Genomic DNA, 144179 nt, shown 5'->3' with positions numbered 1-144179 from the left:
GCCATCCAACACATGTGCAGGAGTTGCCATGAGCACAGACCCAAAATCCAGGTCCACTCTGCACACCACCACCCCTGCCTCCGCTCCTCCAGCCTCCAGGCCCTTGTGCACAAGCTCAGGGCATCCCGATGCTAATTTGAGGCTGGGGGCTACCGCCGGCAATAAATACCCCTGGTTAAATAAGGACAGGGGTTTTACTGCTGGGAGGAGCAGCTCCAAAGGCCCTTTGCCTCTGCGTATCAGAACTTACAATCGCAGCCATGCAGAGCTATGCTGGTACTGCTCAGCGATGATGGAGCTGCTGTATTCCTGCTGCCGTGTACCAGCAGGCTGATGTGAAGATGATGCTCAGGGAGGGAGATGTTTTGAGGAAAGAGGAGGCTCAGCTGAGCTTTTGATTACAGAGGATTTCAGCCCTTGAGTAGTAACGCAGTCAGGGTCCTGAGCCAAATTGCCACGTCAAGGGTTTTAGACACAGGCTATTATCCTTTAGGGCTGCTTTGAAACATTTCTTGAGGGCTAATAAAGATCGTAATTCTGGAATGGTGGAGCCCATTGGACAGGAGGGTAAAGCAGGCATTAATACATTAAAGCCCAGTCATCAAACACACCTCTCATTCAGAGATAGGCCTGAGAAGATTTGCCATTTACAAGTCTGCCCAGCCTAGGATACTTTTGGGATGCCTTTGTATGCCACCCCAGACCCCAATACTGACAGAAAGACTCCTTCTTGTTGCCAAGAGTCATGAATGCATCCTTAGGCAATAGATCCTCCAAATATTTTAGTCCCTTCCCACATGGCATCAAGTGTCTTCCTTGTGCAGCCTTCACCCCGTCCCATCCTGCCCAAGCTGGATGAGTAATGATAGAACTCAGCAAGGAGGCCAGTTCCTGTTTGCTTTTATTTTTGATTAACAAGTCTGAGCCTAGGGAGAAGGGCCCCAGTGCAGTTTTGGCCATGGTGTCAGTTTGGAGCCTGTGAAGGCGAAGGCAAAGGCAGACCAGTGGTTTGCAGCTTAGCTCAGGGGGAAGGAGACACAGACCAGAGAAAGAGTAAAGGAGTGACTGGAGGACATGTGGAGAGACAGCGGAGATGGACAGGGAGAGAGGAATTGCTGTTCTTCCCTAAGGCTATGCTCCATTCCAGCACTGCCCTAGCGCTATGCAGTGCTGTCCTGGTTTGAGGTATAGGGTTGCTGAGCCCTGCCTTATCCCTCCTACACAGCCTACAGAGCTATGGGGCTCCTCAAGAGGAGATGTTGGGGCCTTTTGCAAATTGCTTGGTAAAACCTAGAAATCTGAGCAGCCATGAAGTCCCCTGCTGGTTGCTGATACAGCTGACTTGCCCAAAGGGTGGACTGCAGTGAGAGACTGCATCTCTCTTATGAGGAGAGGCTGAGGGAGCTGGGTCTGTTTAGCCTGGAGAAGAGAAGACTGAGGGGGGATCTTATCAATGCTTACAAATACCTTAGGGGCGGGTGTCAAGAGGATGGGGCCAGACTCTTCTCAGTGGTGCCCAGTGACAGGACGAGGGGCCACAGACACAAACTGAAACATGGGAAGTTCCATCTGAATATGAGGAAAAACTTCTTTCCTTTGAGGGTGACAGAGCACTGGAACAGGCTGCCCATGAGGGTGGGGAGTCTCCTTCTCTGGAGATATTCAAAACCCACCTGGATGTGACCCTGTGCAACATGCTCTAGGGGAACCTGCTTTGGCAGGGGGTTGGACTAGATGATCTCCAGAGGTCCCTTTCAACCCCAACCATTCTGTGATTCTGTGATTCTGTGAGGGGCTGGACCTCGTGGGATGTATCCTGCAATCTGGGGTCCTGCAACACCCAAGCTCTGCCCAACCCAGCCACGGTGCCTGACACTGCTCCTGTGCCACCTCGCTGTGACCATGCCTCCTGCAAAAGCAGAGCAGGTGGGACAGAAGGGAAGGCACCTGGTGCCTTTCTTGCTCTAGTTCACGGCTTCACATTTCCACCAACCTGGTCCGTGAAGGTGGGTTTGCACTAAGATGCTTGTACTGCAGTCCCACACAGACGAGGTATGGACACAGGTTCTGCAGTCAGATCCATTCGGGGAGCTGTCCCCTCCAGTGAGGATGTGGGAATGAGCTGAAAAGCAGGGCAAGGACTCTGTAAATGGATGCAGCTATTTTTTCAATGCCTGTGAGCTGGAGCTCTTTATATTTCCCTTCCAAACCATGCTACACAGTGCCTGTGAGACATCCCCCGGAGAAGGTGACCCTGCTGAATGCTGGGCTGCGTTGGTCAGGTGGGAATAGGCAGAGAGTGGTTTGTTCTGTGTGCTGGGCAAGCTGTGCCAGCTTCCCTGAAGGAATGGCTTTGGGCCAGGAAAGAGCTGCCTGTCCAAATGAGCACGCTCTTGCCTTGATTCACCTGGAATTTGTCAAGGGAGCCAAAACTCAGCATTGCTGAGAGAGAACAATTTGATTTCCATTTTGAAACATCATCACTTTTTGGTTTTGTCTTATAAAACTCTTCTTTGCCTTTTCTCTGACCTTGAGGTCGCCTGCTGTGATAAGGCCACAGCCATATTATTAAATTTTTACTCTTTAATGGGGCGGGTGCACCCAATTTGCTGCTGGGGATGGTTCCTGTGCCGTGTTAAGTTCTGAATCCACCCCGGGAATTGCTTGTGCAGAGCTGGGGCCAAACCTGTGCCTGGGACTGTACCACCAAGATGAGTGTGCGGACATTGCACTCATGCAGACGTGGCCTTTGTGTCCCTCTGTGGTACCAGGCACACTGCCACCAAGCAAGTATCTTCTCTGGCAGCTCAAGGGCCAGGATTTTCATTCATGGCAATTCATGTGGGTAAGCTTCTCTCTTCCCTTCTCCATGGCTTTTATCTTCATAGATGCAAGCACTCAGGCATAGGGAAAATAAATAGAAAAGTGGAACTAGTGGGAGGACACAACCAAATTGAAAAAAAATCAGTAAAATATTGATGCCAGTCTTGTAGTACCAGTTTAAGGTCAGGTCCCAGCTGTGGTAATGGACTGCACAGGCAGAACGAAGTGTGCCCCTGAGGAGGGAAGGGCTCTGAAGGGGCTCGGCGTGAAAAGAGGGGGGTCTTTTCAGCCTAGAGCTGATGACATGACCATGCTCCCAGTTCAGAGGCAACATCCTTCAGGTCAGTTCTACGTGTTTCAACTCCCTAAGAAAAAAATTTCCATGCCTCTTCAGTACATGACAGTGTAGAAATGGTGCCCTCTACTACCTGAGCAACTTCAGAGACCTTCTTTAATCATACCCGATGTGGCAGAGGACACAAACACTGCTGCAGGTGAAGTACCAGAATTTTAGAGAACAAGCCTATCTTTTTAGATATCAACCCCTTGATAAAGATGCAACCCCTTATGCCCAGCCTGGATGTTACTGTGTAGGTAATGATTGTTTACACGATTTAAACTCCCCAGGCTCCCCAGACTTGCCTCCTATGACAAATCTTTCTGCTATCTCCATAGCAATCTGCTGCAAAGGGCTCTAGCTGGAAGGGATGCACCTTTTCCCTGGCTGTTCCAAGCCTGTGCTGTTCTGATTTCCATAAGAGTGCGTTTTAAATTGGCTTGCATCTCCAATCTAAACGTCTGATCTATAAAATGCAATTTTTGACTGTGCACAGTCACAAGAGAGTGTAAAACTGAGTTGCCAGATAGAAAAAAAAGTCAAGCAGATTGGACCTCTAGAGGCTTCCAGCATCAGGCATGGAAGAGAGATGATAAAACACTCTGTTCTGAGTTGTATTTTCTGCAGTATGTTGGATGGCAGCTGCTGACTTAACCTATTCGGTGCCTGACAGTACACCACGGCTAACAGCTCTGTCTCCACTGCAGGCAGAGATGTGATGCAGCATGTGCTGCTTAGGGACGTGGTTTAGTGGTGGCCTTGGCAGTGCTGGGTTAACGGTTGGACTCGATGATCTTAAAGGTCCTTTCCAACCAAAACAATTCTATGATTCTGTGATTTTATGTACCAATGTACGTGAGGTGGCTCAGACGCTGCAGGCAGGAGGGCAGGGCTGCAGCGCTGCCTGCACCGGCCCACTGGGGCTGCAGGAGCTGCTGTACTAATGTACTCACTCAGCTAATATCATCTCACCCAGCTAATGTCATCGGTGTTCAGCTGAAGACGTCGGAGTGCAGCTGGGATGGGGTATGATTGAACGACTGCGTGCTCACCCTGAGCTGGGCCTCCAGAGAGGACAAGATGGGATGGATGTCTGTCAGAAAAGAACAAGGTCAGGGTGGGAAAGATACCAGAAAGAACAAGGGTTAGGCAAAACCCGCGGTAGTTTGCAGGTTTTGGGGCACCTCAAATTTCCCCAGGCAGAAAGCAAGAACCACGGAAGGGCACACAGCCAGGCTCTCACTCATCTTGTGCCCCAGCTGTCTCCATGATGTGATGGTTAACCAGGCAACACCATGGCTTGCAGAGCCATCTACTGACAGAGGGATGCAGGACAAGGAATTATTTTTTTCCCCTGATGTGTAGGTTTTTTTCAACTTCATCCATGCAATTGAGAAGTTTCTTGAAGTACACCCCATGGGCAGTACAGCTGGTACAGTCTGGCTCCTGCACACAACTCAACACAGGAATTGTTTCCCTGGCAGTGTTCAAGGCCAGGCTGGATGGGACTTTGAGCAACCTGGTCTAGAGGAAGGTGTCCCTGCCCATGGCAGGGGGGTTGGAACTAGATGATCTTTAAGGTCCCTTCCAACCCAAACCATTCTGTGATTCTACTATTGTTTTACTCTGCCAGTCTGATATGTCCTCTTCTCAATAAGAGATGTTCAAATATTGCCCCATCACTAGATAGGGATCTGTGATGCAAGACAATGAAGGGAGAAATGAAAGTTATTGTGAAGTATCCTTGGAAATTAGGAGACAAGACCTTTCCCTCCCCAAACAGGAGCTCTGCTTGAAAATCGTGATACTGTAAAATAATACATAATGTGGACGCAGGTCTGTAAGCTGGACAAGGACACATCAGTGTCAGGAGTGAGAGGGATGAGCTGAACAGAGGCGTGCTGATGTCGCCGGGCTGCGGATCCTGAGTTACCGGTACGGGTACGTCTGCTCTAACAAAGTTTCTTTACATGCAGATGTCCCTTCTCGGGGCAGTTTTTTACCTGCTGTAAATGCCTACAAGCCCCAGCACTTTTGTTTTACATCAAAGTTAGTATGGATATAGGGCTGGACCTCTGCTGCTCCACCTTCTCTCCGACAGCTGCAGAAACAAACCTTTCCTGCCTGACCTGAGTCTGCAAAACAGACTGCGTGTTTATTCCGCGACAATACTGACTTCTTTTATTTGTGTGTGAACAGCAGACTTTAGAATGGGTACAATTCCCCTTTTCAAAGTGCTCCGTGCCTTTGGGGTAGAAATGCACCATTTCTTTATAAACAGGTGCTGCGATTCTTAGGTCTGCAGAGTTGACGTTTCATGGAAAGCAGAGCTTACAGCAGTCTAGGAATATAAATTCCTACCACAGTAAAATGCATGATGGCATTTTTGGTAGGGAAAACTGTATTTTTTCCAAAACATTTTATTTGGTTTTCTATTTTAATGTAAGGCAATATCAGAATGAACTGCATGGCTTGATACAACATGAAAGCATTGAAATTTTCTCCTCGTGGGAGCACTGGAGATCACTGACAAGACCAAACTTCAAGATGCAAACACCTTTTCAAAATGGAGTTTCTGACCACAGATCAATTTTGTCATCGGCTGTCTTGGTGAAGAGCTGCTTTTGTGGCAAAATGTGGACGTCTCAGCATCACATTAGCAGGATGGAGTTTGAGAGGATCATAGAATGGTTTGCATTGGAAGGAACATTTAAAGATCACCTGGGCCAACCCCCCTGCCATGGGTAGGGACATCTTTCACTAGATCAAGTTGCTCAAAGCCCCATCCAAGCTGGCCTTGAACCTTAGGATGGCTGTCGCTTTCGTGACTTCTGTAGTTGGCACTCATCACATTCCAGATGAGCATCTACAGATGGCCCATCTCCTCTCTGCTTCAGCCCTGGCCCACCCCGCTGGTTCCAACTGTCTTCTGATGCCAATCCAGTGTGTCTACCTGCACCTAAAAGCCTCTTTTCTGTCAGGATCTGGGCTTGCTTTTGCAGTTTGGAGGACCCCTGAAGATTCAGCCTGTGATGCTTTGGTGGAGGTGAAATGCAATCAGAAATAAAGATGAAAAAATAGTAACCAGGCTCAAAAAGTTAATGGTCATGATAGCTATTCCCCAAGGAAAAAGAGGGAGAAGAAGAAGAAAGCTTTTAAATGGAAGGTGGCTGAGAGAGATGGATCTTTGCACTATTTTTGGCTTGCCCCGAGTGGTGCAGGGTGGAAGAGCGCTGCTTGCTTATTAGAATATGCAGAAAGGGTGAAATGGGATCATGACGCTCCTGACACAAAAGCTGTCCCCATGGCACAGAGCAGACATCTGACCTCTTTTCCCCGAGGCTGGCTTTCATAAGACCCTGCTGGGTCTTATGGATGTGCAACAATGGCTAAGCAACTTCGTAATAAGGGTTGTGATCACACGGAAAGAAATTTTGGCATAAGGTTAACTCAGTGCATCCAGTTTTGCTAGCAGAGTTTTCCCAATATTTACACATAGGAAAGGTGCACAGAGCGAGACACGTCCTTCCAGAGAGCCATGCTGGAGAGTTCGTTATTCATGCATTTCCTTAAAAAAGGATCTTTCATATATTAGAGTAATTTCAATATTCCTACTAGAAATTTCCCATGGAACACATCAGGTTCTGTAAAAATGCTATGGTTAATTACGGCCGCATCTTGAGTACTGTGTTCAGTTCTGGGCCCCGCACTTCAAGAAAGATGTTGAGGTGTTGGAGCGAGTCCAGAGGAGGGCGACCAAGCTGGTGAAGGGTCTGGAGGGTCTGACCTACGAGGAACGGCTGAGGGAGCTGGGGTTGTTTAGCCTGGAGAAGAGGAGGCTCAGAGGTGACCTTATTGCAGTCACCATCCCTGGATGTGTTTAAGAAAAGACTGGACATGGCACTTAGTGCCATGGTCTAGTTGACAGGGTGGTGTCAGGGCAACGGTTGGACTCGATGATCCTAGAGGTCTCCTCCAACCTGGTTGATTCTGTGATTCTGTGATTCTGTGTAATTCCCCATGAACTTTGCTCCCGTACAGAGTGGCTTTCCAGGAATGTAGGCTCTAGCACGGCTCTTCACCCCTCCAAATTTTACCTGTCTCTATCTGCTACAATTCGATCGGCTTTATTCTCCTCCTCTAGCATTCTTCCCATACAGGTTATTCCTTGTTTGCTGACAAGTCAGTTTACACTGAGAGAAACATGTTCATTCATGGACCTTCCCTGAAGTAATAAGGAATGTGTAAGAACATTGATGTAACTATTTCAGTATAAGCTTGTATGCAGATATAACTCAAGATCTGCTGAAAAGACTGTGCCCTGTGCTTCACGAATGTATTATATAGACATGGGACATGTAGAAAAAGAGACCACACCCACTTTGTGTAATTTACAAAATACCTACTTCACAGAAATGGTGATTGAATAGTTAAAAATTTAAAAGACTATCCAGATTAGAGCTGTTGCCAAGGCACTTGGCATTAGTGAGTTGAAGGTCAACAATCCTGTAAACTCCAACTGCTGCACATCCTGTATGAGCATCATGCAGGGATACAGCTTCTAGCAGAAAGAAGGAACGGTTCCATACAACACCCTTCATCTCTGTGTGCTTAAGTACATGTACATGTAAGACCAATTGCTTGAGTGACTGCATAGTCCTTTTTCCCCCATGAATACAACTGTGAACACCACCAACTAGCCATAAGACAGAAAAATAGCCACATCACTAAGCATCCCACCCCTCTACTCTGAGACTGGACTGCATCTGGCTGGAGAAATTGGCTTTGTCATCCTGATCCACACTGAGTAGCTGTAATTAGAAAATAAAGCTCATCTACTGCCATGAGCCATATTGGAACATGGGCAAAGAAGGAGCTAGCGAATGGAGTAGGGGCATGGGGATCCCAAGATCTTCCTGCTCCTTCTGCATCATTTCTGTCTCAGGAGGTTTTCAGTGTTAGCCAAGTTTGACTTTGTCAGGATGAGGAAATGGCCATTCTTCTCTGTGGTGAATTCGAGGTTGCGCTGCATGGTGGCAATGGATGGGGTCTTATGAGGTAAGCTTTGTGATTAATAGCACTCAAGGCTTGAGAAGTGCTAAAATTTGAATGTTCTGGGTCATGTTTTGTTTCCAAAAAGCACAGGGATTTGTTTCCATCAAATGATGGAAATCTGGCAGTTAAAGAGTTAGCCTGGATAACTCTAAGACGTTTCATGCCAGAGCTGCCAAGCAGGTGGGAAATGAATCCTGCCACCAGAGAGGAGGAACCACTCTTCTTGGCTCAGCCCACGAGGAGGTGCTACAGACTCGGGAACAGACCAGCTCACCCAGAGCAGAGACAGACCATATGTGAAGACCCAGCACTGAAAGCTATCACTAGCTATTTTTTAACAGGATTTTTTTGTGAAACATTAGAATACTTACACTTTATCTTTTCCTGTATTTCTTTTGTAATGATGCACCCAAAAAGAAAAGGAAGTACCAGCTGGTGTTCTTTACCTCAAACAATTAACTTCTTGTAAAACTTCACAAGCAAATCATATCTGATTAAAGTCGGGCAAAACATCTTTTTCCCTAACTTCAGACCTGCCTTTCTATTATGCTTCTCATAAAGGAAAATGTTTGTTGTGAACAATAAAAGGAAAGTCCCACTTTCCTGTGAATAGCTGTAACATCAAACCTCAGTCTTTAATATAATGGGTTCCTATTCTGTGCCTGGACTAAAGGGCAGCCTAAGTGAAACATTCCCAAGAAGAGATGGGGAAAAAAATCCCCTAGAAACAATAAGAAAATTTCCCAAACAACCAAACACTCAGCCTCTGTCTTTTGCCAAAGGTCTTTGCTTTGCTTTCTACCTGACTGTCTGCCAAGAAATGAAGAGATTATCCAAAAGCAAGACACAGGATCCTTTCCCCTCGGCCAGAGCTTTCACAGGGAAAGAGGAGACCAAGCAGATGGAAAAATGAAACAGAATTTCTTTTGTAAAAAGCAAGGGGAGAAGGATGTGTAATATAGATGAGAAAATGTGAGAGAGATGGGCGACACATTGAGTGAAAGGGAAGATGAAGCCATTTTTACCATCATGTAAAGATTAATTAAATCATGTTCTGAATGGGGGCACTGACGGCGACTCCCTCTGCAGCTCTTCAACTCACTGTATTGTTTTGTCTCTGTTTATTGTCTGCAAGACAGGAAGAAAGAAATCTACCTGCATTGCTGAACTGTGAGAAATCAGTTAATGATTGAAGAGGACTTTAAAGATGGGAAGTGTGCAGCATGAAAATTGGTCGTGGGTAAATACCAGGTGGCTCAGACTTTGCCCTCGGTTCACACAGGCAGCCTAGCATCTGGGCTTTTTACATTTTTGCTCATTAGTAAAACTATTTTAGCACAGGCTCACTTTGTGTTTTGAATCATGCTTAGAGAAATATAACAAAAACTACTGTCTAAACTCTCAAATCTGTTTAAACGAAAACACTTTAACCAGTAAAAATGAAAAATAACATAGAAAAACAGTATTAAGGAAACACTTCAGAACTGTCAAAATACTGTTTCCTGGTTAGTGTGGGAACAGGCAAACATTCAGAAAAGGCTTGGGTTTGGGTATATCCAACCTTAACCAAAGCAGCTGTTTAATCATACTGTTAGGTTTCAGGCATTTAAATAGACTAAAAATATGCTTTAAATGGTCAAAATGTTCCTCTCTCACACGTTTATTAATAATCCTGGAGCAAAGTACTACTTTCACCGTTGACAGTTAACCTTGAGTCTTAGATTTTCTTTCAGCAACTAAGTTGCCATTACAACACAGTAGATGCAATATTCCTTCTCCTTTTACAGCACTTACCTGGCATCTCCCTGCTGATTTTGCACAGATAGAAAATAGTGATTTTACTGTGTGAGAGAGAAGCACTCATGTCTTATTTTACTGAGGCTCAGGATAACACCTTCACCTCCCTGGATGTAGGGACGAGTTTCATCAGGAACTCTGGGGGAACAGGACTAGTTGACCCCCAGAACAAGAATATAGATGTGGTATCAATTCAAAAAATCTGTGGTATTTTGCTTAAATGGTATTTGCTTACTATTATCTAACAGACAAAAGCTAAGCTATTGCACTACATGACAGAAGTCCTGTATCAAAATCATTTTGGCACAATGTAGATACTGGTTGAATTCCTATGACTAGTAAAATCCTGGGGACAAACATGAAGAGCAGAATAAGTTACAACAAGGAAATGGATTGAAGAATAACATGAGGACATTCTCCAAAGATATTAAATATGAGAGTTAGTCCAACATGTGATAGGAAGAGAGAAATAATAATGGGTGACAGGTTTAATGCCTTTTTTCCTTCAGTAGTCCCTTAAGAAAAAGGAAGTTTGTTTAAAATGCTTAAGTCGCTGGTGTAAGCAGGATGAGATGTTAGTGATTGTCCTTGACAAGTTAGTGAGGACAGAAGGGGTTCCAGGGAACTGGAGAAGAGCAAGCATGGTGAATATTTTCAAAACAGAAGGAAGGGAGGTACGTAGGAACTGTCACTGATCAGTCTGACTGCATTTTCTGAAAAAATATCGAAACAGATAGCATCAGCACAGCGTCTGTAACACACAGAAAACATCTAATAACAGCCAAGGCAGATTTGTAAAGAATCAGTTTGTTCAACCAGTCTATGTATTGTACGTAAGATGTTGAAATTATCTTTCCAGTCTAGATGGCATTGCTAAGGATGCAGATGGAATATGTGTGTTTGGTTTGGGAAAAACACTTCAGAACAGATGTATACAATTCATCCATTTCTAGAAAATTCTAGACACTTCTAGAAAAGAAAATGGATGGGGAAGATTATAAAAACATTTGCATGCATAAAAAGATTTCTGGAAAGAGGAAAAGAACTGTTCTTCCCATATACTGCAAAGGGACATAAAATAATCAGGTTAGATTACAGAAATTACACTTGTACTAACGATTTGAAGTCCCAAGTGACTGAACTGTTCCAGCTTGTGTTCAGTGTAATAATTTCTGTCCTCTTTCTCACTGCAAATTAGTCAAAGACCTGCTCTTCAATAATGGATTTGTTTACACTAAATGCTCTCCTTTGTTGGAAGTTGATCTGGCAAAAATCATTATGTTATGCCTCAAACAGTGAGTCACTGAGCTTCCTCTTCAGGAGGACAAATGAGACCAGGGCCACAATAAACTACAAGTAATCCCTGCGGATCATGAGTTCTGCTTGTTGGAACTCCTTGCAGGCAATCATTTTAAAACTTCCTTCCTCTGTACAGAGGCTCCTTCTGAATAATAAAGAGTGGTACAGAACCAGGGTAACCATACTCTATTGCTCCTGGTAGAAGAAAATCATCCTACAAGCACCCCACCATCTGTGGAAAAGGTCTTTTCTTTGAACCTGAGCACAACTGGGTAGAAGATTGCAGAAACAGGAGTGAGGTAGTAGTTTGGGAATCTAAAGATCTTGGCTTGCTTCCCACAGCATGTTCCTAAGACAGATCTGCAAAGGCAGGTAGTAGCAACTGACTCTTCAGGAGCAGAATTCACAATGCCCAACTTCCCTGTGTACTAAATGGGGAAGTTTCCAGACCAACGCCAGGATGGTAACAATCAGGAGGATGTTCATGATGAGGTTAAGAGCTGCCTGAAGGTCTCTCTTTGCTCTTTACCAAACGGTGGCTTTATAGATTCATGTAAAAAGCCAGCAGGAAGTTCCCTAAGGCTCCCCAGTCCCAAATAAAAGACCTCCCCGTCTGAAAAAGTGTTTCAGTTGCACACAGTGTATGTTTAATGGCACATAAGGGCCTTACCTTAACAGAGGTGGAGGAGGAGTCTGTTGAGATGATCTATTTAGAGTACAGTAAGGTGAGAATTCAAAGCATTTCAGGAAAAAGCTGCACCTGGAATTTGAAGTCTCCCTCCTGAGCAAGAGATCTGGGCAATGGGGTTCTCACAGAAGGCAAGCATTGCCTTTGGCTGTATGTGGGGGAACATGACGTTGTAGTGTATGTTACACAGCTGGAGAGAATCAGCCCTGCCAAGGGTTGCCTAAATTCTAAGTAGTCCTTGGCCAAAATTAGGTCCAGAGAGGTTTAATCCAGACAAGTGTTTACTGTAAAACATGTGAGTAATCCTGGGATTCACATGTACCAGGTTCCCACTGAAAACGCTAAAAGCTCAGAAGCCAGCTGTGTACTTCAGATGTCCTCCTCAGTGCTGGTGAGGCTCTTCGTTTTTTAAGCATCATAATTTTATCTGAGCTTGCTATGGCATGGAGCTCCTGGTAGTTAATTTTAGACTGTGCCACTGTGAACAGAAATGCACCGTTCTGATGCGGCATCTGTGCAGTGTAGATATGGGGCAATTTACTGCTGTGGCCTATTGCCATATCACAACATTATTATGCCTTGAGAGGAAAACAATGTAGATTTATGACCTGCTTGAGTTCTTTGTTTTGGTTATTTTTTCCTGCCAGGTTATTTTTAGTGCAAAATTGTTCTGAATTATGTCGAGAACGGGAGAAGCTGAACTAAAACCATGATCGGAATAGCTGCTGTGTATGAGGGATGTTTCTGTAGAAAACAAGAGCCAGTGGTATGTTGTATTGCATAGCCCTAAAGAAATCTCTAGAAAGAATGTGCTACATCTATTATCTTCAGACAGTCCCCAGTTCAACCTGCCAGCGTGAAGAAGCAGCTCCACTGGCTGTCAGTTTTAGCAGCTGCAGGATCAGATGCTTTGAAGTGAAAAAGCCACTTTCAAGAAAAAACATGTCTCTGTGTAAGGACATGAGCTAGATGACACAGTCCCTTCTCTTCCACTGCTTTTGAAGAATATACAATATTCAAACCCTTAAATCACTCGCAGGCTTGTGTCCTCCGTTCAAGACATTTTACATCTCCCCAGGCTATTTGCTTTCAGAGACAGAACCATGGTGTTTCTCGGAAATTAATTAACAAATTCACAACCTCTTTTGGGTGGCTTGGGAAACAGCAGCATGGATGAATGCTCCGCTGATACGGTTTTAATGTTGAGCTGTCAGAGGTACAGGTACCTGACAGTTCTTCAAGCCTAATTACAGAGCACAACTTTTCTCTGTTGCCATCTGCTTGTTCCAAAGAGACAGCTGTGTTTCCTTCCCTTTAATGAAAGAGTGCTGTAATAATAGCTTGCAAATATTTTATCTCTGGAAGCAATTATTAGATTGTTTTAAAAGCTGAGCTAACACTGGAGACATGTTTATTCTCCAAGTAGACACCCTGTATTTGAGCTATCAAATTTCTCGTTACTATTTTTAAACCACTGTTGGGTAGTTGTGAATGCAAGTTGCTTCATCTGCTACAGAAAACACCCTAATTTGTTAATGAATTAACAAAAGGGGAATTAAGGGAGAGGCTTCAAGAGCAAAAATTTGTGTTGGGAAATCACCTCGATTCCAAATTAAATTAGAAGTGTGTGATGTTGCCAGCAAGTCCCAAAGCCATAACGAGCTGTGTAATGCTCACAGCCCCTCTGCTCCCCTCCCACTGAGTGACCTCCGCTGTCGGTCTCCATCCCTCCATGCTCCTGCTCACCCCACAGCCAGGAGCTTTCTGTCTCCTGTGGCACAACGATGGCAGCAGCCACAGCTGGAGCTGGGTCACGCTGGCCTCCACTGGCACCTTCTGATCCTTGCTATAGCACTGTAAATCTTAATCAAAAATGAACTGTACAGACTAGGGCCAATCTCACTTAGTCTGCTCCTGTGAGTGGCCTCAGCAGGATTTTGTCCTTGGTGAATTGTTGCCCCAGGCTCTTATGACAGTGATTGCTCATTAGGTGGAGGCCACCATTGCAAGTGGCTGCTGGCAGGAGTCTGAGTCAGAGGCAGAGTCAAAATTTAAGGGAAGTTCTTCTTTTCTGAATATGAGAGAGAGCTGAGGAACATGCAAGCTGGAAGAGGTAGATTATTTCCATTTTTTTTCCACAATGCAGTTATTTTTTTTTTCCTTTCCTGGGGGAAGCATGGTGTCAAATTCCTTCTCTAGCAATTATGAAATGTAGGTAGTGTGTCACACATCTTGTGTTCATGGCTATCTGCACCAAGAAGCAACACCACACCTTTGAGAAGTGGCAGGATGCTGCCTTATATCCACAATGGGTGATATTGTTTGAATTTTGTGAAGTGATATCCCCTCCCCCCTCAAAAATATTGTACTATTACTGTACGCTGTGAGACTGTTAAACCTGTGTACCAGTCTGATTTGGGCCTGTGTGGGGTTTATCTCTCTCTCTCTTTCATTAACACCCTCTGCAGATGACCTGGTCTCCTGAAGGGGATGCAGGACCAGAGTAGGCTGCGGGCAAGTAGAGTGTGGGAAGTGTTAGAGCCACCTTCTCTCTGCCACCACCCTTATACATTCGAAGTCAGGTTGGATGGGGCTCTGAGCAACCTGATCTAGTTGAAGATGTCCCCGCTTATTGCAGCAGGGTTGGACTAGATGACCTTTAAAGGTCCCTTCCAACACAAACCATTCTATGATTCTATATCAACCCAGTACAGCCCTCTCCCTCCATCCTTCCTTCACTCCTTCCCCTGCTTGGACCCCCACTGATCCCTTTTTGCACCATTGCTCTTGTCTGCTTTTGCATTTTGGTGAAGAGAGGAAAAAGGACAGCAGATGGAAAATGGGGGTGCAGCTCCTCTCCCATCCCTGGGCCTGCCTGGAGCAGAAAGCCAGTGCAAGTAATACAGCCCTGGTTCTGTTTAGTTCTTCCACTGGGAGAGCATGGGATCCTATCACACAAAAAAAGTACAAAACTGCTTCGTTGCTCCAAAAAGCCATTTAAGAATATAAAGCCAGTTCTTGCACAATCAAAGTCAATGAGAGGTCTTCCCACTAAATTCAAAGGCAGCAAGATCAAGTCTGTACGAATAAAATGGGAGCTCCAACATCAAAGGCAGGCAAAGAAAGGGCACAGCATGAGCCCATGGGATTGTTTACTACGGAACATGCCCTCCACATTTTTTGTACCTTTTGCTTGGATCTCATTTTCCTTTGAACTCCAGACAATGTGCACATTTAGGCCCAAAACCATTCCCACTAATATGAGTGGATGTTTTCTTACTAACTGCAATGCAGATTAGATGAATTCTTTAATCTCATGTTTTCCTCTTGAACAATGTAATCAACCTTTTTATGCTCATTTGGATATAAAATTAACCCAGACAAATTAGCTTTATATCAGAATGTTGTGTATTTCAAACTATCTAATTTTGCTGGGAATACACCAGGGTCTTCTCATCCATAAAGGTGAACATAGCTCAGACTTAAATAGGAAAACTGAACAGCTACTTTAGCGTGAAAATATTGGGTGAGGTGGGAGCATACTCTCTCAGGCTGAGAGTGTTGAGGCTCTTCAGCCTGGAGAAGAGAAGCCTCTGGGGAGACCTTCTAGCAGCCTTCCAGTATCTGAAGGGGCTACAGGAAAGCTGGAGAGGGGCTTTTTACAAGGACATGGAGTGATAGGACGAGGGGAAATGGTTTTAAACTGAAAGAGGGGAGATTTAGATTAGATCTTAGGAAGAAATTCTTTACTGTGAGGGTGGTGAGACACTGGCCCAGGTTGCCCAGAGAAGCTGTGGCTGCCCCCTCCCTGGCAGTGTTCAAGGCCAGGTTGGATGGGGCTTTGAGCAACGTGGTCTAGTGGAAGGTGTCCCTGCCCATGGCAGGGGGGTTGGAACTAGATGATCTTTAAGGTCCCTTCCAACCCGAACCATTCTGTGATTCTGTGATTCTCTGATACACCCATTTGATAGATACTAAAGAGAGGCTACAGTCACAGGTGCTTCTGCCCTGGAACAAATCAACAGCACAACACAGGGTATGCTGGTGAATCTGATTAAGCATCTTCAGAAGAAAAATTTGCTCAAGAAAACATTTGAAAGATCTGAAAAAGCCCAACAACAAAAACACCCTTGACAACGTGAACCGCTCACAGTCGCTATATTCCAGTTACTCTCTGCCCGTTACTGTGTGCTTCAGTGCTCTCCAATCAGCAGTGTTTTCTTTGTGCACGTGTAGCACACGGTAACAGTGAGAGCTCTTCTATCTGGTAAAATAAAGGTCTCAAAAGTAATGGGAAGCTTGTGAATAGGTCCTCGTGACACTGGAAGGGAGACAGATGTATTATGTAATTTACAGGAAGTGCTTTTGGCAGCTTTGCAACTACAATTTCTATAAATATCTGTTGTTGAAACAACACACGGACACAAAAGAAACTTTGTCAGAATAATGATACACTCTGTCGTAGGGAAATAATGTTACTAGACTTTGCATGAAGAACTACACTCTGAGGCTGTTGGTTTATATTTTGAAGGAGGAACAGACAGCCTCCAGATCTTACTGGACTAAACTCTGCTTTTCTAAAATCTCCCTGTGACTGGATCCCTCTTGTTTCATTAAGTCCTTTTGGCTCTCTACCTGGGCTGAATTAGCACTGTTTTCTTGTACTTCTTGGAATAAGGTTTGGTCCCGGGTAGAATTGTGGCCCCATGTCTTTTCCCACAATTTGGACTCAAAGTTTTTTGGGGACAGGTGTTGCTTTCACAGTACTTAGGACAGCTGCAGCCTTTTGCCAAAAGCCAAGTAAATGATAAAAGTACTACTGGCTTTTCTGCAATACTTCTGGAAGGCCCTGGTTGGCAGCCATAAGGGCTGGCTTTGATTATCTCTGAAGGTCTGTTGTGAAGATCAGTTTCAGCCCCAGCCCAGACACCTAGGAAAATTTCCTTTCCCATCACAACAATGAATCACAGTGTTTAAAATTACAGCAGCTTATTAAAGGTGGAGAAGAAAAGATAAACAGAATAGCATGTAATGACCAGGTGCACTTTTCCCAAAGTCAAATGATAAACAAAGTAAACCAATTTGAAGTTTTCCTCCATAATTTCATGGCAAGCAAACTGAAGGCTGGATTGTGTCTCCAGTATTAACACCCCACTGGCAGCCTGTGAGCCCCGTCCCTCCTCCCAGTATAAAAAAGCTGATGCCTGAAGTCTGAACTGCCCTTCAGCCAACCTGAGCTCCTTCTCTCTTCTGGTTCCTCTAGCAAGTTGTCCCTTTTTGACCATTATTCCTCTTCTTCAGTGATTTCTACCCCAAGACCCAATTTCCCCAAAAGATCCTCTTAACTATGGTTCCTTCTCTCTCTTTTTTTTAATATGTACTTTTATGCCCTAAAGCTACATGTCACTCCATGCCTCTTTTGGCTTTGTTGACTGGCTCAGGTTTTTCTTGTGTTATTGTAACTGTGTAATTTCCTCCACTTTCACATACTTGTTTGGTTTTTTTTTTAACAGAAATGCTCCAAATATGAAAAACTTAAATGAAAATCCTACATCTTTCAGATGCCTGCCTCAAACACACACATTAATCCATTTCCCAAGGTCCCTTCCCTGATACCAGACTCCAGCTGTTTGCTCCCTCCTTTCAGGCTGACATCCTTTTAGAGCTTTCTGGATGGGGTTCCCCTTCTCCTTTAGACCTCAACCATCAGGCTTATGGCCCAGAGGCTTAGGTCAGATCTATCTGATACAGAGACTATGTATGAGGTAAGTTTCCTCTTGAACACTTGTGCTTGTTTCCTGGAAAAGGCATTTGTTTGCCTGGCCTGTGTTTGCTGTATCCGCTACAACTCCTTATCAGCCTTCTCCTCCCTCTGACCTCAGGCTCCTGTCTTTTCATCTTCTCTCAGGTTTACCTCTGTGCCTAGAGATCCTTTGCCTTCCCAGGCCATGTTATTTCTATTTTTCTGCTCTGGTATTGCCCATCTGCTGCTTCGATCAGACTGGGCTTCGATGTCCAGACTATCTGAAATTGGCTACAGAAGTTACTATACTAAAACCAGGTGATTTATAAAATAACCGGTTAGGCAGTCAAAAATAGAGGCAACTAAAGTATATTTGTGACTGTTACAACCTCTTTGGGGAAATTACTTGAGTGGGTTTTTAAGGCAACAGGTATATAGCTAGTGCTCCAAAAACAAGTACCATCTTAAAGCCTATTACAAAGAAGATTATCAGCATCCTCTACAAATAGGCAAGATACACAGAACAAACATGTGGATTAAATACCATCTCTTTTGCAAATGGTTTTACAGAATTAAATAAAATGGATGCACAATCTAAACAAAAACAAATAGTGTATGTGGGGGTGAAGAGGAGGAGAAAAAGTGGTATGGGCCAAGGGAGAAAAAGCTCTGTTTTAAAAAAAAAAATACATGTGAAAGAAGACAAGGCAGAGGAATAGGAGACAGAGGACTACATAGGGCAGTGCTGTTGTACTTACAAAAATCAGTAAATGGAAGGAATAAGGATCTTCTGTTCTAAGACAAGAAGTTACCATGTAAAAATGACATCATGGCTCTTGTTTTTTTCTGTCTCCTTCCTTGCAAATACAGCCTGGGAGCACAGAAGAATGAGATTACAACATCTCATGCATCATCATTTCTAATGGAAGTTACAATGCTGTTACCACATACAGCCATGACACTTACCCTGCTACAAGCTTTCTTCAAGGACCTTGTAGAGAAAAACTCCAGAGCTTCCTTCAATTAGACACATTTGGCATCTGTTTGCTGTCTTTGGTAGAAGTGAAATTCAACCCTGTGCATATTTTATGTGCCCTGTAATAACACCCACTCATTCATTGCAGAAGAGGCATTCTATTGCCCTCCTATGACACTTCTTCGGGACTGCAGCTGGAAGACGTGTCACTGGGACTTCCCTTTGTCTCCTCACTATGAACTAGATGCTAGTGACAGATGCTGGATTGGCAGTCCCACAGAAACAGATACTCCAGGCCACCACCTTACACAAGTGGTGATAATTCAAGCATCTGGCTTCTGTATGGCACCTATCACTCTGCTGCTAGACCACACAGGTTAATCAGCAGCTGTCAAATAGCGCTGTTCAAGCAGTTTTTCTGGGCCAGGGTGGTAACTCACCTGGTTAATGTCATGGCAGCACTGCCAAAGCTGATAAAATATTTCAGTTCTTTATTTCAGTCTTGTCTTTTTTTTTCTTCTCCTTTTAGGGAAGGAGAGATAGTTGCACTCCTTACTGCAGGTCTGCGCCTTGACCTGTCCCTTTAGGGATGCCCTTCTGACAGTTTGAAGACTGTCCTTCTTGAAAAGGAGAGAAACAGGCTGAAAGTGGGAGCAGGATAACCCACCGGAGACAGCAGAGCTACCTAGCTCGTTGTGATCTTTACACTGACTACTGTCACCAGGACTCAGATTTGGCAATGCTAAGCTTGCTCTGGCAGCTGTGTGCTATCTTGTGATCACTTCTGAATATTTGGATGTTAAAGGCAAAATGGTAGTAGTGAAGCCCATGCTGTACAAAGCATCATATCAGCCTATAAATGTACATAGGTGCCTGTGCCCTCTGCTTCACATGGAATGGTTAAGAACTTGACCCTTGTGCACAGAATTTCTAAAGAATAAACATATTTGTATATACATACAGCACATCCATGCATACCCACAAATGTACCTTATATATATGAATTTAAGAAGTAATGTAATCAAGTGCTTTTTCCTGCTAGTAAAGTAAATCACATAATAATGATCCATTACATAAAATGAACAAGCTTCATCCCGAGAACTGTTACGTTGCTTCTCTCCAAACTCCTGTGTGAATGTTGTTCCAGAATATCATGGCTGTGCTCTGCAGTATTATTTCCTTTCTGATTTCCAGTCTAAGCACATCCACCACCATATTGTGTCCACTGATTCTGAGCAGTGCTGCTTGTAAGCTTTAGTAATTTCCTCTCCCTCAGATCTGCCCATGGATGTATTTACAGAGAGCAAATCCCTCCCTTCTCAGTCTTTGTTTTGTGAGACTAAACAGCCTCTTTTAGACTGTTCACACTCCAATATGGTTCAAACGGCCCTTTTCTGTACCTATTCCAAGCTGAATTTACTCTTCTTGCATGTGGTCTTTGCATCTATTTTTCAAGAGTAGGTCTTACTAGTTAAATGATGGCATCAACATTTCCCTATATAATGGAGACACCTCTCCTGAAAAAACGAAGAACCATATTTGTCATTTTTGTGGCTGCACCATGTTAGTGGGCACAGCCAATTACTACTCTGATTTTTCTCCTCACCATCTATCCTTTCGAACAAGTAAATTCTCACCATTAGCTTAAGTTCAGGACCAGTGCAGGACCTTGCACTTTGATCTACTTGGTGTCTTTCACACCAAAAGGCTTAAAAATAGAAGGAGTACAGTTGGATTAGGCCAGTATTTTATTAGTTTCTTTCCACCTCAAGACTTCCTCTTTAAGCAGCTGTGTCTCAGTCTTGTCTCACTTTTGGGTATATGAAGCAATCTCCAGAAACATGAACTAAATCTAACTCTAGATTGTCCAAATGGCACTGTTGGTTTTGTTTGCAAGGAAAACATTTTAATAGCAGATCTTAAAGGCAAAAATAATAGAGAGATGCTGCAAGAGGAATGAATATGTATTCATCTACTCTAGTGATGGCATTCGCTTCATCAAACTTTAGTCATCAAAGCCTAAGCTGTGTGGTTTCCCTCTACAACCACCAGAAAGACACTGGCACCTCTCCAGGGTTTGTATCACTCATATCTTAGGCACTTATTTTAGGATTTGATGAACTGTTTCCTATCAGTGCCTTCTTCCTTTCCACAGATTGTCAAATGAATCCGCAGCAGTAGAGCAGCTGAAGCACGCAGTAAAAATCAGGTGAAATGAGCCTCTCTTCACTGCTTATCTTAAAATTCAAAAGACTGAAATGGCTGGGTATGTGAAGTACGCCATGCTGCACTTTTCTAAAGATTACAGGTGGACATTAGCACTTTTCTGAACATTAGAACAAGGGTGGATTTCATGCAGGGGTGTTCCTGTGTCCCTTTTGATCACTAGCTCTACAATAACTAAGTGTTCCGGTATAACACAGGAGTAGGACTAGTCAGCAAGAATGGAGGACACTGAGGCGTTGCACTTTAGTTTTTCATACACCGAGAAGAAAATGGATCACAGAGCAGTCACCTGGGATGTCAGAGAACTGCTTAAAAGAACTAAACTCCCTAAATCTGGTCATTACTGACATGTCATGAGACAAATATAAACACTGACAGAAAAACATAGGATGTTTGAAACATTTTTTTCCAGAAACAAGTGTTTTCCAGAATGTTTATGGCAAGTATTGCTGTAATTTGAAATTGGAACAAGAATAAGTTTTGGAATTCTGCTTTCCCATGAGAGAGCTCTGACTAATTGGTGTAGAAAATGGCTGAGAAGCGAAATTGCCTCTGACCAGTCCTATGTTACCATCTGTCTTTATATCAGACAGATCCTGTTTTCTAAGAGCTCACTCTGAAAAAAATACGGTCTTTTAGCAGACTGGTGTGTCTAAACAAAACTATTGTTTTCACCCTTGTTTTGTGACAAAAGGTCATGAAGAGAGATTGGGAGTTCCCAAGTACAGAAGGAGCTCTGGAACAATTATAAACTGGAATTTCTAAAAAGGAAAGAACTTGATGTGAAGGGCCAAGTCGTAAGGATTAATTAGATTCGAGAAGGGATGCTGACTTTCAAATAGTCTGGGCTGGAAATAACACAGATGGAGAAGTGGAAAAGAATAGAAAACATCGTGTCTGCAAACTGTTCTCCGAGTGGGTGTTTTTGGGAGGGTGCCAGCTAAAGGATTCAACTTTTGGTAGGAAAAGTATGAATAATCCATGCCCATATCTATGGTTAATCAACTCACAAATCAGCTGATTAGTTAGTTAAATGTTGCTTCCTTAGAAAAGCACTCAGGTTTGTGAGTATATTTGGTGATACACTTTTGGCGACTCAGATACTGTTGCTGGAGCACGTTCCCCTTTTCTGTCACACATCCCCCTCTGCACTTTCCGGTGGGCAAATGCAAGTCCAAACAATGCGACATAATATTCCGTATAATTAATTTCTTTGTGGTGTTTTCTGCTGACTGTACACAAAAAGCCTACAATTCTTTGCACCTTAATCAGGAAAAGTAGAAATAATCTCAGTTCACTGTCCCACCTAAAATGGGAACTGAAAAACATTTTACTTGTCAAGACATAAATCCAGCCTTCTGTTTGCCTCTCTAACTTCGTTGTCTCTGAAAGCAGAATAGGAGCTGCTTTTCCTCCTTCAGGCTGAGATGTTGATAACGGTTAAAGTGGAAGTACAGAGTCAAAACTTCCACTTGTAGCCAGTGAGTGAAACAGAAACTCATCTTCTGCTGGTTCTGTGTGGAATATGCTCTGGCAAAATGAATAATCCCCAATACTTTAATTTCTTAGGAGGGAAAATATAAAGCAATCAGGTGCTTCTGAAGTGCTCAGTCTGTTGTTAGGCTGAGCTTGCTGTCTGCCTAGAAAACCTAATGTGCATTGTTGGCAGCAGGCATCAATGCCCCGAGGGAGAGGATATACAAGCCTGCAGGAATGTAGATAAATATCTAAGTTCTTACTCTGCATGACAACAACAAAAAAATAACCAGTGAAAGCCTCTAAAGCTCTGCCAAGGGGCCCTTCTTCACAGCCACAAGTACCTCACTAAGATGAGAGCTAATCCTTCTAATTGAAAATATTTCATATTTGTTAGATCCAATCACAATGCTGACTTTTTTAATGAACAAAATTGATAGGGTTTGGTTTGGCTGGGGGTGGGGAGGGAGAAATGTGTGTCCTTTCTTGATCTGGGCAATGTTTTCTCTGCAGTAATGCCTAATGGTCTTGTCAGTTGTAATTTACTTGATAACTTTCAGAACCAAAAATGCAGGAAACCAACTTTTTTGTAAAATTCAGTAGCTTGCAGAAAATAGTTATACACCTTACAGAAGCATCTACTGATTATAGCAACACATGCTAGAGTTGAGTTAGTATAACTGAAGGTGAGGGTGTGTAATTGTCAGGGGAAGTAATATTTTATTATAGAATTTTCTAAACAGTGGGTATTTGGTCAACTCTGGCGATTCCACAGACATACAGACTGCCCCTCGGGAATGCTATTTATAAACTCAAAAGCGGCTGAACAGCACTCACAAAAAGGCTGCCAGTTTCAAGAAAATTAATGACAATCTTCCCTTGTTTGAGAATGAAGAGAGAAGAGGCTCTGTGTTATGCTTAAAGCATGAAGCGATAGACAAGCACATTCGCACTCCTTTGTCTTGATCTCTCTATCAAAGACTGTGGTATTGATGAAAATGCACTGCTCATTGCATTGTCAGCTTTGAAAAATCAATACAAGAAAACGCAACTCCACATCCCTTTCTCCAAAAGGCTCCCAAGAGACCTCTATAGCACATCACTATAGAGAATATTGTGTCTTCAGGTCCTGGAGCTTGCAGGGTGTGGCTTTGCAGTACTTCCATTAAAAAAAAACCAAACCAACACAACAAGATCACGAAAAAAAAAAACAAAACAAGGCAATCATGCTCAAAATAGTTCCCTGAGTGAAAGTAATATGTGCAGAGTTTCTGTACCTGATCAGTCTTTGTGGTGAAACACTGGTTTTATTTGGAATTTTTAAAATTACAGTTGAACATAGTTTAATTGCAAGTCCAAACTGCTCTGAAGACTTAACAATTCCCTGCTTTGAAAGTTTCCTGCTGGGTTTGGAAACTGAACTGACTGAACAAAACCATCAGATGAGCACTAGAACTAGCACAAGAGCGAGAGAGCCAGAAACAGAAGTTCGGTGTCAAAAGAGTGACACATTCCAATTGCGGTGGCAGTGACTCAGCTACTTTTGGTACCACACTGATAGCACAAAGGGGCTGTACAGGTATCAGTGACTGTTATTTGAATATAAGAGCACTTTCAGTTGACCTGCGGCACAGAAATGCACCCTAATATATAACATGTGTGCATTTACAGTGATGCAAGTATTCATGACGATGTATCAAATGCTTTAATGAAACTTACTACCTTTTGAGCAAACTTTGTATCTTTAAGTCATTGTAATTAGGACTACATTGCTGTTATCGATGGAGGGAGGGAAAAATTACATTGTTAATACTCTACTGCTTGTGTGAAGTTGTCTTTGAAGAGAACAGGCTTCTTATCCCCCGCCTGGAGCACGTGTGAGGACTGTTACAACAACAAGCAGTTTTTTCAGTTACTTTTATTTTGGTAAGACAAAATGGCTGAAGGCCACAGCTGTTGATCTATTCAGATGCCGAAGGAAACCATTAGCCCATTGGACCCTGAAGATGAGATTTCTTTGTGCTAGATGTTAATATAAGGAAATCCCAAACAGTGGCTGCCAAAGGGACTTAATACAAATGCAAAATGCCAAATGTGCCTAAAAGGGAAGGAGGAAAGTGGTTGCTCATTAGAGAAAAAAATAAATATGCCAGTGAAAAGCAGAGTTTGCTTTTTTCCTACTTCTTGTTTTAAATACAGTGTGATGTACTACAACCAAACCGTGGAGATGAAAGCTTTACTGTATTCAAATCAAATAGAATGTCTTTGAAACTACACATATGGTTACCCATATGGTTATACCGTTAATGACTAGATGTCCACGTGAAATGGTTTTTATCAGCATGACGTGGACGGCGCTTCTCCACAAACTCCCTGCTGTTTGCAGCTTTGTATTAATTAGTTGTGATAGCCCAGTATAAATGAATTGAATCCTCAGATGAGATGTCAAAGAAAAAATGTAATAGCTGTCATCAGGGTAGGTAACTACTCTTTCAGATTACTGTTATAATGGCCTTATGGCAGAAACATGATTAATTGTTGCCTATATTTAGCCTGAATTTCAGATACACCTCCTTCTCCCCCAATTCTTTTCTTTCAAGATCCACCAGTTACAAGTACTTTATTTCATACCTGTGCAATAGAAGTGACATTTTTAATACTTCATTCAGGACTTTAAAAGTATTTAGTTCTGGACAAGCTGTCACCTACAATAATGTTTTAATCAACATTGGGTCCTATTTGAAGGACTTACTTATTTTTATACAACAAAATGAGGCCACAGAACTGAAACTTGTCCTGGCTCCCTGTCTTGTGCTCAGCCCAGCAAAATGGAGTAAGGCACAGGAGTTTTTGGCATGAGGCAAAGGAATAAGACAAGGGAAAAAACAGTACTTGCTAGTCAAGGCTAGAATTGATTAGGCAAAGAGAATGGGGTTGACTAAAGAGGTTGATAATAATGGAGGAAATAGATCAAGAGTGGTTAAACTTGAAACAAAGGACAGACGAATTTGTTTCCGCTGCCTGATGTTCCTCAACCTTTTAAACCAAGAACTTCATCAATAAACAACAAACCATTTTTGTGGTGTTGCCACAACAATTTACAGTTAAAGACAAATAAAATTAGGATAAACTTCCAGTGTCCATATTATTTCCCTCATCTTGCTTGCTTGCTTGTTCGATGTGTGAGAATGTAAGTGTAGTTGGTTTGCAATTACTTTGCAGACCAGCTCCTGAGTCCTCACAGATCATCATTGATTCACACTCCACGGTTTGAAAAATATGGCACTAGTGCATGATTCTTTCGATAGCCTGGGTCTGTAGCGATACAGTATTTCATCCTCCTTTAGCAATAATCTGCAAGAAAGACTATGACTAGTTGCTCTTTACTGGGATGGAGGGAGCTTGTAGTTGCAAAGGGTCCAGCCTTTCTAAGAGCCCTGCATAGCTGTTAAGATGCCACATAATGCAGTGTCTGTAGGGGGGTAGGAAGAAAAGAAAGACAAAGTTGGTTTTGCTTCTTAAAATAATGCAACCCCCTCAGCAGTTAAAAGAAATAATAAGATTACATGTAAGTGTGTAAGCTTAATTTGCCCTCTCCTTGAAAATCTACATTTTGATGCAGTTTTTATTTAGAAAACAACTGCTCTGTGTTTTTATATTTTCTTTTTTTTTTTTTTAAAAGGGTCCTGCCTCATTCTGTGGAATGAGCAGAATCACTCTGCGCTGAGTATGCAGTGAAGGGAAAAATACTCTGTGTGCTGAATGACTATTTTCCCACAATTTGTATTTTTTAAAATGAAATATATCTGCTGCTCCTTCAAACCAGCAGAGGGAGTTTTCTCATCTAAATAATTTTTTAACTTCTGAAAGACAAATCTGGGGGTTTTTTTAGTAATGTTATGTTAGCTAGTAGGAACTGCTACTGAAGACAAAAAGTGAAATTTTACAGTCAAGACTGTTTAACTCCTTAGTGCTAGAGGCTGTATGCTTCCAGACTATTTTTATGGGTATCATTGTGCAAGAAGTTTCTGTCATGAAAAATGCAATAGCGTATTAAAAGCATGAAAAATTGACACGGATGGAATGTTTGGGAGCAAACTACTTGGTTAAAGGGGAATGTACAGTTATTGCAGGACATGTGCCACTCAAATGTGTGTGAAACCATGACTTGGTGACAGCTGACACAGGATTTTTGTCTGAAAAAAAAAAGTCAGTTCCTTTTTTTTTTTTTTTAACGCTCTAGGGAGAAGTTTTGAAAGTTCTGGGTTTAGGTTTCTTTATTTGGAAGTAATAGAGTAATTTAGAGATTACCACAGTGGCAAAAAACTTCAAGTGAATGTTCACTGTAGCACTACTAGGAAAAGAGTCTATCATTATTCCTAGTTTTTTTGTGAGAGAAAAAAAGCATTTCCAGTGGTGACATGTATCATTCTTATTTTATGTTAGAAACCTACATGCTAGGCTCTACACAATGATCTCTCTTGTAAAATAAAATGATAGCAGTTACTGACATTAACAGTGAATATTTTCTTGATCTCCGAACATGTCACAACTCTTCCTCTCTCAAAAACAAGGAATAAATTCAGGTATTCCATTAAGCTCAACCATAAAGCATTTAAAATACAAATCTTTCATTTTTAAAAGTTTTGTTGCACAAAATTCCACCTTGGGAGAAAATAATCAGTTATTTTGGGGAACCTAATTGGATTTGAAAATACTCTGAAACAAATATGCACTTTTATAATTTCATAGAGTCAGAATACTGGTGCTTTGAACTGCAAGAAATGTTTGAATAAAAAGCAAGATCCAGGGTTCCCTGTATATCTATCAGTACAACAGCCAGACTATATTTTCTAAGGACTGCATAAATACCAATCATTTCATAATATCCAAGTGAAAATGGCTAATTAAACGTTTTCAGCTTTTATTGAAGTGGGAAGTGAGGAAGGAACTAATTGTAGGTGATTTAGAAAGTAATTATTGGTAAATAAGCATTTAGCATGTGACATCAGACATAGAGCATACAGAAAAGAAACGAAGTAGTCTCATGGCTTAACGGTTGAGCCATAATAGTTAATAGTTAATAGCCTAGCACAGACGTATTTTCCTTATATGTATTATAATTGCCAACTCATATAAGAACGCTAAATACGGGTCCCTGTGCTGCTTTGGGTTACACATGAGAAGACTCACATTTTTGCAAAATTCACTGCAGCGAAGTCTTGTCGAACTCAATGAAGCATGAGGCAGATACAACTGTTCAGTGCCATATAACTCACGGACCAAAGCCCCAAAGAAGGACCAGCTTTAGACATGGGCAAATTAGAAAATCATATAGGGTCGCAGATGATGGATTCAGCAGCATCACTGCCAGTCGTCCAGAGAGAACAAATCTTTTGGGCTCAGCAGCTGCAGGGGCTCCCTAAGGAACCAGCCCATTTCTGCCTCACCAGTACTGAAAAGGAAATGGGGGCTGAAGCACAGGACTGGGTGCATGCTGGCGCACTATCATCAGAGCAGGTGGGCTCTGACTAAAATTCAGTTTTTCTACTCAAACTAAGAAGTTTTGAGCCAGTCCCGGCCACATTTATCAAGACATGTAAAAATAAATCAGAGAGAAGTTCAAAAAGCCAGCATCTTGCTAGGCCACAGTATAAGAACTGAGAATTGGTCCTTTGCCCTCCAGCATGTTCTAGACTGAAGAGGAGGGCAAAGGTAGCTTCATGTCAGCATGAGTATTCATTCAGGGCTGATCCAAAGGTAGTAACGATGCTTAAATAAACTGGAATGAGCTTTTGCCCTAGTTCAGACCAGCTTCCTGAAAGAAGGCTACATGGAGCTCCTTCAAATCTCTGTAAAGGTGTACACTATTTTATTTCTCACCTCTCATACATTCATACTTAGCCTTGTAGCAGGGCTTAAAGAGGTAAAAACTGCTACAGCAGATCACATTTATAATTCCTCTCATCCTTTATCCTTTTTTTAGCATGTAGCTCTTCAGAGGAAGTGGAAAAAAACTATAGAGAAGACAGATGAGGATAATTCATCCTCATGAATTATTTTCTGAATTCTTGTTGAGAATGACTTCGAACTCTAAGGATGATGTTTCTTCTCTGTCCCAAATCTCCTCTTGCTATTAACTGTTGTAAATCTAGCATGGGGAGAGGTTGTATTTTTATAAAAAAGAGACTTTCCTCTTAAGGGCAGTATGATGGGACCATTTATCAGAGTTAAATGCTATACCTGCTTCAAGGAAATTCTCGCTATCACTTGTACCTTTCCAGTTCTGCTGTTGGAAGAATTGGAAGCACAGTCTTCCTCAAAGTACTGTGAAGAAGATAACGTATCATACCACAATATGGCATATGCTTGTTTACACCCTCAGACTTCACATTTTGTCTTCAGTACTCATTTCTGACTCATTTTCTGTTTATATTCCATGACAAAGATGCTAAGCAAAACCTGACTCCTGGAAATACTTGACATTCTTTTTAGGCTAATTTTGTCCTGAGCTTGGCTGAAATGGCTCATTTTGAACCGCTCATGAACGGATGTCTGCAGCAGGGAAGACAGAATATTTTCATTTCAGAGAGCCCTGCTGCGTTATATTCCCTCATTTTCATCAAAACCAGACCATGTTTACTCGTCCTTTTGACCTCAGGGTCACTGTTTTTTCTTTAAATCAGTTTAGTTCTAAGTAGTCATTTTCGTTCATTCCTGAGCTTCCCACAAAAACCTAAACAGTGGCAGCTTGATACAGCTTTGAACACTTTCCTCCTTTTTTAAGTACATCTTAAGTAAAAAAAAAAAAAAATGCAACAAAAATACCCCTACCCTATAAACTCTCCAAAAGCAATGCACCAGCCCATAAACACGCACACGATGTTAGCAGCCTTGAAGGCCAAGGGGACGTGCCCACTTTCATAGAATCGCTTTGGTTGTAAAGGACATTCAACCACCAACCACCAACCTAACACTGCCAAGTCCACCACTAAACCAAGTCCCTAAGCACCACATCTACACGGCTTTTAAATCCCTCCAGGGATGGTGACTCCACCACTTCCCTGGGCAGCCTGTTCCACTGCTTGACAACCCTTTCGGAGAAGAAATTTTTCCTGCTATCCAATTTAAACCTCCCCTGGTGCAACTTGAGGCCATTTTCTCTCGTCCTATTGCTTGTTACCTGTTTCCTCCCCAGGCCTCCCTGGGTGCACCCCTGCCACCTTCCTCGAGCCAGGAGGAATGGCCTGGCCCCCACAGCCAGAACCGACCCCGAATCTCAACACATCTCTGCTCATAAGGGGGTCCCTGAAGCGATCCCAGGGTGGGTGGTTTTGTGTGAGGGCTAGAGCCAGGAGGCTGCTGGGGGAGGAGGTGGGGAAGCCCCTGGATGCACGGGGCAGCCCGAGGGCCTCAGGGGGCCGAGGTTTCGCTGCGGGGCCGTGGAGGCAGCTCCTTCCCGCGGGGAGCTGCGGGTGCGCGGGCTGAGGGCAGGGCCCCCACCCACCCTCTGTGGGAAGGGGGCATCGCCCCTCTGAGGCGAGGGGCGCCTCCTCGGCGGGGCCTGAGGAGATATGACCGCGGGGCGGACGGGAGACTCGGCACAAAACTGCACCGGGGCACGGAGCAGCGCGGCTGCAGCAGGGCAGCTCCCTCCTCCCGCCGCCGGGAGGGCGCGGGCCCCGGGAGGCGGGCGCGGGGGGAGGTGGCTCCGCGGGGCGGTGACACCTTCCCGCGCGCGGGGCGGGGGAGAGGCGGTGACGTCATCCCGCCTGGCAACGGCGGCACGGCGTGGGGGGCGGTGGCGCGCGGCTCTCGCGGGATTTGGCGCCCCCCCGCCGCGGGCGGGGCGGGGGCGGGGGCGGGGGCGGTGCCGCCGGTGCCGGAGCTCGCCTGAGGCGAGGCGGGGCGGCGGTGGGGAGCGACGGGACGGGACCGTGGCCGCCTCTGACCCGGGCCCCCGGCGGCTCGGAGCAGCCTCTTTCGCGTCCGTAGCGGCACGGATGGAGCCGCCGTGCCCGGCTTGAGCGCGTTGGCGGGACCCGGAGCCGCTCCGCCGAGCCCGGGCGGGCGGGCGCGCGCAGCATGGGTGAGCGCGGCGGGGAAGGGCTGCTGCCGCGGCGGGAGGCGGCGAGGCTGGCCCCCTCCTCCCGCTCCCCCGGGGCCGCCTCCGCCGGTCTTTGTCTGAGGGGGAGGTCGCGGACCTGGGGTGCCCGGGGAGCGCCGCTTCAGGGCAGCCCCCGAAGTCCCCTGGGGAAGGTGCGTCGCCGGTACCCGGTGCCTTCGCGGAAGGTGGGGGCCGGTGGAGGGGCTGGAGGAGCTGCCGCGGGTGCCCGGGCCCGGCGGGCGGGAGCCGGCGGCGGCAGGTGCCCGCAGGTGCTTGGGTAACCGCTGCCTGCTCGGCGGGACGAGGAGCGGTGGCGGGGCCGGGAGAGGCCGGGGCCGCTCCCTCCCGCCCGGCCGGTCCCGGGGGGCTGCGGCGGGGCCCGGGGCGGGAGAGGGCGGGTGGCAGCGCCGGGGGTTACGTGGTTTTTCGGTGGGGAGAGGGAGGTTAACAGCCGTGTGGCGAGCGCTGGGCCGGTGCTGGTTGGAGGGAGCTTGGCTGGAGCGGCTCGGTGAGGAGGGAAAGTTCTCGTGGTTAAATCCGGCCCCTTTGGATTTTTTCACCCACCTTCAGTTTGAGCTGCGCCTTCACCCATTTCTCCGTCAAGGTGTTGGCTTAAGAAAAGCAAGTGTGCGATGGCTCAAAGTATTCCGATTTCCACAATCATAGAATCGTTTTGGTTGGAAAGGACCTTGAAGATCATCAAGCCCAGCTATTAACCCAACACTACCAGGTCCACCACTAAACCATGTCCCTAAGCAATAATGTGCCAGTTCAGGTTTGCACTTGAAATAATCAGTCGTACTGGGTCTAATTTATAATGTAAGAGCGTCTGCATAGGGAAGTACGAAAGAGTGACTTAAACGCCACCCTTCAGAACCCTCTTTCCTCATACACAGCTCCCCCACTGGGGTCCAGAAAGGTCCACGGACTGTTTTGTCTGTCTGTTGTCTCCACTCGTATCGCATCCCTTGCTCTGCTGTCCTGTGTAACATCAGCTGCTTAAGGTACCTCTGGAGGGGTGTGTGTGGCGGTGGCTTTCGTCTGTGTGAAGAGGTGTGTGTGCTTACGCTGCTGTGTGCAAACGTGCCATGGTTGAGGGTGATTTAAGCTTTTTCAGTGGAAGGATACCTGGGTTTTCGATAGCTTTGCTTCCTCCTGCTTGTGCATCAAAAGAAGGGAAGAAGTGCACGGTGTGGGGATCAAACATGCGGTTAGTGAAGCAATCCGCGTTCCTCCTGATTACAAAGATCTGCTTTCAGTCTTTTAATCTCAGTGAAAGCTGTATTACATGGTCAAAGCACACTCGAAGTCTGAAAGTATAAAGTGAAATTGGTGGTTTAGGTTCTGATACGAACCCGGCTCTGAATAACTCACTTTTTGATGCTTGTTGTGATTGTTCAGAATAGGTAAGAATTACTGTTTCTTTGTTTTTGGGCTACATTGTCTTATTGGCAAATGAGAATTGTCTATCCAGGTCATTACGGTGGCCTGTGATGGTAGGTCCTAAAGCATAAAGGTTTACTGTGCTAATTAAACATTGTGAACTCAGACTGTGTAATGCTGAAATGTGAAATACCTGAGGATTTACATATGGTAGGTCTGGGTTATTAAAATTATTAGTATAGTTAGGAATACTGTATAAGGCTGTTAATAAAGGACTGAGTCCAGTTTATGACTAATGATTACTGTATGACATCTTTTTATGTGTTTTTCCTTACCTGTCTTTTTCTTAAATGTGGCTTCTTTCTCTGCCTCTTCTGATTACACCAGTGAGCATGTTATTACTGCTTCAGAAGTGACTGAATTGAGTGGGTGTGTATACTCCGTGTCAAGTATTGTTATTGCATGGGTTATTATAACCATAACAATTTGTGTGCATGTGCAATTATAGAAGTGCTTCTGCCAGAACGCTGGCAAACCTCTACAAATGATTGAATGATCCCAGAGCCTTTTAAATAGATTTTCTATGAAGGCGTTGTCCTTTATTCGGATTTTCAAGTGTTACTCTCTTGTGACCGAAAGTGGGGAGGAACGTGCAGTGAAACATCTCTAAGAGTGGGAAAAGAACTAACTGTAGTTTGCACTGCAGTTGCTATGTTTAGTGATGGCCTCACGTTTACCTTGAGATGTCATTATTTGATTGTTTTATTACTGACATCATGGTAGACCGAGCTCTTGATAAGAGAGTGGTTTTTGTGTCAGCTTATGGAAGAGATTTTACATGTAAGAAAGAGGTGGCTTAGAGGGGACCATTGAGGGGTCTGTTTGACAAACTCAGGGGTTTCTGAGGTTTATGGAGAAGTAAGAACAGGGCAGTATCACTCTGGAGGAACCAAAAGGAGAAGGACAGAAATACAGAATGCCTTGGAATAGGTTCTTTTATGGTCTTGGAAATTAATGTTGCATGTGTCATTCAGGCGCTTGAAAGATGGGGAGGAGGGTGTTATCAGAGGTGACGAACACTAGACCATATGAAGTTACTGGTAATGCCCAGTTACACACTTAAGCTGCATCATTATAATACTTTGCCTTCTGTATGGGATTAGTCATGTGGATTCAATATATGGCTCTACAAATAGAGAAATAGATTAATTAAAGGAAAAAAAATGTACTCAGATGTTCTGGGGAAAAAAACTTTATTTCATTGAATTATCTTTTTACTGTCTTGGACTGATATCCACTTAGAGGGAGGTGGAGTTCCGTGTATTAGTGCATTTTAACGTCTGTCTGGTTTACTTATATGGCTCAATAACAGGTAATTTTCCTAATTGTAGCTGAGAAAGGGTTTGATTATACAGCTTGCACGTTAACAGGAAGGTTGAGCTAAACTTGCAGTGTCCAACTAATTTTTGTATGGCTTCACAACTAAGAATTAAATATTCCAGCAACACCTGATAAATTGCCACAGTGGTACACTGAAATCTACTAGACTTCTGTCAGTATCTCTTTAGCTATATGCATTTTTCCCCTCCTTTTTTTTTTTTTTTATTTCCAAAAATTTGTGCAAGCTTTGATTTGTGGTTGCCTCGAGTTAGTATATTTGAATTTGCTGCATTTCATCTTTAAAAAATTTTATAACTTTGGAATACTTTAAGAAGCCAGACATCGTTTTCATTGCTAACAGAATGAGTATAAATATATGTAAATATATTTGGTCTACAGAAACTATTTAGCAAGTTCATTGAACATTAAACTTGTGTGAAGCCTTTTGCTTTCTTCACCTTCATGTTGGCAACAGAAAAAAATCTAGAAGGTTTTTGTAAACAAACTGAATACTTTTAACATGTTGCCACAGGGACAGTGATAGGTTGTTTCAGTATTCACTAGTGCAAGGACCAATTAAAACATTACTTCAAGGTTTGTTCTCTGATTAAAAAAACCCCAACCAAAGAAAACCCCAAAAACTCAACAAAACCCCCCCAAAAAGTCCACTTCAAACGGGATAGAATAAAAGGAAAGTCCTTCCACTCCTATTTTTACCAAGAAATATTTAAGATGCAGTGTACAGTTGAACTTTATTCACACTAAGCTACTGAAGACTAAAATGACTTAATCAGAACTGCAAGTTATTGCAGCCCTTGTGTACTGGGGTACTTGACGAGCCTAATGTTGACAGACCAACTGTACTTGTACTGGTAACATTGAGGAAAGTGCTTTCTTATTATCATTTTCTTTATTCTAGGCGAAACTATAAGGGAAGATAATGGAAAGTTGACCTCTGGAAGAGGTGCCTAAGCTGGTGGGAAACCAAATTACAATAACTGGGAAGAGTTGATGGATAGTGGGTTTGGGTCAAGGTAGAGGAGAAATCCCATCAAAAGGTGGTAGAGATTCTGTCAGCTCAGCTCTTGCCTTTTTTGTTTTTCCAAGAATTTAAGAGCTGCTGCACTGAGAGTCCTGTCTGTGGGGCAGGTAGGGAGGAAAAGGACATGGAAAGCAGGTCCATCATGGAAAGTTCTTTATTTTTTTTATAAAAACCCATGGTCTGGCAATTAGTAATTTATGGACTTGCTCAAAGGTGTTTGTAGTTTCACGGGACCTTTTTTATAGATAGGGATGGACTATCAGGGACTTGGACAAAGGGGGAGAAGGAGGAACGTGGCTCTTGCCCTCCACCAACTACCTGTGGCACTGAGAGTCCCTGTTTGGCATGAAAGGGCGTGCGTGCGGGAAATGTGTCCTTTCAGCAGGAGGTTTTTTCCCTAAAGCTGCTGCTTGTTCTGCCCAACTCCTTTGTATTTTTGAGAAATGGTAGATGACTGTTTGGTGACTTCAGACTGGGAAGTCCCTCTACATCAACTGTCCTCGTGTGCCAGCCATTCCGGGTGCTGTGCACCTTTACTGGATGGTTATTTTAATTTTGATAGTACTTTCATCTTGTGGAGAGTTGTTCAGGACTGTGTATATGTTATTCAAGACTTGACTCCATGCAGGGGTGTAATTGTATTCGTTGTCTTCGTTTCTTTTGTTTTCCTACCAGTTCTTCGAGTTTTTGTTTCAGCTAGGTAGGATCTTCCCTTTGGAGTCTTCACCTTCACTGGCCTCCTTCACTCCGTTGTCTGCCTGTGTTAGGTTTTTCTGTCCGTTAGTGGGTTTTTGTTGCATAAACACAGGAAACGTGTGGTCGGACGTGATGTGCTGTCTGGGGTTAAGCGATGTGGCTGCCCGGTCTGCCCTGCTCTGGCTGCCATCGCTCTGCTCTTCCCATCCATTTCGCTTCCTTGGAGATGCTGTCACGTATGACTGCTGGTCCAGTGTTTCCCTAACCCAGTTTCATAAAGATTTGTTAGGGGAGAGCAGCCGTGAAAGTGCTTAAAGTGACTTAGGTCATCTTTGACCGAAGTGGGTAAGTCGATCAGGTGAAATTCTTTGCTACTGGATCTGGCATGTAGCGATTTCTCGCAGCTCGTCCAACCTGTGATTACAACCAGGGCACTTAAAATGTGTCTATGGTCCACTACAGGGGTTTAGCCCTTTTCTTCCGTTCCTTTTAAAGTTGTTTGTTTGTTTTAAACTGTCTTCCTTTATTTTGTAATGTGGTTAGGTTTTGTTCAGCTTTTTCTTCCCTGGCGCTCTTCCTTTCCGTGAACGTTGCTTTTTCTTCTGCTCTGAATTGTGAATTTGCTGATGACGTAGAATGTGCCCTGCTCCCTGTGAAAGTGACACCTTCTATGATTGCCTTTCATAGAATCAGGGAATCGTTTTGGTTGCAAAGGACCTTTAAGATCAAGTCCAACCGTTAACCCTTATCTTCTTGGACATGCAGAGATGAGAAATAGTTTTACGTAACTTTGTTGCTGTGATGGTGTGAGCATAACCCTGCTTGTGCATCACCCTCGGCTGTCCTGTTACACTGGATGTTAGCAGGACTGAAGTACTAAAACTGCCTGTTCAGTCGCCTTTTTCCTAGAGTGATCCCTTGCTACGTTAAATAAAAGCATACCAAAGATTTAATTTTGATGCTAGCCTTGCTCTGAGCAGGATGTTTGCCTAGATGGCCTCTGTAGGTTCCTCTCACACTAAATTATTCTGTGTTTCTTAGCGTAAACTTCAGTTCATTTGAATAATGTTGTGATGCCAGCACAGCTATTTACTTTCTCTGACTAATGCCAACAAGTATTTTTGGGTGGGATTATGTTTTATTGCTCTAGCCATATACAGAATTGACTTTTTAATGTAAAATCAATATTGAATGTTGCTTTTTCAGAAATCTCGAATGAAGGAAATGAAGCATTGTAGATATTTGGAACAGTATCTTCATTTCCTGAGAAATTTAAGACCTACCACTGCCAGAGTCCTAAATCGGACTGAAGGAGAAGTCACTGTACGTGTCTGTCTGCCAAATGAGTTAAATCTTTCCACTTTTGGGGGTGATGTACACTGGAGAGAATATAATAGATGTCATTTAGAATATGAAGTTAACTTTTCTTTAAGGAAAGTATATTGCCGATAACATGTGCAAGATATTAGGCAGGATTGTGATTCTGTGATTGCTTTCAGCGGAATGGATCTGATACTTTGAATTATTAAAAAAAACGAACCATTTTCCTTTAATTTCAGCATTTTGGCCAGTGCTGTCTTGTGTTACAGGAGAGGGTTGCAGTTGGAGCTCTCCACTGAACTCTGGAGAAGGAAGCGGGTATCTGTCTGCTTGTGTGCCTTAGTGCTGTAGAGCTTTGTGATTGTAAACTTTGAGTTTAAATTTGATGTTAGTGTTCAAGAAACTCAATATGAATTTTATCACCTTTATTGCTTCAACCAGATAAAGTATTATTTTAAATTATTTAAATGGCTTAAGCTCATGCTGTTTTCTTAACGGTACCTAAATCGCCATGAACTTGATACTTTCTGACAGTGGAGGAATACGTAAATGGTTTTGGAATTAAGCAGTACTAGGTAATCACATTTTTTTTTATTTTGCTTCCGCAGCAGCCGAGTCTCAGCTGCTGTGAATAGATTTTTGTGGATTGGAGTTATTAATTATTTTTATTTTAGTTTTAAATTAAGAAGGCAGTTTTGCCTGAGTTCCTGGAAACTTGCCTGACTTACCATTTAAAGAAGACTCTTAAGTCATCAGTTTCTACCTCTTGGATAAAATTACTAAGTGGTCAGTCTTAGTCAAATGTTTTTGACTGTATATGTAGCTTGATCTTTTTAAGCTGACACTGAAATAAAGTCTCACCCTTCATCTACCTCTGACTAGTGAGTATTTTCCTCTCCCCTTGCTTGTACAAGCTGAATCTTCCAAAACTTCCCTGTCTTCCTGGATTAGCTTTCAGCCAGGCTGGATCTCCAGAAACTGAGACTAAGCTCATGGTTGCAACAAGAGTGAATGGAAGCAGGAGGAGGGTGAGGATGCTGCTTACAGTAAGCGATGTCAGCCGCAGCACATTTACTGCAGTTGTTGAAGTTGTGCCTAACAGAAATTACTGTCTTCCAATTTTAACTCTTTAGTTCAATTGTGGATTTATTGGAAACATACTAGTTTACCTTAATTCCGCGTAGATTTCCCCCCCCCTTCCTCCCCCAAGCTGCATTGTTTCTTTGTTTTTCAGGAAAAATACAAAAGCGGAACAATAAGCAAAGTTCTCAAAATGGTTCAGATCATTTCCACTCAATGCATCTTTGGGACTGTGGGGAGAAAAGTCTCCATAGTTGCTGCCTGAAGAAATGGAACTTCTGGTTTCATGGAATTTTCACTCTCTAGTAAAGGAGAATCACATCACTTAACTCTGAACTTGTATCTTTAGTTATGAAAGGATTTGTTTTAAGGCTGCTTTGCATGTAATCTCTCTTCTCCTGAAGTCATCCTGTGGGTGCAGTTTCCCGCTGTGCTTCAGCAGAGATAACTTCAGGCTGCTGCCAAAAAGGGCCAGAGCTTTGCGATGTCTCTTCCTGGCTTGCCATGGCTCTAGGGGCTGTGAGTCTGCGGTGTGAGCTGGTAAGCTGGCTGGTGTGGAAGAAACTCTTGTGCCAGGTTTTCCATCATGTCAGCAAGCTGAATGGCCTTACTCTGACTGCACAGTCATTAGCTCCTGTGCAAGAGAGTGGATGGGACTGTACTTCAGGAGTCAGGGAATGGAGAGTGTTTCTCCTCCTCCAGTTTAGCCTGCAGTTACTTTGCATTAGATCCAAGCTGAAATTTCGTAAGTTTCTTCTGAGTGTCTATATTAATTGCTCTACTGAAGTGTTCGTATTCCATCAAGGTAATTATTTCACAGCTTTCTTGTTCCTGATCTTTAAAATGCTTTTTTAAACACATTGTCATCCTCCCCCATCCATTTCAAGCCAGCCAAGTATCCATTTTAAACTGTGCCTCTAACTTGCATTCTTTTTTTTTTGTTAGTTTAATAATACCTTTAAAGAGAAAATAGTTCCTAAATAGCTAGAACTTGTTATTGAGGTGCTTTTTTTTTCTGTGGATTTTGGTTTTGGTTGTCCTCAGTAATGTATATGTCTTGAGAGGAAGACCGAGCACAGTATGTAAAAAATATGCGTCTGTTCTTCTATATGCTGATTTTCCACAGTTGGGATGGACTTTAATGTTCCCATCACTTAAGTGCTTTTATGGAGCTTGGCTTATTTAGTACTGTCATAAATCAATAAGTGCAAGATTAACTAGAACAAGCCTGTCTAAAACTTAAGGTAAATTATTCTGCTATTTGCACTCATTTTAACATCCAAATGTTTCTGTTGGGGAGATTATTGACTCCTAGAACAAATTGCCAAGGGAAGTGCTAGATCCATCATTTCTTGATATGATCCATCCCCTGGATGATGCCCATATCAGTGCGTTCTTTAATCTTCCCTTTTGGCAGATTTAGTGATCATGTGTCCATGGGATGATCTAGTTCAAGACACTGGCCAGAGTTGAATCCAACTGGAAGAGAACCAGCTGGCTGATTCGGCAGCAAACTAAACCGGCACACCCTGGAGCAGTGTAACTGTGAGACCAGCACAGGGGAAGAGCAGCGGTATGGGAATGAGCAGGGAGAGAGCATGCAGGGTCACTCCTTCATCCTCAGATTGTTGGAATCGCTGTAAGAAACTCTATTCTCTGTAAATGATTAAAGCAACCATTCCTGAAAAGCAGAGCCCATCTGGTTGGTTTCCTAAGTGGTTAAGAGAAGAATAGTCTTTTGGTCAGAGTTTTTAGTACAAGACTTCACAAATTTAGCTAGATTTGCAAGCTACCTGTGAGTGTCGGCAGAGTTTCAGATGACTATCTGAAGAGTGGGCCGTGGGCTGTTTGTTTGAAACCTCAGTGTCCCAAAAACCACTTATTTTTGTGTTCGTCTGAGTTAATGCTGTTCCAGGTAAAATGAGATGCTGTTCTGAAACGGGCAGTGGAAGTGCTGAGGGGAGTAAGTTTTTTGTAGACATAAGGACAAAAGCAAATATATTAATCCCATACTATCATGGTAGATAAGAAGACAGCAGATCTTTCAGAAAAGTGCAAACAGCAGAATATAATCTTTTTATTAAGCATAAATTATTATACTGTGCTGTTTTGCTCTTGAAAATCAAATATGGTTCTTCATTTGCCTGACTCAAACTACACATGGTACTGAAAATATACCTCATCCTTCAGCACAGGGATGGAGAGTTTGTCTGTGGAGTGGAAGATGATAGTTAAAAACATTACATTAACTTTCACATTATGAGAAGCCTAAGTATAACTGGATCTGCTTTTACTGCGTACCGGTATCTGTATAAGGATGTGGTGCAGGGAAGCAGGGAAATTGGAAACCACCTTGGATGAAACCCTTTGCAGCTTGAGGAGAGCTCGAAGGCATTTCTTGTAGCTGTATGTGCCATAGGGCTGTGTGTGAATTAGCAGTGTGGTTGCTCTCTCAATTGAGAGTACATAAAATTGCTTCCTCTAATTTTCATGTGTTCATCATCTTACTAGATGCTTATTTTGTGGGAAGAGTGTTTGCTCTTTCAATCTTAATGCTGCATCCTTACGGAGAGAGAATCATAAAATATATATATGGATTGTAATGTAAATGGCTTCTAATGTGTAGGTAGTAGAAGAAAACCTGCCCTGGAAGATAACTGGTAACAAGAAGCCTCAGGCTTGATGAATAGCAGGTGAAGTAAAGGTGTTTATGAAACATGAGATGTGCTGTCAGTAGAATAAGACACAGCCTGCCATCTCCATGCAGCAGGAAGACCATGCTGATTTTCTGTCAAGACAAGAGTTGCTGGATCTTGTTGTACGCTGCTGTATCATGCTTTTGCAGTTCTGAGTAGTGGTGAATCCTGACCTGTGTTTTTTTAAAAAGCTGAGGTTATATTGCTGATTTTTCTTTACTCTTGATTTTACTCTTTTTTTTTTTTTTTGTGTGTAGTTGTGTCTCCAGGGTTGTGCCTGGTAGTTGTGAAATGCGTGGGGACAGTCAAAATAATTTCCTTTGTGTTTTTGGAATCCAAACTACTACTTCAAGGAAATGTGTTGAGAAGAGTGGAGGTGAGGGTTAGCTTTCTATGAACTTGTGTTCTGGTGTGCTGTCTCCTGACCACAGTGACTGGTATCCCTTGCCCCAGACAGCTTTTCATAACCTCCTGTAAGATCTCTGCTCCCTCCTCAAATTCTTCAAATACCGATCATTCTGTGTTACTATCAATTAGCTCTGCAAGACACAGCACATGCTGTAGCTGCTTCCAAGCCGCATATCTGGTGATTAGCCAGCCATCAGGTTAAAAGAGCAAGAGTGTTGGGGCAGTCCTGAAGTCTTTTCCTCAGGGAGGACTATGATTTGGGTGCTTAAGTGCTGACTGGGGGGGAAGTACATCTCTTATTTTTGAGATGCTACTCTTCTGGCGTGTTTCAACCACATGGATGTACAGGGTAAGAATTAGTGGGAGTGAAGCAGGAAGATAGTCCAGTAGGGATGCTCATGCGAGCCTGGTTTCTTCAAGTGCTCAAGATTATGTTCAGGTACCTAAAAAAACCCCACAGTGAATGAGGAGGGGATGGCTGATGTGCTGCAGTAGCACTGGGGGAATGGGCCAACAGGAACCTCCTGCAGTTCGTAAAAGACAAATGCATAATCCAGCATCTAGGAAAGAATAACTTTGCTGTCTACCAGGTGGCACAAGCGGCGTAGTAGCTAGCAGGTCATGGGGAGTGGTTGTTCCCCATTACCTGGCACTCATGAGGCTGTCTCTAAAATACCACGTCCAGTTTTGCTCCTCTTTCCCCTCAAATGTAAGGGAGATGCCAACAAACTGGAGAGTTGAGTGTGGTTAGGAGGCTAGTGCATATGGTGTGCAAGAAGTTGGTCTAGCCTGGAGAAGAGAAAGCCATATTCTCCTTGGAAGCACAGTGAAAAAATGTAAATCAATGGCTGAAAGTTGGGACAAGAGTAATTTCTATTGAATATAATGGGGAAAAATTACTATGAGAGTTCAGTACCAGAAAAGATGCCCAGGGTGGCTGTTTTATCTCCATTCTTGAAGACTTTCAAAATTTAGCTAGACAATGAGTTGAGTGACCTGATTTGACTTTGTGGTTAGCCTTGCTCTGACCACTTTGGCATAAGCAACCTCCAGAGGTCCTGTCAAACCTTGTTCTTCTGTGATTGGACATATTGCAAGCCGTGCAGGTTTAAATCACAGTCTTAATAAGATAGGCTTATATCCTTTTACATTCAAGTTACAAATGGATGTTTAAAGGACTTGATCTCCTAACTTTTAAAACACAATTGAGCTAATGAAGCAATTTTATCTCCTTTAGAACTATCTGACTGAGATTGTAGGGTGCCCTTGAGCATTTGCGGTTTTGACTGGCTTTTGTAAAAGTCCATTGCATAAGGATTTCTCTCTGTGCTTTTCAATCAACAGTTCTGTTTTTGTATTGACTAAAATGTCCACACTAAAAAGTAAATTAACTTTATTAATGCCATAATTAGTATAGGCTGTCCTGACAGCATGAAGTCAGATAGGAACGCTTGTCCCCGTTTTAATGCTAGCATATTTTGTGGTTTTTGCAAGATCCCAATCTGGGACCATTCAGACTATTGCATCATGCCTGTTTTTAAGATGAAGGGAACACTTTGTGCATGCTCCGAATGATGCTTTTAAGTTTCCATAAATTTCTTTCAAAGCCAGATTCTTGCCATGTTTCCAGAAACACTAATTGTCATTCTGAATTAGGTATGTGCCAAATTGTAGGCCATCTATCAAAGCATTTTTGCATTTTTTTAGAGTGTGAAAGGAGTTTTCTTTTGGTTTAAAACCAAAATGCTTTCAGAGACTTTCTTGTGTTTGTAACATGTGCATTTGTAACCTGGAGCTATGATCATACTGTCCTTTTTGGCTAGAAGAGTCCTGAAAAAAATCTGCAGGAGGAGCTGAAGCTTTTATAGTAACATGGGGTCCTGATATTGAAGGAAGGAAACTTTTATAAAATTCAAATACATTTTTTTTTCTTTTTTTGAAGGGCATGACTTTGTAAAAAGAATTCTAACTAAGATAAGCAACAGAATCTTCAGCTTCAAATATATTTTTGTGAGCTAATTATCTAGTGGAGGTTTTAAGGGAAAAACCTATAAATATGGTGTTGAACCTGTGGTACTTTTACTGCTTATTTGGTGCTTTGGATTGGAACTAAATCTGAATGAGGTATGATCTTTTTGTTCTTCAGAGCTTTTTGGCATGGCTTTGTTTTAGCAGCTTTTGTAGTTTGGTGTTTTGTGGCTCACCTTGAATGTTTTGCCAAATAGATGTTATAAAATTAACTTAAGGGAAGGAACAGAGGAAGAGGTGTAAATCTATATATGGAACAGTGTCTGGGTCGTGACTTAAGAAAATGTAGTGTGCTTTTTTTCAAGTGTGTTCCCCTGTGCCCTCTAAGATCCCTGGTTTTCTCTGCATACTAAATTAATAGCAGTTTTTCACCTTTGCTTGTGAAGACATTTGCTACGTTTCCTGCAGATGTCACCTCTCATTTCCAGGCTGGTTTCTTGCAGTGAGCTCTACTCAGACTGGAGGAAATAGTAAGTAGCACAAAATATAACTTTCTGCTTAATGTAACTTCCCAGGGAAAACATTGACCTCTTCTGTCCTTACAAGGTAGTATCAAATACCTGTAGGTGGTAGAGATTTTACTCTTAATACTTCTTACTTCCTGTCTTCTCTTGCTATGAAGAGAGGAGTCTGGCAATTCCTTCTTGTAGAAGCAAGAGGGTAAATCAAATCCACAATTATTTAAGTTTGCGACTGAGTTTAAGACAAGTATTTCTGGTAATATTGGAGAAGACATGTTTGGATGCTCTTCTAGAGTTGGTTTAATGTACCTGCAGTGAGGAATGTGTCCTCATTTTTTTTCCAGCTGGCTGGTAATGATGACTTATCTACAGGATACAGTTGTAGAATTATGAGGGTACATGTGGAAATTATTTGCTTTAGAGAAGTGAAAACTGACAAACTTTTAATTTAAGTGTATTCTATCATACACAGTGGTAAGCAGTAGAATGCACCCTAGAAAATTACAGGAGCCTTGAGTAGGAAAATGAGGTGTGCATGGTTTGCATCTTTAGTGCTTCAGGGCAGGCTGCTGGCAGGATTTCTGCTATACTGGTTAATTTCCTTCACAAAGTATCTTGCTAATTGTATTGGAGCCAGCTTGAGAAGCTGGTGTTTGAGGTGGTTACTGTTAGAATGTAATGAGTTTCTCATTACTTTAAGTAGTTTCGGAGGAAAAGTGTACATTTTTAGTTTTCAACTGTTCTTTTTCCTAATCATTTCAGCCATTCTTAACTGGGCTGTAAAATTAGACATAATCTTTTATTAAAAGTGTGTGGTGAGTCATTTCTTGGAGAATGCACCATTGACTTGCCCAATCTAAAAATGCCAGGCAGATCTGGGGCAGCTTCCCGATGGACCAGTTCTGTGCTGACAGAACCAAGGCTCCTGGCTTTAGGCGGTCTCATGGGTAGACTGCTATTTTTGCTATTTTTGTTTTTTTTTTAGGCAAGCTATTGATGTAGAAGGATTGTTGCTCTAACCAGAAAACATTTGTGCTAGAACGGGGTGATGCAGCATAGAGCAAGTCACAAAAGGAGTAAAGAAGAATAGCAGAGCCTGCAGGGCAGAGAGAAAAAGAAGAAAAAGCGAAACGTTACTGAAATCGCCTTATCACTGACTTTGACAGTGACTGGAGCTGGCTGGGGATCGTACTGTCTGAGAGATCATGATTGGGATGTCAGTGGCATAGCAGCGAGAAGGTGTTTTTGGGATAAGTGTTCAGTGGCTGAAATTAGTTTGTCTGGCCACTTCTGCAGAGCTGCCTGTCCACTGTAGATGTAAAATCGGAAGTGTGAGAAACTTTAGTGAGGGATTTGACAGATCTTGTGGATCACAAGAACTCTGTGAAAGTCACAGGATGCCTCTGAAAGAGGACATGCTAAAGCCACTTACTGATACGTTCTTTTATTTGTGTGGTGTATCTAACACCTAGGTAAAATCTCGTTAAAAGATTTTTGTGTCTGAATCACAGAATGGTTTGGGTTGGAAGGGACCTTAAAGATCATCTAGTTCCAACCACCCTGCCATGGGCAGCGACACCTTCCACTAGACCAGGCTGCTCACAGCCCCATCCAACCTGGCCTTGAACACTGCCAGGGAGGGGGCATCCACAGCTTCTCTGGCCAACCTGTGCCAGTGTCTCACCACCCTCACAGTCAAGAATTTCTTCCTAATATCTAATCTAAATCTACCCTCTTTCAGTTTAAAACCATTGCCCCTTGTCCTGTCACTACAGACCTCAGTAAAAAGTCTCTTTCCATCCCACTTATAAGGCCCCTTTATATACTGAAATGATGCAATAAGGTCTCCATTATCAGTAGGAAGTATAAAATGTGGTGGGACCCCATACTTCAGGAAAGTAACAGAACTACCTTTTATTCCAGCTTGTTCCTTCCCCTCTTCCCAACGGTAACTCTTTTTCCCTTGAAGCTTATGGTATTTAATCAAAACAGGAAGCTGACAGTAGCTGGGCTGCTGATGCTGAAGTTTGGGCAAGCAGAGGCCCAAATGAGATACTGGATATTGTGAGACTTAAACAATATGTTTGAAAGTTGTTTTGTTGCTGTTTTTCTTTGTGGTTCCCTCCCCTCCCCCGTCAGTGTGTGTTTATTCTGACTTCATTTTTTTTTTCTAAAAGCTGTCTTTATAACAGTTTAAAATACCTTTACTGTAAGCACTGGAGAGTACTCATTAAGTTTATAACTGATCTTGTAAATCACATATATCCAGCACCTTTTTGGTGGTAACTATATAGAAAAGATATACTGTATTCCAGAAGAATGATATATTTTCTTGATAACTAGTGCTATGGTCTTTGATTGGAAAGACTTTGATTTTTAAAAATTCCTTTCTAAAAATAAATTTGTTTTTTAATATGATGGAGGAGGGGGACCTGGAACTGGAAGACTTGAGCTGCCTCAGCACAGCGCTGCATGAATGAAGGCTCAGGCAGGGATGGTGCTCTGTCTGATCAGCTCTTAGACTGGGGAAGTGGAAAGAGGGCTTGTTGGGAATTTGGCCTGACGCTGCAGAGTGGTGGCTGCTTGCCATGGCTCATCTAATGCTGCATCGAACCTAATGAGCCTTCTGAGACAGGGGGTGTGTTGGAGTGAGTATGAAAGCTGTTGCTTCAAATGGAGCAAATCCTGTTGGGATTCAAACTGCGTCCTGGTTGGGTGGCAGCAGGGTGTTCGTGGTGCTCCCAGAGGTTGGGTGGACACAGCTGAGCTGGTTTTATGTAGAATCAGCTTGGGTCCAACAGTGTGTATTTGTTTGTGTTGAACATGCTTTAGTGCTTGAAAGCAATGTTTGTTTGCCCAGCACCTGAGCTAATGAATTCTACAAATTTAGGTTCTCTGTCTTTGAAATAATCTACTACTGGAATAATCAGTTTACAGCAAATTGGGAGTTAATTATATATGCTTAAGAGAAAATGTACATAGAATGGCATGAAAATGTTTCAATTCCATCGGCATTATGTTGTTTTATTATGACTAATGAAGGAATCGTGATGGCTCAGGGCACTTTGCTTAAAACAAGACCTTAAGTCAATATTTGTATATATGAGGTCGACATTATCTTAAACTGCAGAGTGCCTCCTCTGCCTCATCCCTTCCTTGTGGCAGAAGAAGTTTGCTTGGCTGGCATATAGGGGATCAAAGCTTCAGGAGCAGGAAGCGATGTGACTGCTTTGCTACAGAGCTGTTTATCAGGACTGGAGCTGGCATGGCTGGTATGGCTCACCTGGGAGTAGGCACAGGTAGAAATGGCTCTGCTGTGTGTCACTGCTATTTCCGAGGCCATACAGGAGGCACCTGACTTCCTTTTGAGCTACCGTGAAGGTAGAACATCTTACTTGTGATGCCTAATGCTTTCAGTAGTCCTTGTGATGCGACTGTTTTGCAAGTCCTCCATGTGAAGCATGAATGTAATGGCTCTGCCTGGCGCAGCTCGGTTAGGTGTCTGCTGTTCTGTGTAGTGTGACTTGAAACTATTGACTTATTGGAGGTGATGGTGAACTGTACTGTAAAATAGGTGTAGGCTGCATGTTCTCTGTTAGTTAAGTATACTCTTTCCTTGTTCAGTTTCTTAATAGCTTGGAACTGCATCCCTACCATCAGAGTTGACAAGAATCCAGTGGCCTCGTATTGTTTATGCATTATGGTAGGATGTGGTTTCCTGGTGGATTTTGGCTATGTGCAAAGCAGCAAGTGCTGAGGGGCAAGATGAGTGTATCCGTAGGGGGAAACTGCTGGCGTTAGGGACGTCATATTGCATGTTTTTGGACATTTTTATAACATCGTAAGTCTAGTTTCATCCCATGGACTTAACGTCTATTAGAGATTAGCATGCATTAAGAGTGTTCCTGGGCTGCATGTTTTGGATTTGGTTTCAGTGAAAAGAAATCCAGATCGCTTGCTGTGAGACTGCTCCATACTGTGAACTGAAGCACAATAAATGAGGGTGGTTTGGAGCTTCACTGAGAAGTGTGCTCCTGATCTGGACTGTAACAATGATGTAGAGGTTAATCTAAGTTGGGTTTGATACAGTCCTGTGTCTCTGACCCTGCAGTGAGCCGTCTTAGGGAGATAAACTTGCAGAAAGTTGTCACTAGTTTTCTCTCAGGCTGTTTTCTTTATCTGATTCAGCACTAGTGTAAGTAACTACTAAGTTAAGTGCAGAGCAGGGGGAAGGGACCATGTGAATGCACACAGAAGAGAGGATGGGATCACAGCATCCTTGGGTTAAGGTGTCTTGGAAGTACAACTTTGCAGGTTTCCCACTTTCCATTGGTGATGTAGCTGTCTTGGGCGCTATGAGAAGGAAAGCAGGAAATACTATATGTTTCCATCTGTTGAAGGTTCAGTCCCTAGGCTGCTTCTCATGCTGATGGCTTTTGGGGTGTGAAAGGAAGGAAGGTGACTTTTGCACAAGACCAGTGGTCAAGAGTGGTTTCCCCAACAGTGGGAAATGTGAGGTGCTTCCCTACTCTGTGTGAGGAAGACCAAACCCACATCTGTACCCCAAAAGAATACTTTGATCTTTGGGGAACTAGTTATTATGATCACTGTGGGTCATTGTGTAAACAGGAGAGTGGGTCATGGGAGCAGATGCAGGGTGCAGAAGAAGGAGCTTGGCTGCAGAGCAGTCGAGGCTCTTGGCCAGGAGGGATTTGTCTTTCATTGCCAAACTCTGGTGCTCACCCTGTGTGTGTGTCTTACCAGGAGAGCTTCGTAGGACAAAACTCATACAGTTTTGGAAGCGAGGACTAGGGTTTTAAGGGCAGTAGGGAGTCCACTGAGTTTCTTTATTTGAGCATGTGGGTGGTCATCAGTGACTCAGGTCATGGTAACATGGAATTAGGTGGTGTTGAAGTGGGAAAAAAACCCATTCTTATAACCACTACTTATGTTTAACACTTATGGAGGTGTTTTCATTGTTCAACATTTAAATACCTGAGCTACTTTTTCAGTGCTAATATTTGTCTTCAGTGGCCAAACGTATACTGTGGTATTACTATTAAAACAGCTGGAACTCTTAAATCTCACGAATTGTAGGGAAGTTTCTGGGGGAAAGCAATTGGAAGGAGCTTTCTCCTTCAGTCCAGCACCTGTTTTTTAGATAGTTGTGAAGAAAAGTACGATAGTTGAAAGAATAAGATTTTGTCTTCTGTTGTCTTTTGTCTCTAGTGTAAGCTTGCTGTCTGCTATAAACCTAAATACATTTGTAACTCTGTGCATGTATTCATATGTAATAACAGAAATGTTACCTTGGTTTTATAGGAGACTGAACTTTGGGGTTTTTTTGTAATAGGTGTACAAGTGGAAATAACAGTACTAATAAAGTTTGTTTCAGGCATCTAGCAACTGTCTGTTATGATAAATTGGAAAAGCAAAGTCTCTGCAGTTTTGCTGGCAAGATGCTCCTGGAGGCCACACAACTTTCCAGCGTTCACGTTCCAATAAATGACTTTGAATCTGGCCTAAAACCTGCCTGAAGAGACCTTTATGCAGCACGGCATGCAGCTCAAGCTCCTCTTGCTTCTTGATTGTCGTGGTTTAACACCAGCCAGCAACTAAGCACCACGCAGCTGCTCCTCCCCAGTGGGATGGGGGAGAGAATCAGAAGAGTAAAAGTGAGAAAACTCATGGGTTGAGGTGCAGACAGTTTAATAGGTAAAGCAAAAGCCATGCACACAAGCACACAAGGAAAGCAAACCAAGGAATCCATTCACTACTTCCCATCAGCAGGCGAGTGTTCAGCCATCCCCAGGAAAGCAGGGCTTCATCATGCGTACCCGTTACTTAGGAAGACAAACGCTGTCACTCCGAACATCCCACCCTTTCTCCTTCTTCCCCCAGCTTTGTATGCTGAGCATGACACCATATGGTATGGAATATCCCTTTGGTCAGTTGGGGTCAGCTGTCCTGGCTGTGTCCCCTCCCACCTTCTTCCCAGCCTACCCACTGGTGGGGTGGTGTGAGCAGCAGAAAAAGCCTTGACTCTGTGTAAGCACTGCTCAGCAGTAACTGAAACACCTCTGCATTATCAACACTGTTTTCAACACAAATCCAAAACGTACCCCCATGCTAGCCACCATGAAGAAAATTAACTCTATCCCAGGCAAAACCAGCACGTTGATGCTGGACTCTGTCCCTCCAGGTCTGCAGCAATTTTCGGCAAGGCTTCCTGAATAGCTTGAGAGTTATATGCAAGGATTTCAGTTATCCCACGAATGATTTTTTTTTTTCATTTTATAAGCTATTAAATGTGTTTTTCGTGGCTTTTATTTTATATGTGGTTTGTGTCTTTTTCTGGCTACTACAGAAAGATCACTGGATTCTGACAGTATTACAATATCCTAAATGAAGTACCAAGAATGTGAAATTGTGCCCTTCTCTGGCTGAGCATCTGACACTTGGTTATTTCTATTAAAGATACAGGCTTGTTAGATTTTCAGTATATTTTCCACTCTTTTCCTTGATTTATTTATGTGGGTTGTTTGTTTGTTTGTTTTTTTGTAGGGCTCCCAGAGAGCCTTAGTTACGTATGGTAGGCAACTTCAGAAAGAGTCCAAGTATCTGAAGACTTCCTTTGTTTAAAATCAGTGAAGGTGGGTGTTATGTGGCCATGCTTATCAGGAGGCTTGCATGCTGCTTTGGCACTGGGTTGTGGTTGGCAGAAGAGCCGGTTGTGTAAGTTTTGGAGAAGTGGAGAGTCCACCTGTGCCAGCAGTGACCGAATGCCTTGTGCAGGCAGCGTTGCTATGTTGGCTAACAGTGTGAGGTATTTTGTCAAAGAGGCAGTGTTGTTGGGTAGGACACTTCTTGTTTTTGCCATGGGGAACAACGGAGTCTGTAGTTGTTGGTGGGGCTGACTGGCTTTGACATGTTTGGTCTGTTTTATTGTTTCATTAGTCAGGTTGTCATCTTCCTCGAAACCAAGAGCTGAACAGACCACTCCCATAAAGCCTGCTATAACCACCTTTCCCCGAAAGACATCCAGTCAATATTTTTTTACTTAGCACTGTGAATTTAATTGATCCCTTGCCCCTGAAAATGGGTCAAAACCTTCAAAAAGCACTGTCTGGGAAGTTCTCTAATTATCATAGGATCATAGAATCACAGAATGATTTGGGTTGGAAGTGACCTTAAAGATCATCTAGTTCCAACCCCCCTGCCATGGGCAAGTACACCTTCCTCTAGACCAGTTTGCTCAGAGCCCCATCCAACCTGGCCTTGAACACTGCCAGGGAGGGGGAAGCCACAACTCTCTGGGCAACCTGTGCCAGTGTCTCACCGCTCTCACAGGAAAGAATTTCTTCCTAATATCTAATTAAATCTCCCCTCTTTCAGTTTAAAACCATTCCCCCTCATCCTATCACTCCATGCCCTTGTAAAAAGCCCCTCTCCAGCTTTCCTGTAGGCTCCTTCAGGTACTGGAAGGCTGCTAGAAGGTCTCCCTGGAGCCTTCTCTTCTCCAGGCTGAACCATCCCAACTCTCTCAGCCTGTCTTCATAGGAGAGGTGCTCCAGCCCTCTGATCATCTTCATGGCCTTCCTCTGGACTCGCTCCAACAGCTCCATGTCCTTCTTCTGTTGGGGGCCCCAGAGCTGAACGCAGCACTGCAGGTGGGGTCTCATGAGAGCAGAGTAGAGGGGCACAATCCCCTCCCTAGACCTGCTGGCCACTCTGCTTTTCATGCAGCCCAGGATACGGTTGGCCTTTTGGGCTGCAAGTGCACATTGCTGGCTCATGTTGAGCTTCTTGTCAACCATCACCCCCAAGTCCTTTTCCTCAGGGCTGCTCTCAGTCCATTCTCAATTATGTTGGAAAGCTGTTGTGGCTGGGGGACAGAAAGCTGCCACCTAAGGTATATCTTTGGCTCAAATCAGTCACAGATTCGCTGAGGCTGGAAGGCACCTTTGGAGATCACCTAGTCCAACTGTACTGCTCAGAGCAGGGTCAGCTATAGCAGGTTGCTCAGGACCGTGTCCAGTTGGGTTTTGAGTGTCTCTAAGGAGACTACACAGCCCCTCAGGACAAACTGTTCCATTGTTTGATCACTCTTGCAGTGTGTATGTATGTGTGTATATATTTGTTTAAGTGGAATTTGTTCTGTTTCAGTTTGTGCTCACTGCTTCTCGTGCTGTCACTGGGCACTGCTCAGTATTCTCCACACCCTCATCAATAAGATCTCCCTGAGCCTTCTCCCATCTCTTTGAGCCTTTCCTTGTGTGAAGATGCTCCAGTCCGTTAGTCATCTTTGTGGCCCTTTGTTGGGCTTACTCCAGTATGTTCATATCTGTCTTGTACTGGGGAGCCCAGAACAGGACCTGGCACTCCAGATGGGTTTCAACAGTGCTGAGCAGAAGGGGAGGATCGCCTCCCTTGACCTGCTGGCAATATTCCTCCTAATGCAGCCCAAGATGCTGTTGGCCGCCTGTTGCTGCAAGAACGCGTTGCTGGCTCATGTCAACTTGGTGTCTACCAAGTCCTCCTCTGCCAAGCTGCTTTCCAGCCAAGCAGTCCACAGCCTGTACTGGTACATGAGGTTGTTCCTCCCCAGAGGCAGGACTTGGCATTTCCCTTTGAACTTCATGAGGTTCCTGTTGGTCCATTTCCTTATCCTGTTGAGGTCTATCTGAATAGCAGCACACCCATCTGGTCTTTCAGTCACTGTTCACGGTTTTGTATCATCTGCAGACTTGCTGAGGGTGCATTCAGTCCCATCATCCACGTCATTAATGAAGATATTGAACAACTCAGCACTGACTCCTGGGGCACACAACTGGTGACTCATCTCCAGCTTGAGTATGTGTCATTGATCACAACCTTTTGAGCCTTGCATTTTGGACAGTTTTCAGACTATTTCACTTTACACTCATCTGACCTGTACTCCGTCAGTTTGTGTGTGAGGAGGTGATGGGAAACAGTGTCCACTGCTTTCCCATCATCCAGTGAAGTAGTCATTTCAGCGTGGAAGGCTGTCAAGTTGGTCAGGCACAATTTCCTCTTAATACATCTTTGCTGATCCCCACTATTGCCACCCTGGTGCTCTTGGGTGGCACTGATGCAGCTACCTCTAATGCTTCATTGATCAGAGCTTCCAGCCCCTTGACTGCTACCAGGGCACTGAACGTAGTCCTGTGTTTCTAAACCTGTTCTGTCAGTTCTTACAGTCTGTTATAATTCTTTTTCTGTAATACCCTAATCAACCTGACTCTGATTTGGCTTGTCATTTTTTTTGTTTCCTTCCCTCTTTCCTTGGTTGGAAGCATGTGCCAGGTGATGTCTTATGTTTATATTTGAATTCTTGCCAAAACAAGGTTGCCACTTATTTGTTAGAGATCTAGGATAAAGACATCTTTGCACACAGTGTAGGAGGTGCTTTGTGATGGCCCATGCTACCTGTGAAAACTCAGAAGAATGATGTCTTCCTCTGAGGTGAGCTTTAGTCCTGCTGGATGTGCAAGAAAAGCACGGTTAACCTCACAGTGTTCATGCTCAAGCTTGAGAAGACTATTTTTCATCCAAGATTTGGTCATTATGGACTTTTAAGATACAGATAATTGATTTGAATTTCGTTTGAACCTGAAAAAGCTGTGTAAAAAGCAGAGCGGAGGCAAGATAAGTGTTTTTGGTAGTTTGTGTTGCTGAGGTGTTCTGCTGCACCTTCTACCAGTTGAGAATTTCTGGGTTTTGAAAGTTTTGACAAGCTTATATTACTGCAGCCCAACTTATTGCTGACTGATTTTAGTATCACAGCAGTCCTTGAGTAAAGCTTTTAAATGAGAACTTGAAGCATTCAGAAGTATGATTTAGAAGCATTCAGAACTACTTCAAGCATTCAGAAGTATAATCTGTGGACTGACATGATTCCTAATTACTGTTATTATAAGGAGTTGTGATTCCTTAAAAACATTTTCTGTCACCACTTGACACATTTTGCTTGGGTGAATATTACACTTGAAGGCCTTTCAGAGACTTACTTAATCTGGAGTGTTTTGGTAGCAGAATGGCTTCTTGCCCGTTACGCTGCAGTCTGAATTACCTGGATGGTTCGTCTAGTGCTACTTGCTAATACTGAAAAGCAAAATTGATAAGTGTTCCTCTTGAGGACCATGTAGTAGTGAGATGTGTTGCTTCTTTCTGTGTCATCACAAGAAAAAAATGTATGGGATGAAACTATCTTGACATTCCCCGTGACCCCTTCCACTTTACAGGCGAAGCAACAGAAGTTAGATCCGTTTTGTATACGTATCCATGGGAGTGAGGGTGGTGTTGAGTATCACTGACAAATACAAGAGGAAATTCAGCACCTAAATTTCAAACATAAAAAGCTGATGTTCATTTACTGCTGTTTGTCTTTGGAACACGGAGGCACATGGGTGATGACTGGGAGGTTCTTGAGATCCTCCTTTGGTCATTGGCATTACCAAGTCCATTTTTTACAGTCTGGAAAGGTGATCAAAATGAATGTGTATTGCATTTCAAGCACAAATGCAGAAATGTTCCCCCAAGGAAATAAAGAAGCTTTCAAAATAATTAGCTCATGTTGACATAGTGTGGGTATGATTACCTACTACTTCTGTGGAAAAAAGACTAGGTGTTTGGCAGTTCGGGTCATAGGGGAAACATATATAACCCCCATCTTCAAGAAGGGAAGAAAGGAAGACCCGGGGAACTACAGGCCAGTGAGTCTCACCTCTGTGCCTGGCAAGATCATGGAGCAGATCCTCTTAGAAACTATACTGAGGCACATGGAAATCAAGGAGGTGATTGGTGACAGCCAACATGGCTTCACTAAGGGCAAATCATGCCTGACAAATTTGGTGGCCTTCTATGACGGGGTTACAGCGCTGGTGGATAGGGGAAGAGCAACTGATGTCATCTACCTGGACTTGTGCAAAGCATTTGACACTGTCCCACATGACATCCTTGTCTCTAAATTGGAGAGACATGGACCTGACGGATGGACCACCTGGTGGATAAGGAATTGGCTGGATGGTTGCGCTCATAGAGTTACAGTCAACGGCTCGATGTCCAAGTGGACACCAGTGATGAGTGGCGTTCCTCAGGGGTCGGTATTGGGACCGGTCCTGTTTAACATCTTTGGCGACATGGACAGTGGGATTGAGTGCGCCCTCAGCAAGTTTGCCGACAACACCAAGCTCTGTGGTGTGGTTGACACGCTGGAGGGGAGGGATGCCATCTGAGGGACCTTGACAGGCTTGAGAGCTGGGCCCGTGCAAACCACATGAAGTTCAACAAGGCCAAGTGCAAGGTCCTGCACGTGGGTCAGGGCAATCCCAAGCACAAATACAGGCTGCGTGGAGAATGGCTTGAGAGCAGCCCTGAGGAGAAGGACTTTGGGGTGATGGTTGACAAGAAGCTCAACATGAACCGGCAATGTGCACTTGCAGCCTATAAGACCAACCGTATCCTGGGCTGCATGAAAAGCAGCGTGGCCAGCAGGGCGAGGGAGATGATTGTGCCCCTTTACTCTGCTCTCATGAGACCTCACCTGCAGTGCTGTGTCCTGCTCTGGGGCCCCCAACATAAGAAGGACATGGAGCTGTTGGAACGAGTCCAGAGGAGGGCCATGAAGATGATCAGAGGGCTGGAGTACCTCTCCTATGAAGACAGGCTGAGAGAGTTGGGGCTGTTCAGCCTGGAAAAGAGAAGGCTCTGGGGAGACCTCACAGCAGCCTTCCAGTATCTGAAGGGGGCCTACAGGGAAGCGGGAGAGGGGCTTTTTACAAGGACATGGAGTGACAGGACGAGGGGGAACAGTTTTAAACTGAAAGAGGGTAGATTTAGATTAGATATTAGGAAGAAATTCTTTCCTTTGAGGGTGGTGAGACACTGGCCCAGGTTGCCCAGAGAAGTTGTGGCTGCCCCCTCCCTGGCAGTGTTCAAGGCCAGGTTGGATGGGGCTCTGAGCAAACTGGTCTAGAGGAAGGTGTACTTGCCCATGGCAGGGGGGTTGGAATTAGATGATCTTTAAGGTCCCTTCCAACCCAAACCATTCTATGATTCTGTGTTCTGATCAATTTTCCATGTTTAACTTTGTAAAACTTCCTATAGTTTCTATATTGAAATATAATACCTCCTAATGTGCTTAAAAGCAGAGTTTATCATGAGAGAAATATGTAACATGGGTATTTCTTACATTTTTATGCATTTGTCACTTTCCAAAATGGTTGGGTTGAGTTGGTTGGAAGATGACATTTTTATTTCCAGACTGTAGGTGATGAATGGCCATTGTCTTTATGATCTGTGGCTGCCAGAATTTCCTATCCGTTGGACAATAGTTCATGTCAGCCACTCAAAAGACACTTCAGTGCAGAAGCAAGACAAAACTGCTATGCTTGCTGCAGGCAGTAATGGGGAAATATGATGCTTTGAAGCAAGCTTAGAGAATATGTTTGGCAAAAATAAACAAAAAGTGTATGTTAGGAGTTGCAGAGTGTGCGTCATGAGCAGATAACTCTGGTGGTGACTTCTGTCCATAATGAAGAAAACAAATTTTCTTTCTTAAAGGAAAAAAGCAAAACTAAATCTTCATGTTTTTATATATATTTATATATTTATATAATATATATATTTATATATAAGATAATTTATATATTAACTGATTCCTTTGTTAATGGGCATTCAGAAAATAGTTTGCCAGACAGATCGTTCTAGTTTCTCATGCATTCATGGCACCATCATGTAGTTCTGTTTTTCACCAAGGGTCCCTTCCAACCCAAACCATTCCATGATTATATGACTTCATCTATAGGCAGCAGAGGGTTAAAGGCTACGTTGCAACATTCATGCAGTGGCACTTTTGATCAAAACTGTCCACAGATCAGAATTATACATTGATTTAATGGAGCTGTAAGCTCAATACCAGGAAATAATACTTTCTCCAATTTGATTCCTTAATTTGTGATTTAATTGTTGAATATTATTATGCATAAATAGAATAAAGAGTAACCTGGGAAAAAACTTTTATAGCGTTTCAGGATTTCTGTCTTTTAACCCTGTTATGCTCTTGTCTTTGTGCATGTTTGTTGTGAGCTGCAAAGGAGAGTGACTGAGAACAGTGTTAGGTTTGGTAGTGCCTGCGTATCCTGACTGGGTTTGAGTGAGAGGGAAGGTTGGTTGGTTGCTGCAGTTTTGTGGAACTTTCTGACATAAACAGAATTTCTTGATGAACAAATGAGCCTTTATTGCCAAACAAGCCTTAAGCTGTCAGTAAGCAACTCTCATGGATCTTGTGCAACAGATGGACAAGTATGTAAATACATTGCTATGCTCCCCTGAGTAAACTTAGTTGTATCAACATTAAAGCTCGCCTGCTTATTCTTCTTCATACAAGACCAGATTAATCTGAAGGAAGGTGCCTTCTACGTGTCTGTGCAATTTAAGATGTGTGATATTGTCAATCACACGCCTTCTGGCTGTATTGCGTTTCTTGGATCAAACCTGCAAAAAATTGCGTGTGCAGCAGTCAGTTTTTTGCAGATGTAATAGCAGATGTAAGTTTGAGGAGTAACAAAGCGTTGCATGAACGTACCATACGTGCACAATTTGAACCTTTCTCCCTCCTTGGCCCCAAGTGTGTGTTGAGTAACAAACGTTTGCCATGTGGGCAGCGATTCATAATTGGTAAATCTTGGGCTGGGACATGTGCACAAAAACCTGCCCATCACCAACAAAATATGAGCCGGAGTCATATTCCTAAATTTACTTTATTCTAATAGGTGACTGTCCAGTTTTTCTCCCCCCTCTCCAAAATGCCTGGGAACGCTACAATTCGCACGTGAGTGTTGCTGTCAGAGAAATGCTTGTTCTTAGCATTTGTTGTTAGGCAGGTACAAAAAGGCAGACATGGCTTTCCAGTTGCATTTCCATGTCTGAGTTGCATTCAATGTGGTGATTTTTTTCTTTTTTCTTTAGTGGACTATATCGTGGAATATGACTATGATGCAGTGCACGATGATGAGTTAACGATCCGAGTTGGGGAAATCATCAGGAATGTGAAAAAACTGGAAGAAGAAGGATGGTTAGAAGGGGAGCTGAACGGCAGAAGGGGCATGTTCCCTGACAATTTTGTGAAGGTGAGTTTTCTGCATTGACTTGGTTTTACTGTGGTTGTGTTTTACTGTGGTTGTTCTACAGCAGGCTAGTTATTATTGAAGTGGTTAGAACTACACTTCAGTTGTATTTGTAACGAGGTGATTTTTTAACTGGAAGACCTTTTAGCTGATTACCTTTTTTTTTTTTTTTTTTTTGTATAGTTTTGAAAGCCTTTTTTGTTTGAGTGCTGCTGTCTGTTCATATTCACTTTAGCATTTCTTTTGGTCTGTATATTCTGTCTCCTTCCTGCTGTTGCAGTGCACTAACAGTTGTCTGTAGTCATGATGACCTGCTTTAGTGAGATGAACTGCTTAAAAAAAACAAAACCACAAAAAATCTCAAACGTACCCCTACAGAAGACATCAAGTCATGAGAGATTTGGGAAAGTGGGGTCACAGCTCAGTCAGCTCAGCTATAATGAAAAGCTACATCCTCAGGCTGCGGTTGTGTGAGTGCCTCACTCTGGATTAAGCTGCTTTGTTTGAAGGAGCAATTCTGCCCTACTGTGGACTCCGTGCTGTTGCCACTGCCTTTCTCATGACTGTGCAAAGGGACAGGGCAGGGAACGTGTCCAGCTGAAAGGTAACTATGAGATCAGGTTGGCTTTCAGCTTGTTTGGTTTCCTGACTGGGCTCCTCATCTGTCAGCACTGTTTTGTTGGGAAGGGTGTGAGGTAAGTGCTCCGCTGGGCTGCAGCACTGTCATGTCTTTGGACTAGTCATCATCTTTCTAAATATGACCCTCTTCTCTGGGAACTCTGTCTTGCTCAGTGCTGTGTGACTGACTTGTGGTAGTTGTCTTCTGTTGTGAGATACTGCTTCTCAAACCTTTTATTTAACCTTTTATATTTATTCTGTGTTTGTGTCCTAATTTTAATTGGAGCTCTTCTTTGCACCGTCCACGCTTTTCCTGTTTTCTCTGCAAATTTTCTTAATGTAATAATGAATATGCACCTATTTATTAGTTACTTACAATAAAGAAGCCTGCAAAGCAGCTAGGTGTGCTATTCCACATGTGACTTCTGAAATTGAGTCTGCTGAGTTGCACCTAAACCACGCAAGTGTCATGGAAATGTTATGCCTTGCTTCTTTATGCTTTCTAACCTTCTTAGTGACTTTCAAGTATTCCTTAGTGTAACTTCCATAAAGTATAATCAAAGAGAATTTAGATACACCTGTCTCTTTTAAAGCGAAATTAATTCTTTGCAAAACAGAATTATTTAATGTATCTTACTGTGATATTTTCATATGTTAAACCTAAGGGGAACTTTGTCTAGTGCTATAAATGCTTCTTCGCACTTGCTTGCATTAAATTTGACAATTTTTCTGTTCATCTTACTGAAAAAGCAAAATTACTCATTTTTGATTTACTGGGGAGGGATTTAAGTATCTACTTTTTTAAAACTGATGGGAATAATCCAGTTGTTCTCAGAGAGGGTCTTTTACCAAGGAGAGGTTTGAAGGGATGCCTTTTACTTGTCTAACGTTTTTAAGTTGTTTGTAGTTTAGTTCAAAATCCATTTTGTGTATTGAGTCCTGTATAAATAGTAACTTAGTTCTACCTGAAGTGGTGTTTTGGTGATTACTGTGTTGATGATGTACTTCATTAGCATTCAAGCGGTACATAGGAAGAGTGTCCCACACGGCTCTTCTCTGGTTCTTGTGTCATCAAGACTGTCTTGCTACTGAACAGGAAAGAGGGGTCAGATGTGGCTTGTTTCCATGTTAAATACTAAACTTGTTGGGTGTTTTCTTGCCTTTCTGCAGCTGTGGCTTTTATAAACTTTATTTTAAATTATTTTCACCCTGAAAAATCTTTATGCATCTCAGCCCCAGGTATTTTTAACTATACAGTTGTTCAGTGTGTGCATGGCATGGTTGGTTATCCTGTATTACAGGGGACAGTCAGTTTTCTGGAAGACGTAGGGATTTGGAGAAGTGGAAAGGAAGTTATGTAGAAGAAAGTGATCTCTTTGGTTGCATAACAACAGGGATAACTTGCCTTCTTGGTGCTGGAGTTGAGTGCAGTTACGAGGCTGATCTTGGGAACTTTTTCTTTTTTCTCAGTGATGAGATGATGGGAAAGCATTAATTGTTAGGGAAGTGAAAGTCATGCTTTTCTTCATGGCCAATTTGATTATAGTTTCTTCTTAAAAGTTAATTTACAGGTAGTGACAGTTTGAGAGACTATGTCTGGGAAAGCTGTTGTAGAAAAGTGGGGTTCTTCTGCCTTCCCAGCCAACTGTTCTCATTTGCTGCTGCAGTAGGTTGTTGATAGTGCAGGATCTATGAAACACTACTGTGACCATACTGTTGCAAACACCAAGCCTCAACAACTAAACTCAAGTGCTCCAGCTTGGCCTGCTGCGGTGTTAATACCTGCAAGGTGTGGGTGAACTGCAGGAGGGAGATGGTAACAAGCTGAAGCAGGATTGTACTTTGGCCTTGTGAACAAGGAAGGTCCCTTGAGAAATGGATTTACTCATTTGCTGCCTCGCCCAGTAGCTCACCACCATGAGGTGGTGGTGGCCTCTGTGTCCTCTGAGCTTTCTATGGGAAGGGATATCTTACTGCTCTAAGCAGGAGCCTCCTACAGCTCCTGCAAGGGGGTGTAGGGTTGAGAGTAGAGAAGCGTAGCAATTTCATTGGGAGGGATAATGACAAGAAGGATGCTGAAGAGGGACAAATACTGCTAAGTTCTCATGACCCACACAAAAGGGAAAGGAGGCTGAAGGTCTGAATGATGCAGTGAGGAGGAAACAGCTAGAAGGACACTAGACTGGGAGGACTGGGGAGACCTTGGGTGCATGGGGTGGATCTCCCAGGTCAAGTCAGTAGAAATGTGACCAGAGAGAGCAAATTGGTGTGGACAGGACCGAGGACTGCACCAAGTTTTACATGTTTGGATCCAAAATTCTGGGACTGTACTTGAATATTTATTTCTTGCTGAAAGGATCTTATTCTCCTGTTATGTGTGTAATTCCATGCATTAGATGGAGATCTGGCCTGAACCCATTATATGGATAAATTTGTTTTTTTTTTTTTTTTTTTGTAATATATATGCCAGTTTGTTAAGAATTGAACTGAGGCCAGGGTATAACCTCTCCATGCAGAATGTGGATGGTAAATTATCATCTCTGCTGATCTGAAAAAGATTAGCATTTGAAGCTGAAAGTGCATGTTATCCACTAGACTCATCTAGCCTATTTATGTATAAAATATTTAAAAACATAATAAATATATGACGATTAAACTGGGTGAAGGTGGACGTGTTTTCTTTTTCAAATGTTAGATGTTTTTAGAAAAGTGAGTTCTTTAAAAGAAGCCTTTGATTTTCATCAGACAACTGCAGGAGAGTTGGGGGGGGAGCTGCTAATTCCAGCTAGTTTGGTTTTTGCTCATTTTGTTAGTTTGTCTCATCTTCATCTTGTCCAAGGGCAGGAAAAGAGCTTGTTGCCTTGGTGGCAGCTGCCAACTGTCCTTGGCTGCCAGGCAGCGTGCGGCTGCTTCTTGCCTGTTTGAAGGACAACCAAAATGTCGACAGGAGGATTATGGCTGCATGCCGCCTGGACATGTTGGATGCCCCAGATTCGGACCGTATCATCACCGCTAAAACACATCAGTCCCCTTCTGTTTCCTCCTTCTGGGCTCCGCTAATACCTAGGATTTACTGACATTTTACACCACTCCTCTTACTTTGACTTTTGCATGCTTTGACAAATGCATCTTTTCTATTTGAAGTGTGACCAAGTGCTGTCAACTTCATTTGGAGTTGTTAAAGTTGTGCAGGAAATAGCTTTTTGATTATGTCTTCCTTTTTTTCTCAGTTCTTCTAAATATTGCAAAATGGTTTTATGTAGTGGTATTGGGTTTATGTTTCATGTAGTAGTAGCGATTGGGTCTTTGCTGTCAGAAGTGCAGCAAAGGAAGCTGACACTGTGTTTTCAAATGGGTTACTTTGCTGTACAGTCAAGTAGGTGAGCTAAGCACTGTATGGCTTTGAAATACTCGTATGCAGAAGGGAATGTATGGAAGCTTCCTGGGGGTACTGATGTGATGGTGATGCTTGGTACCTTGTAACATCTGCTGGTAACTTTTTAGTTGGGTTTTTTTGCCTTCTACTCAAACTTTTTGCCCATTGATGGTGAGATCCTGAAGAAGGATCGGAGCTTGGTGGTGCCTGACTCATAGTGCCAGCTGGGGCCGGGTGTTTTCTGCGAGCTCATAACTTGGTGGGTTTACCAGCAGTCTGAGACGGTGCGTCCCAAAAGGTGCAGTTCTTGGTGCTGACTTCCACTTGCGTTTTGCATTAAAAGAAAGCAAACAGGTAGACTTAGTTAAGGAGAACTCCATAAAGCCTCCAAAACATCCTCAGATACTAGTGTGGCAGAGTCACTGCGTTGCATGGAGAGCAGGAAGTATTGTAAAGGTTGGGAGGGAAGTCAGGGGTGGGATGTGCAAAGCAGTCCCGTAGCCAGAGCTCAGGGTGGTGGAGAAGCTTGTGGTGGCTGTATAGTTGAAAACAAGTAGGTAAAAAACATACAAGCAGTTACACTGCCCACTTGTGAAGCTGATTTCCTTGAATTCACTTTTCACTAATCGGCATTTTAAAACATTTTCTGCCTGTGTTGCAGTGTTGGATTTTGGAGCGCATGGATTTCCGATTTTATTAACAAGCCTGATTTGAGATTCCCGTTTGAACTGTGTGCGTATGTGCTTATAGTGGGGTTGAGATATTTGCATTAAGAGTTCTTGTTCCTGACATTGTTCGTGCCATTTTCTCCCTCTTCCTGTACGGGCAATTTAAAATAAACAACTTGATAAATTCCTGAAAGGAATTAGCAGGGGAAACCTAGCAGACTTTTATTGTTTTCTTTGAGAGTGGCTTTTCCTTTCTAAAATTCATCACAGTGCGAAATGTGCACGCAGACATTCATCTCCACTATGGGCTAAAGCAGTGCAGTAACACTGTTAGACTGTGTGAGGTTTTTGGAAACGTTAAGGTGTGTGGGATGTGGAAGGCTTTTTGGTTTTGGGGTTTTTTGTTTGTTTGTATTTTGGTTGGTTGTTTATTTAATTTTTAGTAGCTCTATTCACTCACCAGCCAACTATGGTGTTGATAAGCTGGAAGTGATGATTTGGTGTTCATCCTTCTGCTCGTTTTTGAAGGGTTTTGTCCGTACATAGCCGAGAAGGTTTTTAAGAACTTAAGTTGCTTGTTTTATTTCCTTTATTGCTATCTTAGTTTTGTAACTAGCCATATTGTGAGTAATACGGCTTTTCACAGTAGTGAAACCAGTTTGATCACGAGCTCGAGGCAGTAACTCGAACGAGGGAGGAGCAGCGGATAGATTAATTAGTAGCTTTTATCAGCTCAGGTAGAAAAGTTTGCTGGCAGGCTTCGGGGGCATTCTGGTGAGCAAGCTGGACTCTTCCACAGACGTGTGTGGGACATGCACCACTTCAGCCGCCGGCTCAGCGGAGGATGTGTCTGCAGTAGAGCTGCTTCAGAGAAAACTTTTTGCCTGCGCAGGTGTGTGCAGCTGCTCCTGCTTAGCTTAGTGCCAAGCCTGGATCCTTTTCAGGTTAACACATGAACTTTGCTCGCTGTGACATTTTTCTTCCTCCTCCTAAATAAAAAAACCTGCAGCATTGGGTGTGTTCGAGCAAATATGTCCTTGGAAGCGGTAAGCTTGCTTTATTTTCTGTATGTTCTTAACATCAAATGTTGTAAACAGACTTTGTGTTTCGGGGTGATGAATGTGAACAGCAGCACAAATTTAAAAACTGTGATTGCAATATAATTTTTCGATTTATTTAATAACTAGTGTAAATTCTTGGCCTTAGAGTTGTTTGTGTAATAAAACTACTTGGGTTTGGTTTAGCTTATCTACCCTTCTGCAGTGTATAGGGACGCTGAGGAGTGGCGGACCACTATGGTGCTTGCATGAAGAATTTCTTTTTAAAAGGGTGATTTGTTTTTTAGGAGTTACTTTCTTGTTCAGCTTCCTGGTCTATGTGTTTGTCCATGTAAACAAAACAAACCCCAAGGCCTTTTTCTTCCCCTAAAAGCCCCCCTGCCCCAAAAATTTAAAGCATTAGCACAGCTGACCTGCCTTCTTAAGGCTGTGTTTTTGCTGCCTCCTTCCTTTGTTCTTGCTGGTGGGATGCTGTTAAGCACCAAGCGTCCTGTGAACTGATGAGAGAAGTTCTGGCTGAAAACTCCTTCAAGCGTGGCGTCTTCCATAATTCCTTTTCAGAAATAGAAAGTTGACCTCACCCAGAACTTTAAACAGGAATCATGGAGTTGAGAGGGATCGCGGGTGAGACAGTGTCACTCTCTTCTGGGTCATTCTTGATTCTAACCTAGGCAGAATTAAATAGTGTAGTAACATTAATTAAAAAAAAAACAGATTAAAAACTGTAAGCTTTTAAACAATGTATATAGGATAAGCCATGTGCATCTAGTTTGAAATAATTAGGATGTCTTTTATTGAATGGAATAAACCACGTAACTATTTCCAGAATTTCGGGGTTTGCTCCTCTGCTAGGTGTTCTGTCTGAATTCTTTGCATCCAAGTAAGGCTTGGAGAAAATCAGATATGCAGTAACTTATCAATCCTATCACTCAAATGATAGTTCAGTTTATACAGCTTTTTTCTTTGCTTTATTTTTATTTTGAGGAAACGGTCATCACAGTGGGTTGTGTGGTGGGGTGAGACTGAGGAGCTCGGGGGTGTTATCTTCCCAGGAAGAGGTAGGCAGCCCTGCTGGTAAGAAGGTGATGCTTGCTTCGAAGCTGGCAGTTCTTGTTTTTCAGAAACAAAGATAACATGCGAGATTGAAAGCCATATTAAGTAATTTTGGTTTCAGTGCTCAGTATATGAGAGAAACGATGGGTGTAAGGAGGCTCTTTGTCTCCTGGCAAGGAGTGAAGACAAGCATTCAGGCTGGTGCTTTAAGACCTGTTGCCGATACGATGGTGCCATCCATCGTTCCTGCTGGTTTTTCTTCTGGCTTTTGGCTACAAAGATGATTGGAGGACTGGAGCATCTCCCTTATGAGGAGAGGCTGAGGGAGCTGGGTCTGTTTAGCCTGGAGAAGACTGAGGGGGGTTCTTATCAGTGCTTACAAATACCTTAGGGGCGGGTGTCAAGAGGATGGGGCCAGACTCTTCTCAGTGGTGCCCAGTGACAGGACGAGGGGCCACGGGCACAAACTGAAACACGGGAAGTTCCGAAAAACTTCTTTCCTTTGAGGGTCGACAGAGCACTAGACCAGGCTGCCCAGGGAGGGTGTTGAGTCTCCTTCTCTGGAGAAATTCAAGACCCACCTGGACACGACCCTGTACAACATGCTCTGGGTGAACCTGCTTTGGCAGGGGATTGGACTAGATGATCTTCAGAGGTCCCTTCCAACCCCAACCATTCTGTGATTCTGTGTGAAAATAATGCCACTGGAGAGTGTGTTATCAGGGGGTGCTACGTAGGTTTACCTGATCTGCTCCTGCTAATCCTAATCCATTGGCACGTGTCTGGGATTTGTGAGAATGGTGATAGTGATTCCTGTGCTTGTGGGGTGAGAGATGGGTCTCTACTAGCCAGCTATTTTGGCCTGAATAAACAGGGAAACCTATATCTTCCAACTGGAATGCCAGGATAAATGGCTTGGGTGAGCCTTGCCTGTGATGGGGGAACCATTGTTTCTAAAAATTAATACTAGAAAAAAAGCCACCAGCTGAAAACATTGGCAGATACAGCTAACGGCACTGACGTATAGGTGTATAGTCATATATACGAGTTTTTGCTGGGGTTCAGAGCACATCATGGATTATTCTTGTTCCTGTGACTTTTGCAGTCCGGTCACTGGATTGACTGCTTCGGTTTATACCACTTGGGCCCTGACCCTGTGAGTTCCCTTTCTAAACTGGCTGCATCTGGCATGAAGAGACGAAAAGCAAAGTCTTGAGGTTGGTTTGAGTTTGCAGATGGTCTGAGACTTTGCACCATAGAGCTGCTGTTGCTGACACAGCTATGCCAGCACAGCTGCTTGTGGGCAGCTGTGTGCCGGGTTGTCTTTTCATATCATTACTATGTCCACACTGGGATTTTATTGCCTTATTGGTGTTGGTTGGGGATATGTGAATTATTCCAAGGCAGTATAAGTATGTTGATTAGAAAGATATGGCATGAGAAAGTTATATGGCTATATGAATTATTTATCTTGATGGACTATTAGATCTGAAATGTCACAGATGCTTTCCTCAAAAGTTAACTATTTAAGTGCAGAAGATTTGGTGTTGTGGCCCTTTCCCTGCTCTAGATGAGCACGCATGCTTTAAAATGTTAAAAAAAAATCACCTGTCAAGAAGGTTTCAGTTTGCATCTGAAAATTGTTGTTTCACTGTAAGAGTAAAAATCTGCAGCATCGTGAAGTCTTCCATGGCTGAATGTGAGCACAGAATGAAGAATACATTGGGGCTTCTTTTAATATTCAGTATTTTAAAATATATTTATATATTCCGTATTTTAAAATACGGTGTTGCCAAGAGCGCGGGAGAAATGGAAAGAGCTCATAAATTTTGCCTCAGTGGCAGTTCTGGTATGGAAGGGGGCTTGAGCTACTGTTCCGAAGGATGGCATGATAAACATGATTAATGACTTGTGTGAATCCCACTTAATATGCTCATTATTCTCTCTGATTTATCTAAGTTCCCTGATTGTACATGTGCCTCTTGCTTTTCTAAGTGGCGTATTGGCTCGCGATGTTACTCTGTTGTAATTGCACACTCCTGAATACTCATGCTGCTCAGCTGGGGTGTAATGGTTTGTTGCACAAGCTAGTCTGGAAGGGGCAGCAGATATGTACAGGTGGTTATTCCTGTAACCACATGAAACAGTTTGCTCTTTCTGCCCTTCCTTATTTAGTTTTTGCACTTGATTTGTGTGTAATTTTATAACTTCCTCTCCGAGCCCCAGAGAAAAGTAACCCATTCTCTGGCTGGAAGCTGGCAAACAGGGTGTGTTACATCAAACCCCACAAAGCATTGCCAGCATCTTGGTCAGCAGTAATTGACTGGATGTGTGCAGAAAACTTACTTTTAAGTTTAGACCTTTACTGTGTACAGAAGTCTAAAACAGAGCCATAAATATGTGCTCTGGAATTAGCATATGTAACAATATAAACAAAGTCAGTTACCCAGGCAATGTAATATGTAATGTTTGCTACATCCTGGGAGGCTCTGGGCATGCATTCACTGCTGTATTTTTAGTACTTTGCCATATGTCTAATAAATCAACACGTGTGCATACCCAACACAGTTAATATTAAATCTGTTCTTTTGCCTTTTTTTAATGAGGTTGAATGAAGTAATCTGCTTGTGAACTGGAAACTTAAACTTGTGTGAGGCTTGCTCATCTGGCCTGTCATCTCATAATATTTGGACCACTTCTGAATTTTTTTTTTCCATGGGTCATCGTTTTGGAGGGGGGAAGTTAGCTCTCCTCTACTGTGGCGTTTTCAGTATTAAATTTATTTTTGAATGTATGTTTTCCTTCCTTGAACACTGAGTTCTATCTATTACAATGAACTGATATCAAAGTTAGATGTGGTAAATGTTTGCGAGGCTTAACAAGCTCTTTGCTTACTCTTCACTTCCTAAAAATATTATTTCAGTGTATGTATGTCAGTTCATTAGCTTTGAACTTGGTGTAATGAGCTTTCAAACTGTTAGAAACTGATGATGATGGGCAGGCGCCCCATCACTTCTGCTTATAAAACAGCAGCAGAAAGCAAAATGTGTTTTTAGTGAAAAATGTTAGTTAATATGTGAATCTTTGGTAAAATGTAATCTTCAAACCTCTTAATCTTCACTGAGATTTTGAGGTTTATATTTTTAGCCCTTATTCAGCAAATGTCATGAGGATTTAATGTTGTGTCTTAGGCAAGAGTTGTGATGGGACGTATATGTGGCAATGTTTTAACCTTTGTGCAGAGGTGGCCACGAGTGAAGTGCTGGAGGTATTACAGGGAATGGAAAGAGATGGGTGCCCTGGAAAAGGGATGCAGGGAAGAAGAAAGCTGAGTACGACAGCGGATGCAGGAAGCCAGGGTGATGGCGAACAAGGGATGTTCTGAGTTAAACATCAAAGAGGACCTGGAGAGGTTAATGGATCAGACATTCCTCTGGACCAGCAATAGAGGCACGGAAAGAAATGTGTCTTCCTGCCTGCTCTTGGGGGGGAAGCTTGATAAAACACCACGTGCTGCAGGACCTAGATCTATGTCTTGCCCTCTGCCACGTGCGATTCTTGGTTTCATGGATCTAAAGCACTATTTTGTGGCTGATCGTTGACAGGGCATTAATTGTTAGTCTATAAAACATTGCAAGAAATACAATTAAATTTTCATAGGTATAAGCAAGAGGAACAGAAAAGAAATGCAATTAACATTTTAAGATGTTTTTATCTGACTGAATGGGGCAGCACCATAAAATATTATTTAGGTATTATTTTTAGAAATATTTTAAAAATAACTTTTTTTCTTAATTAAATGGTTGGGAAACATTGATGTAAACATCTGAGCTTCCTTTAGTTACTCCTGTTAATTTAGGGTTCTTTGCTCCACTGTTGGTAAGCCTGGTGATCTGACTGCTGTGCTTTTCTCCATCTGGGCTTTGGTCCTTGTTGAAAGCAGATGGAAAGAGTCTTTTTAACATTGGCAAAAGCTTCTTAGGATACTAAGACATTACATGTTTTCAGGTCTCTTGTGTTTTGCAAATATTAACAAGACCTCAGATCAGAATCTGTTTTGGCACTTGTTTGGCACAAGCCTTATAGGTACCCAGTTCTCCACAATAAAAAATAATCATTTATATATATAAAAAAATTAAAATATTTACACATATAAGAAAAAAAATATATCATCTGTATCAAGGTCTGAAATTCCAAGCCTGCTTCTACATTCCCTCTGTAGACAGGAGTTTTCCTTATTGAGGAAAGTCCATTTGTTTTCCAGTTCTTCACCTTCAAATATTACATTTATTCAACATCTCAAGTTTTAGTCTGTAAAAGTTTTAGTGAGCCACTGCAGTGGCTCAGTAATTTTTTTATCCTTCCCAGAGATCCTGCTTATTCCACGTTGTTATGTATTGTGAGAAAGAAGTGATACTGTGCCTGATGGATGATGCTTTCTTCCTAACAGGGAGGCAGTATGATTATGTGATCTCAATTTAGCATAGATAATAAACACATATTGGTAACTTGTTAAACTTCATGCTGAGTGACGTGATGTGGGTGTGATTTAATAGAAGGAAACGCTGGGGTCCTGTCTGCAAACTGGAGAAGTGTGACCCTGGCTTGAGTCACTTCTTCTGTAGCTAATTATATTTTATTCTTGGGGCGGGGGGAAAGGATTAGAAATTGTGATTTGAATCTGCAGCAGGCACAAATATTAATAATTCAACTTTCTGAAAATATTTCTCCAACCATTTATGAAACTCTGCTGTGCACAGAGAGTCCACAGACGTCTTCTGGCATCACTTGATGGTGGAGAAGCTTATGTACCAGGACTTTGCATCCTTGTTTTCTGTACTGTCTTGTTTGAAGCATACGAAAACTTTAGATGTGAATGGATAGTGCTGTGTAAAACTCTTAGAAGAAACATTTAGGGGAGTTTCCAAAGCCATGGTCAGCCGATAATGGACTTTGAGCGGGTGGTGTGTTGTGTTGAGGAGCTACAGCAACAGTCGCTCCCATAGCAGTATGTGTCTCTAGTTCCTGTGAAAGCTGCTGGCATTCATGTCAGCTGGAAACTTTTTTCTAACCTTTAGTCTTGAACAGAAATGCCTTTGACTGGGGTGTAGAAAAGTCAGAATATGATGCAATTTCAGTTTTGGAAGAGGCAAAGATGAAGAGTGATGCTGTCTTACTGTTGGTTCAGCCTGATCGTGGGTCAGCACTTAAAAAAAGAACCCAGTGATTTACTGTTCAACAGTCCCTACTTTGGCCATAAATTAGGCCAAAAAAAAATCAACCCATGACACATGTTAAACTGCCCAGGAGGTGATTTGTCTTGCAAAACAAAGGTTATCAAGTTTGTCCATTCTTCAGATGGTAACTACTTTAATCTTTAAAGTGACTTGTTTCTATTTTCAAGAATAACGTTTAATTCTCTGGGGAGTCAGAGGCAGCTTGTGACCTCTCCCAGCTGAGCTCTTCTGTCAGGAGGTGGAACCTGCTCTGACCTCCTGGATGCTCCTCGGCTATTTTGGTTCATAAATTATCTTGATCTGTCCCTTTAGGTCATGGCAAGTGTGTCAAAGGAACGGGGCAGATAGGAATAGCTGCAAATTATTCATCTTTCTTTCATTGTCTTTATTAAATATTTCACCTCTGTGGGTGCCTGCATTGAGGTTGAGAAAACATGTTTTCTGTTCAAGGAGTTCTACACTGGCAAAATGAAAGGACATGGGATATCTTAAATTTAAGAGACTGGAGCTGTTAAATCTGCCCTGTGCCTGCCTGCCTGTTGCTGTAACTAAGACTGTAAAAGCGAGAGGTAATGGGTGCTTAAATAATTAGGTATGTGAAGATTTTTGTGTTCCAGGAACCACAGTGTTTCACTGCACTTGAACAGATTATGGCTGACAATCTCATCTATAGGCAGGTGTACAGATTTTTATATGTATTCATATACAGTGACACACATATGTATATGTTATTTTTTAGTGACAGGGTTTTGTAGGCTGTGAGGGGAAGAGAGAAACTTGTATAAACAAAACTATTGTCTGTAGATTTATCACAAGCTTCCAATTCCTCCCTCTGCCCTAAAATGTCAGGTTCAATTCAGATTTCCTTATTTTCTGTCCAGTAAAATATGAATAATAAACTTAATTTGCTGGTCCATGGGTTCTTTGTTGCTGTTCTGATGGGGAAGAAGAGAGATGAGAAGATGGGAAGAAAAGAGATGAGATAATCACATACACATTTACCTTTGTGTATTCTTCACCTCGGCCTCTTCAGAGATTGTGACCATTTTCTGCTGCTTGAGATCTTGCTTTAAAATAACAGAAATGCACATTGCTTTTGTACAAGCTGAAGTTTCGTAGTTTACAGTGGAAATAATGTAAAAATTCTAAAGGTCATTGTCCTTGGTATAATGACATGTATAGAAGGAGATGGGCAGCTCAAGTCTTAATATTTATGCTTGAAGAATCTAGCTAAGGATTTAGGTTTGCTGGATAATGAACTTCTCTGTGCCCCGTAATTCAGGAATAGACTTCATATTTATAACCATCTATTCCTCATGTCCTTTCAGACGATCTGACCTGCTTTCTCTGTCTCCAGTGCCCCGCTGATTTGTGTGCTCTTCGCTTCTGGCGAGGGAAGTGGGGAGGATGCTGCTGTCCCCGCTGGAGTGATGCGTGGGCAAGCGGCTGGTGGTGGGAAGGCTGCTTGCTTGCTCGCTTAAAAAGTAGGTCAGGACCGCCTGCTTTTTTTATTTATTCTAATAGGCATCATGAGGCTATAGATGAGTACAGATGTGTTAGATCTTTGTCTATGTATAAAGAAGAATAATTCTTGTTTCACATGTTTCAGTAGGTGAATGATTTTGAGATTTTATATATAAATATATAAATTTCCCTGAGGAATTGTTAAACTGTGACAGGTGCAATTAAAACTATAGCCCCATAAGGATATTGTTTCTCGTTATTGAGTTATATTTATACCCATTTTTGCATATCAGCCTATAGTGATTTCAGCAAATTTTGTAAGTGTTGTGAAATATGCATTTAGTGGAGATTGTGAAAACTTCAAACGTTTGTGACTAGTGCTGTAGTTTGCAACAGAAAGAGTGGGTGGTTACTTCCCAGTTGAGCGTGTTTTATGCCAAGAGACAAGTCTGTATTGACCTTCTACTGCCAAGTCATAAATGCATAAAAGCTGTGTTGCTAATGGAAACACTGACAAGCCTTGAACTGCAGTAAACTGGCATAATAAAAATATTAAAATTTCCAGCTGCAGTTAATGTCAGATTTTCATTCCAGTTTTGCTGGCTGGCAGCTGGTGGTGGCCTCATCTCAAATCAAGCCGAAGTGTCCTGGAGGTTTTTTATTGGCATTGTCACATGACAGACTCTCTCTGTTTGGATGTATGAGACTGACTTAAAAAAGAACAAAAACAAAGAAAGAAAAATGCCGTTCTTGTGAAGCCAATGAGCGGGAGTCTTGGGCATGTTCAGGTTGGTTATAGTGGTACTTGGGAGATGAGACCTGTGGGCAGTGTCATTTTCCAACCACTGATGTTCAGGCCAGCTGTTCAGGCAGAGATGTAAGAATTGTAGACTCTTATTAACATTTAACATTAATTGCAGACTCTTATTAACATTACTAATGGGTCATGTATCAATGTTTGCATCGATTAGTGTCAGCTTTCAGGGATCCAAACCAATATGTGTCTTGTTTAGGAATTACTTCCTTTGTAAAATCTTAACGTGTCCAAAAGGTCAGAGAGTCGTAACGATGATGCTCAGGATGAAGTTGCTGGCAGTGGTGATGGGTGTGTGTGTCAGAGGATCCTGACCTGTGCTTTTGAAAATGAATCTGAGAGCAGTTTCCTACTGCTAGAGGCCTTGTGAAATACAGGTTTGTGGTGTAGTGGACCGCAGGCGGATGTGGAGCCCAGGGATTCCTGAATTTGCTTTAACTTGGTTTGGTTTTAATGTGGTTTTTAATGCCCTGAGGAAGGATAATTAATGCTGCAGTTCCTCTTTAACATGAAGAAAAAAAAAAATAGTCCTTACTTTACAAGGATGTTCTAAAGGTTAGTAGGTTAAATATGGAGAAAGCAGTTGTTGGCTTATCCGTGCACGGATTACTAACCCCTTCTTCTGTAGTTCTTTGCCAAAACTAGATTTATCACTGGTTGCTGTAGTGGTAGACTCTTGTGTGGTTATTTTTCCTCCCCTTGTTGCAAAGCAGCTTCACATGATGCTACAGTCACAGCGTGCTTTCTGATACATGAAGTAAAATGTCACCGTCCACTCCGATTCAAGTGTGGCTGGCATCGGTTCTTTACCCACGTCTATTTATTGCAAATCTTTTCTGGTTAGTTGCAGCTCTCTGCTCCTGTTCTTTTCACACAGGCATCTTGATCTTTTCCTTGCATCCTCTTTCCTTTTGTATGTCTTAGATTAGGAAGGTTTCTTTTAACTGCGTCTTGAAGTATTCAACTTTCATATCTTAGCTGTATTAGGAAGGTCTGGTGGTACCAGTCTCTCCCAGTGCCCGATCATTCTTTCTGGTTTCTGCTAATGAAATTCTTAAATAACTCTTCAGCCTTTGAATCTGTTTACAGGATTTTCTTCATACAACTGTTGCTAACAGGATTATTTTAGATCTTATATTTTAATCTAATTCCACTATATTTTCTGTTATATTTACCATTGCTAGTCTTGTGTTAGACTTTGAGTATTTCCTACCTGTCACCACTTCAATTACTGACTCAAGCCAGGCAAGAAAGTCGCTCAAGCATTCCTCCTTTCTTTTTGGGGTCTTTGGTCTTTTGTTGTGGTCACTGCTTTTGTCTCAAATTGTTCCCTGTTGTTTGTAACCTGTCAGTTACTTTGCTGCCTTTGATACTACTGCTGGACTTAAAAGTATATTGTCTGTACTACAAATTACTGATAAAGGTAATGCTTACTTTATAGCCTGTTCTAGCATTTGGAACTGGTTTGTGTGGGTTTTTCTCTTTTTTTTTTTTTTCTTTTTTTTAAATTTATTAGAAGAAGTAGGTCATGTTTTTGATGAGGCCACCTGAGTCTATCTTCCCCATTTCTCTTTTCCATCTCTGCTTTTCACAAAATTACTGCAGCAGCCACTTCTGAAGTCTTGTGTGAAGTGCAAACCTGGGGAAGGAGCCTGGAGCTGACTCCTCAGCGGCGAGCGTTACAACTGAGAAACCAGTTAACTGGGGAAACATTAGTTCCTGGAGCAGCTGGAAGCTTTTGGAGCTGTATGAATTGCATAGCAAAATATTATAATTTTAAAAATCCAGAGACAGATCCACTCTAGGCAAATTTTCAAGCGCCAATATGTTTTTCAGTTGAGCAGAATGGCCTTGTCAGTAAAGCATCTAGAAGGGTGTTTTGGTGGTGGCAAACTTTTCAGCTGTAGCCAAATTTAATTCCTTACAGTTTATCAGACTTGCAAGTAACTGGCTAAAAACAACTGTAAGATTGAGAATAGCAAAGTCTTTGAAATGTGAAATGTCTACCCAAATGGGAGGTAGACACGAAGCTGTGCTATTCTGGAGTTTTGGGGTTTTTTTGACTTGGAAGGTGGGATCTCAGCAGAGTTAAGATCTGGGCAGAAGTCCCTGTGGATGAAGGAGAGTAACAGCAGGAGCGACTCGCCTGTTTTCTGAAAAGCCTCTTTATGTAATATAGATGAGTGGGAGGAAAAATTATACTGTCTGTAGTCTTGCTTATTCTACTTACTCTGCTCTTTTGGTAAATAGGAGAGTGCTTTGGACTGTTCATGGTATGTTTGAAAGCATCAGTAGCTTTCCAGACCTGCTGAGTTTTCCAGCTGGACAGCTGCAGGAATTAGCCTGGGTTTTAATGTTCCAGAAAGCACCAGATAGGTCCTGTTGAACACGTTTCTCATTTTTTGGCATTCCATTGATGCATGGGTTTTGTTGTCTTAAAGCTCATGTTTAAGAGTTCACACGACATTAGTGTCTGTGTGTGTATACATATACAGCCAATAGTGTTTTCAAATATTATTAAATATTTTATTGCAGCTGTAGCTGAAATAACTAGTGGAGTTGTTAACCAGTGGATACTGATGGTGGATGCAAGAATTGTTCTGAAGTGGATCACAAAAAGCTGCAAAGTACTTATGGGTGTTTGCTTTCTTCAAGACATTGTAATGCTGCAGTGGTGGGAAAGCTGATGGGCTTTGAGGGTCTTGCTAAGCACACAGGCACATGAGATTTAGTGGATGTAACACACCTGGGTTTTCAGAAAGTCTTTATGATAAAGTTTTCTATCAAGTTATTGAAGGAATGAAGTTGCTGTGAGACTGAAGGAAAAATTCTTTTATGGATTGGAAGTTGCTTAAAGAATAAGATGCAAAGGACTTACCAGTGACTTGTCAGGACAGAGGAGAGAAGGCGGTGGGATTCCCCAGGAGCTGATTATGGTACCGGCTTTGTTCAGCATCTCCGATCATCTGGAGAGAGGATTTAACAGCAGGCATTCCGATGTTGTGAGTGCTGTTAAACTTTTCTGTAGTCCAATGCCATGCTGATGGCAAGGAGCTGAGCAGGCAAAAAGGGTGGCAGATGAGCTTGAAGGTAGGTAAATGCCAAGAAATGTGTATCAGTATAGGTAATCCATACCATGCCTACATGGAACTGCCAGTTGAGAGTGGAGCGTTAGCTCATGAATATCTGGTAGTGCTGCTTTCAGTTCTCTGAAATCCTCAGCTCCGGGTGCAGTGACAGCCCAAAACACCGGCAGGATGCCAGGTGTCATCAGATCTATTGAGACCAGGATGGGGACAAGCAGCTAGATGTTTAAGGGATGGAGCAGCTGCCTGGTGAGATGGGGACTGACAAGGCTGGGACTCTTCAGTTGAGAGGATAAAGCCAAGGGGAGATACAATCAAAGTTTACATAGCTGTGGAGGTAGTGCTAAACTAAATGCAGTGGTGGGGAGCACACACTGGGACTAGTAAAGTGTCAGCTTAAAGCAGGTGAGAGAGAGGAGCTTCTTTACATAGCAGTGAGCTAGTATCTGGTGCCTTTCCCCGAGGAAGCTGTGGAGGCAGACAGGACTATGGGTGCAGAAAGGGATTAGACAGCTTCATCTGCAGAAGTGAAAGAGAGGAGGGGATGTGTCTCCCTGATGAAACCCTTGTGGGTGCTCTGGGAATGTGTGAGGATCCGGGTTGCAGTCTAGCTCTCTAAAGAGTGTCTGGGATTACAGCTGCTGGGAGCTGTGTTCTGCACTAGATGGGCCATTGATCTGACTTAATGGGTTTCTTGTTGTGCAAAGTGACGATTTCCTTCTTTCAGAGTATCTGTTCTACGGTGGAATCTCATTTAATGAGCTGATGCAGTAGAGTAACTGCTGTGTACATGGCCTTTTCTGTCAAGAACTGTTGCTTTCTTCTTTTATAGGCTTCTTAGTCTTGATTGGCACATTCAATTCCAATGCTAACACCTTAATTTAGAAGGATAGGAAGGTGGGAGACAATAATCAGAAAAATTATGTCTCTGTTACTTTCCTTCTACACCTTTCTCCTCGCTTCGTCCCACTCTGTATCTTGTATCTCACTCTCTTTTCCACTCATGTCTTTCAGCACTTCGATTGCATCTTGTCTGCAAATAACCTTTGAGCTTTCTGAGGCAGAGATCATCACCTAATACAGTTTTATATACTAAAATACTTTATTTAGTGCCCTACCCTATGGGTTTGTCATTGAAGTAATATGTTTTTTACAAAGTTTTCAAATATGAGGTGTGATGTAAGAGTTATAATATGGGACTTGTGGGCTCAAAGCTACTTTTCTTAGGGTGGGAGTAGATGGCTAAAATACTGCCTCTGTTTCTGAATTTTCTCAGCACATCAGCTTACCTGTTTACTAGCATGATTGTATGGAAGGGTCAAGTTTATTAAAGCCTTTAGTGTGTTTAGTTGCAGGATGCCATGATTTTAGAGTGTAATACAACATTACACACCAAATGGTAAGTAACTGAAATCTGTTAGTCTATGGAGTACCTGTCTAAAAAGCACTGTCTTCTTGGGTAATTCAAATGGCCTCTCAGTCTTTTAAATCTCTTGTTTCAGGAAGTTAAGAAGGATGTAGAGCCCAAGGATGATGCCGTACCAGTCAGGAGGGAGAAATCTGGCAATGTAGCCAGTCTTGTGCAGCGTATGAGCAGCTATGGGCTTCCAGCAGGAGGATTTCAGCCTCATCCCCCATCCAAAAGCTTCAAGAAGAGTATGTAGTCTTTCCTATTCCTTCAGTTGTATAAGCTGCTGACTTGCATTTTTTTAGTAAACGTGAGTTATTTAATGTCTGTCTTAGTTTTAAGGTTGTATGGAAAACTAGAGACTTAAGAGGAAAAACTTAGATTCTAAGCCAAATTCTGCTCCTGGATGCATGGGCAGAAAGTTTATCTGTAGTTCTTAACAGCAGCAATAGGGATGAATTTTCCTGGGAACAGGATTTAGATGCCTTCCAGGTTCCAGAGAGTTGCTTTGTAACTGTGAAATAAGGTGGAGTTGGCGGTGTCTTAAGAAAAAGTAGTGGTCTTCCTTTGATTGTAACTGCAGCCCCCAGGATGGTTAGGAGTGCAGACTTGATGCCTCCTTATCTGTGGTTTCTATATTTCAATGTCAGTATTTAAATCAAGATGACTAAAACCTCGAGAAGAAAACTTAGCATTCCCTGCATCCCGAAAATTGACTTCTGATTTGTATTTGGACACTTCAGTGTTATTAAATGTGACATTGCTCTGAATTACTCTGGCTTCCTCTTTCTTGTAAGTGATTGCAGGCACTTATGATTTAAGCTTGCTTTTTTTAAAAAAGAATTCAGAACTTACTGTTTCTGGTGTGTTTCTGCTTTGAGTTTTTGCCCATAAAAGGAGAAGAGCCACTAGTTGTCTTTTAAAGCCAAATGGGACCACTAGGTTTACAAATTTATTGAAACCTTCTTCTAGGCAACTAAGGATGTTACCTTCAAAATCACTTTTTAGGGAATCTGATCTTTCTATGCGTATTGGCAACAGCATATATGTGCCTATTAGATGTTTGCATCAGCAGGCTTTTGAGAATCTAGCCTGAAAGATTAATGCTGTTCCTAGATTAATGCAGCCAGGCTCTGAAAGGGAATCAATATGATCCTTACGGGTCCTTCCAGCTCTAGATATTCTAGGGTTCTGTGATTCCGTGAGCGTGATCTGATACCAGTTCAGCTGTTGGCTACTCATTCTGGTCTCCCTAACCCTGGAACAACCCCATATTCAGCATGTCTTATCCTCATGCTGGTGGCTGTGTGGCTGCGGCCAGGGTAGCAGGTACAGCTTGGTCTCAAACTCTGCTGTGCTCTGGCTAGTCTAATCCTCCTAGAAAAAAAAATGGTGTTCAAGCACCTTCCTTTAGGCACACAACTGTTTATTTGGCACAACGACAATCCCTGTGTTTCCATTTTACTTGCTGTTCACTCTTTCCTGGAAGACTGTTTAAACAGCTCCTGCAGATCCTGTTTGCTCTGTGCCTGGGCAATCGCTCACTCCCTTCAAAAGGTTTCCAGTGCTTAGTCGTCTTTCTGTTTCTGGTTCCTAACCCAGTAAAATGAGGTTTACAATGTTAAAAACAAAGTTAAGCTTCTTTAATAGCAAGTTTCCAATGTGCGGTGAGGTAGGTTGTCTCTGCCTGGGAAGTCCCTTGTGGTGTTCTTGTGCAGCTCTCGCTGGATTCAGGTCTGTTATATCAGGTGGGTAGCAAGCTGCAGGCAGTATTCCTATCAGTTAGATAGCTGCCTTTATTCAGGAAAAGGAAAACACAGAAGGTGTGCTAAATTACGGCAACAAAGGGCTAAATTTGGTTTACCCTGTACAAAACAAATAAAACCTGAAGCCAGCCAAGTTGTTTTGGAAACGGACAGAATTGCCTGGGGGCTGCCAGCTGAGCAGTCCTGTGGCACCACACAAAGCTGAAGTGGTGTTATTGTGAGGGTTTGGTTTGCTTCCTAGGTTAATGTAGGGATTTTCGAAACTGGAAGGCAGTACTTCTTAAGCTTGGTATCACTGAAAACAGACCTCAGGTGAGAGAGAGTTCTGGGTGTGAAATGCATCTGTGGGTTTTTCTTCTCCTTCTCTTCCCCACTTAGATAGAATTACAATAGGAAAAGGAATGCTGAGATCAGATTTATACCAAATGGCCATGAGTTTTTAATTTGACTTTTTTTTTAATCCGTTAATCTTATGCAAAGGAGGAGCCCTGAAAGCGCCATAGGAGGTAGTAAAGGCCAGTGAACCGTTTATTGCAATTACTGTTAATCTAACAAAGCCTCTTGGCTGATGTATGAGTTTCAGGGGAGTTAAAAGAAGGATATATTATGTGGGCAATTATGTGTTATTAGAAATAACCCTTAGAGCTTCATACTTTTGGTATATTTGTTTCCTGCCCCTTTTAAGCTCTTTAGAGCACAGACCATATACCAGCATGTAGAAAATTCTTGATTTGGTGAGCCCTCTCCCAGAAATTTTAGATGCTGAATATTACTCAGGTGCCTGGTGTGTTTTGTACTGAGGACGTTGGGTGTGACGGTCTTCTAAACATCTGACTTTGGACTTTCAACGCTGCTGTAATAAGACAAGGATCAATCTTGGAGGCAGTATCTGTGCTTTGAAATGCTTTTACCCAGCTAATCTTAATTGCTGAAGCTTGAGTATGGAAGGAGTGCAAAGTATAAGACAGAGCATGGAAATTATACAGCTACTACAAGCTTAAACTTTACCACTTCAGGTTTTTCATTCATGTTTTCACTTCAACTGTGGCAGATTGTTTTTGAGGAAGACAGGGAGTGTGCGTGGGTCATAGCTCAGGATCACCAAGGCCTTCAAAAGCATGCTGGCTGCTCTGTTGTGGAAAAGATCTGAAGGCATGGCCTCTTGTTTGAAGGAGAAATGCCTAAACTCTCCGGGTTCAGCAGTGGCATCACTCCAGGGTACGTGCAGAGTAATTGGGCAATCGTAGGTTCACACTGCTCTGACTGGAGGGGTTGTTGGAAGGCAATTCAATGCTCTCCCCTCTTGGGATGTCATTTTGTCTTTTTAATGCCTGCAAAGCTGTAATGATATGTGGCAAACATCTGAAGGCTGCACTTTATTTTAATTCTGCCTTTGTCAAACACTGCTAATGGAAGCTTAGGTTGAATTTCTCGACTCCATCCTGGCAGTAAGAAAAGGGAGGTTTTTTGCATTCACAGATAAAAATGAGTTTGGATTTTGAAATATGAGCCGAGCAAATGTTAGCATTACCTCAGACCTGTAGTTAGCAAGGTCTTTGTTAGAGGGCAGAAAGGCTGTCTGTGCTTCAGCGTTGTGCAGAACAAAACATTGGTTATTTCTCTCAGGATTCCTTAAAGGCTCAAACTTGCACATTTTCTTCCAAGCAAGTGCTAACACTGCAACTGGCAGCAGTTGTCATTCTTGCAGATTTCAGTCAGGAAATAGCTTGAAAATCGTTGTACTGGGGATTTATCTGACTTGCTTGTGTCAACATGTCTGTTATAGCATGTTGGTAGTTGGCAGTGTAGTGTTTATTTGTTTGTACTCAGCAGTCTGTGAAGCTCAATGGCTTTCAAGCTCTAAGACATAGCTCGCTAGCCTGAAGTGACACAAGCAAACTGGCAAACCAGCAGCAAATGCTACATGGCTTTTTGGGATGACTTATGGGTGTTCTGGTCAGATTTGATCCTCAGGAACTGAATGGAGGAAAAACTAGTTTTCCTTTGCAAACGTTCTTACTTTTGCCATTTCCCTTGAATCAGGGTCCAAGAAGCGGCAGTGCAAAGTGCTCTTCGAATACATCCCACAGAACGAGGATGAGCTGGAACTCAAGCTGGGGGATGTGATTGACATCCATGAAGAGGTAAGTTGTTTTACAGACCTGATCATGTCTTCACAGGGCCAAAATTCAAATTGTTTTTTTTTGGCTGAATACTTGAATTACAAGGATGTTGGGAAAGCAGCGTAGGAAGTAGTATATTTGAAGCTAAAGCTAATGCTTCAGGAGTTCTTTCTCTCAGGATATAATCCTAACCCCCTAGATGTATAGGGGAAGTATTTGATCATTGCAGCAATGAACTGTGATGTGTTTGTTACGCAGATTCCTTTTTCAAAAGACTTTTACGGTTCTTTGCCCTGTCTATGTGATCCTTGTTTTTAGGATGCTCATGCTAAAACTGTTCGACCAGTTGCCTTTAAGTTGACATACTCTAAGTTGGCTTGGGTGAAAAATGTTATTTGACCTGATTTTCCAGTTTCATACTTTCTTGCAAACTCATTGAATCTTTGAACTAATAGTATTCAGCACAGAAGCCTGTACCACAATATATTTCAACCCACTTGCACAAAAGTATGGAGCTCGAATATGTGGGAGGAGTGTCTCTTACAAGAGTGAAATCTGTCAGGGACCCTGCGGAAAAGAGCAGAGCGATCGTGGAAGGAACCTTTTCAGAACTAGGTGGAAAACTGCACAGCATGCTCTGACCTTCACTGGTGCCATCTCTTCTTACTACCTCCTTGAGGGTCTGAGGAAGGGGAAGGCTGAACTTCTCTTCCTAGCCCTGTGTTTGGTGGTGCTTTTTAAGCTTTATGAGATTGTGGTTTTCACATGCATGACCTCTTTTGGAGAGAGTGCGAACTCTCCAGGATCCCGACAGTTGCCAGAAAGGACTTTTCCGTTCTCCTAGCAAGGAAAAAGTTATGCTTTTAGATGCATTTGCAATAATGACTTCTAGAATTTCTTCTCTTTGCATAAACAGCGCAAGTGACTTGTAAAACCTGCTCACTAAACTCACAGTTTCGTAAATACCATTGTGTGGGGGTGTTTTGTAAAGGAGCGCTCTCCTGGACAACCTCACCAGCTTAATTTGTGGATAGTGCCTGTGCGCAGCAGTCATGACTTTGAATGGTCCAACGTAAGCATTTACAAGAGATAGCATATGCAGTGAACTGTGCAGAAGCTGCTGTTTCGGGTCGCACATGTCAACATCTGGAATTATTTTGGGAGGGGTGTTCAGTGTAACGTATCAGAGATGACCAAGTAGCCAAACAAAATAAAAAGATCAAAGCTTTTCCTCATCTGGTTTCTTAAGGAAACATGGATTTTATTTTATTCTTTTAATTGTTTCTGGTCAGTCCCCACTCTTCTTCCTTTCCTAATAGTTTGAAAATACATATTTGTACTACCCAACCTTTGCTACTTGTGAGGAAGAACTGTTAATCAAATTTTTGGGCAAATGCTACCAGGTAGGAAAATATTGCAGCTAACTATTAGCACAGAGCTGTTTGCACACTGTTTTTATGATGGGCTGGAATAGACCTGACAGGGGTAGGCTAAGTCCGTCTAATAAGTGTTACTTCAAGGAAAGATCATTTGGTCACTTTTTTAATGGGGAAGATAATGAAAATCAGCTCCACAAGGGGATCAGTTCTGCCAGTTACCTGAGAATAATTCAGTATTTAGCCCTTGCAATTGTTTTCATAAATGGAGTAGTTACAACTGACAGTACTGATCGTGAAATCAAAGATAGAGGCAGATGGGTTCAAAAGTTAAATGGTTAATATTGAAGAGAGCAGGCTACAAGGATCAAAAGTAGCTTTTAGGGAAGAAGGCCCTTGTGCTGTGTGCTGGCTGCATCCACAGGATTTTTTGTTTACAGAACATGTGGGTTTTGCGTGCAAAGTACATGCACAAAGTGCACGTGATAACTGTATAATTGCTGTAGAACTTTTGTTTCTCCGTTATATCTTCCCCCCACTCCTGTCAGATGCAGCACTAAGTAGCAGATTTATTTTTGTAGTATTATATTTGTAGTATTTGCATGCTGTGTTACCAAGCATAATTGAAATTCATATGACTTCATTAGTGGAGTTTTTATTTTAAAAAAAAAAAGTCTGAATGGCAAGACTGCTTGTTTCAGCCTTTTTTTGTCCCCTTTGTTTAGAAGTCTGAGTTTTCATCATCTTATAGAAATAAGTTGATGGAATTCACACTCAAAAAAAGTACTGACCTGTGTACTAGAGCTGTAACTCCCTCTTGTGGAAATTGTATCATGTGGTAAGATTTTGAAATGGAAGATAAGAGTTATGAAATTGTCATCTGTGTTGCTAGTGCCCAGAGATGCACAGATGCTCTCCACCAAAGTGTGTAGAACTTTTTTAACCTGTTTTTTGATGTCAATTAAAAGATACCTTTTCCAGTTTGCATATAGTCAGGTTTTTTAAAGACAGCATGATGAGGAGGCTGAAGCAAGTACACTCAAGAAATTTTTGTTTTATTCCTGACTGTCTCTGACCTGGCATTGCTTTGCCTTGCAAGTCTGTAAAGTGCTTTGCTGACCTTATTTCTTGGCAGAAGAATAAATGGATGCTTGAGTCACTTTCTGTATCATAAGCATTAAAAGTCCCTTTCTCGTGGCTCTTGTGTCTAGTATGGGTGCATCAAGGCATTTGAATTTTAGTTTTCTGTAGTATATTATGTAAAGCACCAGGCACTGGAGCCTGGTCAGCACTTGTCAGTAATCTACGCTTAAAATTTATTTCAGAGGACCAGACTCCGAATTTGAACTATCCACAGCAAAGCTATATTTGAGGACCAGGATGTCTTTAAAAATAACAATGCCCTTTTCATTGCCTGTCTCTGTGGCTGCCAGTTTTGCATGCGTTCTGCTTGCCTGGAGGTAGGCTAGCGTTTAAAAACTATGCCTATGTGTCAGGCGTAGTGACCTACAAAAAAAAGGCTAGAAAAAGATTATGTAAACAACTGCTGTTTTTTTCTTTTCCCCTACTGCTTTTCTTTCTTATCTAAAAACAGCTTTCCAGCCCCAAAACAGAGCAATTGAAATTAAATAATTTTAAAATTTATCTTAATTATAATTTTTAAATAGTGCTCATTGGGCAAATACATTGGATATATTTAAGACATTTTGAAAACTGTTCATAGATTTCATAGAATCACAGAATGGTTTGGGTTGGAAGGGACCTTAAAGATCATCTAGTTCCAACCCCCCTGCCACAGGCAGGGACACCTTCCACTAGACCAGGTTCCTCAAAGCCTCATCTAGCCTGGCCTTGCACACTGCCAAGGACAGGGAGGGGAGAAGGGGAAGAAGAGCACAATTCTTACTCAGTCTTCTGTCATTGTTTTACACCGTCACTTATGCATGCCCAGCTTTTGCTTGTTCTGCTTTGGACTGTGGGGTATTCCTGATAAACGTTTCATTAAATTTTGGAGCTTTGCGGTGTGAATGACACACCAGGAATCCAAGCACATAACTGAGCATTAGAGTCATTATGTTCCCTAATTCCTGAACGGGTTTATTTCCAGTGCAAAAATGAGTTGTTTTGTGAATAGCAAAGCCAACAAAATTTGGCATCCATTAGACTTCTATCCTTAGGACTGCTGTGTGTCACCAGAAAATCCTTGTGCGTCTTGGCTACCTTCGTCGGCTAGCCAGCTCTGGTGGGAAAGTATCTGTACCTTCTGCACATCTAGAGCTAGGCATGTGCTGTTCAGCCGGTTGCCTCCTGCTAGAAGGAATGGACAGCTTAGTCTTCCATTACTCATGAGTGCGCCCTCAGCAAGTTTGCCGACAACACCAAGCTGTGAGGTGCAGTCGACACGCTGGAGAGAAGGGATGGCATCCAGAGGGACCTGGGCAGGCTTGAGAGCTGGGCCTGTGCAAACCGCATGAAGTTCAACAAGGCCAAGTGCAAGGTCCTGCATGTGGGTCAGGGCAATCCCAAGCACAAATACAGGCTGGGTGGAGAATGGATTGAGAGCAGCCCTGAGGAGAAGGACTTGGGGGTGTTGGTTGATGAGAAGCTCAACATGAACCGGCAATGTGCGCTTGCAGCCCAGAAGGCCAACCGTATCCTGGGCTGCATCACCAGCAGTGTGGCCATCAGGTTGAGGGAGGTGATTCTGCCCCTCTACTCCTCTCTGGTGAGACCCCACCTGGAGTACTGCATTCAGCTCTGGAGTCCCCAACAAAAGAAGGACATGGAGCTGTTGGAGCGAGTCCAGAGGAGGCCATGAAGATGATGAGAGGGCTAGAGCACCTCTCATAAGAAGAGAGGCTGAGAGAGTTAGGGCTGTTCAGCCTGAAGAAGAGAAGGCTCCGGGAAGACCTTCTAGCAGCCTTCCAGTACCTGAAGGGGCTACAGGAAAGCAGGAGAGGGGCTTTTGACAAGGGCATGTAGTGATAGGACAAGGGGGAATGGTTTTAAACTGCAAGAGGGGAGATTTAGATTAGATATTAGAAAGAAATTCTTTCTTGTGAGGGTGGTGAGACAGTGGCCCAGGTTGCCCAGAGAAGCTGTGGCTGCCCCCTCCCTGGCAGTGTTCAAGGCCAGATTGGATGAGGCTTTGAGCAACGTGGTCTAGTGGAAGGTGTCCCTGCGCGTGGCAGGGGGGTTGGAACTAGATGATCTTTAAGATCCCTTCCAACTCAAACCATTCTATGATATGATACTCTGTGATGTCCTTAAGGACTTTTCTCTGTTCTACTCAACATTACCTGTCTTTGAAACTTGGTTCTTTTGATCAAAATTGTTTGAAGCTGTTTAATGGATACAAGGCCAGTGGGAATAGGAGTGGTGGAAACTGGACAAGACTGAGGAAAAGACAGATGAACAGCAATAACACGTAAAAATTTCCGTAGAATAGTGGCTAAAAGTTGCATGTTTATTCCATAAACATTTTAATATTTTCTTCTTCTATTAGATGTGTAATGCCTGTTATTGTACCTTGAGAAACCTGATGAACATTTTGCTGCTCTTCTGGATTAATCAGCCTGAGGCTAGTCTCATGTTTTAGGATAATTACTGTAGTGATAGAAGTGACAGTAAATTATTTTCTTACTCTTCTTTATGCCTACTGTTTCTGCATCTTTGGTAGGTTTCTTTAAAGAGAAATCATGGTCATTTGAACTTTCCCAAAGTTTTGTAAATGAAGTATCTATGGAATTTATAGGAATTTCCTTTTGCTTTATTGATAACGTGCAAAATATTCCTATGCAGGTAGAAGAAGGCTGGTGGAGTGGAATACTAAATGGCAAGGCAGGGTTGTTTCCTTCAAACTTTGTGAAAGAATTGGAATTGACGGATGATGGAGAAACACAGGACATTCTGGATGACACAGGTGGTATTCTGTTTGTTGTAAACCCTTAGCAAAGTCACTTTAGATCTCAGGTATAATTTGGAGTATTATGATTGTAGTATAACAAAAGTTGTAAAGAATTCAAGCTTCCTAAGAACGGTAAGTACTTAATTTAATTCTAGGAAATATTGACGCTGAGTGTGAAGATACCTGTCTTGCTCCCAATACAATTCTAATAAAATTGCAGTCAAGGTATGTGATCTTGCAAATGTATATTTTGCATTTTATCACTAGAAATTTTATCATATTCAGAGTTGAGGCTTTTTTAGTATTGCATATAAAATTGTTTTTCTGTTTAATAACTTTTTTCCAGTCTTATTCTCACAGACATGAATTCTCTAACGTGGAAAACTTAAGCATTTAACCATGTCAGTTGAGAATTAAAACGTGAATTGAATCTAAGCAGTACAGAGAGCGTCAACTTAAAATGAGTCCTGGGGAGGGGGCCCTGGTTCTTTATTATGTTTTAATCTAACAGTAAAATGTTTTTAAGGCAGTGTTTACATTTAGCCATTCCTTTGTGGCTATGACTGTATGGCTCAGGCAGAAGCAGACGGTCTGTGGCTGGACAGTAGTTGAGTGCTGAGGGGTGCCAGGCAGGTGCATGCTCTACAGGCAATTGCTTTGTTCCCTTGAAACTGCACTTTAGAGGTATTCTGTCTGTGAAGACCTGTTTAAAGGCTGGGGACTTGTGATACGACACTGCTGGAATGGGAGTGTTCTTTGGAACAATATTGTAATGGGAGTTAATCAGTGCTTAAGGACATCTGTATATTGTCAAGGGAAAAAGTGATATATTTATTTTTCTGTTGTAGTAATGTGCACCCTCATTTACAAGATATTCAGTATTGATTGTTTCTAACAAGGGCTTGCTCAGGGATAGGAAGGAAAAGTCTGGCTTGAATTGTTTTTTGGTAAACTGTGGAAATAATTGCAGTAGCATACAATTAGAGTTGTTTGACTTGAGCAGTCCCAAGTAGCTCAGTGGCTGTCTCCTTGGAGGTCAAGTTCCCCGAGTTTAGTGGGGTCTGGTGAGATGAATTTACAAATGGGTATGTGTTGGTCTTAATTCCTGAATACTGAGATCAGTGGGACTGAACATTAATTTGAAGTAATTGTATTTTCTGTCAGTAACTAACAAGTTATGATTTTCAGTCCCTCACACCCCCAGGGGTTATATTTAATGCTCTAGTACTTTCAGTCAGGATCTCAAGTATCTGCTAGTTCTTTCCTCACTCCCGGGAAACAGTAAATGCCCCCATTCGCTGAGCTGTGGCCTTTCAAACATGCAACCTGGACTTTTCTCACCAATGAAATTTCTAGCTATCCTTTTAGATATCTAAGAGGGATATAACTAAGTGAAGAGTAATTCAGTTGAGGAAAGATGAGAAACTGAAGCCAAAGAGGCTATGTAACTTCATGGTAGTTGTCAAAACCTCTTAAATTTGTTTGAGGGAAGAGGCTTTAATCTTTATTGCAATTCTCAGGCATACACATGCTGGAAGAACTTAACTGAAAGGCTAAAAGATGTGGAGGCTATTTTGAGTTTGGTTTATAAAGCTGTCTGTTTTCACATTACTATCTCCTGGAATTCTGCACATGGAAATGGTTTACCCATGAATACTAGTTCATAGGTTTGAACAAATTTGACTGTAATTTAAAAATTAAAAAAAAGTCTTAAAAGCTCCTAAATTAAGAGGCATCACTCTGCTACTGAAACACACTGGTTTTTCCTGTGGCTGTTGAAACATGGTAGGACTCGTTACGGACCTTTATTGATTATAGGTTTCAGAAGCTATAGCTGTGCAAATGACAAGCTTTTAAATGTTGGACTAAGAACACCTCTTCAGAGAATGCATAAGCAATGTTTCATAAAACTAATAGAAAACATAACATTAACATTAACAGACTGTGGAGCCTGAGTGAGAATTGAAATAGCAAGAAATATTAGGGATCTAATGACTTAGTTGCCAGAGTATTCAATGCAATACTTGTGTCATTTCAAATGATCTTATATGAAATATACAACTAGAACAAATGTGAGGTATTACAGCTACAATAATGTTCCTAGAAAAGGTGTTTAGCGAGAGCAGTGTACACAACTGTGTTACTTCCACTTTTTTTTTTTTTCCAGAAGAGCAAATAAATAATTTCAGATATTAAAACAATGTTTTCTTTCCTTTTTTTATTTTCAGAGCCTGTTTTCAGTGGTCCTACCTCACCTGTGGTCTCTCCAGGAAATGGGAGTGAACCTGGATCTGGACCAGCACAGCCAAAGAAAATCCGAGGTATTGGGTTTGGAGATATCTTTAAAGAAGGCTCAGTGAAACTTAAGACAAGATTATCCAGTAATGAATCAGAAGATAAAAAGCCAGATAAGGTTTGTAGCTGTTCATACTGTTATTTTTGGGTTTCCTGTAAAAATAGTTTAAAAGACGTGGAATCTGAAGACATAATATCTTACAGATGCTGAATACACTGGCCATTTGAAAATTTGTCAATATTGTTCCATAATCAGACCATAATCATCTCACAGGGCTCTTGCCTGTAAAAGAAAACAACCCCCCTCAAACTTCTTTCATATCAAGTTATATTTAACATTAATTCGAAAAGGTCTATTCAAATGTCTTGGTATTTAAAACATTAGAGAGGGAAAACCAAGCTGATTGATATAAAAATTGTCGTTTCAAAGCCATGTGGTGTAAGTCACAATAACTTCTCAAACACATCTACAGTACAAGGTCTCTCGTAGTTCTCTTTGTAACAGACTTTGTATACAATCTGGGACAAGACTGTTAAGTCTTCCTATACAAGTTAAACTTGGCCTTAAAACAAGGAATATTTTGGGATTTCTTTAGTTTTTGGTTTGAGTTTTTTTCCAAGTTTGGTGGATGTTGAGCTTGCTGTTCTATGTCTCAGCCGTCATTACCAATGTAAATGTCCTTCAGTGAATACTGCCAAGCTTTTGGCTTTGGTTATTCTTAGGTTAATGAGCTACATAAACTGCTGATTGTGTAAGCCTGAAAAATACTGTTCTACAGTTTTGCATCCTTTTTCATTTTATTTTCCCCCTTGTTTATGAGTGAGTGGGAAAAGTAGCACTTTTATTCTCTATACTGAACTTAAAGCTTAGGAGAGAGCAGATAATGTGATGATGGCAAAATTGCTTTAGTTTGAGTTTTATTTTGATCTGAACCCAAGAGCGCTTTTATCCCTTGGAAGCACAACAGTGATGCTCAGTCCTTTATCTTGAACTTATGCATCGCTTGTACAAAGAGCTTTTGTATGGATTTTCAGCCTTTGATTAATTAAAGGCAGCTAAGATAAACCAGTGTTTCAGTTTTTACTCAGGTGACCAAGAAAGCTTTTAAAACCGTTGTCCAATTTCATTTTTTTTTGGCTATGGGCTATCGTCATTAATGCTGTTTTGCTGACTGATTTGCTTTCCTATACTGCTATGGAAATAATTGTAATGGTGTAGGGCACAACGTGGGGTGAGTCCCTGGGAAGAGGGTAGGAACAGAGACTTCCTTGAATGTGTTTTCCCTCTGTAGCAGTGCTAAGAGCAGTGCTCATCCACCTATAGACATGGTGTGTGTCCTCTTTGTTTTTGGTGCAGTCAAAACATCAGATGATTGAGAAAATGAAAGTTAGAAGAGTGGTGCCTTCTATTTAAAGCTCAGAGAATGTTATGTCCTAAGGAAGATGATGTTCAACTTGGAGAAGAAAAGGCTCTAGCAAGACCTTATTGCGTCTTTTCAGTATATAAAGGGGGCTTATAAGAGAGATGGAGAGAGACTTTTCCAAGGTCTGTAGTGACAGGATGAGGGGGGGATGGTTTTAAACTGAAAGAGGGTAAATATAGATTGAACATAAGGAAGAAAATCTTTATGATGAGAGTGGTGAGACACTGGCACAGGTTGCCCAGAGAAGTTGTGGATGCCCCGTTGGTGGAAGTGTTCAAAGTCAGGTTGGATGGGGCTTTGAGCAACCTGGTCTAGTGGAAGGTGTCCCTGCCTGTGGCAGGGGGGTTGGAACTAGATGATCTTTAAGGTACTTTCCAACCTAAACTGTTCTGTGATTCTATCAAAGCACACTGATTTTCCTTGGTTTTCTCCAGGCTTTGTCCCTTGAAGTAGGAGTCTGTAGGATCACTACATCTTCGTATGAATGCTGTTAGACTAGCATTTCAGGACCTAGCTTTCAGTTTGCTTTCTTGTCATGAGATTGATCGTTCAAAAGTGTGTTTCCCTGCTTTCTACCTTGTAACCTGGGCGTATAAAGAGCCTATCTAAAGTATGTTCAATTAATGTGAAGTCTGCTTAGACATTTTGAATTGTGTTGTTTGACTTGTGTATAAACACTAAAATATGTTGGTGCTTTGTTTTGTGTGTTGACTTGTCTGGAAAGTTGTTGTAGGCTGTTTCTCAGCAGAGGGGAAACGAAGTGAGAAAACAGTTTTGCATTGCTTAAAGACAATGAAATAAACAGTGGAGTTCAGCACTTAATATTCCACTTAAGCTTGTTGCCAAAGTCATCCCAAAGACAACAACCTGGAGAGCCCTAGGGAGATAATTCTCATGAAGCTCTTGTGAAAATGGATGGCTGCTTCGGGTTTGTGCTCAGCTCACTTTGAGTTAGATGGAGGGATACTGGAAGGGCATTCTCAGTCTTTAAGCCAGTAAAGAAAAAAGCTGTCATCAGGAAACTCTAGAGCAGAGAGGGCTTTTTTCCCTTGGGAAATTTGGAGACTGTTCAGCACAGGAAGGCTGAGCCCTGATGTATCTGAAGTGCTCAAGAGTATATATGCTCCCACGGGAGATATTTAGAGAGGTTTCAGCTGGTCCCAGCATCCTGCTGGGCTCAGGGTATTTATACCCTGTCTGCCTAAACTTCCTCTCACTTCTAATTGCATCTCATTTTGGAATGGGGAAATGTAGAAAACTATTCCATGTTGGTCTTGTTTAATCTCATAGGTGGGTTATTATAGTGCTTCCTTCGTATAGCATTCTGGAGTGAGTTAAATTGCATATGTACTCCAAGAACATCCCAAGTGACCGTGACTTCCTCTATGGTATGTCAGAGGTACCAAACACCAGCCCACAGACATCATTGGTTTTAAGGAGAGTAAGCCTGGTTTCTGTGGCAGTAGAAATTCTGTGAAGTTTAACTGTAAATGACAATGAACAGAGTAACTAAAGGCAATGGGATTTTTCACGTCGGTAACACTATTAGGGCTGCTCAGGTAAGTACTGACTGTAAGATCATATTCTATGTTTGTAGCTCATAGGGCTGTGAAGAATTGGCTGCAGCTGAAGCTGTCTGAATCTTCCTGGCAGCTCAGTAAGTCTCCTGGGGGAAAAAAAATATTGAAACAATTATTTTTGTTAGATGTGAACTCTGAAACTTGTTACTGGTTGCAACGCCTCTATGGATTTTTCGTTCAGGAGAAATCTTTAGTGACATTTATCTGTTATAGTTCTGTGCTATACGAATTGCTAAGAGTGAAGGGAAGCTGGGATGGCCCTTCGTGTGCTCTTGCATTTGTCTGAGTAGTTAAAAACTGATTGCCTCTTCTGCTGAGGTAGTGTATGGCTACTGACTATTCCTGCTTTATTCCAGTGTGAAGTGAGCTTGGTCAGTGAGTTACCTTCAGCAGAACTGTCAAGTAACCACTTCTGTTCTGTGCTGGAGGAGGCAATTTTCAGGGTAATGGAACAGTAATGCTTGGAACTGCTGAAGTACAATTGCAAAAGTGTATCTGACAGTGTCCTGAGATTGATTTCCAGTTTGAAAGCTGTGCTGTGTCTTTAATCGGTAGACAAAATTCTAATTGCCGTGGCTGTAGTGAAGTAACTGCAGTAAGTTAAGTACTTAATAGGAAAGCTCACTGAATCTCTTGGAGGTGGTCATTTGCATCATCTCAGCTAATGAAAACCTGAGCATGTCCTGTAGACTAATCAAAAGTAAAACTCAATGATTTTTTGTTAACAAAGTTCTCTTTCGTTCATACAGCCATCACCTAATCATCCCCCTGGAACAAAGCTAATTCATTTACCCAGTGCAACAAAACCTGAAAACTCGTCAGAGGTAGTAAAATCAGAAGTTGAAAGTAAACCAAAAGGTAAGGCTGATGGAACTTTACATCTGTTACTTGGTAGTAATACTCTAGAGAAGTATTTGGTTGTCACATTTTTTTTGTGTTAAAATCTTAAACTTTTGTGTATACTGGGTTTTTGAGTAATGTTCTGTACCTTTGAGGAGTTGTGCGAATGCAAAAGAGTCTGAAGGAGTTATTGCTTGCATTTCTGTGGAAAATTAATGAAAAACATTTGTGGGGTTGTCTCCCAGAACGAAATAAGACTAGGGTATGAAGTCTTATTGCAGCAGCCCCTTTGCGTTAATTTGCTGTGTTGACGAGCTCAAACTGACTTACTTTCTGCCTAGCTTTTAGCATTCAGCTGGGATGCTGGAAATCTATTGCTGTGGAACAGTCCCCTAACTCAGTTTCTGTCCCTAGGCTGTAGAAGTGACTCTCTAGGCTCAGGATTTACTGTGGAGTTGCTAGTGTGTTGCCATAACTGCATGTGAAGTTTCTTGCATCAGAAAGTTGGTGCTTATGTTTTGTTGGAGTCTGTTCCTTAGATAATCCAATTCCATTGTGGTTCTGTTTATAATAACTTCTTTTTTATTTTTCTTTTTTTATTATCTCTAAGAATTTATGACTTCATTTAACTACCAAATTGCATAGTTTTATCTAGAGAGATATTTTTAAGTCAACCCAAAACATATTGTGGGAGTGCCAACCCCATATAAAAAATTAACTTCAATTATATGATGTGTAGACAGCTCATTTCTCCTGGTTCCAGAGCAGACTTTTTTTTGACTTCTGTATTGTAATTTCAAGTATATTTTTGTTTTATGCGGAAATACGTTATTTTGGTGTAAGTGGGTTGTTTTACATGGAATGCATAATTTGCAGAAATAAGAAAACTGCAACAAACACTTGACTTTTTGCCTGTGTTCAGGAGCTGTGTGATCCAGCACAACAGGGCACTTGAAACGGCAGGTTGGTTAGTCAGAGCCCTCGTTTATCTGCAGCTATAGCAATATATAGGGCATCCATGCTATTATAGCCATATTTTGCCTTTGTTGAATTGGATAGATACAAATAGCATGACCATGTTTACAAACAGCTCATCACTGTGAAGAAGTGTTTGATGTAATGGCTTGAGAGTAGTTAATACTGAAGTTTTGCCATTGCAAAGTGTATACCAAGAGTTTGTGTAACATGCCTTCGGTGGAAGTTGATGCTCCCTTGCAACTTTGAAATCTTTACTAAATGTCGAAATTGGGATATTCTTGGGATCTTGCTTTTAAACCATCCCAGTGCTATTGCTGTAAGAGCCAGCAAGACAATGTTCAGCCCTGAGCATTGTGAAATTTGACTTGTCTAAAACTTTGTGTAAAAATTAACCCGTCTGCCTTAAAAATCTGAACATTTGCTACTGAACACTCAGAACATTCAGTATTTAGCTCTTTCCATAATTTTCATGCTAAAAGCATAGAAATTGGACTAATCCAGTAGCCATGCTGGGTCTCTGTTGCCCCAGAGAAACGAATACATCAGAGAGAAACTTAAATATGATAGTAATAGATGCTGTAGGAGAACGTCAGTAGATAATACCTGTAGATACCATCTAAGAGCATCTTATAACCTTTGGAAGAAAGCTTGGTTTTCTTCCTTAGTGTTCTTATTTTAATATAGACCGTATTATAGTTTATGTATATCATCCTCAGTTTTGAGAGAGCAAGTTTAAAATAAACTGTGTTCAATATGTTAGGAAATAAACAGAGATCTCTAAAATGTTTAGACTAGTGTGGCTTATTTTGTGGTGTGGCTCTGCTGTTTCAGGAAAGCTTGTTTTGGCCTCTGGTGCAAGTATGTAAAAATATTTTGTTTAAAAAATAAAATAATCACAATTTGACCCCCCTTTCCCTCCATTATGTTGGAATACAACATCTGTGATTCCTGCTACTGTATTGTTAGTCCCGAGCCTTTGGAAAAGATTCGATTTTAAACTACCTTTTATTAAAAATATTTACTGAAGTTCAGATTTACTGTTTTGTAAATACCATCTTAGATTTAAATGCTGGAAAATTGAACTGGATTCTTCATCTTAACTACTGGCAGAATATCAGGCTCACAAAATAAGGTGACGAAGTGGCAGATTGTACGTACCCTTAACGTGCGTGGTTGGGTTTCTCGGGCGATGCTGACTGCTGGGGCTCGCAGCCTGGCACGTAAGGGGAGCTTGGCAGTCTGCAGGGCTCCGGGCTCCCCGTCTCCAGCCTTCCTGGCAGCTGGAGCAGAGTGGAAGGTCACCTTTCTGGGGACCTTCTGTCTGTTGTGGGACTTGGTGTATGCGAGGAGGGGAGAAGTGGTTGGAGGAGGAGGAGAGAAGAGAAGGATTGTATAGTTCAGCTGTACTGGCCAAATCCCCGGGCAGTAAGGAAACGCATGTATTTTTACAGGACATACAGAAATATATTACACTTGTGTTACACTTACTCATTACTAATGAATAAAATCCCTGAATTTGATAGATATTTGTAGTGTACCTGTTGATTTTTTTTTTTTCAGTGTGTGTGGGGGTTTTTTTTTTTTTTTGGACCTCGATTTAAATGTTCATCTCTTTGACATGGTTCTGCTTATGTTTTTGTAGTTCTTCACAAACCACAATATAGTCAATCTATAGTTGAGCATCTTTGATCACGAGATAAGGCAGTAAAATAATGCAAGTTCTTGCACCTAGGATTGCTCACATGGTTACATATCTGTGTATATCTCTATGTAACTATCTCTTAAGCTTGGCATGCTTTTGCATTTTAACAGTGGTTGGCACTGACCAAGGTAGGTTTTTATTTAAGACTACAGTTTGTGCTTGCTTTAAACTCCAGCTTTATATCTCGAATGAAACAAAACACAACAACAAAAAGATTTAACTGCAACTCACTCATTTATTTTCTTACCATCCAGCAAAAGGCAGTCGTTAACGAGTTGACTTGCAGATGATCCTAATGATGATGATGTGCTGTTTTCTGACTGAGGGTTGAGGCAGCTGCTCACTTGTACGTCCTGTCAGTGCCAAATACCTGCTAGGTTATGGCAGCACATTAGAGTCCATTTTGTTTGCTTCCTATTTCTTAATCTGTCAGATACAGAAATCCAGCCTTTTTATCTACTAAATAATTTAAATGTGCTGGGATTTTAAAAGGTGCAAAAAATGCTTTGCAATCAAGACTTCTATATTAATATATTTTGGCCTTTCTCATGTTGTTTTTGTTCTAGCGTGGGAAAGGAAAACAAATCCTCCTGCTTTTTTACCTGAAATCATTATCACAATTTTAAATGAATTAGTTATTGAGTGGTATGAAATGGAAAGAAAGGAATTATTCTTTCAACTTTTTGCAGAAGAGGCTGTGACTGTCTGAGTCGATCACTCAGATGAGCTCTGGTTTCAGGTGCTTAGCCAGGGAATTCCTTTGCTTCAGCTACTTGATTTCACTGTAGAATTTCAGCAAATGTGCGCTGCTTGGGTATTTGAAGTTTCTGTAATTGTGTGTGTTAATAAAGGATGTCACCTTGAAACAATTGCATGTATTTAATTAGGATTGCAAATTTGAAATTTAGATCCATTTTGAGAAAGTATAAACTCAATAAAAACCTTGAAACCATTTTTGTCTAAAGTAGCTCAAAATTGAATATATAGTGCTATGGGGAGGGTTAGATAGGCTATTATAGCTCCTGTCTTCTCCCTCTGAAGTCAGAGTACTTGAATTAAGTTACTGTTGTGGAAAAAATGTTTACAACTTAAACTACTGACTTCACGAAGTTTTATCTCCATTGCTCTGTAAATATATAATCTTATTTTTCTTGTGATATGAATGACATAGTGAACATTTGCAAAGCAGTTTCAGATGGCTGGTCTAGAAGGGAAGTGTGATTATAGTGATAATCTCTGAGCTCTCCTTTCAGACAGCACAAGTGAGCTGGAATTAGGTATATTGCTACCCATGGTATGCAAATGTAGTAATTGTGCTGCTTTGTTTCAGCCAAGGAATATTGCAGGACAATATTTTCCTATGAAGGCTCAAATGATGAGCTCAGCTTTAAAGAAGGCGAGATCATTCAAATAATCAGTAAGGTAAGATGTTCGGTCTGCTTTAACCATTTATATAGCTTTTGTGGGTTTTGTGCAGGTAGGTAACGTGTAAAATGTGAAAGCAGGAGTCTGTTGGAGTAGATATTCCTGTAGACTGATCTGTCTCATGCGAGGGTCAACTCTTTGCTTCTGCACTTGATGGAGATACAGATGTCCTTAAAGATTGTTCCAGAGTGGGAAGTTATCTTAGATTCCTCAAAGGCCAGTCAGATCAGTGTACACCCAGTGCCAAATGCCTTCTCAGTGAGGAACTTGGAAAAGCGTTGCAAATAGCCCTTTTACCTTCAGAATTTGTACTTTTTCTCTGGTGATATATCAGGCTGACCTAGAGGTGGTGGTTGGAAAGTATTATTGCATCAAAAGGTGAGAAATTAAGATCTGTACTCTACTGATTTTGGTCTAGATATTATGAAAAAGACTGAGCAAATGTTTTCAGTAGGAGAATGGAGTCCAGGTGTTAGAGACACTTGGTATTTCAGAATAACCATACAGAAGTTAATGATACTGTCTGGCTATTTAGAGAAAGATGGTTATTTAGTTGAATATTTCTATTTGTGTTGAATATTGAAAACACCTTTTTGAAAGGTCATCTTGTTACAGAGATGGTTTTTAACAAGAAATGAACCTACCCATACTTAATTTTCCTGCAGTGCCCTGCAGTCTTTTGTTAATTACTGTTTACGTGCTGCTATATTAAGGAATAATGACTTGCCTAAAAAAAGTGGAAAGTTTCTTTCTTTTTTTTTTTTTTTGATTTCAGCTTTCACACAGTTGCAGAAGAAAAGTAGCACGTTGTTTCTTTAGCAAAATTTTAGTTTATGGAAAAGATTGCCACTTTTCTTAACAAGAAAATCGACATTACCAGTATTACTGACTGTAATTACAGTGGAAAAGAGTAGTTATGGAAGGCACATTTCTAAACACGACAGCCCTTGCCCCACAGGATTATCTTCACCGTATCTCTTGCCTCTCTGTCCTTTTTAAACTGATTTACCCAAAGCATACCCTGGTCCAAAGTGGAGCGAAGAAGAGTTATCCAGAGCAGAGCTCTCCCTCCAAAACAATGTTCTGAAGTCTGAATATATTAATTTAACTGTCAGGTGGCTGACTCGGTCCAAGGTTTTGATCTTGCAAGTCTTAAGGCATTTTCTTCTAGCACATTCACTTTGAGTAAAGCCTCTCCCCCTCAGCCATTTCTTTTCTGCTTGTTTTGCATATCATAATTTTCCATGGAGTTGTCTCTGACTTGCTAGCGTGCCTCAGCACTGTCCAAATGAGGCTGAGCAATAGATGCCTTATCCCATCCATGACTACACACTGTTTAGACATTGGACTCTAAAGTACTTAATTTGAAAGGATGATGGAGGGAGAAATGAAAGAAAACTTCAGCAAACTTACTTTCAGCGCTAATCACCCATTCAGGTCTTTTTCCTGACGATTTCTCCGTTAGTTTAATGTGGGGTGGGATTTTTTAAAAAAATATTTCATTTTATATTTTATTTTTCCCCTTCTTTATCTGTTCAGTGTCTCAGCTGAACTGAGCACTGAATTGTCCTTGTGTGTACTGAACTTTGCGATGAACTACTTGGTGCCGGTAACAGTGGCCCATATCAGCAGTAATCCAGTTGGATTTGTATGGAGGAGTGACAGCTGCAGTGTTTTGGATCTGAGGCAAAGAGTAAAACTGTTATTTATGCTGCTAAAATATTCAAATAACGTCATACTTTCTGTTATGGGCAAACTAAGGCCTCCATCCAGTAAGATCATGTAATGGATTTCTGTGCCATTGAATTAATTCTCTAATAATTTTTTTTCTTATGTCTTGATATGGTTATTTTTTCCCTCAGTAGGGTATATCCTCTTGCTTCTTCACCCTTTTCAGACCAGTGGACCCGAGCAATCACATCAGAATCACTTTTATTTAGCAGAATTGTGTGTTACTCCACTCACACTTGAAGTATTTACTGAATAAGTTGCCGGTCAAGGAAGTTGAGAATATTGAATGTTGTGCATTGGGTCATAACTGGTTTTATGTGCTTTCCTTCCCTGTGCAGGTCTTATCCTTATACCCTTATCTTATATATGGTGTAATATGATTTCATCATGCTTTTTAGAAAACAAACAAAAAGTCACCAAACCTGATCTGATCTGTAGCTGTTTCCCCTTGCTAAGGTGGCCGAAGTATTCCTCTTATTTTAGACAAATAATTATTTTATATTGTGAGTAAAAGCAAAAATGTTGTTCCTGTAACTGTATCTGTTCTGGGGAAGAAGTAAACATTGATTGAAATGTCCTGTTGTTTGTTTTAGGACACTGGAGAGCCAGGCTGGTGGAAAGGAGAACTCAATGGTAAAGAAGGAGTCTTCCCAGATAATTTTGCTGTACAAATACAAGAATCTGATAAAGACTTCCCTGTAAGTTCTACGTGTATAGTTTAGTATCACAAAAAGGTATTGATGGAAATGCAAGGAATAAAAGACTTCACAGCACTTTATGCTGCTTAAAATATTAATACAGTTGTGGCAGTTTTTAACTTTGTCTTGTATTAGCTATATCAAAGAGGAAAGATTTAAAGGTTAATGCTTGTGTTAAAACTTCTCCTTAAATATTAAACTGAGACGTGTTTTTCCAGATTAACTGTAATTAATGAGGATGATTACATCATATAGAAAAGGATATAGTTCTGATAACATGATGTTATGTGTAACTGATTACTGAATTAAACCTTACTGTTTTGAAAGGAGGTAAGTAGGTCTCTTCCATCTGTAGTCCTATAAGTAACTATGATTGCAAAATGCTGAATGACCCCTCTGGGACCGACAGGGATTGTTCCATGTTAAGACTTGCCAGTAGGTTGCAGTGCGTTAAGGATAACCTCTGGGTGGGATCTAGAAATATTTTTTTTCCACCATCTCGTGTGCTAACTTAAGAAATCCATGTTTTTGTGTGGTACTCCTTGGTCTTGTAATTTGGTTCTTATTTTATAATTTTTTTGTTGAGATTAGTATGATGTGTTGGTTCTGACAAGTTTACGTAGCAAAGATGGTTGTGTTAATTCATGAACATGCATCATCCCCAGATGAGATGGATTCAGCTCCAGATCAGGACATCTAAATGTTGAAGCCTGTACCTCAGCAGAACAGAGTTTCAGACTTTCATGGTAATTTAGTGCCATTTGATCTGGAATTGGAGACATTCACAGAGAATTGCTAGATACAACCCGACAGATAGTTAATAACTTAGTATTTAGCCTTAGTTACCTAACATACACAGAAAGTCTAGTTACTCCAAGTCAGCGTTTTCTTTTCAAATCAATTCTCAGCTTTGCAAGGAAGGCATAAATGCTGTAACAGACAACTACCTTGATTTGAGGGGTGGGTAGGTAGTATCACTCTTTTCCAATACACAATTGCTCCCTTGAGAGAGAGAAAAAAATTGTTCTTTTACCATAAACAATGTTTCCTGTAGACAGACCTTGCTTTGATCCTTTATTCTGCTTTGTGTAGTGTGTCTCAGTACAGGGATTCACCTTGCACTGAGGAGCTTTGAAATTAAAGGCATTGGTTGGCTGATAATTGTAATCAGCTATTTGATATCGACTTAATAAAAACACAGATCAGAGTCATACAACTGGAAGTCGATGCTGAACTTCCAGTGTTATTGTTTTTGATACAGGCAGCAGTGCTACACAGCTGGATAATATATTTGCTTTTTTGGGAAGCACAAAGTATGCTTGCTTAATTACATTTCACTTGTCAGAATAAAATCTTTCTGCATTAAGAGCAGCTTATTCAATAGCGGTCGGGGCACAGAAGTGAAATCCATCCATAGCAACTGTTTCAAAAATACCCACTACCAGGCATTTTAGGAGTGTATTAGACTGAGCCCATACAATTTCAGCAGTGTTTGTATGAAAAAAAGGGTGTTTTTGTAGGGTTTTGTGATCAGTGAGTCTTGTCCTTAGTACAGCCACAAAGACACCTCTTCTAGAGCATTTTCATGAATCAGATTCTGAGGATGAAGTGGTTTGAGATGTCTGTCCTGACAGGTGCCAGTACTCCTTCAACAGGAGAGAGAGTCAAATTCAATTTTACCAGTTTAAGGAAAGTAACAAGTGACTGTGTTTGAAAATAGAGTTATTTTCAGTGTACAAACTGTGGCACCATAATGCTTTGTAAATTTTTAATGGCTAGAGTAATTTGTCCATCTTTCCTCCTTAAATATACAGTGATAAAGCAGCTCAAAACAATGTTTTTCATGTAACTTCAGTGTTCATGTTGCAAACGCTGCTATTTTTTTCTTACACTGTTGTATTTAGAAGTCAATTAATTGAAACAGTTCTTCTGATACTTAATTTAGAACCTTTTTTTTTTCCAGTGAAAGTGATCATTTTGAGTTCAAAAATTTGCCTGATTACTCTCTTAAATTTGCGTTGTACTAAGATTGAGGTTTACACACTGCAATTAAAATGGGTGCGATCAGAGCAATTCTTTGGACTAGAAAAGATGTAATTCTTAGTTTTTACTTCTTAGTACCTCTACTCATGCATATTGCTGAAGCACTGATCTGATTTGAAGAAACCTGCATTTCATTCCTCTTTTTGCAACCGGTTGTCTGGGAGATATCAGAGGAAGTCCTCCAGTTCTCTGTGTATCTGTGAATTGATTGCCTCCTTTGTGAAATACTTTGAAATCAGCTAGTAAACAAGCTAGACATTACAGTATGCAAAACAAAACACAGATAAGTCTGTCTTTGATAGAGAGTATCTGTTTATTTATTTGACTTTTTTTTTTTTTGCATTTTGCAGAAGCCAAAGAAACCTCCGCCTCCAGTTAAAACTCCAGGTACGTAGTATAGATATATGGTGGTACGTGTCTGAGGAAATACTAAATTTCAGAAGCAATTAATGACTTCAAAAGAAAATTCAGAAGTAGCTTTGTATTTCCTAGTAATGCAGCCACACGTAGTCACACTTTGAGGTTTCCTTTTTTATGCTTTATGTATTATGCTGCTGCTATATATTTTTCAAAATTATGATGGAGCCTACTTTGGAAACATTTTAGTGAGGGCCTACAGTTTGCTGGACTCAAATGAGTGTTTATAAATGGCATTACAGTACTTGCAAAGCAGAAAATACAAACACAAATTGGTGTATGTCGTATTTTTAGTTAGTGACTAAGGTAATTAAAGCTCTCTGAGAACTGTCTATGGTTTGTTTTTGCATTCAGCTCCAAAGCCTGAATTGCCAACTGTAGAGAAGAAATTCCCTTCTTTGAGGCCTGAAGAAAAAGGTAAAAAAAGTTTTCTCCATAGTGAATTTTGGACTATGCTCTTGTAAACTAGTTACAGTTTTTAGCTTGGCTGCTCTGTGCAATAGGTGTTTGGAAGACATCATACAGATTCTCTTGATACCATCTACTGAAGTTCTCATGTCTATCATGTAATGGAAATGTGTTTAGAGTGAATAGAAGAACAACTACACTTTTATGAAATGTGTGTTTCTTGTTATTGCATTACGTTCTGAAAAATGTTTATTGCACTGCATAATAATATAGTTACTATTTAATTCATTTAAATATGCTTCTGTGACAGGACTGCAATTTTGAATAGTAAGTTATTAGAAATGAAAATGTTTGTTGCTGCTTCTGAATGTTCTGGCCAAGTCAGTCTCTGATGAAAAATATTTTTGAAAGAAATACATGGAACAGTTACAAGACTCCTTAGACAGATGTTGCAGTCACAATGCTCAGAAATCGAGATATCTTGTCCTGTTAATTCTTGCTATGTTCCATGTTTTCCAGTTCCACAGAATTTGGAGATGTTTACCACTTTATTCTTAAAATTTAAAGGACACCTTCAGAAGAAAAGCTGCTATTACCCAAACGCATTTCTAAAATGCTTCTTTTCATATTTAAAAAACTTGCCAAGTCAAACTGTTAAACTGTTTTGATTGTGTTAAAAGTCAGCAGCTTAAACAAACGTGCTGGTTTGTTCTTAAAGAAGAAATTCTGATGTTACTGCAGCTTAAGCATATCACAAAAACATACTCTGCTCTGCAAATAGTGAACTGTGGCTGACCATGGCTAAGCAGCATTTCAACAAGTGAGCCTGCTCCATGGGTTTCTTGGCCTCCTTGGGCAGTTTTTATAACCTACATTTCAAACAAAGCACGTTCTCACGTGTTTTGTATGAAGAATATTTGTTAAAACCAGCTATGTTTCCTCTGCATGTGAGTGAACAAATTGTTTTTATCTGTTGGAACAGTATCTTCAGGTGTGAATTGAGATGAACTGTTTGATTCTAGAAATTTTGATCACTTGGCTCTTTATAAGTTTAATTTAAGCTGAAGTAAGTTTTAATTTTAGACTGGTTCTCTTTGTGTGATGGTGTTAACCTTTGCATAGCTGACTTCAACTGTTTGTGGAGGAATATAGAAAAAAAATATTGAGTGACACCATTTAAAATGCTTAGGAACATGAAAGCTGCTGAAAAATTAAGTAAGGTAGGGAACCATCCTTTACTGTGGTACACGAAATGATGGAGGATAATTTTGTCTTGTATTCAGTTGAAGGTTGGGTCTTAAAAGTTACTTATTTAGATAGCAGTCTTGTTTTACTAGAAGAAACGCTCATGTATCAGTGCAGTTTTATTTGTGGAAAAATAACCATGTTGATACTAGTGATTAAATTTATGAAGTATAAAATTGTACTGTAATTAGTTTTCAGAAAAAAAATATTAATTGAGCAGCTCTAATCACAAGCTATCAAACCATGTAATTTTTTAATGCTTATTGAGAGACTAATAAATCTGCCTTTAATTGCAATCAAAAATTGATCAAAAATTAAAAGCAATACTCCTATAAGCATTTCTGTATTTACAGTGAAGGATTCTTAGTAGTATCATATAGAAATTTTTGTCCACTTGTAAATGTCTTCAGATTAGTATTTTTATTTTCATTATTAAACTGCTCATTTTTAGCCAACCCTTGTCTTTTTCATTGCGGAGCAAAATCAAAAAAAAGAGCCATGCCATTTTGTCCCACAGAATCGTCCAGTTTCTGTGCTCGTGGTGAATCGTGACCCTTGGTATTAACTTTTTCCACTTAGCTGTGGACGGTTTTTATATTCAGATTTTGAGTGGGAGTAATTGAAGGGAAAACTGACAGATGATAATTCAAGAATACAATCTGATGACAGCATTTTTTTCTGCCCTGTTTATGAACTCACTTATTCTTAAAAAACAAAAGACGTCAACTTGTGTTCAGCATAGCTAAAATAAAGCTAATTGATTTTCGGTAATACTGACTGCTGTTGGGCATTTAAAATTTAAATCTTGAATACAGGATCAGTAGGCAGAGGTGGCTGGCACTGGGAACAGGCTGTTTTACAGGGACAGCCAGCACCACCACGTGGCAAAAACCTTCCACTGCCGTATTGTAATTTTTTTAACTCCATCCTAAGAGAGACTGGAAGGGGATGCCAACCAGTTTAAGTTTTTTGTTCATATCCAGCGGCTGCGGGACTTGTCCAAAGGAAGTCAGTCATAGACCTGGCACTTCAGGCACTTAGCTGGGATGGAGCTGAACCAAATTTCCAACCCTACCCCCAAATCTATAGCATATGTAAACATTAGACCAATGCTTGGTTACAAGGAAAGTAGTAGAAGGAGAATATGGGGGCAACCAAAGCTGAGGGTCAGTCTCTCCATCCCAATTTACTGATTTACTGCCCTAACTGTAAAGGACTATAACTGCTTACTGTAACGTAACAATAATCTTTTAAATCCCCAGTGCTTTATGCATGCCTGGCTGAGCTGTAGCATAGTTTTACCAGGAGAAGTAGCAGGTACACTCTGGATATCCCACAAGGTGTGATTGGGGAACATAGGTTGAAGACTACTCAACTAACAGTTATGAAGCAGCTTGAGTTTTTCAGTGCCACGTGTTATATGGCAGCTTCTCTGGATGGTATTCAATTAGATGATGCAGTCATTAAACAATAAACATAACTTTTTGTTTTGTTTGATTTTTCCATACTTAATCTGTATCTTGAATGTGTAGGAAGATAGAGGTTATCTAAAATAAATTTAGTCATTCAGATAAGTATTAATTTTTTCTCCTTTTTTCCATAGATAAATTATGCTGTTTTGTATGTATGAAGAAGTCTAGCTACAACAAAATAAAAAAAACAAGCTCTACCTTTTTAAGAGGAGATAAGGTGAATTCATAGAAGAGGGAAAGCAGCAGCAGTACAGAGAGATTTTTGGTTCTTAGCTGTCATTTGCAGTGCAATAATGTGAATCCATAATTTCTTACTACTGTTTCATGTTACTAGAAAGACATTTTGCTTACTTTAACATAATGTTTTGTAAGTTCAGGTAAGTAGTTTGTGTGTTTTGATAAGGTATCCCTTCAGACACTTGTATATCTGTTTTTCACTTTGATCTTCAAAGAAAGTATTTCTGACAGCAGTTGCTATCGAATTGATTAACATTGTAAGAATTCTAGACAACATGGGTTTTTAAAATGTTATGGTGACTTATTTTGTCAGATGAAAAAGGAGCTTTGGATCAGAAGCCTTTGAAGCCACAAGCTCCTCAAGTACCACCCAAGAAGCCTATTCCTCCAAGCAAGACTAACAGCTTACTGAGAGCAGGGCTTCTGCACCCAAAACGTCCAGATAAACCTGTTTTGCCATCATCTGTATCCAAGTCAGTATAACTTAAATTGTATACACCAAGTATATTTTATTTGGTTTGTTGTTCAATCTTCCTTCATGGATGAGGTGGGAAGAAACATGCGTTTCAAGGGTGAAAAGGGTGCAAGGATAAGTTTTTCCCTACACCTACCAGTGTCTTGATTCTTGAAGTCTTTATCAATGTGAACTTATAACTTTCTAATTCTTTGAGACATTGAATCCATCTCAGAGTAAATACTACAACATAACTAACCATGGGGCAGGTGGAGTTACAAATGTGTGGGCTGCTTTGCTTTAAGCCTGCCCCATAATGAAGAAGTTGTAGCTACAGTAGCCATATGGTGTAAAAGAATCTGTGGATGTGGCACTTGAGAATTACTGTGTTAGAAAAAACCTGAAGATTTGAGCTGCATCAACGTTCAATGTTTCAGTACTTTATATAGAGTAAGATAGACGAAAAGGAAGAGTTGAGCACAGTTAGTACCTGTGATAAAGATACTCGATGTAGCTCATGTGCTTTTCTGGGGAAGAAAGCACTTACTACATAGCCACATCCAGTCTCTGCCTTGAGTATTCTCAGTTGAGTTACTGGACAAATAGGGAGGGTAATAGCAAGTAATCTTTCACTTTTTCTTTTAGGTCCACTTCTAATTTTTTTTTTCTCATGAGTTTGTAAGAATTATTTATTTTATTAAAAGACTGGTTTTGCATCAGTACAATCCCCAACACATAGTTTCCCTTTCTGCCTCCGTCAAAGTATTTACCAGATCCTTACCCAAAACTGTAGTTAAACTGCTGATGGGTAACTATCCCTTTGGGATGTTTAGTTGACGTGAAAGAACCATGAGAAAGTAAAGTCATGATGAACTTGGCCTTGTACAAATAAAGGAGCAGACAGCTGCTGCATCAAAGAGCTTGCATCTTAAATACCTGCAAAGATACAGGGTGGCAGCAGGCATGTGTCAAGGTTTATCTTTTTTTACAGCAGGTCCTGTATAGCTGAACCAAAAGGAAGAATATCTAAAGGGAGAAGACAGTGAGGAGGTGGGCAGTGGGGAAAGGGAATGTGGGTAAGGCACATACTTTGGACGGTTGACTCCAACAGAGGACAATCTAGGCAGAGCTGCCTCTGATCCCACCCTGCACAACCCTCGAACATTGGATGCCCGACTGAAGAGTTAGACCATTGCCACTTTACTTCTGTTTAGGTTTCCAGTATGTAATTGTGTTCTATCACTTGGTATTTTGGAGTTTTCCAAGTAAAGATTTTTTTTTTTTTTAAAAAAAACACAAGTACTGTTCGTCTCCCTCATTTTAGAAAATAATTATGGATATAAAGGGGTACACATGCAGTTAAATAGAGGTCTGTAGTAAACTGTGGTCCTTTAAAAACTGAAAACTTTAAAACTTAGGTGTATTTAAATATGTTTAAATGTCTGAAAGTATAACATTGATATAGGAAGATAAGGCTGCTATCTCTTTTTCTACTGCAGTAAGACTTCCAAATAAAGGATTTGGGAGATGAGTTAATGACAGAGACACATTGCAGCTGACAACTGATCCATTTTTTCAACTTTATTTTTATGCTGTGGCATAAATGATGGCAAGAATTGTAAAGGAAAATGTCATCTCTTCTTTCTGTGTGTGTGTTTCTTTTGGTGAGGTTTTTTTTTTGTCCCTGGATGATGTGACCAGACATACAAAGAATGCATGGTAGAATAAAAGCCATATATACAAAGTACTTTCTGGGTACAGAATAAAGAAATAACTTGTTCTTGGCAGCTTTTTTCTTTACAGCAAAATTTTCATATCAAGGAGTCTGAGTATGTTTCTGAATAATTCAAGAGATATTACTGAAGGTGCTATTCAGCTCTCTTGTTACCTCTTGCACTGAAGTGTAATATTTTAGATTTAAGTGCAAAAATGTGCCCTGTAGTAAAAGTTTTGGATTATTTTTACAAGGGGATTGTATATGTTTGACAACTCTGCAGGAGCTGGAACAGAAAAATTGGCTTTTATAGGATTAGAATTGCTCTCTAAAATACTTGATTTTAAGCAAGGCTTTAGAAAATTATAAAATCTACTGAAATTTTTCAGTTTACTTCTAATTCTTGGTATGTTTCAGTTGCAAACTATTTAATGTCTTGACTAGGTATATCTTGTTTTTTTCTTACTACAGATCTAATGGCGAAGTTGTTTCTCTTCGACCAAAATCTGAAGTTGAGCCAGTAGCAAAACCAAAGTTAGACTCTGAACCATTACCACTTAGACCAAAATCAGTAGAGGTAGATTCACTTCTGATAAAGAGCTCTAAAGAATCAGGTAAGAAAAGAATAAATGTTCTTTTGGGTCTTTCTGTTTGGATTGCAGTATTTTACGAGGTTAGAATAAGCTTTTTAAGTAATTTACTCAAAATGCCATGGAGTGTGATTATGCCTGTGCAGTAGAAAGTATATTTTTTTAGAACTGCTGTAGTATCTGAAGGTAAGAGTCAGCAAGTGATGAACAGATGTCAGTAGGCTGTTTGGAGGTAGCTGATGAGCTCTGTATTGTAACAGATGACAGGAAGGGAGAAACATAGGTAATGGTTTGTTCTTCTAATTTGAAAGCATGTTTTTTTGCTGCTGCTTTTATCTTGTGTTTTTATTAAATTGTTTTCCTTACTGACTGGTTCTGTTCTGCTCTTGCATTTCAGATAACTTTTGCTTTTCTAGCTAATTTGTGTATTTTTAGTAATGCCATTACCTTCAGCATTCTGTGGTTAAGTTCATAGCTATTGTAGATTATGACTTTATCATAACTTAAATTTGGGCCAGCATGGAGCATTGAACATTTGAATTTCATGCTTATGGCTTTGCTTAATGCACCTGGAGCCAAACCTGGCATCTCCTTTAAATCTAAATTTGTCCAGTAAAACCCTTGATACTGGTTAAAACACCCACATTGATGAACAGGCTCTCTGAGCTATATAGTTACCTTTTGTCCTTTACTGACAGTGCAACTGATTTCAGTCCTCCGTGTGCCTCTTAGGCAGAGATCATCTGCTGTGGGCATATTTTTTTAAACTCTAAATTATTTTTGTTGTATGATTATCCACTGCCAAAAAGCTTTAGTGAATTGTACCTGTGGTGTTTGGCTTGCATATCTCAAATGCAGCCTTTCATCTCAGAAAAGATTTCAGTAGTAATACATTTTGAAATAGTATAACTTGATTTTTTTTTTTTAGGCCAGTTAGGTTGTAGAATAGTTGGTCCTAAAGTGTAATGAATTCATCTGGGAGATAAAAATAATGCATTTAAAAAACTGAAGCAGTTTATGAATAGAAAAAAGTACTACTGATTTTTCCATTAAGCATTTTAAAATGTGCTTCTAAGCTTGAATGCTCTGTATGAGGAAAGGTTAGTTCTGAACTGAGCACATTTTTCTGAGCCACAAAAAGCTGGACTTCAACAGGTATTGAAATATCCTGGAAATATTACAAATATTATTAGTGTTACTCTAAAGTATTTATAAGTTTGGTTTTTTTTATTCCCCAGTAAAATCTGTGCATATGCTGTGATATGCCTTGTTTTAAAGATTTTGAATTGGCAGTTTAACTGTTGCCTCATTGAAAGATGAATTTGAATGAGGGTACAGAAGAAAAACTTTCAGGCCAAAGTAAGTTGAGAGATGAAAGAGCGATGCACAACTTAGCCTTAAAAATGTAAGCCTTGTCCTACTACTCCCATGTTTATCTCTAGGACTGTGCTAGATGTGTTACTCTATAGCATAGTATCATTGATCCCGAGGAAGAAGCTCCCCATGAAACAGATGGACTCTTTTTAATTTAGGTGCAATTATCTTGACATCATTAATAATCCGAGTGGCAACACAGTAGCTATGATATTAGGTATTCATAGGTATAAAAAACCAGATTTTATACAGGTTTAGAAAAAAAAATCTATGAGTTCTGATTTGCTAACATAAGATTTTAAAGGCTCATGGAGAAATTAAAGCTTTTAATACCTAGATGGGGCAGGGGACAGGGTGCATAACAAGCAAGTGGGTGAGATCTGTTTAGTGGTCCTTGTTTGGTGCAGAGCAAGCAAAAGAGGCTCAGGCAGTCCGTGCAGGGATGCAGCACTGACAGTGTCAAGGAGCTGCTGTTTAAGGAAAGTTTCAAAAATCCTGTTACGTGAAACTGCCCTTGTTTAAAACAATCTGCGTAAGTCATTTGTTTTACTACTCTTGTGAAAAGAGACTAGTCCAAACTCCTGCCACTAAAATGTTATGAATCTCATGCTTTATGTCCCCGTATGCATTCTGCTGCTAAAGACTTAATACTTCATGCAGCAACTAAGGCTATATAAAGCTCCAAGGATGTTGGGTCCTTATATGAAGTTTAAGATTGTTTAATCTTACAAGAACTAGAATGGATACTAAAACATGGGGGAAAATGTATAACTGGGGTTGGCAACTGCATTACCAGAGTCTCTCTTTTTTTTTTCTTGTTTTTTGTTTGTTTGTTTGTTTTTTTCCCCCCCTTTAGATTGAGATCCTGAAGTGAATGAATTTTTAGAAAACCAATTTCTTTAAGTATAGGTCTTTTTTTTTTTTTTTTAACTTAGTTTGACCACGAAGTGTGGTGTAGCTTGAGCCACTTTCAATTTAGCCTAAGGCGAAGCTGTAAATATTCTGTATCTACAGGAAAAAACGACCCACCCCATACCAAAATTAGGCCCCCAGCCATCAGATAAGGACAAATACTCAAAAGCATTCAGAAACATTGATCATGTTGAAATACCTCCTATTGAAGCTTTATTTGAAAAATATAGCATAAATGTTTCTCTGTTCAATTAGAATTAAAGTACTGTGAAAGACTAAAGCTGTAATACTAGCATGTTGAACATGTAAAGCGATTCTGTTTCTTCTACAAATGTTTCTTTTTCCTGCTTTGTAAAATAATTTTTTTGTTCAGAATCTTTTTCTAGACATTCCTCTCCTCGACTTTTCTTTCCAGATTTTGTTTCCTATCCTGTTTGCCATGTTTCCCTTCTTACGTGTCAGGAAATTACCCTACCCTTCTCCATTTTGGTAAGATAACAATCTCTAAGGAAATCCAAATGCTTTATGCCATACACATAGCCTCTTCTTAACGTCATAAGCATAATTTTCAGTTGCAGTTATTGATACTAAAGTTTTTGGGTTTCAATTTAAAATGCTTTTTTTGTTTGTTTGAATGCTTGTTTTCCTTAGCTGTTAAAGAAGGAATAAAAAAAAGATAATTAAAACAATACAGTCCAGCTATTGATAAGCCAAACCTAGTGTTTATAGCGAAATGTGTTCAATACTTATAGCACTTCTGGTGTATGTAGGTTGAATGGCTTTATCTTCCTGTACACACAAATTATGCAATTATGAGGCCTTTGGGCACTGAATCTACTAGTGTTGGCTATTTAGTATCATAAGTCTTGTAAAATAGTATTTTTGAAAGTTAACGTGTTAGTCATATGCTTAATTGTAGCAAATACCTTACTATTGCTCGACTGCAAATTTGAAATATTCTAAAGCTTATATCTGTCCCCTGCATTTTTGGGGCGCAATCTCAGCACGACCAGTAGCAGGAAAAAGGACTGTCATCTTCTCTTACTCTGCAGATTAATATGAGGTCTGTCTTCGAAAATATTGGATACGTTTCACTTCTAATATGGGTTTTTAAACCCCAGCCACATGAGATGTTGGAACCATAATTTCTTTAGACACCCCTTCAGCTTTGCTTCTTTTTGTGAAGGCTTTTTAAGACAAACTGGTATGAAGGCACTTGAAGCGTTCACAAATCTTAACAAAACCTCTCACCTAATTGTATCTGTTAAAGCTCCTAACAGTTCTGAAATGTATGGATCCATGTTAAGCTGGCAGAAGACACATTTCTAATAGTCTGTCCTGAGTAACTATTTAAGCTTAGTTCATCTTTCTAGAAAGAAAGATGCACTCGCTCAGCCTTAAAATCTTTTGACTCAAATTATCCCCAGATGTATGGTATTGCTTTTTTGGCACTATGATGGGATTTCCTTTAACAATTACTCACAGGCTGTCTGTAAGAAAGTTAATTGATAAATCGCTTTACTGATTGAAATGAGTGTAAATTGTGAACTTTCAGTGGGTTTCATCTGTATCTCTGTTGATTTCAGTGGAGACAAGCTTTCTCCTAAGATAATTAAGTATGCTTTTTAAAAAGAAAAACAAACAAACTCCCCAAATCCACAACAAAACTAACAAACAAAACTACCACCACCAAAACCACAAACCCTAATCCCCACCAGCCTGTGTTTTGATTTCTTCCCTATACCAAAGCAACAACATGGAAAGGTAAAAAGAAAATTACAAGTACAGACAGAATTCCCTTTGACTGTAATGTGCTGGTAATATTTTAATGCTGAGCAATTGTCTCAGGTGTAGCAATTTCCTTTAGAAGCTCTTACAGATAGAAAAAACGTCCTGGCTTTAGTGTCATCCCACCATCTATCTTTAAATCATATACAATTCCAAGACTGTAGTAGTCTTCATCTTCAAGCCTTGTCAAATACTGTGTTTTTTTCAGAAGTACACATTCTTCTTTATATGTTCTTAATGTTCTTCATATTCTTAATATGCCTGATGTTTACTTTATTCATGGAGACAGGGCTGGCATTACAATCATAATAGCAATTCAATTTACAGTTCTTATTTAAATTTACTGCCAGATGATTTGTCATTTCTGCAGAATGACAAAAGGAGGATAATTTACAGGCAACAATTACTGAGATGGGGGAAAGGGCATATATAATTTTTTTCCTGCCTTCTTGTTATCTTTTTAATAATACCTAACTAACGCAAATCCTGATTTACATTTTGGCATGGGTTAGTGCTCTGGGATTACTGATGATTGAGTAAAGAACATGAAGATATACCCCTTGGTCACTGTTGCTTGACTTCTAAGTTAAATATTTTATTGGCACAGACTACAACAGAAATACCTTCATAGTTATTTGTTTCTCCCTCACCCTCTTTTCCGTCAGCCGCTTGCCGTTCATCACTCTTCTGTTTCTTCGTCTTTTGTTTTTCTTCCCCGCTTTTTTTAATTGCAAATATGATTACATGTTTACAAAACACTGTCTTTACATTCTCTTTAATAACATGAAAAAGCAGCAAACCTGATTGGTAACAGTGTTATAAAAGCTTGCATTTCAACAAGGGAACAGAAGATGAAGTAGATGATGTGTAGGTAAGTTCAGGGACGTCCGAAAGATGTGAATATTTTAAGAACTTCAAGGATAGTAACGCAGAGTAGAAGACATTAAAATCAGTTAAAACATTCAGAGGAAAGCTTAGTTCCTACAGGTATAAATTAGTTTTGACTAAGCATGAGTAAAACTTGGAGTAATCAGATGATTTTAAGTCATCCAAACACTGAAGTGGCATGAATGGTCTTGGCCCGGTGTTCTTAGGGCTTTTTTTCTTATCTGACCTCTTGCTGTAGCTTCAAAATGAATGAGAAAATAGGGAAAGAAAGCATCATAGCTTCTGTTTGATAAATCATAATGTCATGTAAAAATCAGGGATTAAAAAAAAAATAAATTCCAACAACAAAACAAAACACCCCCCCAAGCCCAAACCCCAAACCTTGAATGTTAATTTTGGTGTGCATATAAATGCTGTGTGGCATTTTAGTTAAACATTTATAGAGTCTCTAGAATAAGTCTAATGACTTTGTGTTGTAAAATCACATATAATATAATATCCATAACCTTATGTCAGTGCTTAAATCAAAAACCTATCTCATTGCATATCTGTTGGCAGGTAAGTATTATTGTTATTTTTGTGGGGAAACAGTTAAGAAGTCCAGTTGTTAACGAGGTGAACTACTTCTGCTATTAGATTTGATATGTTCTGTTCTTCCTATTAATAAATTTTTTCCTAAGATTGCCTCTTCCCATAGTATGTAAAGAATTTTTACTGATCTAAGAGGGAGTTTACCTAGAGCTATGAGCATAAAGAGACTAATCAGCAAAGAGATCTGTATGATTTAATAAAGTATGAGAATAGAGATTTGAAATGTTTTACTACAGACTTTATGAAGTTGTATATTTTCTTTAGAGAAAGTACTGCATATGAAAAAACCTCCCTGCACAGAAAAATTTGTAGTTAATATCTTGTTAACTTACTTTCATGAACCTGTGGACATGTACTTTACCATGTTGCTTTTATTTTTGTGTTAGTCACTAAACTTGTATTTTCATGCTTTCCCTGCAAGTTTAGCAACAAGAAAATGTGCTGTCTTAAGTAGTTGAATATGGCACCTCTCAAAAAAAGTCATAAATGTATTTTTCTCCAGATAGTGGTTAGATCTGTTTTATGTAGTGCTGCTTCTGTTGAGAACTTGAATTTAAATGCTAGTTGAATTAACTCTTAATATTTTTCAAGAGGGAAAATTTGATTTCCCAGATATGCCAAAGTCATGTAGTTGTTTCATATGGCTTGTGTGGTATATGCTGAAAATCTTTGAAACAGTAAGAATTCTGATAAATTCTTTTTTCTTTTTTTTTTATTTAAGGAAAAAAGTGATAAAAAAGTGATAAAAAAGTACGCAGCAAAACCTTCTGGTCTTGATGGTTGTCTGTGTTTTCATCTTCTTCTAGATCTGTTAAGCTTTGATGATGTAATAGCTACCTCAGATAATCTATCACACCCCACTGCAAACCGACCCAAGATGCCTGGTAGGAGGCTGCCCTCACGTTTCAATAGCAGTTGTCCTGTGAGTATATTGGGTGTGTTTTCGTAGTAGTGAACTCAGAACTAACTTCCCAGGAAACAGGATTGCACTGGGAAGGAGACTATAGACTATTCCTATAGACTTCGTCTACAGGAATATCCATTCCCAGAAGGGAAGTGTATGTAAGAGAAACAATACAACTGCGTTGCAGCTGCAGAAGTCTTTCTGTTCTGTGGGGTATTGCTGCAGTAAGTACTCAGCTCTTCTAGCATCACTGATGATGAAACGGGTGGTGTACATAGACACAACTCTGAAAGTGTCTTTAGTGCCTTACAAGCCTAACAATATATAGTCTTTGGCCATGACAAATTTGTAATTTAGAATCATAGAATCATAGAATGGTTTGGGTTGGAAGGGACCTTAAAGATCATCTAGTTCCAACCCCCCTGCCACAGGCAGGGACACCTTCCACTAGACCAGGTTGCTCAAAGCCTCATCCAACCTGGCCTTAAACACTGCCAGGGAGGGGGCAGCCACAGCTTTAATGTTGCTGCAATATGGGACTCATGATCTCATGTGCTAAGACATGAGATTGTCAGAGCATGAGAACCAGGTGGTGCAGAGTCCTTGAAATCAATTTACGTCATCGCATGTTGTATAGTTTAGTCATGCCAGTTACCATCTACAGTTACTGCCTGTTAATGTTGTTTGTGTTTTACGGAAGCACCTACAGGCTCCCAAAAGCATCAAGGACGTAAGTACTCCAGAGATGCTTGAAAATCCTGCTCAAGATTCCAATGTTTGATTTAAATTCAGATGAATGAGTATTGTGGGGAAGGAAAGTTCACAGGATCACAGAATCAATCAGGTTGGAAGAGACCTCTGGGATCATCGAGTCCAACCGTTGCCCTGACACCACCCTGTCAACTAGACCATGGCACTAAGTGCCATGTCCAGTCTTTTCTTAAACACATCCACAGATGGTGACTGGCAGGGAAAGAAAACCATGGTAGTCTAGCAATTTAAGTTTGGGGTTTTTTTTTTCTTTTTTCTATTGCATCTTTACAAATGTGACAATTCTTTTATTTGCTTTTACATTTTTTTTTTTAATTCTGAAAACCTTTTCATTTTTTTATGAATGGTTTACCAGGCAAGTCAAAATATGAGTCCAGAAAAAAATTTGAAGGTGCAGAAAGAAGAAGAAAGTGCCAAACCAAAGCCAGTTGAAATGAAAAAGGTATGATACCAAGGAGCTAGAGGAGTACCAGGTAGCTAGGTGTTCTGTTCATCCTGCTCGTGTTTCCAGTTTAGACTGATGCAACCACCTAAATGCAAATGATTGTATTTAAATGCAAGTGAGCAATGCCATTTAGTGTAAAGTTCGTATTATTATAAATTTTAGTATAAAGTTCATCAGTTCTGATGAGAACTTGTATCAGGTAGCATGAAACCATGGTATCATTTCCCAGATAAATGTCATGTCTGCTCAGCCTTTTAGTCTCCTGACAGCCAGAACAACTGAGCATATCAGAAAGGTGCACAAAAGTTTTTTTTATAATGAACCAATGGGCTCCATTAAATCATTTTTTTTTTCAGTGACTAGAGGAACTTCAGGGAAATGCTTAATAAAGAGCTGTATAAAATAACTGTATCTCATGTAATACAGTAGCCCATTTGAATTGGACCTTTTGAGTAGAAAATTAAGGGAATTTGTGCACATGTAGCTCCCATAACAGTACAACCTGTATGCTGTAAGTATTCAGTAAGATTTCATTTCTTAGCTTTCTACTGATGTATTTTTTCAGCCATCTGCATTCAGTTCACCAATTCCATCTTCATCTCAGAGACCAAGTTCTGTTATACTCAACTTCCTTCCTGGAGACATCCAGCTTAAAGGAGAGGCAGATAATGAAAAAATCTCTGTGGAAGAGCTCAGGACTCAGATTAATGAGTTGATGGGTTTAGTAGATGCACTGAAGAAAGAACATGGGTAAATATTATCCTTCTCAATCTTCATAAGGATATATAGACATCTTCCAAATGTCTTGAATGCCAAACTTCTTAATAAAAAAAATGGCTGTTCTATATTAATATTAATTCAGAATGTCTTTCTTTAGAAGTTGGTCCAACTAGATGTCCTAAATACGTACAAATTTTATGTCAGTATTTTTGGAATTTGTAAACCTTTTTTCCTTCCTACTTTGTGCTCCTGCATTCATTACAGGTTTTGAAATATTTCTTAAACAGTACTTTCACCGTATGGAAAAGTAGATAATTTTTGTGGTATTTAACATAAGTACATATGCTGGCCTTGTGTAACACTGCACACAAGTAATTGCAGTATTGACATGGCTGGTAGTAGGGAAAGATATTACTGAGCTCTACAAATTGGTGATCATAGTGGCCTCATCACCTGTGTGCATGTGGGTAGGGTTGTGTTTGGAGAATGATGTAGAACTAAAATGGAACTGATGTTTGAGTAAATGTAGTAAAGACCAATCTGCAGGAAATTTACCTTTCCTGGTTTTAGTTTTACAGCACAGACATTCATTTTGGCACGATTTAAATGATGACTCGTGCTAACCAAACCGACTTCTAGAGTGACCTCTTGAGAGGTTATAAAGCAGCAGGATCAGTTGGTCTCCAAAGCAAACTAGTAAATTATGAGTTCTGGAGATTAATGAACTAGTTCTTCTGCGAATTGATTATAATTCTTAGCGCTTTCTTGCCTGAACATACTTATGAAACAAAGCATGTTTTAGGAACTTTCTATTCTAAAGAATTTCTGTTCTCTAGGTAGAAGTTGCCGGGTTATTTTAGCTTAAATTCAACTCTCCGAGTAAAATAACAGTACAAAATTTTAAGTTGCCTACTTAAAATTGTGATTAGAAATTAGCGATAGGTGCATAGTGATAGGTAAGAAGTGTTGGGAGTTGGTGGAGGATTGTGGTTCAACAGATTTGAGTACAAGTTCACTAGTGGGCATGTACTTACATGTAAGTTTTATTTATAAGATGTAGCATCGGACAGTTGTTATGTGAATTCCTTTTGTAAAATTTAAACAAGGCCTGTACTTCTTGTTCTCAGTAATGGGAATTTTTTTTCCCCCCTCTAACTTGTGTTTCTGATATCTTAACTACTGTTAGGAGGGAACTGGAAAAACTAAAGAAGGATTTGGAAGAAGAGAAGCTGTTGCGAAGTAATCTAGAGGTAATGTTAGCAATTTGAGGGGGGAGGGAAGCTTAGAAGTACGTAGGCAGCGTTCTGGAATTTGATGCCACAGGAAAGTCTTAACAAACCTGCTCGACCTTTTTTGTATTGCTGTGTTACTGTGTGGTTGAATGAGTGCCTCACGAGGCAGTTGAATGTATATAGAAGATTCATCTTAGCTTAGTTTTCTTTATCTGCAAAATTATTTTTAACAATACCTATGGGTGTTGGGATGTGAGTTCAGTTTGCTGTTGCTAGATTCTGCTCTTTGCTAAAACTGTGTCCAACTGGATATGTTCCAAGAGAGAAGATTAACACTTGCTTTTGTAAGACTTGAAGGACAAATTTACTTTATGTAATCTAAAGAAAAACAAGGCAAAAGTAAACTTTCCTAAATTTTTTATGAACTGTTTAAATATTAAGTGGATAATTTGCCAAAAGAACAGAACGCATCTGAAAAATTTCCTTATGAATGAACGCCACTTCTCTGAATTTGTCGATGAAGAAGGCTACCTGCATTACAATATGATGCCATTAAGTAGTTAGTAGGATGAACTCACTGTAGAAAATTGTTTCGGTCTGGTACAAAAGGGCATTTTATTTGTGAAATAGTACTTCTTATTAACTACAAGGCTACTTTAGGAACTTGAGAAGAACTTCTGGTAAGTCCTCTTTGTAATGCGTCTCTAAACAATCAATGAAGTTGCCTTAAATATGCACTGGGGATGAGGAGGAGGTAACTTCCATGTATCCTCTAAATCCATTTGAAGAAATACAAATTAATCATGGCACGGTATTTTGTATGAAGGCTCCTTTAGGAAGTTAGTCTGAGGTGATGATGCAGCGTTACACGGGGACAAGTGATTCCACAGCCCAGCTTTGTCTGCTTTATTCAGAATGAGTTTATCCAACAAGATGTACCAGAACCATAGGCAAATTTTTAATAATTTTAAATTCTTGTTTGTTTAGCAATATAGTAGTATAAAATCAACTGTAAATATTGAGCTGTCAGCTGCTTCTATGTTACGATTTTATTTACTTAAGTGTCTTTGAAATGTAACAGTTATAGTTTTGGTGAAAGCTCTGAAGACTAGATTATTGCTACTTTAATACTGACTCTCTCTTTTCAAAATGTCCATTTTCCAGCTTGAAATAGAAAAATTGAGGAAAGCAGTGATGTCTCCATGAGACAGCTATGGACTCAATGTTTTTAACTCACCGGGAATTCAAAGCTGAACACAAGGAGAACTGACTCTTATTTCATAATAATGGATGCTGGTGTTCTACAGTCGTAAAGAAAAAAAATATAGTAAAAAAAGGAATATAGTCTTTTATTCAGAGAGATAAGAAAACAAAAAAAGAATAATGGTGTAATTTTTTTGCCAATATAAAAGAGGCCTTATTTCTTACTGTGCTGGAATTGCAGACCTTATTTTTTGGTTTGCTTGAAAATACTACTGAATATGTATAGAAAGGAGAGGGAATTCTTAATAGATTTTTATTGAATACCTGTAGCTTAATTTTTAAAGAGATCTATACTATAAATAGGGTGATCTATCCTTACAACTAATCTGTAAAATAGTCTATTGGGAGGGATGAAATAACTGTATTGTAATTGTAGTCACTACTTTTCCCCTACACAAAAAGGAATATATGATATTTGTGTAATTTTGGCAGTCTTACCCAGGGTTATGCTGTTGTGCCTGTCTGCAGTGAGAATATTAATAATATGCTCTTTGTAAGTTGAGTAATGAGATAGGAATTTGTTAATGCAATGAAGCAGGTGAAACTCCTATGCATTGTAGTAAGAATGAATGATCTAATCTGAGTAGTTTAGCAGAACATTTTGTCACTTGCACTATTGGATTAAAAAGGGATTTAGGACTGAATCATGAAGTTATGACAAAATTTGCATTTTGTGGTTTTAAAAGTTAGAAATACAGGGAAAAAAAGGCTAGAATCCAGTCTTAACTCAGCCTGTTGTGCCTAAAATATTACAGCATACAGCATGAAAAAGTAAACCTTAAGTCACAATGTCTGTGCTTATGTGTATCTAAACTGAAGTCATCAGTCTTTCTAGTGGTTAAATACGCATCTTGATCTGTTTTCACAATAGTCAGGTTTTGTTTATAATATGTCTCCAAATAAATCCCTTTGGAACTTTGATACTCTCGAAAGGTCTCAATATTTATATATTTATGCCATAAACGTTCTCAGTATATTGTGTACCTCTAAATTTAATAACATCTTTGTATTTTAATGAGTGATTGGAACAATTGCTTTGACAGCATTGTGCTGGTTGGTGTCCAAGACGGTCTTTCACGTTTTATGGAAAACAGTTGAAGTCTTGTGGATTGCCATTATCTTTAACCCCTGAGCTTCCCACAGTGCACCAGAATAATATACAAATTATATGCAAAGTGGTGTGAGACATTGGTATTTATTGCTGTGTTCATTTGATTAAAGAATTAAAAAATATACAGCTTTAGAAAGCCAGTCAAATGCATTACTTCTGTTAATAATCATCTTATATCCTTTTTGTGTACTAGAATTTAAATGACGAAAAGATGCCACATAGCTTGACAATTTCAACAGTAAGAGAAGAAAAGTTTCTATTCATGGGAGTAGTCATAAATATAGCAATTATTTAGTATGTCACTTGAGCAAGTGACGTGAAAGTGTTACTTCTTGAGAGTATACTTTTTCCACAGCATCATAAAATACAAACATCAAAAAGTCAATTGGAGGATGTTTGTCAGTTGCTGATTTAAATTGTTCATAAAATTTGATTAATATACTATGCAGGTATTAGGTAACATTTGCTAATAAGCTGATTCAATATTAATACATTTAACTTTTAATTGCCCAGATGCATCACAAATGAAGACTTGAGCCAGATCTTTATATTGAGGAATAATGTGCAGCATTAATGCTTCTCATCAGACACTAAACTCTTATTTAGAATTCAGACCTTTAAGTCAGGTGATGAAAAGCAAGAATTGAGCCTAATGGAATAGTCAATTTTGTTATACAAGCTCTTCACTGTGATTAGAGCATGAAACAAACCTTGAAATGGATTGCTCTACAGAAATTCTGTCTGCATGTTAGCTTGTAGCAGACGAACAGAACAAGACAATCGGTTAAAACCACAAATGAAAGGTGTTCGTTATTTAATGGCCTTTGTTCGCTATAGCAATAAATGACCCAAGTGCAATGACTTGATTAAATAAAACCCTCCTTTAAAAGTCGCTGCTATGAGTATTTTTAGCCATAAAGAAGTTGCCCTGATACATGTCTGTTTTGTCTTCAGCTAGTGTTATGTACTAGAGTGGAGGGGGAGAGGGTAATGGTTTTGAAGACATTCCACAGTACAAGTTCCTAAAAGCAGTATGCTTCACTGACTTGTTTACCGGTGCTGTAAAATGATGCATGCTATCCAAACTCAGCAAATAAAACAAGTTTAAAAACCTGTTGAAATGTCTGCTCAGTTCTGTTCAGGAATGTTTCGTATGCGGTTAGATTCTTTGCAGGAGGAGTTTGGGGGGTGGGAACAAAGTGTATTATTATTATTTATATAGTCCCCCTTTGAGGCTTTCACTGGGATGCTCTGGTTCCTGACTGTCGGGGTGGCTTAGGATCCAAACAGTTGGAAAGCTTACTGGTTTTCTTTGCAAGTGTAACTGGGAATCTTAACTTCCCCCCCCCCCCCCTTTTTTTTTCCTGTTGGTCCATATTGAACTGACCTTACTGTGCATTTTCAGAGCCTTTTTCTAAGATCCCTGTTGCCACTCAGTAACGTGGATAAAATGCATGTTTGAATCACTTCTTAAATATATAGTGAAGAACTGGAGACTGAGAGTATGGCATGTTTAAAAGGAGTATGGATGAGGGAAAAGGCAAATGAAGAACAGGACGACAGAAGGGCATTTTTAGACTGCGAGGTTTTTATTCAATCTTCATAACATTCTCTAAAAAGCTTTTGTTTGCATACAAGGTACAGTTTTCAAACAAAAAAATTACAGGTCTACTTATTTTCTTTTTAATTTATTTAAACAATCACCATCTAGATAACATTTTTCATTAATGTTGCTTCAGAGGAATGAAGTCTCTGATGAAAACTTGTAATACATTGCAAGGTTTGACTTTGAGCAAAGTATCGAAGTTTTAAATAAATGCCTTGTATTCATTAAAGTCATAAATTAGCAGAAGTCTGTTAACTCTTTCCAAAGGAAATAGTAGAAACAGGTTTTCACGGCTACCTTACTTTTGGCTGCTATTAAAGTTCTCTCAGATGTTCCTGATTGCTGACAGTTTGCTTTCTCAGAGCAGTGTCAACGCAGCTGGTCATATATCTTGGGTAATTGGATTTTGCAAGTGCTGAAAAGACAAACCCCTCCCTTTTGTGTGCCTAGGCACATACCTCCCAGCTTGAAGAATGCAAACAGCCTTGACCAGCTTGTGAAGCTGTTGTTGATGTATGCCAGCCTTTGTGTCTGTCAGAGGACTATTGTATAGGTTGAGGAGGTGTTTGAGAATCAAGGGGTATTCAGTCTTGCCATCGTAGCAAAAGTTCAGGGGAGTGTGTAGAAGCACAACTCGAGGTGATTAGAGGAAGAAGCCTTTTAACGCAGGTGTCCATACCTTGACATGATCTGATCTTTGGCCCTTTACTTCTGACTTAAAGGGTTGCTAAGGTGTCACGTTTTCACAGAATCACAGAATCACAGAATGTTAGGGATTGGAAGGGACCTCGAAAGATCATCTAGTCCAATCCCCCTGCCGGAGCAGGATTGCCTAGACCATATCACATAGGAACGCGTCCAGGCGGGTTTTGAATGTCTCCAGAGAAGGAGACTCCACAACCTCTCTGGGCAGCCTGTTCCAGTGTTCGGTCACCCTCACCGTAAAGAAGTTTTTCCTCATATTTAAGTGGAACCTCCTGTGTTCCAGCTTGCACCCATTGCCCCTTGTCCTGTCAAGGGATGTCACTGAGAAGACAGTTTTAATTCATCTCTACCCAGTACTGTATCAAGAGCAAGTCATTCAACCTCAGGTAGGTTGTGTTGGCTGTGTCTAATTGGGCTTGGCTTAATTCCTCCTTGATACCAATGTGAGGTGCAAGGCTGGCTGTATCAAAACAGGACAGTAGATAATGCCTCCCTTTAGGCTAGGACTGGAGACCTACCTTGTGGCTGAGGACTGGCTGAAGTTGTGGTAGCAGACAAAACGACATTACTTCAGGAAACCGTATAAGCTCATGACAAACATATTGCAGGACTGTGGAAAAAAAACTGGTGACCAGAGCTCTTCTGAAGCAGCCCTGTGAGCAGAAAGCGTGTTAGGAATTGCTCTTGTGTTATGATAAACTACTCGCTGTAAATTACTGGCTGTTGGGGATCCTCAGAAAGGAGGAATGGAGCTGAAACAATATTGAGAGAGCCAACACTAAACATGGTACAAGATCAGACAAGTCTCACCCCTTACCATGGGTGCAGCCTGTAAAGAAAATATTACTTGCTCATTGAGCTTTTTAGCTGCACAAGATATTGTCAGTAGTGTCATCTTTGATTTATGAAGAGTAATGCATTAACTTGACCAGATTTTGATAATGAATTTTTTTTTTTTCTTTAAAGTCTAGAAGTTCTGTTAAATACGGAAGAGCAGAACATGCCTCCACCACCAGGAGGACAGGTACAAACCACGCAGGTGTGATTAATCGGTCTGGACTCCTGGCAAAGGTGGCAGTCTGGTGGTTTTGTGGGTGTGTTGGTAACTTGTTTTGTCATTTTGCAGTGCAATACCTTTATTGTCACCTGCAGGTTCCTCAGTGTTAATCCAGTCAGACAAGAAAAGAAGCAGGCTGATGGCCAAGGTTATTTCTTCATGGGAAAACTCTAAATGAATCAGAGCACCCAAGCAACGCTGGGCAAGACCGTAAGAGTGAGACTGGGGCACAATGGCAGCAGATGAATGGTTAGACGCTTGCCGGTGATACCTTGAGGATCTCTGTCTTGATTTTGCTTACAGCAGAACCCAGACTTCTGAAAACAGTAAGTACTATCACAAAATAACATCTTTCCAGAACTGCTTGAAAAAACTATCAGTGGTCTGTGAAATTGGCTCACTTGCAATCTAAAATGCACTTAACTGCCCAGGCTGGATTTACTTTGTACTTATTTTCTCAGTTTTGTATTCTCCTTACATTTGTGTAAATTATTAGATATCTTATTTATCCTCTGATCTTTTTTGCTCATGGTTTTGTGATTTGTCGCTAATCACAGTATTGTCACCTTTAAGAAAATATGAAATTTTCTTATAGCTGAAATTACTGTAAAGATCACTCTCCTCTCAGAACTTGCTTTACTTAAATTCACATTTTCCAATTGTGATTCCTTCAAAAATACAACTTGTACCATTCTGTATAATTAAGAGCTTTAATTTTTATGCTCGGATGACCATGTTGGAGACCTTAAAGTCTCCTTCTGCAGCATTTTCAACTTGCTACATAGCAATGGCAAGTGACCACATTATGGTGGTTTATTGAGTTTTAAGCTAGCCATGTAGCCATTCAAGCCCTAAAAACAATAGATCAGGTTATGTAATAATGGATTTAATATTTTTTAAAAATGTTAAATACAATACAAGATTGCAGCATTTGGGAAAATACATTTGTCTAGCTAATTATGACAAGCCTAGTGTAAATTTTTGTTTTGCACAATATGTGCTTGTAATTTTTGTGCAGGATACCTTTCCCCATAAACTTTATAGTTTGTCTTCTGGAGTAGTGGAGAAGGGAAAACTGTGACCCCAGGTGATGGAGACCTTGGGTCCACCAGCCTGGGGATGTAGTTCCCACAGTTGTCGCTGCTTGAGCTGAGCCCTCCGGTAGCTGTGACCACGCGGGGCCAGCCTGCCTTGCAATGTGTCCTGCCAGAAGTTAAAAGCAAGAAAGTGCTTGGGATAGAGGAAAGGAAGGATAGTTTTGTAGGGTTTTACAAAGCACACTGATTTAAAACCAACAGAAGTCACAGAGTAGGGGCTTTGAATTTAAGGCTATGATACGTTAACCAACATATGGATTAACAAAGGACAGTTTATCTTTTTTTACTGTTTTAAGAGGCTCTTTTCTCTCTAGTAGCCACTTGTCTAGGCACTCACTCCTCACTCTTTCCCTTGGTGAGGGCTTTGCCTCTCCTGGAGTGCTGTGACAGAATGAAATGAGCTGGAGAAGGTGGATCAGCAGCTGGTGACAATCTCTTTGAGTTGGGTGGGAGATAGATACCTGAGGGTATGGAAGTGTCCTTTTACTAGAAAGTCCCTTCCACGTGAAAGGGTTTTGACAGCTCATCTTCTCGTGTGCCTGTGCCCTGATGGAGCAGAAAGCTCTGGAAGAGGAGAGTAACATGTTTACAGCTGCTTAGAAAAGGAGGCAAAGTTAACAGCCTGGTGCTCCTGCCATTGCCCTTTAAATGTGAATGAATCCCAGCAAGGTTGGGGGCATGGAGGGGCAAGGTGTTCTTCATCCACAGGATGATTTTCAAAAACCGTCAAGTTTCTAACTGTGGTGTCTTGGATTAACAGCTCAGTTGCTCTTTATGGACCTTTTTCAAAAAAAAATGTGCATGGCCTGAGTTTGGACCAGGACATCCCTGTCTGATACCCTGCATTCACACTCTGTGTTCCTGTTAATGGCAGTAGATAGTTTGTGATTAGATGTATATCATCCACTATCTAAAGTACCATAACTGGATGCTTTGGAGGGAGAGAAATGGCTGTATGTGCTTTCACATGGGCTTATGTCAGTACATCCATGATTTTTCCCTAAAGTGACAGTGACTTGCTGCTATGTTACTTGTTTTGCTCTAAGTTTCTGTTGCTGCATCATAGTTACCTTGGCACATTCTTGAGTGGTGAGACTGGGTGGTTTCCATGATGAGTCAAGCAACGTGGGCCAGTATCTCGGTGAGCCTTAGATACCTGGAGCTGTCCTAGATTTCTGCCTCACTTAAAGGTAACAGCCCTGGGTGGAGTTACATCAGTGATTAAATACAAAATGAATGTGAATTAATTAATGATGAAACATGATGAGCTCAAGGATTCCCAGCTGTGAGATGGAATTAGGGCTAGGAGCATACAATAAGCATTTAATGACTGCAGAAATCAGAAAAGAATTTGATACAATCCTTTGCCTCAAACCTGTAGGTGTTTTCCAGCCACATCCCATTCTTCAACAATATTGATCCGAGTCTTTGGTTCACGTCTCTTTATCCACTTTATTTCCTTAGGAGAGCTAATGGTTACTAGCTTTAAACCCAGAAAATGCTTTTATTAATATCCGTTAAGTACAAGAGGCTGATGCGAGGTTCTCCTTTAGAGCTAACTTAGAAATTCAGTGCGTCAGTCTAGTTCTTCCTTTTATGATCTTTTCATAATTAAGTAATAAACCTGTGGATCTCAAAATACAGTAAGGTGAACAAATGTCACAGATGAAGAGGGCAGCCAGGTGTGTGCCTGGCCCTTTGATGCTGTCAGATGGTGAGAGCTTGGAGTTCCCTAGATAGGAAAATGCATCTCTGCTCTGTCAGTGTAGGACCTCTTCTGTTTCAGCATCCTTTGTGCTGATCAGTATGTACTGGGGGGAAAACTGAGTGGCTTCTATCCAGGCTTGGTGGTTCAACGAGCTTTTTCATGTGTGCGTCTCCTGAAATCCAGCCATTGTCCTGCTTTGCCACTTTGCATTCGTTTCATGCTTTCGTGTTTTAGCTCACTGATTTTATTTTTTTAGTATATGGCTTAATCTACGTATACATCCAGTGATATCAGATCAGTGTCTCAATTCTGTTGAATCCACAGTAGCTGTTGATTTTGCCTTGGACGTGTATGGCATCTAATAATCAGATTTGATGTAACGCATTATTTTTTCCTTATTCCCTTTACTGGATTGTTTTTCTTCAGCAAATATGCCTGTAACAAGTTTCATCCCAGGAGATTAAGTTTATACCAAGGACCATGGAAAACTTCATGGAGGGAGCAGAGGCCTGAACCCTTCTGCAAAGCAAATAACACTTCAGTCTGGTCCTTGTTTCTCAGATTTGGATATCTGAGCGGCAAGAGCCTGGGTTTCCTACTTCACATGGCAGGTCTCATCAGGAACTGCACGAGGAGAGTAGCAGCACTGAACCCGGTGGAGATGATTAAATCACTTCAAACGGGACCCACAGGCTGAACTGCTTTAATAATCTCTCCACCTCGCAGTTGTAACAGGCTGCCCAGGGAGGTTGTGGAGTCTCCTTCTTTGGAGATATTCAAAACCCGCCTGGACGCAACCCTGTGCAACGTGCTCTGCGTGAACCTGCTTTAGCAGAGGGTTGGACTAGATGATCTCCAGAGGTCCCTTCCAACCCCAACCATTCTGTGATTAATTCAGTAACTTCCAGTGTTGGACAGATTTTTAATTTTTTTTTCCAGAAAAGATTCACAAATCATTCTCAGTAAAAAAGTTGATAACGATAAATGTCTGAAAGTCACCTTGCAAGCCCAGTAAGCACAGTCTTTGAGATGGGTTTAGCTGCTTTCTTATTAGCAAGCGGACTGTGTTCAAAGGCGAAAATGGATGTCTAAACATCTAAAAGATCACAGAATCACAGAATCACAGAATGTTAGGGATTGGAAGGGACCTCGAAAGATCATCTAGTCCAATCCCCCTGCCGGGGCAGGATTGCCTAGACCATATCACACAGGAACGCGTCCAGGCGGGTTTTGAATGTCTCCAGAGAAGGAGACTCCACAACCTCTCTGGGCAGCCTGTTCCAGTGTTCAGTCACCCTCACCGTAAAGAAGTTTTTCCTCATATTTAAGTGGAACCTCCTGTGTTCCAGCTTGCACCCATTGCCCCTTGTTCTGTCAAGGGATGTCACTGAGAAGAGCCTGGCTCCATCCTCTTGACACTTGCCCTTTACATATTTATAAACATTAATGAGGTCACCCCTCAGTCTCCTCTTCTCTAAGCTAAAGAGACCCAGCTCCCTCAGCCTCTCCTCATAAGGGAGATGTTCCACTCCCTTAATCATCTTCGTGGCTCTGCGCTGGACTCTCTCTAGCAGTTCCCTGTCGTTCTTGAACTGAGGGGCCCACAACTGGACACAATATTCCAGATGCGGCCTCACCAGGGCAGAGTAGAGGGGGAGGAGAACCTCTCTCGACCTACTAACCACACCCCTTCTAATACACCCCAGGATGCCATTGGCCTTCTTGGCCACAAGGGCACACTGCTGGCTCATGGTCATCCTGCTGTCTAGTAGGACCCCCAGGTCCCTTTCCCCTACGCTGGTCTCCAACAGCTCTGTCCCCAACTTGTACTGGTACATGGGGTTGTTCTTGCCCAGATGCAGGACTCTACACTTGCCCTTGTTATATTTCATTAAATTTCTCCCCGCCCAACTCTCCAGCCTGTCCAGGTCTCTCTGAATGGCTGCGCAGCCTTCCGGCGCGTCAGCCACTCCTCCCAGTTTTGTGTCATCAGCGAACTTGCTGACAGCGCACTCTAATCCCTCATCCAAGTCATTAATGAATATATTGAATAGAACTGGTCCCAGAACCGACCCTTGCGGAACTCCGCTAGACACAGACCTCCAACTGGACTCTGTCCCGCTGACCACTACTCTCTGGCTTCTTTCCTTCAGCCAGTTCACAATCCACCTCACTACCCGATCATCCAGACCACACTTCCCCAGTTTAGCTGCGAGGATGCTGTGGGAGACCGTGTCAAACGCTTTACTGAAATTGAGATAGACCACATCCACAGCTTTACCATCATCTATCCACCGGGTAACATCCTCATAAAAGGCTATCAAGTTGGTTGAGCATGACTTCCCGTTGGTGAAGCCATGCTGAGTGCCCCTAATGATCCCCCTATCCTTGATGTGCCTAGAGACAGCACCAAGAACAAGTTGCTCCATCACCTTTCCGGGGATGGAGGTGAGGCTGACCGGTCTATAGTTACCCGGGTCCTCCTTCCTGCCCTTTTTGAAGACTGGAGTGACATTCGCTTTCCTCCAGTCCTCAGGCACCTCTCCCGTTGCCCACGACTTAGCAAAGATGATGGAGAGTGGCCTAGCAATGACTTCCAAAGATGTCTAAACTTCTTTAACATACCTTTCTTCCAGGAGGAAAGCCGTAAATGCGAGGCGATGGATGTGAGGGTAGCCCACTGCCTGCTCCTTTGGGCTGTGCACTTCTTCCTGGCCTCACCACGTGCCGCTCTCAGGGTAAGTTTCACTAGACCAGGTTGCTCAAAGCCCCATCCAGCCTGGCCTTGAACACTGCCAGGGAGGGGGCAGCCACAGCTTCTCTGGGCAACCTGTGCCAGTGTCTCACCACCCTCGTAAAAAATTTCTTCCTCATCTGATCTAAAAGATTTAGAAACCCTCTTCCAGTTTGAAACCATTGCCCCTTGTCCTGTCACTACAGGAGAAAATACTTCGAAGTATTCAATACGTTCAATAAGCCAAGCAACCTCCAGCACAACTCCTGGAGTGTTAGAAATCTGCTATTCAGCCTGCTCTACCCAGCAATACCAGTGTGATTTCCAAGGCACCGCGTAGGCAGGCTTTGCTTTCAGGCTGACAGGGTTTGGGCTGATTGTAGATGATAGACCGTTTGACCAAGCAGGGAAAGCCAGGTCTGATCAGCCATTCTGATTGCATCTGGCTGTACGACATGCAGTCCCAGCAAGTGGTCCTGCCTGCAGAAGCCCAGTATGCCTGCCTGGGCTTGCTTATCAATCAGGAGAGGAACAAAGTGGCTAATTCTGTCAAGGGTAATTCTGTGCAGCTACAGCTCTATCTTATGGCAAAAGTCACATAGATCACATAGTCTCATCAACAAGTCACATTCTCATCAATGTGAGAAATACTGGAGAGCTTAATCCTGATATAGACTTTTTGGCTGAAGAATAACTGCTGGAGGTATGTGCAATCCTGGCCACTACCTCAGTGTATCACTTCAGTAGAAGGGTGCAAGTGGAGGCTTAATATAGAGAGGCAGACCATTAGTAGAGAGTTCTCAGTTGGTCTGTATGAGCTCTGCATTCTGGACCTCAAAAAGACTTCTGGACCTCAAAAGGACTATTTTGCCCTTGAAATCACCTTTCTAGTTTGTGCCAAGGAGTCATCTTTTACTTATTTATTTTAACATTCAATCTGCATTCCACTTTTCCTTATTTTTCAGGTTCTCAGTAAGGAATCAAAGACTGGTGATCAGCAAGGTACAGTGAACAGCTATGTGTCTTTCTAATTCTTTGTGAAATGTTATCAGTTATCAACACTTTACACCCCTGACACTCACCTCATGGACCATGGTATGCTGTCTTACACTTTATAACAATATCTTCTTGACTTGTTTTCCAGATGAGTGTATAAATCTCATTCCCTGCAAAGATAACGGAGCTATTTGTATTCAGCCTTGTTCTCCATCCTTCCATGGGGAGACAAGCTTTGTCTGCAAAGACAGAAAGTGGCAGATGTTCACAGATGCCTGTGCAAGCCTGGATATTCAGTCCCTTTTTCAGGTGAGGTAACTGTTATGCATCTACTTTGGCCTATGCTCATAATTTCTTGGAAAGACACCCCCTTCCTCCATGCCTTTTAAATCTTGAGCAAAGGGAAGAAGATGGGATCCTGAAACACAGGTTACTTTGGTAACAGTCTTTGACTTCCTCTTAAATCAAGTGATGGGAAATGAATTTCGGAAATTCCTGTGTGGAAACATAATTCAGAAATGAAATTGCCTTTTGTTCACTTGACTGATGTTCTTCACGTGGATCTAAACCAAGGTGATGAACCTGAGAAAAGTGCAATGCAATTATCTGTAATAAACAGATGATTCATGTTAAATTCTCCCCAACTACAAAATAAAGAACTTGTCACTTCAAGAATAAGGCACTGCATTTAGTTCTTGCTCCTTCCTTCATGTGTGTTGTACAAGCAAGACATTCTTCTCAGGTGAGCTGTGGTCCTGGGTTTCAGGCCATCCGGCACATTCACTGCACACCCCAGCACTGTACCTCTTGCCTGGTTGTAGCTGTAGCTTCATTTTCATTCTATTCATTAATTTTCTCAACTTTGTTTTCCTTCCTTCAGAGGATTTCTGAGCGTGAACTCATTCCAAGCTCTGAAGGTCATGTTGGTGTTGCTGGAGGACACCTTCCTTTTGTAGGGGAAGGAAAACCAGTGCATGGGAAGCCTGGAGATGGAGCAAAATATTTTGGTGGTGATGACCTTGGGAATAGCAACTGCCAAGCTGATTTTTCATGCATCATCCCAGATATCCTGTCTTCACCAGCCATTCCAGGAAACATTGCTGATATAGTGGAATTGCTAAAGAAGATTTCCCTGCTGTTATCAGAGAATGTCAATAGAGGGAAAATGCAGGTATTGACTTTTATGGGCTTCAAGAGGTATTTCTGAGTTTGCCAGAGCATCCATACAGTGTTTTGTCCTTATAGCCACTATCCAATCAAGTGGTGGCTGCAAGTCACGTGGAGATCACCTGGAAAGCGTTTCCAGAGAGGGCCATATTTTAGTGTCAGAGAAACTGTTTGACCTGCTCATGTATGGTGAAAATACTCTGTGGAATTTACTTTCTATAAAAGCAAAAGTTTTCAGGAACTGCTGTAATAGACATGGGAGAGCAGTACAAGGAAGAATTCATTTTTAAAGTATGACACCATAGGGAAGGCAACCTTGGAAATGCTGACCCACAGCTGTGTTGCCATGTGTTGCACAATGGAAACTGAAATCTTCCCCTGATGAACTCAGAAATCAGAGAGGTGGGGAAAGAAGTGTAGGGAGGGTGATGTAAGCAGACCTGCATAGCGGGTCAGTGTCAGGAATAGAACTTAGGTGTCCTGATTTTTGCTTTATACCTGCTTCTCCAAGCACCTTTTGAGCTATGATATGAGGAGGATAGGACAATTCTGGTAGTGACCATGCCGATGAGATATTTGGGTTTGACTGGGATGGATCATGGGAACCTGTTTATTGTCAAAGGAGAATATTCCCTTTATAGAAATCACTCTTGAATTAAATGAGCCTTTCTGGAGGCTCTGCCAGTGGAATAATAGTTGGTTTCTTTTAACGTAAAAATAACTTTTTTTTTCTTGTTTGTTTCAGAGTTACAGCAGGATAGCAAACCATATTCTGAACAGCTCCATCATTTCCAACTGGGCTTTTGTAAGGGACAAAAATGCCGGTTCGATATTACTGGACTCTGTGAATTTGTTTGCTGGGAGACTTCTTCTAAGGAATGGGTCGGAAAGCATACAGGAACACTTCATCTCTACAAAAGGCTACAGCATACATAAAAATACTTCAGGGAAGAGCTTTGATTTTTCTATGGAGTTCAATAACACAGGCAATATCACTGGGCACGTGGTCATTCCAGAAGAAGAGGTTTTGAAGTTACCCAAGACTTCCAAAGCCATCAGCATTGCGTTTCCAACGCTTGGAGCCATTATAGAAACCAGTCGGCTGGACCCTGGCTTTGTGAATGGAATGGTGTTATCGGTGTCTCTGCCAGAAGAGCTCCGGCGTATTTTGCTCACCTTCGAAAAGGTGAATAAACTGGAGAACGTCAAGGCTCAGTGTGTTGGGTGGCACTCTGCTGAAAGAAGATGGGATGACAGGGCATGCACAATGAAGTCGGACAACATCAGCAGTGTTGTTTGCGTCTGCAAGCATCACCATCGGACGTTCAAATCCTTCTCCATTTTGATGTCCCCCACCATGCTGCGAAATGCAGTGCTGGATTACATTACACGTGTAGGGTTAGGTCTTTCCATCTTCAGCTTGGTTCTCTGCCTTATCATCGAGACTGTTGTCTGGCATCATGTTACAAAAACTGAAATCACCTATATGCGCCATTTTTGTTTGGTCAACATTGCTACATCGCTTCTCATTGCTGATATTTTGTTCATCTTGGCAGCCATTTTGCACAATACAGCCCTAAACTACCAGTTGTGTGTAGCAGCCACTTTTTTCCTTCACTTTTTCTATCTTGCCTTGTTTTTTTGGATGTTTACCCTGGGTCTCTTGATTCTTTATGGATTATTATTAGTATTTTTTAAGATAACAAGATCTGTATTTATAGCTACAGCATTCTCTATTGGATATGGATGTCCCTTGGTCATATCTATCCTCACTGTTGCTATTACTGAACCAAAAAATGGATATTTAAGGAGTGGAGCCTGCTGGCTCAATTGGTATGAGACGAAAGCCCTTTTGGCCTTTGTTGTACCCGCTCTGAGCATCATTGTTGTGAATGTGATGGTGGTGGTGGTGGTTGTGGTGAAGACTGGGAGATCCTCTGTTGGAGAAGGCTGCAAGTCACAAGAGTTGAGCAACATGATCCGTATTAGCAAAAACGTTGCCCTTCTGACACCTCTTCTGGGTCTCACCTGGGGGTTTGGATTAGCAACGATTGTCGACAGTCACTCTCTGGCATTCCATGTTACGTTTGCGCTGTTGAACGCCTTCCAGGTAAACTCAGCGAGACTGGGAGTAGCATGTGCTCAGACTTTCATAGAATCATAGAATGGTTTGGGTTGGAAGGGACCTTAAAGATCATCCAGTCCAACCCCCCTGCCATGGGCAGGGTCACCTTCCACTACACCAGGTTGCTCAAAGCCCCATCCAACCTGGCCTTGAACACTGCCAGGGAAGGGTCAGCCACAGCTTCTCTGGGCAACCTGTTCCAGTGTCTCACCACCCTCACAGGAAAAAATTTCTTCCTAATATCTAATCTAAATCTGCCCTCTTTCAGTTTAAAACCATTACCCCTTGTCCTCGACTTTGCTGAACTTGGGAGAAGGTAGCAGCCCTAAGAGGGGCTAGCAGCTTGAGCTGTACATGGAAAACAGGATCTAAGCTTTCCTTTCAGCTCAACTGTTTTACACAGTGTGTGCACTAGGCATCCTGCGTTGACATAGTAGATGCAGATGGGTAATGGAACAAACTAGTTGGTGTAAAGTGTGATGAAGAATTAAGATGACGAATTTATGTTAAGCATAAAATACACTGGTTAATGTCCAGTAATTGCAAAGATGTCTCATCCTTATCACTTAACAAATACACGGAAAATTCTCGCTTGCCATTGAAGATGGTTTTAACTCATCAGTATAAATATCCAATGTTACATGACATACCGTTGGATACCCAGTCTGCCTCGGCTCTTCTTGGCTAATGCTGCTACTAAGTGGGTTGAGAAAGTCCTGGTATGTAACCCACCAGTCCAGTTCGTAATGAGAATTAGAATGGGTTATAAATCCATTCTTGACATTCCCAGAGAGCCCGTGTGACCTGGGTGGATAACCTCATTTTGCGCATTGCTATTATCTGAGTCATAGATTATGAGATCTATTACACTGACAAAAACATTATTTTATCTATCCTTAAGGAAATGACATCTAGAAGCATTTAAGAAAAATCATGTGGTTATGCTGGTTTTGTTAATTTTTTTTGCCATTTTTTAGGGATTCTTCATCCTGTTGTTTGGGACACTTCTGGACAGAAAGGTACTTGCGTCACTTCAGCACTTATTCTGGATTATATGAGCATTTTCTACGCTTTGAGAAACTGTTCCCTTTAATTTTTTTTTTTTTTAAATCTACAGACGAGAGAAGCCTTGAGGATGAACTGCCTTTAATCAAAGCGAAAGTGTAGTCTAGCAAAGGTAAAGATTTTTCCCCCCGCCCCCCTTAATGGACTAATTTAAAATTCATACCAGCTTCCACACCTTCTTATTTGTACATGGAGAGAATGGAACTATGCACTAAATCTTAGAGTTTAACATTTTTCTAAGGCAAGTGCTTGCTGAAGGAAATAGAGGTATCTCAAAAGTATGTTGAGGTTATTGAGCTTCTAAATATTAGAAGTGGCAATTCGTAGATTTTTATGAATTCTACATAACCTACTGCTGCAGTTACAAAATTAAAAATGGTTTTTTTAATCTAATCTCTTTACCTGTAGATATCAAAGCCCTTTAGATAGAGAATGCCTATGGCTTTTTTCCCATCTGTAAAATAGATCTACTTTAAGGTTACTGACTAAGTAAGGAACAGAATTAAGAGTCCAAAATCTCAATGTAATGACCTTATTTGCTGCCTTCATGAAAACATGGATCTGTATGACAGCAGGGCTGCTCCAGGATGTCAGAGGATTGTTCTGCTTCCAGCTGAACGTCAGCTCAGGATGGAAACCACTCAGAGCCCAGCCTGTACATTTGGTGCTAATCAATGTCGTGTACTCATAGGAGCTTGAGTTTTCTTGAATACCAGGATAACTCATTAAAAGGAAATGTTTAAACCTTAAGGAAACAACTGTGTTTCAGCAGCTTCCTAGCAAAACGTTGGCAGAATTGATATGTTGACATCATTGAGTTACTTACTGCTTCTGCCTCTGCTGGAAAACTTTTATCTGCTATTTGTTAGATTTCTTTTGGTACCAAGACTTTAATGGTTTCATGCTGTATTTATAAAAGGGAATCCCCTTCAGCTGCCTCACAAGAATCGTCTGCAGTGCTCCTGCTATCCACCAAAAGAAACTGTGTCAGTTCAGTTTGGACTTTGGAAAAATACAGTTATTTCCTTGCTTTTCTTCAGTCTAATTGTTAATCAGTCCTGATTCTAGTATTGAAAGCTGCAGACTGTCTTTTAGTGACAATGTGTCCAAATGTATTTGGTTTGTGAGGGAAAAAATAGAGGGGTTAAGGAAACTATACCTCCTTTCTGCTATTAGCATTGCCTAGTGTGCTTTGGGTCATTTGGTGCAAGACAGGCTGTATGTATGTACAACTTCTGATTCCTCCACATCCCTCCTTTCCAATTCGGTCTTCAGTTGCATCCAGCACTGCTGTTATGTGCTAAGTTTAAATGCAGTGCAGAAGGTTGTCTCTTAAAACAACCACAAAAAAACCCACCCAAAAACCCCAAACAAAAACCCCCTCCCACAACAAAACATAAACCAAAACAAAACACAAAAGTCAAAAACAAGTGACAAGACCAACCCAAAAACCTGTGCTAAAATTAACTATTTCCTACCTAGGAGAGGGAGAAGGGAAGTGTTTGAGATTGCTCCATATTTAATAAAGGGAGATTACAATTCCTGCTTTTACAGATCCGGGATCCAAATAACAGTGAAGATGTGAAACATCTTATCAGGTTGTAGGTCAGGATTGAAAGTTAAAGTTCTCTCAAGTCACAACGAACATAATATTCTGGAAATAACAGGTGGAAATATCACTGATTCCATTTGCTAAAAGTATTAAGTGATCTCACTTGGCAAAACTTGACGTGAAAACTGTGTCTGCATGTGCCTGAGAACTTGGGTCAATGTTGTCACTCACCTGGGTGGAAGACACCACATGCAGGTGTTTACCATTGCATAACAGAGAGGGGGAAGATGTTAGTCATCCACCTTTGTAAACTTGGGTGTAAATGTGGAACTCAACTTGTGAGAGCTGGAAAAGTTTGTCACACCTGAAATGATTGTGAAAAAAAAAAATCTTGTTTCAGAGAGCTTCAGAATGGGGTTGTGTATCTGGGGTTTTAATGGTGAGTATGTAAAACATCTAGAAGGGTTATGTAGACTCTTGCTTCAGGTCTCCTAGTTTCTCCAGACTCATAAGAGCCTTTCTTCTGGATTAGATTTTAAGATGGCCATATTATGGCGTTTCTCACAGGACTCTGAGACACCTCTTGTTTAAAATGGAACCTCCACGTACACGGATGATGTATCTAATCTGACCCGCTGTTTTATTTTCTCCTGGTCCTAGCAGTGGACAGTTTCTTCAGTGGATCTGACCAGTGAGAGGAAAAGGAGCACTTCTTACACAGAAATCCTGGTTTGAGATGAGCCAAAGTGACTGAGAAGCTCAGAGTGGGGACAGCACTGTCTTGGAGCACAACCACAGGAAGCATCATGAAAACCAGAAGAGAGAAGGCCCTGAACCTGCTCTCAGGAGCAGGAAACCATCAGTGTTGCTGCAACCCTTGGAGGAAACACTCTGATATGTGAAGGTTGTTTCTTACCTTTGAGAAAACTGCTGCGAGAAGAGTTTGTCCTCGTTTGCCATTTCAGTGCTTCAATTTCTTTCTTTTTTTTTTCCATGTCAGTGCAATAAGGAACTGTACAGCATGTGGGGCTGTTCTAAAATTATTTAATTTTTAATGTGATGTACAAATGTTGAGTGTTATCTAGCTGGTTTTGGCTGTCTTTTATCAAAAGTGATTCTGTTAGGTGGCACTGCATTCATCATTTCCTTCTGTCCTCCCAGACCGATGGACAACGTAACTCTATTTCTGCATTACAGCTGTTCTCTCCATCTCAATATTTGTTCTCTCCGTCTCAGCACTTGTGTGTCAGAGGAGTTTCACAAAGCCCTTTTTTGGTCGGTCAGGACAGAATTTTTATTCTTTTTCCAGTCCTGGAAGACAATGACAGACATAAAGAAGAAAGAGCACTCTGCAAATAATTAGTTCCTCTCTTTAGATGTGGGAAAGCAAGCTCTGAATATGCTTCAGAGTTGAATCAAGTGGATGGAGATCTCCCACGTCCCATGCAATGTGCTAGCCAAGGAAATGGTTCGTCTGTGTGAGATGGTGTATCTGGTTTCATTAGACAATCAGTCCTTGGTCTGAGAAACCCTTTCTAATGAAAGCTTTAATTAAAATGTTGTTGTCTCTTGTCAGGACAAATCAATGCTTTCAAACAGAAATAAAGTTGAAATTTTGTCGTTGTTTCTAATAAATGGTCCTTATCCTCCTCTGCCAAAAGGAGTAGATAAATGCTCCTTAAAGTTAGCTGGCATTACTCAAGTCAGAAATCACTCATCCCACTGTGGCTTCACATGCATTTGAAATATAGAAGATTTAATCAAAGCACTACTGTTTTATGTCATCAGCACCCCTTTACTGAAGAGGGAGAAAAACACCCTGGCAGATGAACTGTGGGATGTGGGGCATATGATATGTACTATGGAAAAACTCACAGCCTGATGTCTCAGGGGGTTACGCTGGGGCTCTGGAGGGTGATCTGGGGGGCAGAGCTCTGCCCTGCGCCACGAGACAGTTCTTGTCCCCAGGACTCTGTTACATCCTCACGTTTTTCTCTCCGATCTTTTTTCCTCATAGACTATAGTCTTGTTACAAGAGACTGTCGCTGCTCCTTTCATGCAGCGCATTTGCACGTTGGGGAGCTTTGATCAAATAGAGATAAAATCGGGCTTGTGTGCTGCTGTAACATAAGTTTAAAAAGACCGTTACCCCAAAGTCTGCTTCTTAGTGTCAAGGAGCACCTTCTGTGCTTTAGCTTCTTTCTCTCCTTGAAGCATTTAGAGGGTTTTTTTCTTTCCTTACCTTTCCCCCCATTAATAAGTTACATGTATCTTGGAGTTGTCTCTGTTAAACCTTTCTCAGCATCAGTAGCATCTCCTCTGAGTCCCTGCATGGCCTTTTTCACAGTAGTATCAGAGCCACGTGCCTCTCATGCTTGAGGGTTTTATTTCATTGTCGTGGTATTGTACACCTGATTTATGAACTGGCTACTGTATTTTAAAGAATAGTTCAAAGACTGACAGAGGATGTGTAGTGCCAGGTGAAGGTGTTGGTCAGTGTTCAGCATGCGTCCTTTGCAGCCGTGAACCCTTGTGCAGGTACATCTGTCACCTCTGAAGGAAAGGGACCACATTGTGCAGTTCGCAGCATGCAGAAAAGAACTGCTTTGCACCTGAATTTGCTGCAATATATTTAAAAAGACCTCCGTTTCCCACCACTATTTGAGACCACATTTAATTCAGCTGGTAGTTTTTGTTCGTTTGATTTACTGTTAACAGTGAAATTTTATTAATGAAAAGTTGGGATTTTTTGATAGCACCTGAAAATTTAAGAAAACTTGCCTCAGCCTAGCACCTTACCCTTCCCTCACATGTGCACACATGTTCATGTGAAACCACAGTCCATTAGAACTGCGGATTTATAGACAGTCTCAGATGAGACTTCCCATATTCTACACAACCCCTCCAAAATCCCAAGAAATGGAGAACAAGTCTTATGAGAAGCAGATGAGGGAACTGGGGTGGTTTAGTCTGGAGAAAAGGAGGCTGAGGGGAGACCTTATTGCTGTATACAAGTACCTGAAGGAGGTTGTAGCAGGACAGGTGTTGGTCTCTCCTCCCAGGTAACAAGCGATAGGACGAGAGGAAACGGCCTCAAGTTGCACCAGGGGAGGTTTAGGTTGGATATCAGGAAAAATTTCTTCACGGAAAGAGTTATTAAGCATTAGAACAGGCTGCCCAGGGAAGTGGTGGAGTCACCATCCCTGGAGGTATTTAAAAGACAAGTAGATGTGGTGCTTAGGGACATGGTTTAGTGGTGAACTTGGCAATGCTGGGTTAATGGTTGGACTTGATGATCTTAAAGGTCCTTTCCAACCAGAACGATTCTATGATTCTATTCTATGAAATTCGGCAGAAGTCTTGCCCAGGCAATAGCACTGTGAAAGGAATCTGTTTCATCTGCTGTTTGCTGAGAAAAGTATCTAAGCCATTTATGAAAGGGTTTTTGAAGTACAGTGCTTATTTTCAGAAGCTGGCGTGCAGCAGAGTGTTTTACCCTGTTTTATGATCATTTACCTATTTAAAAATAACTGGGGGCTTACAGAGAACCAATTAATGGTACAGGATGAGAATAAGCACTGAAGTTTTGTTTTTAATACCCCAAAATTAAACTGACCAGGAGCATTTCATGAATAAATGTTTTTGAGAGGTGAAAGCTGTAGCTGTCCTCTATGGATTGAGAACTGGTATTTCTTTAGATGCCATGGGCTGATGGCCCAGTTCTAATTGTGGCTAGAGGGGGAAAAAAAATCACTAGAGTTGGAATTCTGCCAGTTTCCCAAATTATTAATGTAGCAAGAGCTTAATAATGTCAGTGTTGAATGGATCAGATAGACCCCTTGATGTGCAGGAGCTTGTTTTGGAGCTGTTCCACCCTGCCTGCCAAAGTGGTCAGGCTTGAAAACCCCAAGTTCTCTTCTTCACAAGGTGTCACAATTAATGGGACAACCCATTGTTTTCCATAGACTTGCAGCACTGATTGTGTGGCCAAGCATAGAGAGATGGCAGATCTCCTTGGTCAGGCACGTAAAACTGAATTTTCTTGCGTCAAGGTTGACACCAAAATAAGTTATTGGGCAGAACATTAATTTACCTCAAATACTTCAAGTTTTGTGTTGCCTTTCCAGGGACAGGCGATTTTCTTCCTCTTTTTCTATCTAGCACAGGCATCTCCTTCACGGTTGATGAATCAAAAGAGAGGAAGAATCCAAACCAGCAGAGTCTTGGCAGGCTGTTAATAAGGCTTCTGAGCTGCCCCATGACATGTGTGTATAGTAGATGCTTGCCTGCACCACGAGACTTGGCACTGCTAGCTCCAGGCACGCTTCCAGCCTGCTGCCCACGGCTACAAGAACCAGTGGGTGCTTGACCTGTGGTCCTTCGCAAACGCATTGGATGGCTCTGGGACTGGCTCGCTGGTTGGCCTCGCTGAGAAGTGTCATGGTGCTCTGTGGTCAGTCTGCTTGGCTCTAGGTGTTAATGGTATATGTTGCTAGACAAGCGGGGTTTGTAGGGTAATGTCCCTCCCAAAGTTAAATATCATTTCAGGGTTGGGGGGGAAAGCACAGTTTTGGACATGCAGCACTTTTTCATCTCTGGCCTCACAGTGAAGATGCACCTAAAATCTCTTGTGGGTGTGCTCCTGGGAGAGAGCTCCTGGGAGAGAGCCCCTGGAGAGCACTGCCTCCTTCTCTGGCTCCGGTTTCAATGTTTTCTTTAGGCTTATAGTGCTATGTAAAGATATTTTTAGCACATCTGTGAATACGATTGGGTCAAAATTACAAAACCAACAGTATTCCCCCTCCCTGACCCCCAGGTCAGATGTCCCATTTGTGTCCTGTAGGCAGGGTGATGCTGATGACTTAGGTTACAATTTCTAACATATTCTGCGCTATAAACCAGGGGTTTTTTTTGTTTTCATTCTCCCAAGGGGGACATAACATTAAATGCCATTGGAGTTGTATATAATTTTAACTTTTCTGTTATCTTTTGATGTAATCAAATCTTTCCATGGTTTTGCTCTGAACGCTGTAGTTAGAGGTGTTTTTCTTGAACAACTTCCATCTGGGTGTAACAGAGAAACCTTTCTAATGGTGTAAAGTTTGTAAACTTGTTTACGTGTAATCTACATTTCAGGTCAGATTTGGTTGGACACCATGTTCCTTCAGGCCCCTCAGATTGCCATTGTATCTGAAACCCAGCCTGACTTTAGTGACACCTTGAGGCTTCTTCAAGCTTTGGGAAAATGTGCATGCCTCTTCTCATTTTACAAAAATAGCTCATCTGTCAGTAATTACTGCAGCCACGTGCTAAGATCATTCTATTTCACACCTGGGAAAAGTCATCTTAGGTCAATTTATTTACTGAACTGCAGCCAATAAATGGAATTGCACTTTTATTTGCTCAGCAGTGCTAAACTTGAAAAGCCCAGTGCTCTCTTGCTTGCTTAAGCGTCAGTGTTTAATTCTATCTCTTCAACCCACATTACAAAGGCAAGTGTATGGTCCTGCACCTAGGGAGGAATAACCCAATGCACAAGTACAGGATGGGGGTTGACCTGCTGGAAAGCAGCTCTGCGGAGAAAGGCCTGGGAGTTTTGGTGGACAACAAGTTCCCCATGAGCCAACAATGTGCCTTTGTGGCCAAGAAGGCCAATGGTGTCCTGGGGTGCATTAGGAAGAGTGTGACCAGCAGGTCGAGGGAGGTTCTTCTCCCCCTCTACACTGCCCTAGTGAGGCTACACTTGGAGTAACTGTGTGCAGTTCTGGGCCCCCCAGTTCAAGAAAGACCAGGAACTACTGGAGAGAGTCCAGCAAAGGGCTACAAAGATCATCAGAGGACTGGAGCATCTCTCTTATGAGGAGAGGCTGAGGGAGCTGGGTCTGTTTAGCCTGGAGAAGACTGAGGGGGGATCTTATCAATGCTTACAAATACTGTAGGGGTGGGTGTCAAGGGGATGGGGCCAGACTCTTCTCAGTGGTGCCCAGTGACAAGACAAGGGGCAACGGGCACAAACTGAAACATGGGAAGTTCCATCTCGATATGAGAAAAAACTTATTTGAGGGTGACAGAGCACTGGAACAGGCTGCCCAGGGAGGTTGTGGAGTCTCCTTCTCTGGAGATATTCAAAATCTGCCTGGACGCGACCCTGTGCAACGTGCTCTGGGTGAACCTGCTTTGGCAGGGGGTTGGACTAGATGATCTCCAGAGGTCCCTTCCAACCCCAACCATTCTGTGGTTCTGTGCTGGAGTCCTGGACTCAGGATCCTACATGATACCAGAGTATAAGTTAATAATAATGATAACGCTATTAACTCAAAGCTTCCTCTTGAATATTTTTCATTAGGCATGTGTTTATGAAATTACACTCTGAAAGGTGTTGGTGGCAGGTAAGAGAAATATTTATAAATATGTACCTGCTAAACAAAAGTCATTGCCTCATGTAGTTCTAGGTAGAAGTGACGTGATTTAGTAGCGTAAGATGATCTTACACTGCAGGCAGAAAAGCAGGTGATTGACAATCACTTACCAAAATTCTCAATTGTTAATTTTGCTGATACAAGGTGAAAAAGGTATCCTACAGACACTATGTCTGGAGTCATGTGTTTCTATGAAAGAAACTCTGTTAAAAATTACATTATTTTCAACTGGTGAACTCTGGGCTTGAACTCTAGTTAGCTTGATATGATTTGACATAACTAAATCATTGTTTCCAGGAAATAAAAACAAGTCATGTGTCTCAGAGACAGATCTTATGACAACGTAAATAAAAGAAAATAGTATGAAACAAATTCTTGGGTTATTCAGGGTAAACGTATGATTTCCTCAATGCTTTATTGCTGTTTTCAGAGCAAAGTTATTTTATTGGTGCAGTAAAGATAAACCAGACAAACAAGAAAAACAGAAAATAAATGTAATGAGCTTTCCTCAGTTCTCTTGTACAACAGTGCAATCGTCCTAATAAGTAAATAAAAACTTAAAGTTTGAAGGAGAAACTGGAGCACTTGTTGAATATTTTCTTTGCCCTGATGTAAAGAAGTCTGAAGCTTCAGTTGTTTTGCTTTTATAGCGAGATCACCTTGGCATTCATTCAACCCAGTTTCTGTACAAGTTAGGAATGAAGAAAGCACCAGTGCAACAAAATACCAATTTGGAAAATAGCATTCGAGGAAAGTTCCATCTGAATTTCAACTTTCTTCTGGTCTTTTCCTGGGCTATTCACTGAACCTAAAGCCGTTCTTGAAGAATTATTGTTAGTGTAATAATTTTGTGGTGTTCCAGTTGTGTTGCTTCTCTCGTGAAAGGTAACTGGAAGACACCGATTCTACCAGTTTTGAGGAAGCTTTTGCCTATGAAGTTTCCTGGGCAGGGTCAGTCTGTCTGCACACTGGACGTTCACTTCTGAGCCAACGTGTTAGGGCAGCTTGAGGAGCAACTTTGCTGTCAACAGACTCATTGTGTGCTGCTGTAAGTTTTTTCCTCCAAAGATTAACCCTAAATACAAAACTCTTAATTCTGTCTGGGTTGCATACCTCTGTAGCATCTTTCAGATGAAGGTTATGATTTTATTTTCTCAAGCAACAGGCTTCTCAGTGCATTGACTTTAAATTTTTTACTAAGATGCTGTAAAGATAGGAAGTGGTGGATTTATTTGTGGATGAAAGATATTTCTTTGGCTTTATCACCAGACTTAAAGGTGTGTGTGTGTATGTGCATGTATCAAAATACATTATATAGCCTTTCTAGGCACAGGAAACAATAAATCTGTCCATGCACTATCAAGAGAGGCTATGCATGGAATAAATTCTTTTGTTTGTTAACATCTTTATAGGGCTTTGGATATGCAGAGCTATTAAAAATAAACCACTGAAGTGAAATATCTCTGATAGAATTAAAATTTACCAAGTTGTGGCCAGCAGAAAAGATGTGATATCTGTGCGAGCATGCATGGCTGGGGCTACAGAGTTATGCAATGTCTAAGAGAAAGAGGAGGAAAAACATAAATTTCCTTGTTCTAATTTTTTATCATCAAAGATACAGACAGTAGCTCCTCGCAGAGGTTGAGGTGAGGGCAAGAATTTTCCCCTAAAGGCTGACTGAAGGATTTTAAAAATGGAAATCATGAGGAAGAATGAAAATGTGGAAACACTATGGAAAAAAAAATAAACCCAAAGCATTTTGCTTGTAAAGAAATCATTACTTTCGTTAAAAAACTGAATGTTTTAGAGGTTTGCTGTTTTATTTACAACAAAAAAAGCAGTTTTCTGGGTGGAGCAGAAGGACCTTCTGCCCCCTCTGAAATGGTCCACCAGAAGAACTGAAAGCAATTTCTTTATGTAAAAAAGATAATTAAAACAATTCTTGTGTATCCTTTGGCAGTGTTGAATCTGAGATGAAAATCTGACTTTGAATCCTCTTCCAATATTTCCTGTCTGTAGTGTGAACCCGATAATGACTTTTCTTACCATTTTTACTTGCTGCTTTTGCCACCACAGGAACTTTCTGACACACTTTCAGGTGGGCTGTGTTTTTAGTTTTTTCTCAGCTCTCGGCTTGTTTACGCATGTGTCCTCACTACAGCACTAACAGCCATCTCTGAAACATCTTTTCCTGATGGGTTGTGAGCTGAGCACCTTTGGAAACGGCCGGTCTGACTCTCCATCGCGTTGAGAGCACCGTGCTAATGCCATGTAAAGCCAGAGATGAGCAAAGGGCAGGGCGAGCATCCCCACGGTGAGGGAACGGCGCCCAATTAAAAGTTTGGGCTGCTTGTGTGACCTTGATAAAAGCGGTTTTTAAAAGTCAAAGCCATCTTGCTCAGCACATTCACACTTTCTTTTTCCTGACCAGACAGCCACTGAAGGTGCAAGTATAATGGAATCTGTCATTTTAATGTCATAGATTTTCCCCCTCTTTCATCGGTGTTAGCACAGACCCGTGGGGAATTTGCAGTGTGAGGTCTGAGCTCTCCATCCCGTGAAGCACCTCATCTGTCAACCAGAGTCATCTGCACAAGGGAAAACCAGAAGGTAATTTTTTTAAACCACAAAAATACATATCCAAAGGGGTGATACAAACAAACACCCAAACTTGCCCTCTTTATTGACCAGATCCTAAACCAAAATGACAGGTTTTTCATCCCTGGGACCATGACATAAGCTTAAATCTTCTCTCCAGATATTAACAATTCTGGAGAGATATTAGAGATCGACATAGTTTCAGATCTTATCCAGGTTATTTATGTCAGTCATATAACCACATAAGTTTGCTAGAAAAATACAGGGAATGTGTATTCTCCCCAGTAAAACAATTCTCCTTCTCACCGAGCCCAGCTCTTCACCAGGATAGCGCAGTGGAAAGCATGCATGAGATTATTAAATCTAGCCCATTTTCAATAATTTGTTATCATCATCTTGTCTGTATGTATGCAGGGTAATAATCCATGCTCACTGCTAAGCATCTCCTACACGACCCAAATATACCAGGAATAGCACTAATAAGCACCATCCCCTCTATCAGGATGTGTAGAGATGATTTAATGGCATCTACAGCTCTTCTTGCCTTTACCATTGGGCAGAAAAAACTTCCTTTGGTGAGCCAAAAGGTGCAACCTGACAGCATTAAGCCGCTTACCTTAAAACGGTGCATTTATTTCACAATGTTTGTCGAAGAACTTGCATTGTACAAAAAGGCAACAAACCCCAGCTGAGCTGGGGAGTTTGCAGGGCTTACAGACTTGACATCTTCGAATTGGATGGTGGACCTTACACAAATATCGGTACAGATGGTAATTTTTAATTTCATGTATAGCATGATACTACTGGTATGAAATGTGTTGCAAATTTAGCTGTGTTTTACTGAGAAGTTTCAGAAATCTCTGGTATCTGCAATTGGCTTTGTGTTTTCTGTAAATATTGACCTAACTGGTTGGAGTAAGGCTGATGAGGTGAAGACCCCAAGCCACATCTAGCTCAGGAAAAAAGTTCACCC

The 144179-nt window shown here is 41.2% G+C and overlaps 2 protein-coding genes across 2 annotated transcripts; both read left to right on the top strand.

Moving 5' to 3' along the window:
• The first annotated feature begins 30331 nt into the window (after positions 1-30331).
• Positions 30332-119457, top strand: CD2AP (CD2 associated protein). The gene is made up of 18 exons (XM_068397679.1): positions 30332-30509; positions 57014-57174; positions 76048-76201; positions 79763-79863; positions 85020-85140; positions 87354-87538; positions 91174-91282; positions 95275-95366; positions 97694-97798; positions 100192-100228; positions 100613-100675; positions 103934-104093; positions 106260-106402; positions 112738-112853; positions 113962-114048; positions 114617-114801; positions 115958-116021; positions 117168-119457. The coding sequence occupies exons 1-18, from the start codon at positions 30506-30508 to the stop codon at positions 117207-117209; spliced, it is 1929 nt and encodes a 642-aa protein (XP_068253780.1). The 5' UTR covers positions 30332-30505; the 3' UTR covers positions 117210-119457.
• A 7753-nt stretch (positions 119458-127210) lies between these two features.
• Positions 127211-132730, top strand: ADGRF4 (adhesion G protein-coupled receptor F4). Its single transcript, XM_068412912.1, has 7 exons — positions 127211-127288; positions 128250-128286; positions 128429-128589; positions 129161-129451; positions 130193-131557; positions 132550-132591; positions 132690-132730. Exons 1-7 carry the CDS (start codon positions 127211-127213, stop codon positions 132720-132722), a joined length of 2007 nt encoding a protein of 668 aa, XP_068269013.1. The 3' UTR covers positions 132723-132730.
• The last annotated feature ends 11449 nt before the right edge of the window (positions 132731-144179 follow it).

The sequence above is a fragment of the Nyctibius grandis genome, chromosome 1 (assembly GCF_013368605.1).
Source record: "Nyctibius grandis isolate bNycGra1 chromosome 1, bNycGra1.pri, whole genome shotgun sequence".
Taxonomy (NCBI): domain Eukaryota; kingdom Metazoa; phylum Chordata; class Aves; order Nyctibiiformes; family Nyctibiidae; genus Nyctibius; species Nyctibius grandis.
This window is presented reverse-complemented; position numbering and strand designations above follow the sequence as displayed.

Coding starts and splice junctions, on each gene's coding strand:
- CD2AP (XM_068397679.1), top strand. Junction 79,864..85,019: donor TGATTGACATCCATGAAGAG/GTAAGTTGTTTT, acceptor ATTCCTATGCAG/GTAGAAGAAGGCTGGTGGAG. Junction 100,676..103,933: donor TTTGAGGCCTGAAGAAAAAG/GTAAAAAAAGTT, acceptor TTATTTTGTCAG/ATGAAAAAGGAGCTTTGGAT.
- ADGRF4 (XM_068412912.1), top strand. CDS start 127,211: ATGGATGTGAGGGTAGCCCACTGCCTGCTCCTTTGGGCTGTGCACTTC. Junction 128,590..129,160: donor ATATTCAGTCCCTTTTTCAG/GTGAGGTAACTG, acceptor TCCTTCCTTCAG/AGGATTTCTGAGCGTGAACT. Junction 132,592..132,689: donor GGACACTTCTGGACAGAAAG/GTACTTGCGTCA, acceptor TTAAATCTACAG/ACGAGAGAAGCCTTGAGGAT.